Genomic DNA, 135,446 nt, shown 5'->3' with positions numbered 1-135,446 from the left:
GTTTGCTTAGAAAAAGGTAAGTATACTTCCCAGTTCAGATGTCCAGAGAATTACAGGTGACCCTTGAACAACACGTGTTTAAACTGCATGGGCCCACTATGGCAGTCAGCCCGTCATATCCATGGATTTCGCTTCTGCAGGTTCTATCAACCACGGATGGATGGAAAACAGTATATTCACATTTCCAACCAGGGATGGAAAAGACTGTTTTGGATCCATGGTTGGTTGCATCCACGAATGTGGAGGACCAACTGTAGAGTCAAAAGTTATATGTGGATTTTGGACTGCAAGGGGGATCAACGCCCCTAACCCCTGCATTGTTCAAGGACCAAGTGTAAAATATTTCATTCTACTACACTTCCCTGTTCTTCCAAGTGAATGTATTCTTGTGGCTTTTGTTGTATCCAGCCCAGGGCTTAGCTTATAATAAGTGTCCCGAAACTGCTGGCTGAATTGAATCCATAACTACCTGTATTATCTCCATCACCCCTGCTACTGTTGCTCCCCCATTCCTCTAAGTTACCAATGACCTCATTTTATGCCAATCAATGGTCATTTCTTTGTCTTCATCCTTCTTGACCTCTGCTGAATCTGTGCCTGGCCCTTACTCATTCCATGTTTTCACAGAAGGCTGTATTGTCTGCTCGGTTCTGGGAACAATTCCATCCTGGATTCCCAGGCAAATAGCTTCAGAATTCTGCCTGACATGTAAACCACTGAGATATTTATACCTGTAAACCAGTGTTATCTTTTAAAATACAAATGCACCCAAGGTGTGGCTAAAGAGGGCTAAGGTTTGCACTTCGTTGTTAATTATTTTAATTAATTGATTTTTCTCCTGCCATCTACCTATGAGCTGCACTTGAAGGAATGAAGAAATGCTTGTTTTGACAAGTTGCGATGGAAGGAAAGGTCATCTGCAAGATGAGGGAAACATGCAGGAGGGCTTTGGTGGAATGAGGATACCAGAGATGAACCTAATTTTCAAACTGTTTCAGAACCCAATATTGCCCATCTGCACATATCTAGGCTCCCTCTCAGGCCTCTCAGCCTCCCCTCCCCCACTGGGCTTTTCTTCCCCTCTGACAGGCTCAGAAGGGAGATACCTTTCATTCCTCAGAGCAACTTCAAATCAAAATAAATACAAATTACTTTCTTTCCTCCAAAGAAATCCTGAGGGAGTCTCAGGAGGGAATCCTTGGCTCCGTTTCAGGATTGAGCTCAGAGTTTCAGTTGCAAATGCTTGAACTGCAAATTACATCTGCCTTCCCCTACTCATCTACGATGAGCAACAGGGAGTGAATGTTACCTAGCTCCGCCCTGACTAAAACATGGGCTCATTAAAAAATATAACTTCCAGGACCCAGCTGTTCTGGAACGTTCTGAGAGGGTTAAGAGTGAGTCATCTGACAACTGAAGGAACTCTTCTCTCCTTCTTCTCATATTCCATCGTTGACCCCTGAAATAGTAACTTCTGCCCATACTTTGTCCTCTTAGGGAAGCAAGAAAGCTGCTCCCAGCTCTGCCCTTTGCGGGAGGAGTGATTGATGTGACCGGGCAGATGGGGGTAGTCACACTGCTTGCTCACTCTCTCTGGCCAAGACCCGTCTGTAGATTCCCATGAAGCAAGCAGAGCTGGGTGGGAGCTCAAGGCCTACCTTCTGGAGTAGGTCTCCTCTCTGAATCACATAAGGTGTGAGGGTAGAAGCTGCCTTTGCTGCAGAGGCAAGTCAAGTGTGCTCTGCAGAACAGCTCTCTCCACCCACAGGTAGAACTGAAGAGCCTACCTGGGCCACAGGTGCAAGCTGTGCCCTCTAGTCCAGCTGTACCATTAATAAACATGTGGTTTTATTTCCACTAGACTTGTGCACCTATTTCTCAACCGATTCTGAACCAGAAGGGAGAAAGCATGTGACGGACTGGCATTGCTAAGATGTCAACCATGATTTGAGGAGAATTGCTTAGCAAAGAATTCTACCCCCTTGCTTCTCAGTGCCCTCTGAAGAACAGGAATCTATTCTGATGTATTTTCTTAGAGATCTTGTCCCCACCCTCATCTCTACCCCTTAGCCTTCACCTTCCCCCACTCCCATTTGAGACCTGGGGTTTGTCAAATATATTCTATGGGCTGGGGAACAACTAAAGTTGTCGATGAGGACCTAGTTACCCACAAGTTGTATATCCCTTTCAGTATCCCTCAGGCTGTGATATGGGGCACATGTGGGATTACCATGGTATTTGGAATGCTCTAAGGACCCTCAACCTGAGATACACTTAACTGTATATGGTTTTCCTACACAGGGAAAGGGTGGACCATTTAAAAAATCCTTACTATTTAGGAAAAACCACGGTGGGAATACTATAATCTATTATTTCTCAATGACACCTTTCATAAGACTAAATATTTTTTATCTTTCAAGCAAACATTTGATGTATTTTAAAGAAAGACACATTTTTGTTTCTCATATTACAAGTGGGTTTAAACAACTCTAGAATTCAATTACAGTGCTACGTTGTCAGAGTTATCTGGCACAAATCATTATTGCAGTGTCTCATAAAAAGCAATGAAATAAAAAATTAGCCATTGTTTTTATGTCTGGAATGTTGGCTGGTTGGCTGGCATGGCCATATTCCAATTAGAATAATTATATTCTATCTACATATTTTCCACCTACGATTCAGCTGGATTGACCTGCAATAGGAAAAGTCATGTCTCAGCCATTTGAGGACTCAAGCTTAGTACAATTTCACCCCATGCACTCTAGAATTGGCCTTTCAAAATTAGTGGTAAAGCATTTTCATTTTGCAGCTGATCAAATTCTTAGCTATAGAGGCTACAAAATGAAGTTCATTTGCATGACTTGAGGTAATACGATATTTAAATAGAAATCACACATTTTCCTAAAGTATGTTGCTATTAAATATTGTTGTTAATAAACATTTCTAAGCAGAAGTGTTCTTATATCTGATGTTTGGAGCAAATGCTTAAATATCTGCACTATCCTAAACATATATGAATGGAGGACACTTCTGTTTGAAAATATTGAAGAAACGATATTGCTCAATCACAAAAAATCATGTATCTTTACAGAAATCTGAGATTTCTTATGTTATAGCCTTCCCCCTTACCCTAACAATAACCCAGGATTGAAAATTTGGCATCTTCTGTTGTTTCCTTTCTTTTTTGCTTCCCCGTATCTTGGTAGTTTCTAAGTACCACGAAATCTTCCCTGTGTGACATTCCCAATTGCTATCTCCTTTTCATTCCTTTGTTTAGAGCATTGCCACCCTTCATTGGGACTTTTGCCAGAGGCTTTAAACTGTCTTGCTGTTCTTGGCCCCAGGTGAGGAGCCCTGCCCTGGCCCTCCTATGGCTGAGACCTTCTCCATAAAACAAGTATACTGCCGAGCTGAGGGCTACACCACTGGAATCCAAACCCCCACTTTTAGGTCACTACTGGAATACTATTGTTCAGATCCTGGCTTGTCCATATGGTCCTGAGCCGGTTTCTAAAGACTGTGCAGGCTTTTTCCTGGGGTCCATCCTCCCAGTGGTGAATGTTAGATCCCTGGGTCTAAAGGGTGGCCTAGGGGTGGCTGTTTGAAGGAGTATAGATGTGCAGTTTGGATGTGGGAATGGCCTTCACAGAGCTAGATGGTGTGAGGGGAAGAAAAATGGGTGGGCTCCAGGACAGGAGCCAAAAGCCAGGTTCAGCTCACTCTGATCCGCGTTTCTGATCATTTAAAATTCAAACCTGGCTCTCCAGGTTGTGATGAAGATAGGAGGATAACACATATTTAGCAATTGGTCAGCTTTATTTACACTTTAAATATTTAGACATATGGCGTGTGGACCTGTGTGCTCTTGTTTTTGTTTGTTGTTTTTTTTTTAGCTGAGCCATCCTGCTACCTATTGGCAGCTCAGCTGCTGCTCAGCTTGGGCTGGACTTGAACCACTGCTGCTCAGAGCTCAAACTCTACAGTGAGCTCTTAACCAACTGAGCCACTCGGCCGGCCCTAGGGCCTGTGTGCTCTTGCCTGAGCCCTGCTAGCATTAATGGAAGGCCTGCCTAACTGGCCTCAACCACACCCAGAGATTTTCAACAGAAGCATTAGCTCCTCTGCCTCAGAAGCACAAGGCAGGGACATCAGTGGTAGCCTAGGTTTTATCTCTAAGAATCTTCGGAAGTGTGTTTTGAGGTTTTGCCCTCAATTATTCATTTTGTGTGATTTACAAAGAGGTAAAAAAGAAAGCAGCTTGTTTAAAGGACTAACTGCATTGGTGAGTCCATCAATATTTCAGCCCAATTAAATTACTAAGGAATCCAGAGTCATATTTCTATAAATTGAGAGAATTACATACTAGCAGAGGGCAAGCAGGTCAATCAACCACCTACATTCGCATTGGACTCCATACAATGCCTCACCTCATTTGACCCTACAACTACCCCCATAAGGCAGCTAGGGTACAATCTCATTCCCATGTATAGCTGAGAAAAGAGCAGCTTGGAGAAGGTGAATTGAGCTGCCTGAAATTATACAGCTAATGAATGGCAGAGTTTCCTAAGGCCTGACTCCAACTTCTTGCTTCGAAGGGGTACAGGATCCAGACTTACTCTTAGGACATACAGGTGCACTTTTTATATTGGAAAAATTACCCTAGGAAAGTACATTTGGCTTCCAGTTCTGGCTTGGCGCTGACTAATGTTTCTTGGGGAAGTCATCCAACAGAGCTAGGCCTCAGTTTCCATCTTTAAGATAAAGGAGTTGAAGTAGATAATCGCTAAGGTTTCTTCCAGCTCTGTGGCTCTTTTACAGTCTATACCCCAGATTGCTTTTCACATTTGTGAAAGTAGCCCTGAAACGCAGGCAACACGGTTGTTATATTAATGAGTCTTTATCAAATGGCCCCAGGTGTCCTCCATCCCCTCAGTCTAATCAGATCAACTGGCACCAATTTAATCAAAGTTAAAAATGAACATTGGGGACAAAATGGCAAACCAACAGTACTTTTTTTGTTGCTATTTCCAAACTTCTTGGGGACAAGACCACAGGGCAGTATTTTCCACAGTATGCCAGTTCCAAGTGCTATTAATAGGATCTCCTTGAAAAGGGAGTTTTTTGGTCACTGGACTAAATAATGTCAAACAGATAGGGGTTTTTTTTGTTGTTGTTTTTGTGGTTTGTTTTGTTTTGTTTTGTTTTTTGTTTGTTTGGTTTTTTTGGTGGTGATCCTTCCATTATTAATCTCCAGGAGAAAGATTTCTCATCTCCAGGAACTAGAGCTCAGAACATAGTTTTGGAAAACACCATTAGAAAACATTTGGGGTCTACTGATTATTGCCAGCACCTCAGAATTTATCCCCGAAGCAAAATGTAATGCTTCACTTGGTGATGACTATAGATATTAAATGTGATATAAGATGATGAAGCTATTTGCTTGTTTTCTAATAAACCCAAATACAAGAATTTACCTGTCTACATGGCAGTTCTTCAAATCCTTCCCTAGGAGATGATATATAATAATGCAATGCCCAATGAAACCTACCATGGTAATGGGTGGAATGATGCTGGTTGTTTTAAAAGTGCCAAAAGTAGGGCCAGCCAAGTGGCTCAGTTGGTTAAGAGTTGGCTTAAGAGCGTGGGCTCTGAGCAACAGGGCTGCCGGTTTGATTCCCACATGGGTCAATGACGCTGTGCCCTAGCTGAGCTGTCGCTGAGCTGCCAACAGGTGGCAGGATGGCTCAGCTGGTGTAACAACAAGATTGCCAGTTCGAATGTGGGCTACACCCACCCGCAATTAAGACTGAGCTCGGCACCTTGAGCTGAACTGCCATCAGGATGGCTCAGTGGATAGAGCATGCATTCTTTTTTTTTTTTTTTTTTAAGATTTTTTATTGGGGAATTGGTGGAAGGGGAACAGACAAGTTGCTATCCTTTTGTTCTTCAGTCTAGTTGTGGAGGACATTGCTTCAGTGGCCCAAGTTGGCACCATCATTGCGCTCTTCCTGGGCGAGGCAGATCAGTTGCCGGCTTCTGGACGGCTGCTCACGGTGGCTGCTGGCCGCTCACACTGGCTGCTGGCTATACACAGTAGCCCATGGCAACCCACTGCAGCAGGGGCTGCAGCCTATGCCATCGCTGGATGGCAGCCCAGCTCCAGGTTGAGCTATTGTTCAGCATCTTAGCTGTAGAGGGCAGTGTCACTGGCCCTCATATGTGGGATCCGAACCGGGGCCCTCTGGCATCCCAAGCAGGCTCTTAACCATCGCACCACTCGGCCAGCCCTAGAGAGTGCACTCTTAACAACAAGGCTGCTGGTTCAACTCCCTCATGGGATGGTGACTATGCCTACCCGCAGCTAAGATTGAACACAGCACCTTGAGCTTAGAGGTCACGAGCTGCTGACGGGAAGCCAGATGGCAGCTGGTGCCCTTCACAACGAAGATTGAAAAACAGCTTGGCTGGTCCCCTTCCCCAATTCCTCAACACTGTTCCCCTCCCCCAATTCCCCAATTAAAAAAAAATCTTTAAAAAAAAAGAAGTTCCAAAAGTAGTCTTTTGAAATTGAATTCTGGATTAGATGTAATTCACACAAAGAAATGTTCTTATTTAATGGACACACTCCTCATTTTTCAAGTCTCAACACAGCTTTACTCAACTCCATTTTTCATCAAACTTAACTCCTAATGACTTTTAGGTATTTCTGAAAGTCAAATCTACCACTGTGGCCCATTGTATTTTCCAAAGATGCCTGCAATAACCCCATTCCACATGATCTTCTCACAGTGAGACTTGGAGCTGGGTCATAAAAATGTCATGTACCTCTGCCTTGCTCTCGTGGGACACTCATTCTTGGAACCCAGGTGCCATGTTGTGAGGAAGTGCAAATAGGGCTGTGTAGAGACCACATTGAGAGACCATGTGTAGGTGTGCCTAGCCAACAGCCCACATGGACTGCCAGACATAAGGGTGACAAGGTCTCCATCTGATTCCAACTTTCAGCCATGGAATCACCCCAGCCTTCTTCTCAGCTGAAAACCCAGAGTCACAGAGCAGAGACAAACTGTCCCCTCTCTGCCCTTTCAGAATTTGTAACCCACAGAATCTGTGAGCATAGTAAAACAATGATTGTATGTCCCTAAGCTTCAGGGTGGTTTGTTAGGCAGTAGTAGTGACTCAACAACCATGAAAGGATAAAATGTGTTCCTGCTGAGAAAATTCAAAAGAATGCGCCAAAAAAACGTTTTGTGTTATGAATCTATAAGATTTGAGATGTATAATCCTAGCCTCTTGGACATTTTTGTAGTCAAGATTTTGGGATTTGGTACCCAAATCACCAACATTTTAGCATTTGAATTTCCCCGAATCATAGTTTATTTGTTTAACAGAAATTTTCCTGGGAGTTCAGAATCCTACCAAACTCTCAGCATGTCCAACCCAATGCGTAGAAGGAAGACTCACAGAATCTAATGTTTTCAGGGGCTTGACAGGTAAAAGAAATGAGTCAAGTAGAGATTCAGGGACTTGGGAGAAATTAGAAGCTTCCAACAAAATTATTGGTATGTGACTTCTTTTAGAGGAAAGTGACCCAGTCCCACCTTCCCTTCTGAAACTTTAAAGGAAGCCCTGTTGACCTATTGCAATCCCTGCCTCATGCCAAATCTCTTTTACAAGCTTCAAAGGACACGCAGAGCCCTGGGACATCCCCAGAATCTGAATTCTTTGGATGTTAAAACATGGATTCAAAGGTTATTCTCAAACTCACTGCACCTGATGAATATGCTGGTGCCACAGGGCGGTCTTGATAGACTCCTCAGCAGAAACGTAGCATGAGAACTAGAAACAGGTCATTTGTTCCATGGGATCCCATCAGGTTTCCAGGAATAAAGTGCTTTTATTAATTCATCTGTGTAGCTTGGGGTCCTGAGAATTCTGAGCTCTGTGGCAGACAGCTTACCTCCCCCACCCACACTCCTGGTATGCACATTCATAGCAATCTTTGAACAAACAAGCAATTTCTGATTTGTTTATCGTTTTTTAAGACACATTTTCAAATTATTATTATTTTAATGGTTATCTTCCCTTCTAGACTGGAAGCCTTTGCTTGTTTTGTTTGCTGTTATGTCTCTTGCACTTAGCACAGTGCCTGGCACACACCAAGCACACAATAATAATCAATGAATGAGTGGTGTCCCATTCATTTAGTCAATGCACATACATTAGACACTGTCTATGTGTCAGGTATTGGTCTTAGATGTGGGGATACTGTTATAAGTAATACAGGCCCAACTCTGCCTTCAAGACACTTAAAATCTAATGAGAGGAGGGGAATGGAGAAATACTCAAGTCAATAAATAAACTGAATAATTTCAGGTGGTGCTAATAGCTATGAAGAAAACAAAACAGTGTCCTGTGATTGAGTAGAACGTCAGAGGGAAACCCTTAGAAGGACTGTTACTCAAGTTGACTAATGAATGATGGGAACCAGATGTTTACAAGCATGTAAAGGGGAGAGCAGTAGCAGTGAGATGAATGTTCCAGTAGCAGAAATAGCCAGTGCAAGGGTCCTGAGGCAGAACTTATTTGACTTATTTAAGGGATATGGTATATTAAGAACACAGTGTAGTTGGAGCATTTTGGAAGAGAGTCACATGGTAGGGTATAAAGTTGAGCTATTGGCAGGGTCAGAGCAGGGAGGGCCTTGCAAACCGTAAGAGATTGATTCTAAGGGGTACAGAGCAGCAAGTTGTAACAAGAGCAAAGGAGCTGGTAGGCCCAGGCCTGTCCCTCAATGACCTAAAATAACACACAAACACACATACAACAGGAACAGAAACTTCACTGGTTACAGCTGCAGTCCTCCAGGTGCTGCTAACTCTCACACCAGGCCCCTGATCTTCAGGACACCTGACCTCACAGCTGCCTTACTTTGGAATCAGCTGCCAGCAATACAGATCACCAGGGACTGGTCAGCAGCTCACTCGTCGTAGAAATCCTGAGTTCTTGTGGGGCAGATGTCAGCTCTGTTGAGCATCATTATCATTATAACAAAAAAAATCCCAAGCTGCTTTACTGCGGGTTGGATGGATCAACTGCACTATCAGGAAACAGGCCATAACAACAAAACTAGGTGGGGTTAGCCAGGCTGTGACAATCCAGGGATCCCCTCCTCCAGCACCCAGGGCTCCCAGCCTCTCTCTCTCACGAGTCTTTTTGGGGTTTCCCTCCCACAGACTCCATCCTTTGCCTTCATCTATTTACAACTGAAGCAGCCAACTCCGCTGCTGCTGCCCTCTCAGACCCCAGGTCCTCCTCCTATCTTCTGTGGCAGAGAACGCTTCTGGCCCCTGTGGCCAAGACCTAGGAGATATGCGTCTGGAGAAAGGGAGGAGTGTGAAGGGGGTTGAAGGTAAGGAGATAAGAGATGGGACAGGGGTGTCTGGGGGTACCTGGTGGGCCCAGGTGAAGAGGTCGAAGAGACGAGGCAAAATGAGCTCAGATAGCTTTGTAAGTAGATGAGGTAAGAGTATTCAGGAGGGATAAAATGGAAATTGGGTGCAATCTTGGGAGGGGTGAAAGGGACCCGTATGTAGTTTATGTGAAAAGGTCCATGTGAAAAAATAACCTGTAACTTGCCGTTTTGTAACCATAGCTTGATTCTGAAAGAGAGATAGCAGAATTCAAGCTTTGGGGTAAAGTTCTGCAAATACAGTTGATCCTTGAACAACATAGGTTTGAACTGCATGGGGCCACTTACACGCAGATTTTTTTCAGTAAATGTGTATAGTACTGTAAGTGTATTTTCTCTTCCTTGTGATTTTTTTTGGTCTGGCTTACTTTACTGTAAGAATACAGTATATAATACATAACATACAAAATGTGTGTTAATCAACAGCGTATGTTATTGGTAAGGCTTCTAGTGGACAGTAGGATGTTAGTAGTTAAGTTTTTGGGGAGTCAAAAGTTATTCATGGATTTTCAACGGCGTGGGGGACAGCGTACCTAACTCCCTGCTTGTTCAAGGGTCACCTGTACATGCAACATTTTGTGAACTTCTCCTTCAATAGTAAGCATTCTACCAAATAAAGGCCAATGATTTTGCAATGATATGTGACCAGCAAGAGACATGCAGGTTAATAAATACTGGGAAAATGGCTCCAGGCCAGTTAACATACCAAATGTGAAATTTCAAAATAATCAATCTCAGGATTTGGGAGCTAAACGGGGATTTATACATCTCTAATCTAGAGGGAGTAAAACTGACCCACTTGCCTGGAGGTGTTTTATATTTGAAGGCTTTCAGGCAGAGCATGCTATCTCCATTGGTTCAGTCTTCACCACTCCCTACTGCTCGCCGCACATCAGCCAGCAGCATGGAATTTGTCACCTGGCTGGGCCCTGGAGGATTTGAAGTTGAGACCACTGGTCAACCAAGACATGTCATTTTACTAGGGAGGAAGGGAGAAGATCCCTGTAATACGTTGATGTAACAATTAGCTATCTGTGAACAATTGGGTAATGCTGGGGTGAATGACCTAGGGGTTACTTCAGTAAGAGGCTCAAGGAGAATTTGTTCAGACCAACTGGAATAGAAAAAAAAAATTTTACCATTTTAAATTGGCGCTGTATTATTTCTTTCCTAAAGCAGTTTAACAGAAATGATCTCTTCATTCCCAACAATTTTGTGAGGTAGATTTTACAAATATAACTATTCCCACTTTATAGACTGAGAAACTGAGGCAAAGAAAAGGGCCTTAATTTAACATCTTACCTTGATTCAAAAAGTCCTCCAAAACCTGAGTTCTGTTAAATTGTCAGCCTGATAAGCAAACTTCATAAATCTTGTGAGCAGGGAAGTTTGTGTCCTACAGTTTAATAATAATTATTTCATTAAGTGGTTCACCAGGGATCCTAGAATTACCTTTCTAGCAAATTATAAAGGTAGTGAGGACCTCTCCTTTCCTCTTTCTTCCTTCCCTCTCTTTACTTCCCAGACATTTCTTTTTCTTTTTCTCAATGCCTCTCTCTCCAAGATGAGAAAAATCTATTCCTAGTTTTTTCTTAGTCCTTTACAATTGTGGACTGTACTGATAAGTTAGCTAATTACACTTTAATGCGAATGCATTTGCATGTGTGTTACTCTGACCAAGTATTTACATTTGAAGACATTATCACAAATGAAAGACTTGGATCTCCTTTAAAGGATTTAAGACTCTGGTGAGGAGTTCACTTTGGATGGGGAATGGGGACCAGGAAGCGGCTTTTTCTCTCAAGGCTAGAAAGTGTACTTGAGAAACGAAGAGGTTCAGGACGAGGTTGGCTGTTAGGGTTGTAGAGTCATAGTCCCTCAAACTGCTTAAAGCAGGGTTGACCCCAGCTTCTCTCAGAGGGATTGACCTTCCCTTCATTTTGTTCATTTTTCATTTTGTCCTTTGAAAAAGAAACAACAGACCCAACATGGAGTCTTAGCCCCACTAAGACTTCATACCTAACCTAACTGCAGTTTCAGCCTCTCCCAGGAGTGGAATTTTAAACCGATCAGTCTGGAATTTCCTGGTCTGTTCTAGTGATCTGCCTGATAAGATGCCCTGCCGTCACCTATGGGAAGGTGTCCTTGCCTGAAATAATCTATTCTTTTAACTTTCTTGTCCTACATGTTTCTGGCTATAAAAACCTTCTGTTTTGTACAACTCCTCAGAGCACTTTCATATTTGACTGGATGGGTTGCTGCTTGATTCATGAATTGTTAAGTAAAGCCAATTAGATCTGTAAATTTACTCAGTTGAATTTTGTTCTTTAACAGTTCTATTTACTGCTTTTCTTATTTAATAGTCACTTGTTTTTTTTCTTGAAGTCCTAGAAAACATCCGTAGGCCTCCTGTGGTTCCACTCTGGTAACAAGTTTTCTGTGATGTAGTGTAGATTTGGGACTAGGAATTTCCTGGTTTATCTTCTTTGGATAAGTAAACTGCTCTCAGGGGCTCACATATGAAAGGAAAATTAGTTTAACAATATCATTTTGTGACTTTAATGAGCATTTCTTACAAACACTTTTCTATTAAACTTTTATTTACTGAAACATTGTAAGAATAGTACAGAGCTTCTGTATACCCTGTACCCAGATTCACCAGTTTTTCAACATTTGCCATATTTGCTTTATCACTTTGCCTCTCTCCCTCTTTCCTTTCTTCTCTCCCTCCTTCACCCCCCAACCCCCCACTATTTTACTATTTTTTTCTGAACCATTTGAGAGTTGGTGCTCCTTCAGTATATATTTCCTAAAAACAAGGATATTCTTTTACATAACCACAATATAATTAACACATTTCAGAAATTTAATATTGATAAAATAATTTTATCTAATCTACAGTCTATATTCCAATTTTTTCAATTGTCCAAATAATATCCCCCCCCCCGCCACTATATGAGATTATATCATATGTCTTTAGTCTCTAATCTGGACCAGCTCCTCAGTCTTTCTTTGTCTTTTATGACCTTGACATTTTTGAAGAATGTAGGCCAATTATTTTATATGTTCTTCAGTTGGTTTATCTGGTGTTTCCTCATAATTAGATTTAGATTATGCATCTCCGGCTGGATTATTACATAGGCAATTTTGTGTTCACCCCAGACTTGCACATCTGGAGACACAGGATATCTGTCTGCACCTATTGTGTGATGTTAATTTTAACCACCTAGTCACCGTTTATTTCTTCACTGTATACTTATTACTATATACTTACAACAAATACCCTATTTTTGGAAACCATGCAAATACCCTGCTCCTCATCAAGCATTTCCCCTTTGATTTAACATTCATTCTTGTTCAAACCAATATTTTCCATGATGGTTGCAAAATAGTAATTTTCCAATCATACCATCACTGCCACTACATTTATCAAATGACATCTGTTGTAAGGAAGGGTCCTCCTTCCTATGTCAATTTTTTTGTTTGGCTATAGCTTTAGTGGCATAATTCACACACCATATCATTAATTCATCCTTTCAAAGTATACAATTCAGTGATATTTCTCTTTTTTTATTATGGTAAATTATGCATAATGTAAAAATTACCACCTTAACCATTTTTAACTGTACAGTTCAGTGGTAATAAATACATTCACATTGTGCAACCATCAATCACTACCATCCATCCCCATAACGCTTCCATCTTGTTAAATGGAAACTCTATGACCCATTGAACAACAATACCCCATTCTCCCCTCCCGCCAGCCACTGGCAATTGCCACTACACTCTCTGTCTTTGACTACTCTAAGTACAGTGGAATCGTACAGTGTTTGTCTTTTTGTGACTCTTATCTCACTGAGCATAATGTCCTCAAGGTTCATCCATGTTGTAGCATGTTGCAGGATTTCTTTCCTTTTTAAGACTGAATAATGTTCCATTGCATGTATATACCACATTTTGCTTGTTCTTTCACCCAGGGATGAACACTGGGGTTGCTTCCAAGTTTTAGCTATGTTGAATAATCCTGCTGTGAATGTTAGTGTCCAAATATCTCTTCCAGATCCTGCTTTCAATTCTTTTGAGTATCTACCCAGAAGTGGAATTGCTGGGTCAAATGATAATTCTATTTTTAATTTTTTGAGGAACCACCATATTGTTTTTCATAGTAGATATACGATTTTACCTTCTTACCAACAGTGCACAAGGGTTTCAGTTTGTCTACATTGTCACCGAAACTTGTTAGTCTCTCTTATTTTGATAGCAGCCATTCTAATGAGTGTGAGTTGGTATATCTTATAGTTTTGATTTGCATTTTCTTAATGAGTAGTGATGTTGAGCACCTTTTCATGTGGTTATTGACCATTTATCTATTTTCTTTGGAGAAATGTCCATTCACGTCCTTTGCCAATTTTTGAATTGGGTTGTTTGTTGTTGTTGTTGAGTTTTAGGAGTTCTCTATATATTTGGATACTAATCCCTTATCAGATATATGATTTGCAAATATTTTCTCTCATTCTTTGGGTTGCCTTTTTACTTTGTGGATAGTATCTTTTATTATTATTATTATTATCATCATCATTTTGTGTGTGTGTGTGTGTGTATAGTATCTTTTGATGCACAATTAAAAATTTTTTTATGAAGTCCAACTTGTCTTTTTTTCTTTCGTTACCTCTGTACCTTTGGTGTCATATCCAAGAAATGATGTCAAATCCGATGTCGCAAAGCTTTTGTCCTATTTTTTTCCTAAGAGTTTTATTGTTTTAGGTGCTACATTTAGGTCCCTGATCTGTTTACATTAATTTTGTATATGTTGTTAAATAAGGGAGATAAGTACTTCTCCATCAGATGGAGCAAAAGTGGCAAAATCTTGCAAGTTCTGAATCTGACTGACAAGGAAATGAGTGTCTGTTGTGCTGTTCTCTCTATTTTTGTATCCTGTTTTTGTTTTGCTGTTCCATGCTCCTGGGCTCCCCCATCCCAGCCCTGCACACCCTGGGTTATCACTGTCCAGAGAGAGGCCTGTTTCCTGACTGGGTGGTGAGCTCCACAAGGGAGGGCCTGGATGGTCTCTGTCACCACTGTGTTCTTAGCATAACCTAGCACAGTGTGCCAAGTGGATGAGCCAGTGAATTGAGATCATTCACTGTGTAGAGAAGTCATCACATCAATTTAAAAGAAAATACTAACAATACTTGTCAGGTTTTTATTATGGACCATACCTGTGCTAACTACATTACTATTATTAATAGTTATGATTAGTAGTAACAACACCAGGGCCGGCCGAGTGGCGCAATGGTTAAGAACTGGCTTGGGACGCCAGAGGGCCCCGGTTCGGATCCCACATATGAGGGCCAGTGACACTGCCCTCCACAGCTAGACTGAAGAACAAAATGACAGCAACTTGTCTGTTCCCCTTCCCCCAATTCCCCAGCACTGTTCCCATCCCCCCAATTCCCCAATAAAAATCTTTAAAAAAAAAAAAAGTAGTAACAACACCAAATAAAAAATTAATTATAACAGGCCATGAGATTTCTTGCTTTTCTCCAAATCCTCGGTACCTCCAGTTATGCTCCCTCCATCCATCCTCCCCCTCCAGTCATACTCCTTCTTTGTCTCCTCTAATTCTAACTCTTCATCTATTACTCTTCCCTCTACTCCTTAAGGAAATAGAGGACTTAAACAACACAGTAAACCAAGTTGAACACTCTACCCAACAACAGAGTGTTCATTCCTCTGAAGTGCACATCGTACATTTATTAGTACTGGCCATATGTTAGGGCACAACTTAAGTCTTAATAGATTTAAAAATTTAGATATCATACAAAGTATCTTCTCTGACTATAAATGGGATGAAGTTAGAAATAAATAAAAGGAAAACTTTATCTATTCATGTGATAATAGACATTTGTTATTTTTCCAGTTTGGAGCTACCACAAGTAAACTTGCTATGAACATTTGTGTACATATATTTGTATGGACATATGTTTTGTTATCCTTAAGTAAACACCTGGAAGAAAATTGGCTTATTATGAGTGAAATTAAGTATCTCTTAAATGCCATTTTTCTATCTTTTGTGATTGTTCATTCATGTCTTTTGCACATTTTCCAATAAGATTTTGGTCTTATTTCTCTATCTTTAAAATTCTTTATGTATTAGAAATATTAGACCTTTCTTTTATACATGTTACAGATATTCTCTCCCAACTTGTCATGTGTATATTAATTTTTCTTAGGGTTTTTAATGCAAAATTTAAAATTTTATATAGTCAAATATATTTATTTTTTCTTTATTGCATCTGGATTTTGAATATAGTTAGAAATCCTTTCCCTATACCCACATTATAGAGAAAGTCACCTATGTTTTTGTTTAGTATTACAATGGTTTCACTTTTTACATTCAGATTCTTTATCCATTTAAAGTTCATTCTTGTGTGTGATGTGAAGAAAGGATATAATTTATCTTTTTCTAAATGACTACCCAGTTTTTTGTTTATTTTTTGCCTCAGTGAAATGAAAAAAAAATCACCTTTATCATGTACTGTGTTTCCATATGTACTTGGGATTATTCTGGATTTTCCATTCTATTCCATTGATGGCTCTAATTCATGTGCCACCACCCCATTGTTTTAAGAATAGAGGCTTTTTAATATCAACCTGTCTACCTCCAGAAAAGGAAAAAAACTTAAAAGTAATTTTATTGGGATCATGTTAAATTTATAAGTTAACTTAGGGAGAGCAGATGACTTGATGACGATTAGACGTTCTAACCATAAGCAAGGGATATCTTTGCTTTTGTTAAAGTTTTCTTTTGTCAAAAAAAAATATGTTTGAGGTAAATATATTAAAAAACTGAACCAGAGATTACTTCCATGAGACAGGTAAAAAAACCAAGAAATATGTCTTGCTTTCTTTCCGATAAAGGAAAGCAGCAGTTTGAAAACAATAGTAATCTACTGCTTGATTATCGTTAATTGTGTTCAGGAATTGTAAGCAGTTTGGTCTGCAGTATTTGAGTTTGCTAGATATCACTTCTTTGAGTGAGCTTTGGGTAAATATGGGTAGTTGTTTTTAGGTATAAATGATAAGCTTAGCCACACTAAGGCTTTTTTGTTTTTGAAGTGGTTTTTGATTCCTTTGAGAATCCAAAAGCTATAGACTCCTTTTCTCCCAAAATACATTAGCTCACAATATTTTTTCATAGGGGAAGAAGGGATAGAGACTCCCAGAAGCCAATTTTTGGATGCTACTTTTGAACCCCTGCACTACGGATTAAGCAAAATCCAGGTTTTGACACTTTACCCACTGACACTAATACATATTATTCATGCTCCCATGTTTCTTCTGAGGGATTTGTAGTTTAACATAATTTGGTTCTGAGCAAATTTTAACTTGGCATGGAAAGCCCCACCAAGAAGGTGCCAGTGTTGTTCCTGTGAAAGGACTAGGTAGGAAAGAGAGTAAGTATCTACCTTCTTCCACAGGCAGTTAATCTGATTCCTTACTGAGAATCTAAAGTTTAGAGTCCAAAGGATTTATACCTTGAGAATAAAGTACTTGATCCCATACCAAACATATTTTGAGTATTAAGGAAGAGGCAGCTTTGTGCTGGAAACCCCCATATCTAGTATTTAATCTATATCAGGTTTGGAAATCTCACTCGAGAGCTGACAGTTCTAGGAGAAAAAGGCAAGAAAGCAAATGACAGAATTGCTGCTGATGTCACTAGTACTCTCCTGATTCTCACAAATACTAAATCCAACTACTACAGAAGGGGGCACGGTAAAACACCCCTGGACCTCTGTTTCATGGTGATCCTCTGAAGGCTCACCTGGGGACATTTCCATGTGATGTCACATTCTAAGGACTTGCACAGGATGCCTACTGAGGAGATAAGACTGGAGAGGGCAATATGCATGGGTAGATCACAAAAGGCCTTCTTTGCCACCATACAGTTTGGATTTTATTCTGAGGCAAAGGGGACTACTTAAATGGAATGACATGATCGGACCTACTTTTTGGGTAAATCATTCTGCCTGTTGGAGACTGGAATTGGGGGTGGAGAGGACATCTGAGGAAAGAAAACTAATTAGGAGACTGTATTAGAGGCAGTGGAAGGCACGAGGCAGGACTGAAGAGATTTGGGGGTTGCTATTAGGAGGACCCATCCAGGATGACTGGGTATACTTACAAGGATGTGAGAGTGTCAGGCCTGGGAGATCACACCCTTTCTCCTTAGCCAAGTGATCTCCCGAAAAGTCATTTTGCTGTCTCATGCCTGAACTGCAAAAGGAATAAAATGTTCTTCAGTCGCAAGTGCTATCAGTGTGGAGACAGAGATAACAAAGAAGAAAGGAAGTAGGAAATAGACATGAGGCATTACCTAACCCTGCATTGGTAATCATACTGCAATATATAAATGTATCATATCAACACATTGTACACTTTAGACTTACACAATGTTATACGTCAATTATATCTCAATAAAAATAAGCTGTAAAAATTAAACATGTACTGATTAATGGTTAGGAGGCCAATATTGTCACTGTGTTCAGTGATTTCTGAGCCATTGGCTTAACCCAGGTTGTTATAGGTCCACAGCTGGGGCATGCTTTTATGAACATCGTACATTTGTGTGGTGTGCTTTTGCTTTCAAAATATTTCTATTTTCATTCTCCTTTTTACTCATCCAAGAATAGCTTTCTTATTCTTTCCACTGGGTCAATTGGTGGTTCATTTTGGACTATATTAAAACCACTTTCCACATGGTTTTTTGCCATGGTTTGAGTTTCCGAAAACACTATGGCTTCTGCAGATTTGACAAACTATTTATTTTACTTAGTGAGTAATAACATACACATAGTAAAGTGCATAAAGTACAGTAATGTTATGCATATCATTTGAATTTTTACCTATGTATACATCTGGAAAACCATCAAGATAAAACTAGAATATTTCCTGCATCCCATGAGATTCTCTTGTATACTTTTCATTCTATTCCCTGAAGGGTTAATCTCTTTTCTGATTTCTAGAAACAGCTTTTAGTTTTGCTTGTTCTTAAGCTTTATATAATTGGAATCATATATTAGAACTCTTTTGTGTACGGCTTCTTTCATGTAACATAGTATCTCTGAGATTTATCCATTTTGTTGTGAGAGCCGATTACTCCTTATTTTAATTGATGGATAGTGTTCCATTATATAAGTGTATCACAATTTATCCTTGCTGATGAACATTTGGGTTGTTTCATCTTTTGGATTTTATGAATAAAGCTGCTATAAATATGAGAGGATATATGCACTCATTTCTCTTGGAGATAAAGGACGAAATTGTTGTATAATGAAGTAACTGCATATTTAACTCTAGTAGAAACTCACAATGGTTTTCCAAAGAGATGGTATCATTTTGCTCCCCCCACCAACAATTTATGATATCTACAACCTTGAAAACACTTGATATTGTCAGTCTCCTAAATTTTCGACTTTCTGGGATGGGAATAGTAGTCTCTCATTGTGGTTTTAATTTGTGTTTCCCTGATGAATCATATAAAGCCCTTATGAGCTTTATTTCATATTTTATTGACTGTTTGGATAGCTTGTTTTTCCAAGTTCCTTTTCAAGTCTTTTGCCCAGTTTTTATTGGATTGGTTGTCGTTTTCTTATTGATTTGTAGGAATCTTCTTTAATGGTGATTCTGAATTCTTTGTAGATATATGTATTGCAAATGTCTTCCTCTAGTCTATGACTTGCTAGCAAATTTATTATAAGCAAATAGAATTTCATGTTCTTACGCTAAAGATAGGAAAACTGAGGAAAAAATTCTGAAGCATATTTCATCATGTTCTTATGGGTTAAAAAAGTGAGCCATATTATCAGGTCAATTTTCTAAAAAGGTATTAACTTAGTTCAGTTCAGTTAGTCATTTCTGGGGCATCTGTTCACGCCCTTTAGGGATTCCAAGGAGTGTAAGATAATCTCTTCCCCTTGAGGTGTTACTGTTGAGCAAGAGGCAAACTAGTCAAGCAAGACCACCATAGGATATGAAAAGGTGTGTTTGATGTGCAGTGGGAGTATGAATGAAGGAGAAACTAATTTGGCCTGAGAGGAGACAGTACTAGAAAAGAATGGGCCTTGAAGATGGAACAGGGGTTTTCCATGGTTGGGTAAGCCTTGCAGGAAAAGGAGTCATAAGCAGCAAATGTCCAGAGGAATGAAAGGGCCAAGTTTCAAGGACCAGCAGGGGTCAAGGGTGGCCAGCATGCATTGAGGGAGACGAGGAATGACTTAAAGTAAAAAAATTTAGCCCAGTGTAGATGTGGAAAGCATTGTCAGTATTGTTAAAATTTGGGACTTTATCTTGTGTGCTGGCAAGTCTCCTGAGGATTTTGAAAGTATGGAAGTAGTAAGATCAGGTTTGAACATATTAGATGTGATTCGAAAAGGAGTTTTAATCTTTTCTGGCCTTGAGCCCCTTTGGAAGTCTGGTAAAGCCTATGAAATCCTAAGAATAATCATTGTAAATGTATAAATTAAAATACATAGGAATTAAAAGGAATCTAATAATGTTAAAAATACTTCTTAATTATGATGTTTGCTGTTCTTAGCACATTTAAAAAAGATCTAGTGGTAGGCCTAATGACTATCATAATTTCAAAGCAATAATGAGTGTAAGTGATGTCTTGAGATATGTGTTTCAACTGTAATGTGATATGAAGATATCTGTAATTTCTGCTGATGACAGGTCATGGGTTCTGCTAATACTATGATTTGTTACATTCTTCATCAAAGGAAATACTAAATTTCAGTAAGATATAGTGAAGATGAAAATGTACTTTTCTCACCAAGGTCACAAACCCAGTGAATTCTATGTGTGCATCCCATATGAAGATTCCTTGTGATGAGAGGGATACCCGGGCTGATAGGATAGATTAGAAGAAGGGTAGAATGGAGGCATGGGACCAGTGAGGAGGACATTTCAATGGTTCAGATAAACTTGAATGGAGACCTGGTATTTAAAAATAGAATCGAAGTGTGTATGTTGGGGACAGGTGGGGAAGTGGGAGAGAGGCATGACTAGAGGAGTTGGCTGAGGCCTGAGCATGGGTAAGAGGGATGATGGCAGTCCAAGCCACACTAGCTCTTACCTGGATTGCAATAATATCCTACTAACTGGCCAGTAGTGTCTGTCCTTGCCCCACTATAGTCTAATTTCAACAGAGCAATCAGAGTGGACTTTTAAAACGTAAGCAAGATTACCTAATGCCTCTGCCCAAAGCCCTAATATTTGGCCGCTTTGGGGCCAAAGTCCTTATGCTCCGTATGATCTGGTCCTCCATCCTTTCTCTGACTTCATCTCTGATCGTCTCCACCCACCCCATTCACTGTGTTCCAGCCACAGTAACTCTTTTCACATATACAATGGAATGTTCCTGCCTTTGCCCTGACTCTGCCCTCAATCTGGAAGAGTCTTCCTTAGTTAGCCACATGGTAACTGCCTTCAATCCTTCATCTTGGCTAAAAACTCTTCAAGTCTTGGCTCCCTTAGCCTCCTTGAAATCACGACAATGAGGCCCACCCTGACAACCCTGTGTAAAATAGCCTCTCTTCAAGTCCCACTTACTCTGCTCTATTTTTTCCTGCCTTCTTATATACTATATCAGTTACTCAATTTATTTTCTATCTTCTCTCACTAAAATGTAAGCCCCATGAGGACAGGGGTCTGTTTTGGTCACTGTAGTTCCAAGCCTAGAACAGTGTTTGGCTCGTAGCAGCTACTCAGTAGGTATTGTATGAATGAATAGGAGATGGTGATGCATCTCCAAAAAAAAAAAAGAAAAAGTAATTGATTAAACATACTGAGGAAGGGTCATCTTGGGGGATATAGGTAGCTGGGTGGTCTGGAGATCATGAGAAAGAATGATAGGTACAGAATTGTAGATTTGGAAGCTGATTAGTATGTGTGAGATAGTTTAAGCTTGGGCTTGTTCAGAGAGTCTCTGTAGACTGATGAAAGAAGAAAACATACATTTTTGGGGGAAACTAATGTTTAAAAAGTAGTCAGAAAGGAGGTGATAAACTCTTTTTACTGTTCTTTGCTTCTTTTGCTATCAGAGAACATACAGTAATTATTAAATTTAAAAGTGGAAAAGTACTGTGATCCCGGGAAATTGGTGAGAAAAAAAGTATTTTTAAGTTACATTTGAAAAACATGTGTAATGGGTTCTTCTCATTTTGGCAACAGCACTGTTGTAAAACAGTGGGGGTTTGTGTATGTTACAAATGTTTTGTTTCAGTCTTGTTTGTATTTTGTGTTTTCTAGCTGACCTAACACAAAGGTACCAGGTCAAATATCTGTGGCTTCTTGAGTCTCAAAGGAGAAAAGGAGAAATGGTGATTATTTGCTTTAATTCTAAGCAATCATATATGCACATTAAAATGTACTCGGTTGGAGGTTTAAGTAATTAAGAAATGCAAAAAAAGACTGATGTGAAAAGTTGCAAAATTCTAGGCTTATATATTTGCAGGAAATGTATCAAAGTGCAAAGTGGTCACATCATGTAGTGCACTTAATTTAGAAAACTCACCTATAGTGGTTGAACAAAAGAAAGCAGATCTAGGTGTGAGAAAGAAGAGAAATTTAAATAGCACAGGCACTCATACCTGTAATTCCCCTCACTTAATATTGGGTTGTTGGAAAAGTCATGATGTATTTTTTCTGTTTATTGTTGCAAAAATGCGTTATGACTTTTCCTACAACCCAATATATTTTTCTATGCAAGCCTGAGAAGCAAGGCTTGAAGAAGCCATTCCATTAAATGGTTTTAATTTTCACACACTCTCTTAGTGTAAGCATTTTACTGTGTTAAGTGTAATTCTAGTGTTTCATGTAAACTTTTGTAATTAACTTGTCAAATTCCATTAAAATTTTCTTTGGAGATTTTGTTTGAGGTGGCATTGAATTTATAGATTGAGAAACTTTATCTTTAAAACACCGAGTCTTCCTATCCAGGAACATAGTCTGTCTTTCCAGTTATTTAAAGCTTCTTTTATGTCATTGTTTTTTTCATGTTAGTCTTTACCATATTTCATTAGATGTGTTTTTAAGTGATGTAATGGCTTTGTTGTTATTGTGAGTGGATTCCCTTTCCCTAACATTTTCTAACTGGTTATTGTTGGAGATTAGAAACTATTACTTTTTCAAATGTCTGTCATATACTTGACCATAGTACTGAATTCTCTTATTACTTCTACTAGTTTAACCATAATCTCTGAAGTAGTTTTGTCTCAGCCTTTCCATTTCTTGTATCTGATGTCTCCTTTCCTGTTGTGTATTGATTAAAACCTCAAATATAATAATGAATAGTAGTGGTGGACATAGGTATTCTTGTTCTTGATTTTCAGGGGAATGCTTATTTTGAATGTTTCACTGTTAAGTATGATGCTTGCTATAAGGTTGTGGTAAATTCTCTATAAGGAAGTTTTCTTCTCTTTTTAGCTCTCTAAGGCATTTTAATAGGAGTGGTATTAAATTTTGTCAAGTGTATTTTTCAGCATAAGATGGTCACTTGGTTCCTATTTCTTTTAATCAGATAGTATGGTGATTTGTATTAATAGACTTCATAACACTGAAGCAGTCCTGTGTTCTTACAATAAACTCTCTTGATCATAATGTAATATTCCTTTAATAAACTACCAGGTTCTGTGCTAATCCTTGTTGTATTGGGGGATTTTTGCTTTTATTTCTTGTGTTTTATTGCGGGGGACAGGGGATAAGTACTTTCCGTTTTGGTTTGTTGTCAGGATTATGTTTGTTTCAGAAGGAAATGGAAAGCTTTTCATCCTTTTTTTTTTCCCTGGACAGTTTATGTAACAAAGGAATGATCTGTTCTTTGATTGTTTGGTAGAATTCTCTCATAAACTCTTCTGGGCCTGGTATCTTTTTTGAGGAGTCGATCTTTAACATTTCAATTTCTTAGATGATGGTTGGTCTAGTCAGGTTCTCTGTCAATTCTTGGTTCCATTTTAAGGTTTATATTTTCCATAAGATTATCTACTTCATATTAATTCTCAAATTTGTTTGTATAAAATTATACAAATAAAATTTTGTTGCCATTATCTTCTGTAGCAATAGTTACATCATCTCTCTAATTTCTAATGTTGTCTGTGTTCTCTGCTTACAGAGCTGCAGACGTTTAAATTGCAACCTACTGAATTGAAGACACTGAGAGATAATTTCTATGGCGGGACTATAGTAACCAGACTAAATCTCATACAGCAATTAGAAACTCAGGTGTTTAGGGATTTGAGCATCTTGGAAGGAAAGCCTGAAAATAAAATGGAATGGTAGAATATAACGACGAGCGCTTCAGTCCCTTGGTGCTCCAAGTAAATAGCTACAGTCTGAGAAACTCTGAAGAGCTTTAACAGTGTTTCCCCAACTCTCTGCTCTCCCTGGACCATCTTATCTCCACTGAGAAAGACATTCACTCTTAATTTTAGTTGGTCTAAGAAATATAGCATTAAAATTTTTTGCTTGACTATTGAGTTACCAGCAGGATGCATCAATGTCATTTCCTTGACATTTCAATTTCACCAAGCACCAGATTCCATCTTTTCCATTTTTCTTCAATCTAGTTTAATGAATCACCTGTATCTTTATTTTCAACCTTGTTATCGTGGACACACCATGCCATTAATTTTCAGTTTATCTTTTACTTAGGATAAAGAAAAATGTTCAGCTTTCTTACTTCAGGACTCATTTTCATTTATAGGTGGCATGTTACCACTATTGCAAAATCCTGGCATATAAATATTATCAGTTTATTCTCTCCTACGATTGATTTCTACAAGCTTCATTTGTTACTTTGCTTCTGACTCTACTCAAGGGCCATGTTCTAGTTAATACTTTATAGTTTGGTTAATCCTGTTGTTTGCTTTGTTTCAGATGTGGTAAAACTTAGAAAGCTCTGAACTAAACTTCATTTTGATGTAAATGTAAGTATCCTTAAAGTATTAAGACATGTGTTTTAATGCTGTACCCATGTCAATGTAATATATTTGGAAAACCATGACTATTTAAAACAAAAGAAAACAAACAAATGTAGATCAGAACCTTCTGAGACATATTAAGTTTAGGTTTGTCCAAATAGTGCATATTAAGACCCAAGTAATCTAAGTACTCCAGGCTGGACCACAGCACCATACAGGAAGGCGTCATGTCAGTCTTGGTCACTACTAAATTCCTAATGCTAGTACATGTCTGCCACATAGTAGATAATCAGTACATATTATTGATTGAATAAATAATTGACATGTATAGGGAATCTAATTCAATAATGTATATTAACATTTTTACTTGTGATTTAAAGCAGTGTAAAATTGTGTTAGATGCTTTCCAGTTTCAAGTATCCAAGATGTTCAGGTTGCTTTTGTTATAGGGGTTTATAGGAAGGATTCATGGAGCCCTAAAAGGAAGACAAAAAAACTTCTGCAGATGTACAGCCAAGCGTCACAGGAAAATGGACTGTCATCCCCAGTATTTGGGACTGGCAGCACCTCCAGCCACCTAATTGCAGTCCTTGGCTTCAGAGCTTGCCGACCTATAAAAAGAGTTACTTGTAGGTCAGGTGTGGATCCCAACTTCCATCACTTGTGGCCAAGGAAGTAGGGTCACATGGCAAAAAGGAGGCTACAAATGAGGCAGGTACCCTGAGGCACCTTGCATGGCCTAGTACTACCTTACTTTTAAAAGCGGTAATGCGGGTTTGTCCTGTATCAATATCTAACAATCCAAACGGCTATGGTGATTTTATGTTCACTGTTTGCCGTATGGATTTCATTTCCTGGACCACCCGTCACTATCTAGTCAATGTTTCCTAGAATCATCCTGATGTATCCTGATGAAGAGTCAGAAATGAGCCATGATTTATTGAGAGGAAAATGTCATGATTCTAGCACACTGAAGAGAAATTCAATACATGGGCACTCATGAATACAAGCTAGAGAGGGTTTTTTGTTTTTTTCACGTGACATTCCTATAAATCAGAAAACATTTCTGAAGTACATTACTGTCAGAAAAATAATCTTTGCGAAATCTCTGCATGTTGGATTTAGCTAGAACACTTCATGAGATCATGGATAATGGTCTTTCTGGGGGTATAGTACAAATGATGTTGAATTCACAACACATGTGCGCAGGGTAAATCTGTCAACTATTCTCAGAATTATGCCACGTTGATCTGGTTTGAAGTAGTGATCGGATTCAAAGCAACGATACTGTGAATTTCCCAATTGTGAGTTATTTTGTGAATACACAGTGAATTTAATTGGTCCCAGGCTACCGCTGTCCATTGGTAAAAGAGTTTCAAAATTGTTCCCTCTCTTATGAAGGACGCGATTGCCGAATCAAAAGAATATTTCTCAGTCCTTACCTCATTTGACTTATTCCGCAACAGCCAACATTGCTGAGCACCCGTCCTTCTTGCATCCCATGATATCGTCATGTGCTCCCATGGAGTAAGTATCGTTCATATGCTGATGGTTTCTAAGTAATATATATCTGATCTGGATGGATCTCATCTCCAAGCTCCAGAGCAGAAGCTTTCTCTGCCTTCAGAATGTCTGTCTAGATGCCTATAGGTTTTTCAAAATTAATGTATCTAAAACTAAATACTTTATATTCCCATTCCCCACCCCTACCCCAGCCCTCAGTGGCCTGTCTAATCTTTGTCTTGTATTTCACAATTGGAATAGCTTCTGTGTCACCACTTCTCCCACCATCCTCTTTCCATCTCTATCTTCCACCTGGCTGGTGAAGCCGTCTTTGTGAAATAATCTATTTATTTATTAAAACCCTTTATAGTTTTCTGTTATCCACAAGATAAAATCCCAATTCAGTACTATGGTTGAATGGGCTTGCTATTGCTGCAATAATGCCACATAAAAAAAATTCCAAAATGCAGTGACTTAAAACTATCATTTATATTCATAGCTGTATGTGTTGGCTGTGGTGGTTCTGCTAATCAAAGCTGGGCTTATCTGTGGGTCGGCTGAGGTGGCTAATCTTCTAGGGACCAGCAGGTTAGCTGAGGCATCTATTTGTTTTACATGGTAATGGCAGAGGCACAATAGAGCACACAGCCTAGGCCTTATAAAGTCTAGCTCACAACTGTCACTTCAGCCTCATTCTGTTCATTAAAGCAAGTCATGGGGCTGAAACTGGAGCTGGGAAATGTAGTCTGACGTATTACTGGGAAGGACAGCAAGTTACATGGGAAAGGCATAGATATGGGGGCGGATAAAGAACTGGTGCCAATGGGGGAGGGGAAAAAAAGCCCTAATATTGTACCTATTACTTGCATTTAACTTCCTTGAATCTGACCTTCTAATCTGGCATCTTGAACAAAATATGTTCTATTAATGCCTCAGTGACATGCTGTTTCACCTCTTAGGAACAAGTTTCCCCATCTCCGTACCACCCCATTTGCCTGTCTTCTCTTCATCGTTCAAAACACAGAGCCAATATGTTCTCTTTTCCTTTTTTAGCAACTCTCTTAGAGAGGAGCAACTTTTTCTTCTTTGTGTCACTTATTTTCTTTATGCATGATTTTTTTTTTGCTTTATCAAACTATTGTAGTTATTTAGTTACATGGCTATATCCTTTTGGATTAATAAAATTTTTGAAGTTCCTTGCTTTTCTGGTTTCTGTCTCTCTAGTGCCCAGCAAACTATTTGGCATACAAAGTTCAATGAATGCTGAATTGAATTAAACTTATGTTGGAAGAAATAACATTTTGGAAATGAAGACCATTTACATTGAGTCGCAAGTACAGAATTTTGCGGGTGCCATTTGGAATCAGAAGGTAGCTGATGTTCGTTCTCTCTGAATCATGGCAGTATGGAATTATTGAGATATAGACTGCAGGCAAATAAAGAAATCACTTCTAGAATTCTCTTTATGCTGCATTGAGCTTTTGGGTTCTGATAGAAGCAGCGGAACTTTGATTTATGAAAAAAAAATTACAGATTACTTTATCTTGCTCTATCTGGTACATGTGAAGAATTTAGTTTCAATTGTGAGCATTTCCATTTGTGAAAAGGAGTTGGGGATTTTCTGCATGATTTTTGTGCAGTTCTACAAGCCTTTTGTTTCTTTTCTAAAACTTAACATAACAACATAATAACCTAAGGAAAGATTCCTTTTACAAACTATTTTGAAGTCTAAAACTCAAAAATGATTTTTTCTGAAATATCTGATCATTTAGTTTATTATGTACATTTTGAAACAGAGATCACTGCTATTGTTTATATCTACTTTTCAAGTCAAATGGTATGGATTCTATTTTTTTTTTTTTTACCATGTAAAGCACTATCATTGAATTCTCATTTGGATGCAATGAACTGATATATTCTGATAAAAAGATTTAAAGGATCAGTAGCTTGATTTATAATAGACTTAATGTCTCTATCAGATCATGGGGAGTTTAACTGTTGGGTGAATTCTACCGATCACTGCTTCTGAAAATAGCTCAGTGTTTGGAGTAAGCTAGTTAGTTCTGTGTGTGATTCTCTAACAGGCAGGAAGAGAAAAATAACTCCTGTGAAAACTCTACTGGGTTTAATGTGTGTGTTTGGAAGGGTCATTCACTGCTGCAGCACATTCAAGTCTCATTAGGATGCATGGAACTCTTGACAGGAAAAGTAAGGGAAAGCAGCAAGTTCCCTTAGCCCAGAATTTGCTCTGCTAGCAGACATCACTTGGCTGAGGAGCATAGCTGAATTTTCAAATGTCTTTTGTCTTGTTGCTGCTAAGCTACTAAGTCCTAGGGCAGTCCTGCATAATAGAAATACTAGGTGAGCTACGGTACATGTAACTTTACATTTTCCAGTTGGCATATTAAAAAAGTTTAAAGGAAACTCAATATATCTAAACTATGATCATTTCAAAAATGTTAATAGATATTTTACTTTCCTTTTTTTTCATACGAAATCTTTGAAATCTGGTGTATATTTTACACTTGCAGCACATTTCAAATTGGATGCTACATTTTCACTAGAGATAATTGATTTATATTTAGAATTTCTAAAATTTGCAATTGGAAAAAATAGATTCATATATCCAAGTTGTTCCAAGCATACTTAGTTTTCTAATAATGGAACCAAGAACCAGTCATTACATTTATATTTAAACTCATTAAAATGAAAAGTTCAGTCTCTCAGTTTCACTAGTTACATGTCAAGTGCTCAGCAGCCGCGTGTGACCATTGGCTCCTGGATTGGCTGGAGCATTTCTACAGAACAGTGATGGCCTCGGGTCTTCAATAATTACTTGAGTCTTTGTGCCCAGGATAGTGCCACTCAACACAAAAAACACAAAGGAACTTGAAACCACAGTTCATCTCTGCCCTTAACAAGATAAAATGAATATGTGGGTGTTTTTTTTTAAAGATTTTATTGGGGAATTGGGGGAGGGGAACAGTGCTGGGGAATCAGGGGAAAGGGAACAGACAAGCTGCTGTTGTTTTGTTCTTCAGTCTAGTTGTGGAGGCTGTTGCTTCACTGGCCCAAGCTGGCACCATCATTGCACTCTTCCCAGACAAGGCAGATCAGTCACCGGCCTCTGGACGGCCATTCAAGGTGGCTGCTGTCCGCTCACGCTGGCTGCCAGCTACACATGGTGCTTATGGCAACCCACTGTTGCAGGGGACAGCAGCTTATGCTGTCGCAGGCGACCCACAGCAGCCCAGTTCCAGGTCAAGTTGTTGTTCAGCATTTTAGCTGTAGAGGGCAGTGTCACTGGCCCTCATTGTGGGATCTGAACGGGGCCCCTCTGGCATCCCAAGCCAGCTCTTAACCAACATGCCGCTTGGCCGGCCCTGACTATGTAGTTTTAAGATCGTTAATAAAGTGTGTTCTGAGAAAAAACCAGATGGACATGTGTGTGAGCATAGGCTCTAGAAGGCATTGTGGGGTAAGACTTGGAGTTCCTAAAAGTCCAGAAGGGTTTCGAGAGGAAATGGGGAAGGATATTATACTATTAAAAGACCCAGTGGCAGGAAGGTGCAGGGTTTGGGTGGAAATCCAAACTAAACTGGACCCATATCAGGTAGTGGTTAAGCATTTATGCTCCACAGTAATGTTCCTTGGGTATGCATTCTGGCTCTGCCACTTCCTAATTGCTTGACTTTGGGCATGTTATTTAACTTCCCATTTCCTGTTGTCTTTGGTTATAAAATAGGGATAATAATACTTCATAGGGATGTTGTGAAGATTAAATGAACTTATACCTATAATGCACTCAGCATAGAGCTTACTAAAGTGCTCAAGAAATGTGAGCAGCTTTGATTAACTAAGTGTGACTATTTGCTCTTTGGAATTTACATAAAATAAACCAGAGCCATTCTGTTTAGAACTCGTATCTCAAAGCATTGAGCCTAAGTTTATATAAACCAATTTACATTCTAAATGTGCAGCCATTTTCAATGTTTCTGAGCCTTAGTGTCCCCATTTGAAAATCTTGGAATAATTTAACCTACTTCATAATGTTGCAATGGAAATTAAAATGAGTCCATTTAGGAAGCCGTCTCCTTCCACTTATTAACTGTCACCTTGGGAAAGTTATTCACCTCTCTGGGCCTCAGTTTCCTAATCCACAAGATGAGAGGGTGATAGTATGATCAAATATATAATATACGTGAAGTGTCAGGCACAATTACTGTCACAAAAGTGAGCAACTATTATTAATTTTTGAAAAGATCTTAAGTCTTGGCGGTTCAGAGAACTCCAGTAGCTCAGCAAACCTTCATATTAAAGGTTTTCATGGTTTGAAGTTTACAGGCTTTTGTATTTCTTAATACTAGAGTTGCTTCTGCAGGCAGGAACCAGAATCACTTTTCACTTCCTTATACCTGTGGTTACAGAAGGTAGACTAACAGGAGAGGACAAACCAGCTAACCAATTCAAGGGAAGGTAGAGGGTTGTTTACATGAAGCAATACCTTAGCAATGACTCCCCGATCTTTCCCCCTTAGAAAAAAATTGAACTGCAATAAATTTAAGTGAATCACTGGAAACAATTTAGCTATGGAAAGGATAGCTTGCCTTTCATCTTATTGCTTCAAGAACTAAAAGTATACAGTTTGATTTATTTTTGTACTTACTATGCAAGACTAGATTTATTTATACATTTTAATTAATTGTACTATTCTTTATTTCCACAATAGTTTATGATGAAACAGATCTACCAATCAGCATATTTAAAATAGTATATTATCCTTTGATGATTTTCAACCACTTATGCATGATCATTTCCTTAGCTGTAGGTCATAAGCTTGTTCCTTTGTGACACGAGAGATTTTCTTCACATTTGCAACTGATTTACTGTAATTTTTACAGAATTAAAGATCTCCATGGTTTGGTGACCATTCAGAACCTGGAACTTTTAGAAAACCTGCAAGATCAGCAACACAATTTACAGGCCAAGAAAAAATTATGGCAGTATTCTTTGTTAACAGTTCTATATTCGCATCCTAGGGCTACAGTAACAAAATACAACAAACCTGAGTGGCTAAAAACAACAGAAATTTATTCCCTCACAGTTCTGAAGGCAAAAAGAACAAAATCAAGGTATCAGCAGGGCCATCTGTCCCTCTGAAGTCTCTGGGGGAAAACCCTCACTTGCCTCTTACTGATTCTGGTGGCCCCCAGCAATCTTTTGCGTTCTTTGGCTTGCAGCAGCATCGTTCCAATCTCTGTTGCATTGTCACATGGCCATCTTCCCTGTGTCTCTTCTGTCTTCAAGTCTCTCTCACTTTATAAGGACACTAGTAATTGGATTTTGGGCTCATTCCAACCCAGCATGACTTCATCTTAACTTTATTATATCTGCAAAGGCCCTATTTTCAAATCAGTTCACATTCACAGGTACAGGGGTTAGAACTTCAACATATCATTTTGGGGGACACAATTCAACCCACAACACATTCCTACTATTATGAGATAACACAAAAAGTGTAATGAAAATGTATCCTTCACTTATGAAGTTTGTGCCACCTAATGATTTCCCAAGTCTCTAGCTTTGTCTCACTAGAGAGAAAAATGCCAATCAGTATTAAGGTACAGTTTGTGGGCATGTACAAGAAAATTTTATCAGTACTGAGCTCCGGCTGTGGGCCAGATCCTTTGCTTGGTGCTAGAGATACAAGAAGAAAAAAGGCACCAGTCCCTACTTTGGTGGAGCTCCTTCTGATAGCCTGGCCTGGTTCCCTGACCTTGGTTATGGTAACAGCCTTGTGTAAGTGAGCAAACCAGTTACCTTAATCAGTAGGAGACCTTATAGAGACTTCCATTAAATACACAGTTTTGTTATATAATGCCCATTTCAACAAAGCCTATAAACATTGAGGGGATTACCTCCTTGCTGAAGATGAGTTAACTTTTTTGAACTTAATTACTCATAAGTCTTTGGACTACTAGGAGAAAACAAAATGGAGAACAAATGACATGGAAAAGGGTATGGTCCTGCCAGTTGTTTTGACTTCCTTGCTTCACCCACCCTCACTCCTTTCCAAATATGAGCCAGAGATGTCTGTTTTGCTTGGGTGCCCCAAGGTGCAAACACACTGATCACCAACACTTGGAGTTGCCATTGTATGTAGGTTTTTATTTCCAAACACTCTGGACATATTTTATGCAATTACAGGATTGTTTTAGAATTAGAAAGAAAAGAGATTACTGTCAGAGGCCAAACACCTCATTTTTATAGGGGAAAGAAGGCTGAAGAGTGTGACTTGACCAAGGCCATGCAGCCATAGTAGTACTGGAAGCTCCATGAACATAGTGACCCTGTTTTAGATCACTTCTTTATTCTCAGGGACTAGCAGGTACCTAGCAGATAGTGAGTGCTCAGTTAATGTATGCTGAGTGAATGAAACAATAATATAAATAACTAAAAATACACCTCTTTTAAATACTTTTTCCACTGCCATAATGATCTCCAATTTTAAAACAGACTTAAGATTCTCAATGAAAAGCTTCAAGGTAGTCTAACAAATGTTCAGATAGCATCGTTTATCCATCCATGTGCTGTTAATTATTTAAAAGAGAATTCTTTAGTTTGTGTTCCAAATTATCCACCATTCTCAGCTACTCTCAACATTTTTTTTCTGGTCTTTGTACTTGCAAATTAAGCAGAGGAAGAGAAACTAAACCACAGATCTTGCTGCCTTGTTCACCCAGTAAGCCTTTTACAATAGCTGTTATTTGGTCCCAGCTGTTGTGCTAAATTTAGGATTTTGGATTATCTGTAACTGTTCTTTCTGTCTCCCATTACCAAGGTTAATTAAGTGATTGTAAAACATGTAAAACGTCAGTTCACAAAAGAAACTACATTATACAGTATTCAACAATATCAAAGTCAAATCTACTGAGAGTTAACATTTGTAGCCATTACATAGATTAAGGAACGGTTGCCATTTGTCAGAAGTGTCATCTTAATAATACCAGAATATTTCTTTGAAAATAAAAGAAAAAAGTTACCTTGCTGTATGTTTTGCCCTCTTTTGATTAGATACAATCTTAATGTTAAGGCAGTTGGGAATGTAATTTTATAGTACATATCAACAAATCTAGAAAATATTACCAATTTTTCATAATAGAAATTTCAGGTATTTAGTGGCTCTGAGGGCCAAAAAAAAATGCAATTTCCAATCTTGTACTTTACAAAACCTTTTCTGATGTAAAAGTAATACATACTGTAAAACCTTGGAAATCATAGAATACAAAGACCACAGTAAATAACCTTTAGACCTATCTTAATACCTTTCTGTTGTGATTCTTGTATGCAAAATTATTTCTAAAAAAAAAAAAAGCTTTTTCTAATGAAACCAAGGAGCATGGCAAATTTAGTACTTCTTGCCCCTGTTTTGAGCTCACAACCCCTTATGTACTTTGCCTATAAACTGAGTAGCTAATAGCTTTAGTGCTTGTTAGGATTGCTTTTTAAAATTACAGCAGATCCTTGTCATCTGTTTGTGTTTGAGTGATGACACAACATCACAACACGAAATGCAATGTCACATTGTTACAGCACAACAAGAAAATTACAGCTCCCCAACAATAACACCGTGTCAAAAGTGTCCTCCTGTCATGAGTCAGTGTTTTAGATGTTACAAAAGTTATTTTTAGCACAGCCAGTGCCCCAGGAGCTTGAGTTCCCAATCCTACTAAAATCCCTAGTGATGTGGGAAAATGTACGGTGAGGGGGCTTGTTCTTAAACTCCGCAACCCCTGACACGCATGGCTGCCCCCTCGCCTGTCCCGACCACGTTACATTAGACCCGGTTCCACCGTGCGCTGCAATCCACTTGGGACTCTTGAAACGACTCTGCGCCAGCATCCCGTGTGGAGGAGGAGACTATAATTATCCTTCACGTCTGGGGCAGGCCCTCGGATGACATCTCCCCAGTTACCCTGTGCGCTAATAGAGCAGCTCGGATTCCTGGTCCCAGACCCGCCGCAGCCGGCTCAGTGCGCAGGCGAGAGCGCACGGCCCGAGCGCCCTGCGCTTCTCCGGCCTTCGGGGCTCCGCGGGCCGCACGCAGCCCACCTTCCCCGCGCTCTGGCAGCCGCCGGGCACCTGCACGGAAACCCAGATCCCCCCGCTAGCGCCCCGGGGCGCGCGGGGCGTTGCCATAACAACTAGGCGCCCGCCGCTGAGGCCGCCAGGGAGGAAGTGACGAGCGGTGGGTTGGCTGTTGTTAGGACACGTGATCCGGGCAGTGTTTTGACAGGGCAAACAGCAGAGAAAGAACTGGGCAAGCGAGGGGGACCCCGAGCTGAGGCGCCAGCGCTAGAGACAGCGGGCGGGCGAGGAGCTGGCAGAGGCACGGGGCCGGCGGGCCGGCCGGGGGCCGCGGGGCTTGGGTGCGAGTCGGGCGGGGCTAGGGGCTGAGCGCCGGGAGCAGAGCGAGGCGGCAGCTGAGGCGGGGGTGGATGGCCACAGGGGCGCCGGGGAGCCGCGTCGGGCTTGCAGTCTCGGGCCCCCATGGTCCCTTAACGCAGCCTCGGGGGGCGCTGCGCGCCACACTCCGTTCTTGCCCGCCCTGCGCCTCTCGGAGCCTCGGGTCTGAGGTGGGAGTGTGATGTGAGTCGCCGGGCGAGCGGCGGAGAGAAGTGCCAAGAGGAGGAGGGATTGAGACCGGAGACGAGAGCGAGTTAGGCAGCAGAGGTCGGCCGAGGGAGCCATGAAAACAACTCTCAGGCGGGGAGAGGGGCAGGCGCTGCGCTCCGTGCGGCGGGGCTGAAGGAAGTCCCGGGCCGCGCGGGACGGAAGGGGCCCGCAGTGGGCTGGCTGCGCTGCTCAGCCGGGAACCCTTGCCTGGGGCAGATCTCTGGCCTGGCCGCGCAGAGCTAGGGGGGGTAGGGGGCGACCCGGGACAGCCCCGTAGAGTTCGTTTGGGGCTGGGGGCTGGGCGCAAGGAGATGACTCGCGTTGCTTTCTGATCCTCTTATTGTGTAAACTTGGCCGCGGTAGCTGCAAGAAGGCTAGCCAGAGGGTAATTACACAGGTGAGGCTCCGCGGGGCGGGCGGAGCAATTGGGGAGGCGCCAGGGGGTCTTGAAGAGTTTCCTGTGCCCCGGCAGCAGATCGGAGAATTTCTATAGCAGCCACTGCGGAGGTGCTACTGTTCCCAGCGGCGTTTTTGTTTTGTTTTGTTTTTACAAAGGGGTTAGTTAGCTTGTGTTGCTTGAATCTTTTTTTTTTTTTTCCTTGCCCGTACCTCCAGGTTATAAATAGATCTTCCTTTTGGTTCTGAGACACTGTGTCAAAGAAGGACACTTTGGCCTGGAAAGCACAGGGGCGGGGAAGAGGGGTGTTCGGTCCGTAGGAGATGGGGGAGGCGGTGCAGAAAGAGTTTTGCTGTTTTCAAACCTGCCGATGGTGCTGTCACCACAGTTAGTGCCAGGAAGAGGCCTAACTGTTAACAGTCGTTTTCTTGCAAGGTCTGAGGGTTAGAGCAGAACCTGATTAATTTTATTTTGGTTTCTTTTAGCATTTTTGCAAACAGCAGTAGCCATAGAATCAGCGGCGAGCCTGTTGAAGGAACCCATACGTGTATTTCACAGCACCCTGGGTTGAAATTGGATGTGAAAATGAAGCCAGACCGAGGTAAATTATTTATTTAAGTATGTATGTACTACGTACGTATGTATGTATGTATTCCCCCTGTGCCCATTTTAGAAACGTTAACCTAATTTTGCGGCAGGATCAACTCGGTGTATTACATACGATTACTTGTTTCTGTTACAGATTCCAGCTGGTAAGGTAGATGGGTACACGGAAGAGTTAGGTTCTAGATCAGAGAATACATTCTTCAAAACTGTGAAGCAGTAACTCAAAATGAAGTTGTCAGAAACAGCATTTGTGTATTGCCACAATACTTGGTATCATTTTAGAGTTGCATTACTCATTTTTAGGTAAAGTCAATCTAACTTTAGTTTTAAAGAGGTTTATAAGTTTTTTCAAATTAAGAATTTGAACTTGATAAAGTTGAGGAAATGTAAAAGATTGAGTTGACAAATATTATTTTATTGTTAGTATTGCTTTCATTAGCTGATTCTTGTATTTTAGGCAAACTCTAAAACTTTGCAAAGTACTCCAGGGCCTTATTCAGTATATCAATATATGAACTGTTAGGGCTGTTAAAATCCCTAAGGTTAAGTGTGTTGTTTCCTTCCCAAACTTGTATTTTCAGGACTTCTGAGAATAATGCATTACTGTGTTTTTTAAGGACTTCAAAGGAATTGAAAACTCATTTATAATCAGTTTTCTTTTGATTAATGGCATGGACCAAGATTAGAAGATTTTGATATAGCACTAGTTAGGAGTAAAGGTTTCTCAGTCAGATGGAGATTTGATTCCAAGGAAGATTGTTGGAAGAGGATTATTATATTTAGTTGAGAGTTGGACTAGATGACAAAGTTCCTTCCAAATCTGAGACTGTAGGAGTGGAAATGCTAATTTATCCTCATATGAATTAGATGCTCATTTTTAAAAAGATATATATTAAACTGGTTATTTTTTTCCATACGCTTTTTTCAAAGTGGATTAGAAAGAGAAATTTTCTTGTTAAAATATGTGTTTGGTATTAGTATTTTTAAAATTTTACTAGAAAGAAGAGGAAAAAGCCATATTTAATTTAGTGGCTTAAATTAGTTTTAAGTGTTTGGCTGTTTCTTAAAATCAGGTATTTATGCATGAAGTATTAGCAAGTGTATTGCTACTAAGCACGTTGGTTGTGTAGAATGCCAAGTTTAGTTAGACTTTTAGATTACATCAGTGACTTTGGAAAAGTGGCACCAAGGTCAGTAATACACCTCAGAATAAACAAGCAAATAAAATCAAAGTTGCTATTTGTTTTGGGTTTTTTTGTTGTTAAAAGTTGTTTCAAGGTCCTAAGGAGTTTAAAAATATTTGCACACAATCTCTGTTTTAGCCAAAACTAGCACTAAACTCAATAAAATGTTAGTTATATACGGATACAGATTATTAGGAAAAATAAGTATATTCATCAAGATTCCTAAAAAAGTGACTTTTTTCCCTTTAAAATTGTATCTTTCTATAGCATTATGGTGTAAAAATGATAGGATTGCAAGGTTAGTATTGTAATTATATTTCATAATAATAATATGAGTCTTTAGGCCCACGGCTTTCTTTTGACCAGGACCCAGAGTAAGTAATATCTTTTACTTTGCAAAATAGTATAGAAATACTAAAATAAATTTTTCATGAAACAGATTTACCCTTGCTATATGCAATGTGGCCTTGTTTTTACTGTTCTGTTTCCATTTTTAAAAATTGCTGTCACAACCGATTGAATTGATTTCTTGACCTGCACAGTTATGGGCAAGATGACAGTAAAACTTCATTTTTCTTCATTGTTATCTAAGAAACTGTTCTATGAGTGAATTTTCTGGATAATTGAAACTTTACTCTTTAAATGCCCAAAATATTTTCAATTATAATCATGATATGTGGACAGACCTCTAAAATAGTAATGTTTCCTTCCTTAAAAAAAAAAAAAAGATGTTATAGAATCAATGTAGTTTAATTTTATGTAATGATAAAGGGACATTGTTATAAATTTAAATTTTGTATTCTGTCATAATCTACAAATGCCCTAAAAAGATATTTAAATTTATAAGATTTGTTTTTTTGCCTCTAGTTTAAACCACTTTAGTTGACTTGGTTTTTTGTTTTGTTTTTTTTAGATTTGATTTTTAAATTCCCATGCTGTCAACATCTTTGTTGCTAATCTGCTTATTCTTGCCTTCTTTTAATTTTATTGCTGTTAACCTCTGGGCTAAAGAACTAGATAACCATGGTTAACACTAAGTTCTCTATAAAATGAAAGTAAATAGGAGAACCTTTCAGATACTCATTCAGAACCTCAATAAAGTATATGAAATCTAGTGTAGAGTTTCTAAATAAGTACAACAGGAGCCTCTTAGCCTACATGATTAGGTGTGATGGTTGGCTAGTTGAAAAAGTCAGTTTAAGTGAGAAATTATAAAAAATAATAGACTTAATTATTTTTATATGTCTTTTGAGGTAGGATCAAGGCCCTTTTAGGGGCTGAAATGGGGTCTGTTTTTCAGAGTTACTTATGATCTTTTTTGTATAAACTGCACCAGTAACATATACCTAAGACTTCTAGTTTTGATTTCTTTCAAGTGGAGCAAGACTTTGCAGAGCAATCTGAGTGTGGAGTCTTCTACATTTAAACAAAATTTTAATTATTTGTTAATGTTTTACACAGTTTTACAGGTGATAGTCTATAGGACTTTGTTTTTGGGGGAAGAGGGAATGTATATTCATCAAAATTATGTTAATCAAAATAGACTCTTTCCAAAGCATTCAACATAGTTTTCACAGAAATAACTTTTTTTGCACTCATTTCATTGGTTTATATCATATTTAAATAAATTCGTTATTTTCTAGCACAATAAACAGATTTCTAAACAAGCACCAGATACTAGTAAAGCATATAACTTAACTAGTAGAAGTAAAAGTATGCAGGCAACTAGAAAGTAGTCAGTCCTCACAGAATGTCGTTCTGGAAACTGTGACTTGAAGCAAAACAACGTACGACAAAACCACTTCTCCCATAGGCTAATTGATCTAAACAAGTGTTAAGTTCCTGAAGCATATTTCTGGTCACAAAAAAAATCACCAAACTTCTAAATAAAGACCCCCAAATGCTTCTAATATTAAACATTGAAATAAATGTGAGCTGTACATACATTTAAGAAAGATTAATAAAAACAAGGAAGATAATTGTTTTTCAACCCACTTATTCCAGTTCAGGGTCGCAGGTTGACTGGAGCCTCTCCCAGCAACTCAGGGCACAAAGTAGGGGGAACCACCCTTGGACAGGACGCACTTCCATCGCTGGGCTCATCACACACTCACACCCACTCAGACTGGGACAATGTAGACACACCATTCACCTCACATGCATATCTTTGGGATGTGGGGGGAAATGGAAGAAAATCCAAGAAGACATGAGAACGTGCTAACAACTCCACACAGACAGTGGCCCCATCTGGGAATCGAAATTTTTTTTGTCTTCAACGTTATAACAAAACGATATTTGAGGGCCTGCTATATCCTATTAGCTGCTAGTGTCTGTTAGTTTGCTTTTATGGAGGGTATGGAAAGCATTGGTCAACCTTGCTAGTTGGTTAAGAGACTATCAGGAGAGTTTGTACTGTACTTTCAGATGACCAAGATGTTAACTCTGTAGTGCGATGGCTCCATTTCACAATTGTCAATAGTTTTTACCATTGTGTGAGATAAACCTTTTTTATTTTTTGAATTTTAAAGTAGTTGCATAACATTACTTGGGCTGTGCTGCCAAAGATGACTTTTGATATTATCATTAGCACAAGCTTTGGAATCAGACCTGTATTTGTATCCTTGTTCCATTACTGGCTAGTTATGTTGTCTTCATGAAATGACTTAATCCTTGAGAGTCTCAGATTCTTTGTCTGTTAAATGGGGATAATTCCAACTTTTCATAGTTGTTAGAATGAAATATGACAGTATTTGCCACATAGTATTGTAGATATAAACTAAATGATAATTTTGATCATGTTTAACAAGACATTACAGAAGCTTATTATGTTGGTTAGTTACAAAGTATGTTCAACAAAGGTAAGGAAATAATTAAATGTGCAATAACCTAACAGTATTTTGTTTTGTTTTATATTCATAGCGTTCAACCTTCTAGGGCTCAAGCAGATTTAATTGGCTTTTAATATAGTTATCCGAGAAAAAAATAAAATCTACAAAAGGATGCTTGCCATATATGTCTAATTTATGTCTTTATTTCGTGTCATTTGTTATTACAATTACAGTTAATTCCTCTATGGAAGGGTGTGTTTTTTCCCCCTATAGAAACATATTTCAGAATAATGGACTATAACCTTATGTTTTGATTTCAAAAGTTCCCAGAGTTTCAGGGTCTTAAGTTTATGATGTACAACAGTCTGAGTAGAATCAAAATCTTTTTAATTTAAAAGATAAATGTCAATTTGCTATGCTTTATGCTTTGGTTAGAAACAGTTTTTTCATCCGGTATTTCTAAGACTGTTTTCTGGTTTATTAACTTATGAAAGATTAAGGCCTATAAAATCTAGTAAGTCATCAATAAATAATTTAAACATACTGTGTTTCAATTCATATTTAAACACATTGTAGGCCATTTATGATTCTTAAGTAAAAACTATTAATGCAAAACCTGTTCCACAAGCAAAACACCGAACAATTTGATTTTTTGAGGTTAACATTGAAAGGAATGCTGTGTTAGTTCTTCCCCTTGGTAAAGATTGAATGTTTGTTTTTCCCCAAACTTTATTTGTTGAAATCCTAATCCTCAAGGGGATGGTAGGAGGAGCTGCAGGCTTGGGGAGGTGATGAGGTCATGAGTGTGAAGCCCTCATCAGTGGCATTAGTGCCCTTATAAAAAAGGCCCAAGAAAGCTCCCTCCTTCCTTCTACCATCTGAGGTTACAGTGAAAAGACAGCCATGTATGAGGAAACCAGCTCTCACCAGACAACGAATTTGCTGGCGCCTTGACCTTGAACTTTCCAGCCTCCAGACTGTGAGAAATAAATTTCTGTTGTTTATAAGCCACCTAGTTGATGGTGTTTTGTTAAAGCAGCCCGAAGGGACTAAGACACCTGCTTTCTGATTATATTACTAATTTAGGCTTTAGCTTAGTATTGCAGTGGCTTATGAATTTACCTAGTTTAATGCAACCCTGTTAACCTCAACAATTCCTTCCTAGGCAACTGAAATAGGAGGACCAGAAAAGAATAGCAAGGGAATTCACTGCATAGGTTACTTGTTAAGAATAGTACATTGTTAGCTGATGTAAATCAAACAATAGAAATGACAGGTGTTGGCAGAAAAGAAATGTTGACTAGATTAAATAGAGCAGACTTTTGCTAAATTCCCAGGTGGTGGTGGTGGTGGTGGTGGTGGTAGTATTAGTAATAACAGCTAATACTTGTACATACTTTGTGCTACGCACTGTTCCAAGGAGTTTGCATATATAACTCATTTAATCCTCACAGTTGCTCAAGGAAGTAGAGGCTATTGTCATCTCCATTTTATAGATAAATGAAACTGAGTCATGGAGGGAAGTTGGATAACTTGCCCATTATTACACAGCTAATAAGGGGGCTAGCCCGGCTGCATTTGATGTAAATTCGAGTACACACTCTTAACCCTCTGACTGGTAGCAGCAGTAAGTGTTGTTAAAATATAAAAAAATATATTGGGACCAAATTGGTTTAAAAATAGGCTTGAGGAAAACTCAAAACAGATTTGGTAAGGATCATGATCTGGGAAAGCTCCTTATCTTCTCTGTTTCACAGCTTCTTCGTCTTTACAGTGGGGGAAGTAACAGTGCCTTGCCTTATGGTTATGCTGAAGATTAAATAAGTTAGTGTATGTAATATGCTTGGAATAGTGGCTGGCACATAGTAAACCTTCAGATGTGAACTGCTGTTGTTATTGGACATATTCTAAATTAAGTCAATCATTTAGGGAAAGCTGGGGAGGACAAAAGAAAGGGGCTACTTCAGCTGTACATGTTTTGTATATTCACTGTAATCTAAGTAAAAAACTGGCTACTGTTGGTCTCTCATCCATTTATACTTATGATCTTGACACATCAGTAGCTGTCAAATAATTGCTAGCTTGATACAACTTCTGAGGATACAACTAAAGGGATTGACATAGAGGTACCCTGTCTGTGTTCCCGTCTGTCATCCATTATAACGAAAATGATTCAGCAGATGGAACACTGTCATTTCTTTGAAGGATGAGAACAAAGATTAATTGAAAGACAGAATTGAGCAACAAATGTATATATATATATATATATATGTATATATATATATATATATATATATATATATAGGCAGAGTGACTTAAAAGTCGATTTCCTTTTCAAAATGTGAAGAAACCCATGAAGCCTGAGCATTCTGTATTGTGAAAAATATAGAAAAAAAATTAGTTGTTAAACGAAGAACATATAGATTTATTCTTTTGACTGTATCAATTTTATGCTAATGTTTTCCCCCCATTTGAGGCTAAGGATTTTAAAAACTGAGAGAATACTAAACTTAGAATAACTTAATACTGACTTTTTTTTTTGTAATGAAGATCAAAATTGTGGTGCCTGGAAACAATAATTTTTTCTGAGTTAGTAAACTGAAGTTAATTTGTAAACTGAAGTCAATTTGTCAGTCATTAATTCTGTCTTTGCTCAAATGGATGAAAGAATAGTTTCTTGATTATGTCAGACTTTCTTATTAAACTGAAATAGGATGGACTGGGTGAAAATGCCAGTAGCTAGTAAAAATATTTAGACAGCAGTCCACATGTAATACCAAAGACACCTAGCAATAATCTGAGTTGAGTTTTCTCATATTTTCCTATCCATATAAAAGATACGCGTCCAGTAAAACTATAGTAAGGTCTTTCGCATCTCCTCCCCTTGTTCACCATGCTTAGCCCCATTGGCCACTTTTTAGGTTTTTTATTACCACTCAGGGCCTTACATGCACTATTCCTTCTGTCTCTGTCTCTGTCTCTGTCTCTGTCTCTCTCTCTCCCTCCCCCTCTCCCTCCCCCCCCTTTATTTATTTATTTATTTATTTATTTATTTATTTATTTATTTATTTATTTATTTTAAGAATTTTATTGGGGAACAGCAGCGTGTTATTCCAGGACCCATCAGTTCCAAGTCAAGTAGTTGTCTTCAATCTAGTTGTGGAGGGTGTAGCTCCGTGGCCCATGTGGGGATCAAACTGGCAACCTTGGTGTTATGAACACTGCTCTAACCACCCGAGCTAACCGGCCACCCCAAGGAAAGATATATTTTTTAATTGATTAGCTCTCACTGAATTGAAATAAAACACTGTAAAATAACTAAGGAGTAGGCAAAAGCTATTTGGTATAGGTGGTCCCCGTTTATATGTATCTGATTAACAAAGGATCCATACACAGATATTTGCTGGAAGCTCTCTGCCCTCCATCTACCACACTGAATTTGCTCCTGTTGATATTTCTGAGCAAGAGAGATTAAATTGGCTGGAGAACTTCAGGTTTACGAGTACAAGTAGGTAGGATACGTTAATAGGAAAAAGACTCAAAGGATTTAAAGTTTAGATTTGTGACCCATTGTCACAGGTTCTATGATGCGTTAAGTCCTAAACCTGCTTTCTAATCTGTGAAATGTCCCGGGCTCAAAGGGTTACTTCTGAACTTCAGGTGAGATGATGTGTCAGAGAACTTTGTAAGCTGTGAAGTGCTACATAGTATAGTATGTTGGCTACTTTACTCCCTGGGCAGGTAGTTTACACAGGTGAGCAGAGGGCCAGATGCTCCCATGCACAGCCCGCTGCATCTTAGTTGGGGCCACACTGTCTGAAAATACCCATTCACACAGTGCCTGATTTTTTATTTTTTTAAAGTTTCTCTTTGTTGTCTTGACATTATACCAACTAGAAGTTCATTTAGATTAATAAATGTATATTTAGTTATACATTTTAAGGACTGTTGAAATGATGGCTATATTTTGGTATAAAATTAACTCAGTAGGGCCCTTCTTAACGTCCTAATGTAATGCAGAAAGAGTTAAGATCCCAAGGCTTTACAGGCAAACTTAGAAATTCTAACTGTAGCACTTACCAGCCACATTACCTTGGGCAAATTACATAGCCTGTCTGAACTTCATTTTTTTTGTTCTTATGTCATCAACCCTAAGGATTGTGGGAAAGATGAACTGAGAACCTGTGGTTCAGTACCTAGCATATGCTTGGCACAGGGTAGGGACTGGTAAGTGTTTTACTTCTAAGAATATACAACTTGGATCAGCTGCACTGAGAATATGAGTGTTTCAATGCTCTGTTGTGAATGCTAGTCAAAATAGACAGGCATAAGAGATCTGCAGACACTTACTGTGTCACTCTGAAATTTGTATTCCGCAATATACAACCAGAGAAACTCAAAACTGTTTGAACTATACATCTGTAATGCACATGCAACGGGAGAGGAAAAGTAGGTAATTGGAGCACACCATCTATTTCGAGGTGATAACATGCCAGCTGTGCACTCAGAGCAGCAGTAGGGCAAAGAGATTGGGGTACAGGTGGACAGTAGAAGGAGGTTGATGGAAAATATTAGAATGGTGAGATAGTGCTCCGAATTGCTTTTGGGTTTTTTTTTGTTGTTTTTAAAGATTTTATTGGGGAATCGGGGAAGGGAAACAGACAAGTTGCTGTCCTTTTGTTCTTCAGTCTAGTTGTGGAGGACGTCGCTTCACTGGCCCATGTTGGTATTATCATTGCGCTCTTCCCGGGTGAGGCAGATCGGCGCTGGCCATTGGATGGCCACTCACGTCGGCTCTTGGCAGCTCATGCCGGCTGCTGGCTGCTCACGGGAGCCCACTGCAGCCTACCCTGTCGCTGGCCACTCACAGCAGCCCAGCTCCAGGTCGAGCTGTTCACCATCTTAGCTGTAGAGGGCGCAGTGTCACTGGTCCTAATGTGGGATCTGAACTGGAGTCCACCTGCTCAGAGCTGGCGTCCCAAACCAACTCTTAACCAGCGTGCCACTCAGCCGACCCCCAAGTTTATATATTCTTGAATGGAATTGAAATTTGGTATCAATATCTGAAATCAGGCCATTTATAAAACTTTATCCCGACACTTAGAAAATTCTTTTACACTTTTTAGACAAGTTCCCAATTGTCTTTTGTGAAGAGATAACATGGTTTGTCACATTATCTAGTAGGTCATTTCTACTTAAATTTATAATAGTAGGAGAATGGGTAACTTTAGCATTCATATTGGCAAATTGCTTTTTGTTTTTGAGGTTTAGCCTTAGAATTAACTTTAGGTTAGAGCTCTATATCATTTTGGTATACTCGATGAAAGGAGACTGAGATACAAGAAATTCTGATTTATTCGTTTTACGAAAGAATTAGCCATAAGAATTTCTTTAAACTTCCCTATTTTGTTTGCTCTGTAATTTAATTTACATCTAACTAAAAAATTTTTCAAACCCACAGAAAAGTTGGAATCTTACAAGTAACATCCAAAGAACTATTCATAGATTGATTGTGAACATTGTACCTCTTTTGTTTTTATCTCTCACTTGATAGGTAGGTGGATAGGTAGATTAGACAGACAGACACAGGGGTTTCTTTTTTATTTTTTGTTTTTATAAGTTGAGAGTAAGTTGCAGACATCACGCTACTTCAACCCTGTGTACATGGAGCAGGCTGGTAATCAGCATGTGAAAGCTGATTTTGTATGTTTCTCGCCAAGTCTGCCTCAAGTGGGCTGCCTAATAAAATCAACAATGGAAATTGACGTTGCTACAAACAGGGCTTTTTTTTTTTTTTTCTGGAGAGCTAGTTGTTAAACATTTATCATCACACCATTACATGTATCTCCTAAAAATAAGAACATTCTCCTACATAGCCACAATTCAGTTATCACACTCAAATCTAACACTGACATGATACTAATATCCAGTATGCAGTTTACATTCACATTCCGCTAGTCTTTCCAATATTATCTTTGTTATCACATACTGCCTTTTAAGGAAGTAAGTTGCTTCCTGTTACAGAAAGGGAGTTAGACCTTGATGTTGGACATTTAGAAAGATTTTAGGGTATACCATAAGAATTCATAAAAGTAGAAGTGAATAAAATTATTGGCTTTTGGAAAACAAAAATAGGTCATGTAAATTCAGTGGTTAAGATTTTAGCAGTTTTTCCTTATTTAGCTTAAAAATACATGACTTAGACAAAGTGGATTTAAGAGCAAAAATGATTGAAATTTCAAGATTTTTTTCAATTGAAAGAGAATTATATTTGAATTGGGAAGAATTATATTTTTTACCTAAAGCTTCAGGCCACCTCTGTGACCTCATTTTCTTAGTACTCTTCTAAGGTTCCCTGCACTTGGGGCACACTGCTCTTGCTGTTTCTTCAGTCACCACAGGCACACTGGCACTTGGGGCCTTTGCATTTGCCATCCCCTTTTTGGAAGACAAGTCTCAATGGCTGTGTCCTTTATTTCGTCTGACTTTCTGCTTGGTTGTCACCTCCTCGAAGGCTTCCCTGATTATCCTTCCAAAAAGAGTACAGCTCTTTTATTCTCTCTTTACTCTGGGTGACTTTTCTTCATAGTCCTTATCACTGCTTAACCCGAGGTTCTATGGTTATTTATGTGATTTTTCTTGTTTTTCTCCCCAATAAGAGTGTAAGCTTCATGAGGGCAGGGACTTGGTGACGTCTGTTCACTGCCGTTTCCCCATGTGTGTACTGGTGCCTGGCACTTAGCTGCTCAATAAATATTTACTGTTGAATGAATGCTCGCATGCATTTTAGTGTCATTGTGGTGTAGCACAAAACTTATTACTGGAGAATGTTGTGTGTTGTTTTTCTGTGATTTGTTGGTTTTGTAACCCTAAGAATTCGCCAGTGTCAGTTTTTGTTTCTAAACAGGGATCCTCATGACCACTTCTCAAGGTTATTGGGGGATCAAATGAGATGACTCCACAAATATAATGCAAGACATTTGATAACTGAGTACCTGGTAACAGTAATGCCTACCATCAGAGTTCATAGGGAATGATTAATTTCAGCTGGCGTGATTAATTTCAGGGCAGAGGCTGTCCTTTGGCAGAGACAGCAGCTGTCCTGAGCTTTAATTAAGACAGGTATGATTTGGAAAGATGGAGCTTTACAGAGATTGAGAGAGAGAGGACGAGAAGAGAATTAAGATATTTAAGGGATAGCACATAGGCTCATGTGAATTGGAGGGGTTACTTCTCTGTTTTCCCTTTGCCACCATTCTTTGTAATATATGAGGGATTAGTTTTCAGAGTGTGCGTCTCTTTCATTTTTACAGTTGAGAAAACATAAAGTCCAGGGAAAAAGAAGTAATCTTTTTCTTTATAAAAGTAAAACTCAAATTTCCTGCTAGCCAGTTGAGCATTTTCTGTTCTACACCACCTATATAGCAAGAGCACAATTGCCTCTAGTTTCTGGCATCAGAAATGACATAATGGCCTTCCAGCCTTCTTCCTCAAGGAACTTGAAAGAAACAATGGCTAGGTAATTATATTTTAACGTTGCTCTGCAGTTAATACATATGTACTTTTATAAGAAAGTCAAATGGTAATAGATTCAATAATGAAAGACATATTTCATTTTTCCAACTAAGATGCTAAAAAGAGAAAGGAGTACAGTATAAAGAAATTAGAATTTAGAGATAATATCTAAAATTTAAAAATCAAGAAATAGCAGTGTAAGCTTATTATTTAGAAATGTAGAAGAAAGCTTGTCTGTAGTTTTATCATGTGAAAAACAGGGCTAGTAATAATACCTACTACTGGCATAATGATTAAATGAGGCAATCAATGTAAAGTGCTTAGAATTGTTTTGATTCTGAGGCAATATCCAATAAATGTTACCTATTCATGTGTCTATATTAACATTTCTTCAACGAGTAAGGTAAGTACACATTCCAAGTGCTCTGAAGGAAACATAACAGAAGCTATGAGTGTGACTGAGGGCAGGATAAACCCCCTTTGGTTAGGATGATTAGGTAAAGCCTCTCTGAGAAAGTGAGGCGAGGACAAGAAGGGGCCAGCTGTGTAAGGAGTGAGGGGAAGAACATTTCAGGCCAAGGGAATAGTATGTGCAAAGGTCCTGAATTTAGAAAGAGCCTGGCATGCTCTAGGAACTGAAGGAAAACCAGACACACAACACAATTTGTGCATCCTTCCTTTGCTCTTTTGAGACTGTCTTTCACCTTTCTTTTTTGTAATTTGTTCTTCAAGGGCAGGGATGGCTGACTTCTTCCCTGCTGCATCCCTCACATCTGTCATTGTGCTTGGCACAGAGTTGACATTTATTAGATGCTTGAAAAAACATTTAAGTGCCTGTTGCGTGCTTAAGCATTGTCAGTACCTCAGGGGTAAGGATTTGATCTTTTCCCTCCTTTCAGACAAGAGTAGCTAGATGCAGTGAGTTGCATATGGTAGCTTTTTTCTAAAGGACATTTGAAAAAAACAAACCTGACACAGTTATGAAGTATTTCAAATAGAAAATGTCATAAATTTTATATTTTGACTCACGTCAGTGAGTTTCATGAAGCAAAATCTTTAAAAAAAATTAAAGTAGTTTGAGTTAACTGTTTCATATCTGTATTTAACTGTATCATGAAGTTCAGATTTTCTTGGAGAATGGGATGGATTAAATGCTACCTGGGATGGTCCTGTGTCCAATCCTATTTCACAATTGTCTCATTTCACTCTAAATATGTCACTGTTTATAGACAAAGAATTTTATGGTCACTCTAATTATTAGCCCTTTTGCTTTATTAGTCCTGCTAGTGCTCGCAAATCTTGTCTTCCATTACTATGTACAGTTAACTCTTAAACAATGTGGGGATTAGGGGTGCTGACCCCCCACATGCATTTGAGAATCCGCATGTAACTTTTGTCTCCCCCAAAACTTAACTACTAATAGCCTACTGTTGACTGGAAGCCTTACCAACAACATAAACAGTTGATTAACATATTTTGTATGTTACATGTATTACGTACTGTGTTCTTACGATAAAGTAAGCTAGAGACAAGAAAATGTTAAGGGAAATCGTAAGGAAGAGAAAATACATTTACAGCACTATACGTATTTATTGAAAAACGTGTGTATAGGTGGACCCATGCAATTCAAACCCATGTTGTTCAAGGGTCAACTGTATTTCATTCTGTATTTAAATAGCTTTAAAGTATAGTTTGAGGTAGACGATTTGCCTCAGCTATGTTCTGTAGGATAGTGCATCTAATATTTTATAATTGATGTGGACTGTACCCTAAATCAAGGGATTGACAGCATGGACTGCTTGCTTTGATTGAGTACAAAACATTTGGACTTTGTTTCAGAAATGCTTGATTTCTAAAATGTTTCTACCAAAATGCACATGTTTTGACAAAATGTTCTTTTATTCAAAGTCATCTGAATTCTAATGAACAGGACCTTTAGCAATAAATATTATATTAAATCAGTGATTACATAGTATATTGGTAAAATGACTTAATATTTTTAGAATTTACTGTTACATATAGTAAAACTTGAGACATTTGGATCCTTTTCCCCCTTTTCTCTGAAACAAATATTCATTGAGCACCTGCTATGTGCCCTGGTACACATGTGCTGGAAATCAGATGATGAACAAGAACTAACGTGGGCTTTGGCCTCTGGCCTCTGGAACTTGTAGTCAAATGTAGTTTTTCCTTACTTTTTCCCCTGAGTCAACAGACAAGTCCAGACTGGCAGTTACCATGTGCTGTTTTGGAGGAGGCACAGCGGGGGAGTAGGGGAAGTAACCCGTGAGGAAAAGGGTATCAGATGGCCGGTACAGACTTAGAGAATTCCTACAGTCCACCATTCTTTTCTACCTGTGATGGTTGGTGGTCTCAAATATTTTTGATTTGAGAGTGTGTGTGCGCGTGGTGTGTGTGTGTGTGTGTGTGTGTGTGTGTGTTGCATGTTCTGTTTTGTTTTGTTTTTGAGAATGAGCAATGGAAATCTATTCTCAGTAACTGCAGGCTTCAAATGAGGTGCTCAATTCATGAGGCCTTACTGACTTCCTCAATGCAATGCAGCTGAAACATTCCTGGTATAAAAGGTTAGCAGCTATTGAGGCATTCACATGGTAAGTACTTTCCACTGGCTTGCTGGGTGAAATAATTGTATAAACTGAAATTGCGTTGAAAATGGAGAGCTTTCATAGACAAATTGACTTGTCACATTTGTGTGAGGAAAAAAGAAAACTCCTGTCTCCCTCTTTTTGTCTACACAAAAAGGTACACTCAGTAGTTACAGAATTTGTATACATTCTGAATCCTTTGGGGTCTCTACACATCTTTGTCTCTAGCAGTGGAGTGCCACCTCTAGTAAAGAAGGGTTTATAGAACTGAGTTATGGCTGCCTGGGAGGTGTGTGAATTCTGGTTGTAAATCTGTAGCAAGTACTTATTTCTCAAACTCTATTTAGTAAAAAAAAAAAACAAACTTAATATCAACCTTTAATATATGCTTCCGTAGTCCATGTTGGTTGCATGTGATATGGTAGAACCAAATACCTATTTGGGGACATTGTAGGGGATGGTGGTAATTGAGGTACTATCACATGGAGCAGTGGCATTAATTTTTTTTTGACTGTCCACAATTACAACGGCAATGGATGTTGCTGCCCCATGACAGCACCGCCCTCTTCCCAAACAATAATAGTCTTTACTCAGTCTTGCTCATGAAATGGTGGCTGATCTTTTCTTTTTCCTATTTTATTTAAAAATGAAATGATAGTCCCAACACCTTAAATTAATTGCACAGCACATTTAGTCCTACAGATTGTTTTACTTAGCGTTTAGAAAAACTAAAAAGACCTGGGTTCGAGTTCTGGTTTTGTCACCTGCTTTATGTAATCTTGATCAAATTACCTAACTTCTTTGGGTTTCAGTTTTCTCATTGGTTAAAACTGAGATAATAATGATATTCACTTTTTAGGTTTTTTTTTTTTTATAATGCCATAACCTGAGTAAAGTGGTTGTGCCAGGCACTTAATACACACATAATCAATGGCTACTTTAATTCTCTCCAAAGTTTGTTTGCTTAGGGAATTGGGGGTGATGATAATAGTGAATCATCTTCAGAAGAAAATTAATTCAATCTTATATACATCAGAGTTTGAGGTGTTATAGGTAGCCAGAAGAGTTTAGTCATATCATTTGGAAACAAGACTATATGAAATAACCTGAAATTAGCAAATGTTTAAAAATGCAAACAAACAATATTAAAACTTTGGGGACTTAATCGATTCTTTCACAAAGCTACATGAGGTTTACTTAATTCTACACAACTGGTTTACTTTATCAGATTTCAGCTAACATTCTCCAAAATTTAAAATGCAGAATTTGTCATTCGTGTAACCATTGGCATAATTAGTAGAGGTAATGACCTCTACCAGTGATAGGTAGTTGTGGGAAAAAAAACAATACAGGACTTGGAATTGAACCTGGGTTAGGTGATTCAACTAGATAACCCACCAGCTGCCTTAATCTCTATGATTCAATTTCTTCATCTACAAAATATTCTTATTTCACAAAGCTACAGTTGTCAAAGGGACAGGTAAATGTAACATACATGATCTCCATGGAAATACTTTTAGTAAAACATTTTATCAGAATAAAAAATTCATTACTGATTCTAGATCTTTAAGACCGAATCAAACATACCATTCTTTATAAAATAATAGCAGGAGATTAACAACATCCCAGAACATGTCTTTAAAGAAGGATGGGTATGGGTAAAGGGGAACCCATGTGCATCTTGGCACATATTTTATGTAATAACGGTGGTATTAATTTATAAAGACTAAGTGTACAGGATCTTAAAAGTGAATTCTCGGGCCGGCTGAGTGGCGCGTTGGTTAAGAGCTGGCTTGGGACGCCCGAGGGCCCCAGTTCGGATCCCACATATGAAGGCCAGTGACACTGCCCTCCACAGCTAAGATGCTGAACAACAGCTCAACCTGGAGCTGGGCTGCCATGAGTCGCCTGCGGCAGCAGGTGGGTTGCCATGGGCTACCATGTGTAGCCAGCAGCCAACCTGAGCGGCTTCAGCCACTGTGAGCGGCCGTCCAGAAGCCGGCGACTGATCTGCCTCGCCTGGGAAGAGCGCAGTGATGATGCCAACTTGGGCCAGTGAAACAATGTCCTCCACAACTAGACTGAAGAACAAAACGACAGCAACTTGTCTGTTCCCCTTCCCCCAATTCCCCAGCACTGTTCCCATCTTCCCAATTTCCCAATAAAAAAAAAAAAGTGAATTCTTACACCTGATCTTGATACTTATTAAATTTGACTTGTGTATGCAAGATATTATTAGACAAAGTGTGTGTCCGGTAGCTTAGATTATAAATAACCCCTGTTCTAGCTCATTTTAAACAATGTAGTGTAAATGATGCCAAAAAAAAACAGGCTAGAACATTTTCTTCTTTCCAAGATCTTTGATTTTGTAAACAAAGCTCTGCTCCTGGAACTAATTTAGGTCATCATAACCCAAAATCTTTTGAAAGATGAGAACCCCAATTAAGACTCTTCGGTACTTTTTAATATTTTTAAACGAAGAAGTATTTTAGTTCTTAAAAGCATAGCATTCTTGGATTGCTGTTTGGCTACTTCGCTTATTTGCATCACGTCATAATGAATACAAATCACTGGGTAATCATTTCAGCAATAATGATTGCTAGGAATCTCCATGCAAGTGGAAATTAATGTAATTTATTATGGCTTAATTTGTCCCAGTACTGACCTAACAGCATAACGTTTTGTTTTTGATTAAAAACTGATTTAATGAGGAAAACCCTAAATTTTCAAAACTGGCAATGATTTTAAATTTTAGCTGTTGTTTAGTCTTTGTTGCAAGTTACTGATTGAGCTGTGAAATGTGTTGTTAAATGTGACATATTTAAGAAACTTAAAAAACATCAGTGTCATAAAAATCTTTCTTTGCTAGTCTAGGTTTAAATTTCATCCCTTTTTTTTTTAACATGGGATACTGCTAATGTATTGCCCTTTATTTGTCGGGGTGTGTGTGTGTGTGTGTGTGTCTGTGAGGGTGTGTGTATGCATGCACACTCACTCTTTATTAACATCCTGTAGACCTGATGTTTGCAGAGGAAAAGAGGAAACCTAAATTGCTCGAGAGCCAAGTGCTGAGCTAGGTGGTTTATAACTCTTATTTAGAGACATTGTTATTCCCATTTTACAGATGAAGAAGTAAATTCAGGTAGGTTAAATAATTTGATAGCACAGCTTGTTCAATGGAAAGAACTTGAGCCCCTAGACTATCTGACTCTTCTTTATGTTGTGGAGCTTTAAGGGATTTTTCCAGTAATGAGGTTGGATTTTGTACAAATAGGTTTACACTGCTATCTCCTAGAAGACCACCAGGGATGACGATATCCTATTAGTATAGCATGTTGCTGTTTTCACAATAATTTTATCCTATCTTATCTGATCCTTACAACATATCAACATAGCAGGCAAAAAAAAGAGGATTCCTGACTTAAAAATGAGCAATTCCAGAGAAGTGCTTAAAATCACAAAGCTGATTAGAGGTAGAGTTTAGACTAGAACCCAGATCCGTGTGGTTCTTGGTTTATTGCTCTTTTCTTCTTCCTTTATCTTCTTGGTTTAGGTATGTGTTCTGTGATCATGAAGTAGTAAAGTTTTTACAGACTGAATCTTTTATTGTGTCCTCATGTAGTGATCACACTGTAGCTATAGCCGGGTTCCCTGTTTGGCAGTCAAATCCTGTTTTCCTGTATTATATGCAGTGTATCAGTGACAGTTTTGAGGTGTAATAGGGCTGTCAAGGTGGTTATTGAATGAGTAATAAATGGAAAATGTTAACTTGAGATTTCTGTATTTAAATTTTATTCTTATGTCATTCCATATTTGCCTTATGGAAGTGTGTATAAGAAAGGAATTGTTAAGGAAAGGATGATAGTGGTTAAGTTCTTAGATTCAGGAAGATCTAAATTTGAATCCTGGCTTTGCCCCTTAGTTCTAGTTACTTGGGCAAGGAACAAGCCATTTTCCTCATTTGTGGGGCTAATTACTACCACGGGGTCAAAGGCGATGGGCATGTGAAGAGATTAGCACCATGTCTGGCCCGTGGACCTTTCGTAGATAGTAGCCATTTAATCATTACGTTTGACTTTTTTTTTCCTACTAGCAATATTTCTTTTTGTTTAGAAAGTGTCATTTTGTTTAGAAAGTTTAGAAAGTGATTATCCCTAAAGTATCTTAAAAGTAGATAGTTCTCAATTATTTCTACAAACGGAGAGTATAGATGGTCTGAAACAATTGATATTTGAAATGATTCCATTTTATATTTGGAATATGTACTTAAAAAAACTTATGGAAGATCTGCTTTCCTATTTATTTCCTTACATTAGGATAATATAAGTAATTTATATTTCTTGAACTAGCCCATTTGGAGAACCCAATTATGACCATGCTAGGTGGGGTGCAGGGGAATAGGGGGTTTTCATGGTTGGCAGTTGAGACTTGAGAACCTGAGACTAGCATTTAGTATAGAATTTCATGTTATTCAGATTCTTAACTTGTAGACTCTTGAGATTTACAAAGTAGATAATGTGCCATTATGTTATAGCATACTCATTTATAGCTTTGTATGCCAAGATGAACAAATCAGAGAAAAGCAAGCATTCTTCAGAATTATATAAAGTGCTTTTTTGAAATTTATTGGCAAAGTGGCAGCACAGAAGAAGCATTTCACTAAATAAATCTCTTGGTTGGATTTTGCTTTTTTGAAGGTAGAAGCACGTCTTCTTGGAGTGCATTTTATTCACTTATAATTATATGTTTCTAACTAAATTGAGTATTTTTTTCTGTAAGTTCTCTTTGTATATGATGTTGACCAATAGTTTTAGAATATAGATATAGGCTATCATTAGGCTTTAACTAAAAAGTTTAAGGATTGTAACTGAAAGGGAATACCCCAAAACAATTTAGGGATTATATATTATTATTTCTTTTTTGAAAGATAGAGGGAGAGGTTAATTTTGAATTTTAAAGTTATTCATCCAAAAATTTTAAAAAATTTATTTCCTTTGACTCACAATTGTATGACTTGAGTAAACAGACTTTTAGAGCTTATTTTCTTATTTAAGAAGTGCAAGTAGTGATACATGTTCTATTTTGCTCCCATGGTTGCGAAATCAAATACTATATATATGTAAAAACAGACATGGTGCTAGGTATTCAATAATGTAGACAAACATAGCACTTCCCTTTAAGGCACTTACAGTGTGGTGGGAGAAATATTAAACCAGTCATTTTGCAAATAAGTATTTAACATTCTATGAGCTAAGTACTAAAAAGTACAGAGAGCCTGAGACTAGTCTTGGGTCAAGGAAAGCTGCCCTGGGGAAGAGAAATTTAAGCTGAGACATCAGTTGAAAGGGTTGTAGAAAACCACTGCTAGTGGAAGAGAAATAGTGTTTGCAAAGACTCCAAGTTTTGAGGAAGCTTAAGGATCCTTAGTAAGTAAAAGTCCATTGTGGCTGGCAGGGAGCAGCACCCTTTAGCTTTCACAGTAGCCCTGTGAGTTAACTACCTTATAGATAAGAAAACCGAAGCTCAGAGTGGTTGAGTAATTTTTACAGGCTCTCACTGTTTGTAAATGGCAGGTTCATGTTTTGAATCCAAGCTGGTTGGCCTAACTCCAAAATCCTTATTCTGTCTCCTAGAGCATTCTTTGAGTCACTTACCTCACAGGCTTATTGTGTTCCCAAACACATATTCCTTCCCGTTACTTCTCAGAGGGGTTAGCAGCTGTCGGTCCCTCTGGCTAATGGTGGAGCCAGAGATCAGGCTCTTTCTTTACGTTAAGGTAATAATGAGATTTAACTCTTACAGGGTGTAGTCTGTGCACTCTCATTTGTATACTGTACAACTCCAGGGATCCTAGGAGCCTTTACAGGGAGGAGTAGGAATCCTGTGGATTCTGGGGCTGATAGGAAACTGCAGTGTTGTTCGTGGCCTCTCATTTAAAAATAGCCTCATGGTGCTCATGGGGTGCTTTAATAGAGCCAACATTTCCATCAGCCTCTGCTCCCTACCCCCAAGACACTCCAGATAAACAGAGATCTGAGTAATAAACAGTGTGCTGCTGCCGCAGCCTCTGCCTACTCCCACAGACCTCCTCTGTATGAAAACCTTAAAGCCACCACTAATAATGCATTTTATTGGAAAAATGCAAGTAAAAATGGTTCCATTGCTTGAAAAGTTTAAAAAACACTACCCTAGTTTATGTGATGCTCTGGGAAGTGTTTCCTAAAAGAGGGTTTTTTCCCTGATCCCTCATATCTGTTTATCTCCTACTGCCTGCGTTGACTCTCCCAAACATCTTTGTAAGTTGGGGAAGGATTTTTGTTGTTGTTTTTAGAGCTTGTGGGTAGCGCTGACTAGTATATTGGAGCCCAGTACTTGAAACCTGGAAAAAATCTCCTAAGCCTTTGTATCTTCAGGTAATTTTATGATAGAGAAAAGAAATGATTTCAGGCTAAATGTCATTGCTGTTTTATGTAAGAAGAGATTTGAATGCAAATACCTAGTTAAATCTTTTACTGTTGTCAGTTTCTAAGTAGCTGATTATTTTTCCATTTTAAATCTTTCTAATCAATCTGTTAACCCCAATTTTTCTTGCCCTCTTAAAGGGCACTGCATAAATTTGCAGGGGGATTGTTTTAGGCCATCACCCATTTTAATTAACTGGTTGTGCTTTTGTAGGAATTTGTGAAGTTTACTGAACTCATAGTTCTACGTAGATGGATGTTGGTGCTTTATTCTAACTGTTGTAAAATTTGTATTTCTGTGTTTTCAAGGGGGTTCACTTGGCAGTACCTGATTTACTTGAAACGCGAAATAATAAACTGATTCTCTCCATTACCCCCTTTGTCCTCAGTTTTATGTGAAACACTGACTGAAATGTTTGCCTTATGAATTTCTCTTTTTTAAAAGCACCTAGAGACACACATGCTAGGGGCTCATGCTAGAATACTCTCGTTACCGCTCTACCGTTCTTTCCTTTCAAGTTTCCTAAACACAGCTGAGTTGGTAAGAGGAGCAAAGACAACAACAGAATAGCGCTGCCAAGTAGACAGGAAGCTGTAGTGGACCCAGCAAGCAGGGCGGCTGAGCACACTCCATCCAATCAGCTGTGAGTGCTGTTGCTATGTGCGCTCTTACTCTGCTGCCTTTGTGAAAAACCTTCCACAGAGGGAAGCGGAATCAGCACCCACCACTGAACATTTGTTTTAACCACTGCAGACATCTGGATCCCTCAGTTACTGACTGTAGAGCAATTGACAGCCAGAAGGCAACTTCTTTTATACAAAGATTCCAGTATGGTTTTCAGTGGAAACAAAGGGCTTCACAGAGAAGGTGTGTAATGAAGTGTTTTTAACGGCTTTATTTTTAAGCTTCCAATTTTCTGTAGCTGTTTACCAGTTGTGGTGCTTGCTTTGCATGGATTTTTAATAAATCGGTCTAGGAAAAGGATCTCACTTTGAAAAAAACATTGAACTTAAGGGAATTTTCTCTAGCTTTATATAGCCTGTTTTCTTTGACCAGCATTGCTTTAAAGATTATTAAAATTCTGATCTGAACAATGAGTAGGAAGAAAAGAAACCAAAATACAATGTGCTCACTTTAATGGGGGGGAAATAAGATAAAAATGAGAGTATTGGGAAGAAAATAGGGTTAGCCAGAAACCTTAACTGTATTTGGAGGCAGGAGGTGTTTTTAAAAATAAAAGCTGTTGAGAATATATTGAAAGTAAGTTATGTATTTTTAACTGAAATTTATTGTTTATGAATTTGACAAGAGATTGTCAGAATATAGCAGAGTGAGAATTTTGACGTAGTGTAAGGAATTGATGTGCTATCTTTCTATGAAGGATTTCTGAAGATGCTACCTCAAATTGTACAACCTCATAATTATTTGATCCATTCACTAGTTCTGTGCAGTTCAGATAAAGGATGGTAGTGTAATCCAACCGCAGAACCAGTGTCGTGTTCTATTAAATGTCCATGGAGAAAATTGAAAAATAAAGGATTTGGAAGACAGCATACCACAAATGGTTAAGATCATATTTTAAAATTAAAGTAGGCCTCTTACCTGTAATAATTCCATATCTAACTTAGTTAAAACTGCAATATACTAGAATCTTATTAAATTAAACCTCCTTAATTCAATATTTATAATAGTTGAACAGAATATGGGTTACAGTTTGTTTTTATGCAATTTAGAAAAACCAGTTTATCCAACTGATTGTAGGAAAGTTTTAAAATATCTTAGACAAACAGAAGTCTTTTACATGATCTCCAATACTGTGAAATTATAGAGCTTACATAGTTGATTTAGTTAATGATTCTTTTAAATAAATTAAAGCAGAGCAAAAGACTAATTAGCATATTGCCCATTTATAAACAATTTTCTTTTGCTCATTCAGTTTCACCTGGTTGCATAAGTGGCTCCTTTTTAATTCACTCAGTGATTTATGTCTGATGAATAAAATTAGTGTTAATATACATTCAAAGTTAATATTTAAACTTTATTTCTCATCTCTACAAAGGATATATTTTTGAATGTGATTAGTTTTGATGTTCTTTTCAAGAAGTACATGAAGGCTTAGCAGTCAGTGTTAGGATTATTTGATAAGTGAGGTGAACTATTTCTTTTCTTTGAAAAGAACTCACATTATATCTCCTGCTTTTGTGCCCGTTACTGATCATTTTTAATGATACATGTATGTATAATATGTACTTGTATTAAGTTAAAGAATTCAAATAGTAGATGCAAAATTTCAAAACAAATTGTCCTGAAACATGAAAAAAATGTTTCACATGAAGCTATTGATATATGCTGATGACCCTTAAAAGACTCTGGCATATTCAGTTTTCCCAGTTCGTTAGCTGTAGCCCAAAACTTGAACTTCATAGGTGTTACACAAATGATAGCAACATGGAGAAAGCGATTCTATTCTTGGACTTGGTGGCCTCCACTGTATAAAGCACTCATTTGCAGAAGAGAAGCTATGAGGAGAGCAGAGACGGGAGACAGAGGTATGTCGAGAGGACCCAAGTTTATTAAATAGAAACTAACTGTATGGAGGTCCATCTAGTCATTTCCATTTTTTTGAACCATCACTCTCATCAGTTACTTTTTTTTTTTTTATCAATTCTCTCTTTTTTTTAAATTCGAAAACCATGAAAACGAAAGTTTTGCTTGAATTGGCTTGCTCTTTCCCCTTGGTTTACTTCTTAAGAATTAATTGATTTACAAGAGTGGCTGATTTCATTCATATGCTGCAAAAGATAAAGGAACATGATATGGGCAGGAAAGTTGGGTCTGTTGCTGTGCCACACAAAAGCTTTGCCATTGTTTTGTAGGAGGAATAGTCTTGACAGAATCCCAGATTTTATTCCCGGGCTCAGCCCCTAAAGATGTTTTTTTCATACTGAAACATATGAAAGTTCCTGTTCAGTGTCAAAACCTCAGGATAAGAACTGATGTTTATAATGTGGTCAAATATAGTAAAATTGTGAGAATATTTCAACTCTTTGAATTTATTATTTGACAATAGAATTTTATATAAGTCTATGTTAAATCTTTAAATTGGCTATAGCTTTGTGTACTTACAAGTAGAGAAATACTTTAGTTCTCAAAAATAGTGATATCTTTTTTGTCTTGGCCACTTGATAAAGAATAGCAAATAGAAAAGCTCATATTTATCAGATGCAGTGATTGCTCTAACAGATTTTATTTTAAATAAAATAAATTACTTTTGTTTATTTTGAAATCACCAGGCAGTATTATGTAAATAGTATCTTATTTGCTGTTCTTAAAAAAATTCTGTAATTTAAACTCTCAGGTTGGGAAGGGGTAACAATCTGAGTTTTTATTTTTCTCTAGAAATCTGTGAAATCTTTTTTTAATCATTCCTACTTCAAGTATTATCCCCAAATGTTGGATTCCTATACATATGGTTTAAGTGCTGTGTGACCCAATGTTTCTTTGACATGTTGCTTTTATTCTTCCTTGCAGAAATTCCATGTCTTGTTCATATTCTGAATCCAAAAAAGATTTGATTACCAGAGTCAAATGTGCAGGGAAATTTAGCCGTGACAATTTTTTGTCAGGCATTTTCATGTGGCAATGGTGCTATTGCATAAACTATATTATTTTTGCAAGTGTATAGTAAATCCTTTCTTTATTGTTGTTTTCAGATGTCACTGTATCTAAAATCAAAGACCGGACTGAGTTTAAAAAATATAGCTGTTTGCAATATTGCCTGAATCTCATTATATAATCCTTTGTGATGAGGTCAAGTTAAAAGTGGTAGCATGATGACTATTAATTGAGAAACTGGAAATATCTTCTTGTTCTTTACTTGTCTCTTCAATTTTATTCATTCAGAGACTTCTGAACATCAAAGGATTTGAACTATAAGGTTTGTGATAAGCCCAGGGACATTAAAATGTAAATTATAGTAAGCAGTCAAGATAGGGTGAAAAAAATAAGGCTCATACATAATTGGGCCTCAGATTTTGCTATAAGATTCTAGTAATCCATAATATGAAAGGGAAACCCTACCAATCAGTTCTCTGTGTCCCTGTTTTTTAACATTTTTGTGCTAAATTTGGCCATCAAAATTTAAATTGGTTTCTATTTTCTTAATATTTTGAGGGTTTTTTTTTAAGGTTTGAATTTGGGGTAGCTTGTCTTACCTATCCTGTATGATTTATTATTATTTAGCTATATGATAGTGGGCATGGTTTCCCCTCTTTGAGCCTTAGTTTCCCCATCAATATAATAAGGCCTTAGGGTAATTGTGGAATTTGAATTGAAAGAATGTATGAAAACTACTTAGATTAGTGATACAGCATTAAGACTCAATCCTATCTGAGATTTTATTATAATACACTTTTCTTTGAAATTATTCTACATGATAAGTTTCAGAGAATTTTCAGTATAGTTTTTGGACTACCCTCATGAGCTTTATATATGCAAGTATACTTTTAGGTTTCTCAATTTTCTAAGGTAAGTACTACATGATCTGGACAGTCGTGGAAATACGGGGCTTTGGGCAGAAGAAAGGACCCGGTTTGTAGGGAAGTACATGACTAAATCTTTGAAGAAAGATAATAGTCAGTAATGATAAGGAAATAATGAGTGAAATGGGAAGATAAATAAAGAAGAGAAGGCCAAAATAAATGTGTGCTGTTTGATGTATTGTGATTTTGTGTGTGTGTGAGTGTGTGTGTGCACATGCACACGCATGTGAGTGCCCACAAATGCTGAGCTGACTAGAGTTGCTACATTCATTGAGGATTCGTTTACTGGGAAGTAACGTCTTTCTGACTTTTCTTTTGAATTCCTCAGTGAGGATTGGGCTAAGGGTGACCTTGCATTTGCCACCCATATTAATGTCAAGGGAAAGCCAGCTGCCTGGGAGCCAAAAATTAAATCTCTCATACATGATGAATGTAACTGTGTTGAAATACAAGAACTTCCAGAATAAAAATCTGGTGGTGTAGGGCTACATTTTGAAGACTCAGACTTCTAAGCCAAATGTTCAGAAAATGCTCTTTTACTTGTCATTTTAATAAGTACACAGAATTTCGACTGACCACAGAATTTTCATTGCTTTGAGCAGTCGTAAATTTGTTATTTTGGGAGAGAGGTTTAATCTGGGCTCCCATCCTGGTTTTCATATTTTCAAGTGCTAAGATTTTGTGATTCCTACATAAATTTATATTACATAGCCCTCCAATTTGCTGAAGATACAGTTTAACTTACTGAGGATGAGAGCTAACAAATGTAAAGAAAAGACAGTTTCTTCCATGTATACTCCATTTTATCACTGTCAGTGCATCCAGCATTACTGCCCAAGTGGCATCTGCATTGGGTCCAGAGACTATTTTGCAACTATAATAAGAGGAGAACCTTTTTAGAGATAAGTGTCCTGGTTTTACCTGATTGCATTGGTGTTTTTGTTTTGGGTAATGCATACTTACCTTAAGTGAAAAAATCCACACGGAAAAGAACAGATGTCACTACCAGTATGTTAGTGTTTCTTAGTTTAGTGTACTGACTTTTGAGACTCTACTGAACTATCAACCCCTTGACTATGGGGGAAAAAAATGCATCTAGTATATACACACATAATTTGTGAAAAATACCCAGAGACCCATAAATTCTCTTAGGTTGAGAAATCTTGTTAAACATAACTTGGTTTCAGTTAGAGAATAAAAGCACTTTTTAAAAATTGAGGCTTAAAGCTGACTGGATAAGGACTTCGAGGATATGTATCAAGAGAACTGTTAAGTAGTGAGCATGGGGACCTGTTTTATAGCTTCTAGGGAGATAGTAAAATGTTCTAACAGGTGCTACCACTCTTGCAGATAGGTTTGCTCTGGGCAGTACCCCATATTCCTGCGTTGGCCCTGTATTCTGGATGGGCTTATGATAGAGAGCCTAGCACACATGAACCAGGCCTGCAATGCAGGGTTCAGGTACCCAGGATCTACAGGCCATCTCTGAGATGTAGACTGAGATTAGAGGAAACCTGGAACTCCTTTGGCCTTAGGCTATCCTCTGGAATCTCTTCCCGAAATCACTCTGCATTAGAGATGACAGGTCCACTGCTGTCGATGTCACTGCGTTCAATCTTTGAGAGAACTGAGCAGAACTGATCTTACTATGTGCGCTCCAGTTTCTCAACTCTTAATTAAAAACAACTCTATTCCATCCACTTTTTATTTTTGTAGGAGTTTTAGGTTTCACACATACAGACACACACTCAGTGGAAAATATGAATGCTGAGAGTACTTAGAAGTAGGGGTCATGCATGTGGTAGAGGGAAGGAGATTGAAAGGACACAGTGTATTTTTTGGGACCAGCCTATGTTGTAACCATATTCCCACGAGGTAAAAATGTAAGACTAAATTAGGTTAAGCTTGAGGATAATTTTGGAAAGTTATGTGCCAGTTATCTGGGATTAGTAAAGCTGGAACAAAACAAAACTGCACTAGAATAGTGGATTGTTGTTTTTTTAGCACAGGGTTGTCTTCTGAGTGTATAGCTAAATCTACAATTTGTGGTTTTGAAAGAGAGGATTTTGTTTTCTTCTGTGACAATGGCTTCTCAGCTTTTTGTCCCATGGTTCTTTCTGCATGGAGCGAGGAGTGATAGGACCATATTATCAGGACTATTCCCACAAAGGATAGTGAAAAGGACACTATATCCTACTTGAGGATGTTTAGGCCCTGAAACAGTGATGAATTAGGTCTATGGTTTACGCAGAGCCCAGAAAAATGAAATTAAATAGGGTTAGTGAGGTGAGAAAGGATAAAATCTGTGTAGCTCTAAGCTTGTGCCCATGAATTTATGATGGTGCGGCAAAAAGCAAATTCTGGCAGCCTGAACTTGAGTGAGACAAAACAAACGGATATCAGTAAATTTCCTCAATTACACTGACCAGGTCTAATTCTTACATTATAAATATCAAGTCCTCTGGGAGCTTTTTCTGATGCCCAAGACTGAGTCCCACCTAAGCTTCTCATAGCACCCTGACCTTCCCCTGTTATCATTTATCACATCACCGTGAATTAGACTTCTCAGTATCCTCTCCAGAATACTGTCTTCAACTTGAAGGCAGCACAGCAGCTTGTTGTCCCATTGCCTTCTGGAGAAGAGCTGAACTTCACTGGCCGTTTTAGCCTGCCTGCCTGCCTGCCTGCCTGCCTGCCTGCCTGCCTGCCTGCCTGCCTTCCTTCCTTCCTTCCTTCCTTCCTTCCTTCCTTCCTTCCACCTACCTACTTACCTTCCTACGTTCCTTACCTTCCTTCCTTTATTCAGTTACAGTTGACATTCAGTATTATATTAGTTTCAGGTGTACAGCACAGTGGTTAGACATTTACATAGTTTATGCAGTGATCCCCCCACCCCCCAATTAGTCTAGTACCCACCTGGCACTGTACATAGATGTTGCAACATTACTGACTATGTTCCCTATGCTGTACTTCACATCCCTGTGACTGTTTTGTAACTACCAATTTGTATTTCTTTTTTCTGTTTTTAGTTTCTGGTGTACAGAACAACATAGTAATCAGACATTTACATAACTCACAAAGGGATAACCCCAACAAGTCTAACCCCGCCCGACACTGTACATAGTTATTACAACATTATTGACTATATTCCCCATGCTGTGCTGCTCATCTCTGTGACTATTTTTTAAAAATTATTGTTGACATTCAATATTATTTTATGTTAGTTTCAGGTTTACAGCATAGTGGTTGGACATCTATATAATTTATGAAGTGATTTCCCCCAATAAATCTACCACCCATCTGACACCATACATAATGTTTGCAATACTACTGAGTATATTCCCCATACTGTACTTTACATCCCGGTGACTCTCCTGTAACTATCAATGAGTACTTCTTAATCCCTTCACCTTTGTCACGCAGCCCCTCAACCCGCCTCCCATCTAGTAACCATCAGTTTGTTCTCTGTATCTATGGGTTTGTTTCTCTTTTGTATGTTCATTTATTCTGTTTTTTAGATTCCGCATATAAGTGAGATCATATGGTATTTGTCTTTCTCTGACTTATTTCACTTAGCATAGTGCCCTCTAGGTCCATCCGTATTGTCATAAATGGTAATATTTCTTTTTTTTAATTTTTATTGGGGAATTGGGGAAGGGGAACAGCGCTGGGGAATCAGGGGAAGGGGAACAGACAAGTTGCTGTCCTTTTGTTCTTCAGTCTAGTTGTGGGACGTTGCTTCACTGGCCCAAGTTGGCACCATCATTGCACTCTTCCCGGGCGAGGCAGATCAGTCGCCAGTCTCTGGACGGCCGCTCACGGTGGCTGCTGGCCGCTCACGCTAGCTGCTGGCTACACATGGTAGCCTATGGCAACCCACTGCCACAGGGGCTGCAGACTACACCGTCGCCGGCGACTTAGGGCAGCCCAGCTCCAGGTTGAGCTGTTGTTTAGCATCTTAGCTGTGGAGGGCAGTATCACTGGCCCTCATGTGGGATCCAAACCGGAGCCCTCTGGCATCCCAAGCCAGCTCTTAACCAACGCGCCACTCTGCCAGCCCATATTTCATTTTTTTTAATGGCAGAGTAATACTCCATTGTATAAATGTACCACAATTTCTTTATCCAATTGTCTATTGATAGGCATTCAAGTTGTTTCCATATGTTGGCTATTATGAATAGCACTGCAGTAAACATACGGGTGCATATATCTATTTTCATATTAGTGTTTTGGATTTCTTTGGATAAATACCCAGGAATGGAATTGATGGGTCATGAGGTAGTTACCTTTAAAATTTTTTTTTTTTTTAAGATTTTATTGGGGAATTGGGGGATGGGAACAGCACTGGGGAATCGGGGGAAGGGGAACAGACAAGTTACCGTCCTTTTGTTCTTCAGTCTAGTTGGAGGACGTTGCTTCACTGGCCCCAGTTGACACCATCATTGCTCTCTTCCCAAGCAAGGCTGATCAGTCGCCAGCCTCTGGACGGCCACTCACAGTGGCTGCTGGCCGCTCACGCTGGCTGCTGACTACACGCGGTAGCTTATGGCAGCCCACTGTAGCAGGGGACTGCAGCCTATGCCGTTGCCAGCGATCCACGGCAGCCCAGCCCCAGGTCGATCTGCCGTTCACCATCTTAGCTGCAGAGGGCAATGTCACTGGCCCTCATATGTGGGATCCGAACCAGGGCCCTCTGGCATCCCAAGCCAGTTCTTAACCAACGTGCCACTTGGCAGACCCCCCTTTTTAATTTTTTGAGGAACCTCTCAACTCTTTTTCACAGTGGCTGCACCAATCTGCAATTCTGCCAGCAGTGCACAAGAGTTCCTTTTTCTCTGCCTCCTCACTAGTACTTGTTTGTTGATTTAATGATGATAGCCATACCAACAGGTGTGAGATGATATCTCATTGTGGTTTTAATTTGCATTTCCCTGATGATTAGTGACATTGAGCATCTTTTCATATGTCTATTGGCCATCTGTATGTCCTCTTTGGAGAAATATCTATTCAAGTCCTCTGCCCATTTTTTAATTGTGTTGTTTGGTTTTTTGTTGTTGAGCTTATGAGTTTTTTATAAATTTTGGATATTAACCCCTTATCAGATGTATCTTTGGTGAATACCTTTTCCCATTCAGTAGGATGTCTTTTCGTTTAGTTGATGGTTTCCTTTGCTGTGCAAAAACTTTTTAGTTTGATGTAGTCCTATGTGTTTATTTTTTCTTTTGTTTCCCTTTCCTGAGGAGATATATCAGTAAAATTATGACGAAGGGTAATGTCTGACAGTACACTGCATATGTTTTCTTGTAGGAGTTTTATGGTTTCGGGTCTTACAATTAAGACTTTAATCCATTTTTAGTTTATTCTTGTATATGGAGTAAGAAGATGGTCCACTTTTTTTTGTTTTTATTTTTTCTTTGCATGTGCCTGTCCAATTTTCCCAGCACCATTTATCGACTAGACTGTCTTTACCCCAATGTATAATCTTGCTTCCTTTGTCATAGATTAAGTGACCATATAGGCATGGATTTATTTTGGGCTGTCTATTCTGTTCCATTGATCTATGTGTCTGTTTTTATGCCAATACCATGCTGTTTTGATTACTATGACCTTGTAGTATAGTTTAGTATCAGGTAAAATGGTACCTGCAGCTTTGTTTTTCTTTCTCAAGATTGCCATGGCTATTTGTGTTTTTTTGTGGTTCCATATAAATTTTAGGATTTATTTGTTCTAATTCTGTGAAAAATGCCATTGGTATTTTGGGTAGGGATTGCATTGAATCTATAGATTGCTTTGGGTAGTACGGACATTTTAGCAGTGTTAATTCTTCCTATCCATGAGCACAGTATTTGCTTCCATTTATTTGTATCTTTTTCAATCTCTCTCTTTAGTGTCTTATGGTTTTCCAAGTGTAGGTCTTTTACCTCCTTGGTTAAATTTATTCCTAGGTATTTTTTTGGGGTGCAGTTGTAAATGGGATTGTTTTCTTAATTTCTCTTTCTGACAGTTCATTATTGATGTATAAAAAGGCAACTGGTGGTCCAGCCGAGTGACTCAGTTGGTTAAGCGCTCGCTGAAGAGTGCGAGCTCTGAGCAACAGCGGTTTGATTCCCGGCCCAAGCTGAGCTGCCAACAGGTGGCAGGATGGCTCAGCTAAAAAACAAAACAAAACAAAAAAAACGGGCAACTGATTTCCGAATATTAATTTTGTATCCTGCTACTTTACTAAATTTATTCTTCAGTTCTAATAGTCTTTTGGTGGTATTTTTCAGGTTTTCTATATATAACATCATGTCATCTGCAAATAATAACTTTTACTTCTTCCTTTTCAATTTGATTGCCTTTTATTTCTTTTTTGTGTCTGATTGCTGTGGCTAGGACTTCCAATACATGTTGAATAAAAAGAGTGAAGGTGGGCATCCTTGTCTTGGTACCGATTTTAAGGAGAATGCTTTTAGTGTTCCCCCATTGAGTATGATGTTGGCTGTGGGTTTGTCATATATGGCCTTTATTATGTTGAGGTATGTTCCCTCTATTCCCACTTTGCTGAGAGTTTTAAATCATAAATGGATGCTAGATTTTGTCAAATGCTTTTTCTGCATCTTTTGTATGATCATATGATTTTTACCTTTGATTTTGTTGATGTGGTGTATTACATTAATTGATTCATGGATATTGAACCAACCTTTCATTCCAGGAATATTTCCCACTTGATCATGGTGTATGATCTTCCTAATGTATTGCTGAATTCAGTTTGCTAATATTTTGTTGAGGATTTTTGCATTTATCTTCATCAGGGATATCGGCCTATAATTTATTTATTCTTTATAATGTGGTTTTGTTTGGTTTTGGAACCAGGGTAATGGTGGCCTCGTAAAATGAGCTTGGGAGCTTTCCCTCCTCTTGAATGTTTTGGAATAGTTTGAGAAGGACAGATGTTAATTCTTCTTTGAATGTTTGGTAAAACTCACCTGTGAAGCCACCTGGTCCAGGACCTTCGTTTGTTGGGAGTTTTTTGATTACTGATTCAATTTCGTTGGTAGGAGAAATAGAAAACCTGAGCCAATCTTTAAAATCACTTAATATTTAGTTTTCTTTCTGTAGCTTATGTTGCCCTCAAGTTATCACATAAACAGCCAGTAGGTTGCTATGATGAATTTTCTCTATAATCCCTTAAAAGACTGTTGAAGCCTTAAATTCTAAAGATCAATTTGGAAATTAGAACTCAGAAAGTGCTCTCTATCTCTTTTATTTTTGACAACTTAAATGTTTTTGCTTGGGCTAGAGATTTGGTGATTACGCCTAATGCAGTTTTATTATTTTAAGAACAAATGTCCCATTTAAGAGAATTATATTGATAAAGGACATTAAAAACAACTCGCAAAACAATTTCAGTACGAAAGAGAGCTAGACTCCTTTTGACTAAACCAAGACCTGCTTTAGGAAGCTAAGAAAGATCAGGAAATTCTAATTAGGTTTATTGCATTGTGGGTTTCTTTTTGTTTTGTTTTTTAGATATTGGGGAATTGGGGGAAGGGAACAGCGTTGGGGAATCAGGGAAGGGGAACAGACAAGTTGCTGTCCTTTTGTTCTTCAGTCTAGTTGTGGAGGACATCACTTTAATGGTCCATGTTGGTATTGTGATCATTGTGCTCTTCCCGGCTGTGGCAGTCGGCCGCCGGCCATTGGACGGCCGCTCATGGCAGCTCAGAGCAGCTCATGCTGGCTGCCAGCCACTCACGCTGGCTGCCAGCTACTCACGGTAGCTTACGGCAGCCCACTGCAGCCCCACTGCAGCCTATGCCACTGCGGGTGACTCACAGCAGCCCAGCTCCTGGTCAAACTGTTGTTCACCATCTTAGCTGTAGATGGCACAGCATCACTGGCCCATGTGGGATCTGAACCAGCTGCCCTGCTTCTGAGATCTCGCACTCCCAAGCCAACTCTTAACCAACGAGCCACTTGGCCGGCCCCTATTTCATTGTTTCAAATGATATATTTGTAGGATTTTATTCCCAATTTTGATTTTTTTTAATTAAAAAAAATAGAAAAACAATTGGCAATTAAAATATCAAATCCAAGAGAAGAATAAAACAGTAATTATCTGGAAAGGATAACAGCAAACTTTTATCACTTTAAACAGAAATAACCTGAAATAGGAAGAAAACAATGTATGATGGAATATTGACCATTCATTATTTCCACAAGTGTTCAAGTGTTTGTTCATGCCAAACCCTGTGCTGGGCAACAGGATCAACTTGCTCATGGAGCTTAATGGATTAGATAGAGGAGAGATGCAAATACTGACTTAATTTTGTTTGTGCTAAGTTTTAGGAAAGAAAAACGTAAGTTGCAGTGAGCTGTTCTAAAAACTGTAAAAGGCCATGGAAGAGTTTAATGGGACCAGATGAGATGGAATAATTGTAGGTTCTATTGAAGAATTGTATGTTTAAGCTGAAATAGAGATCACCTCATTATTTCATACCTTAATTTTTTAAATCTGTAGAACTTTAATCAAGTGGTAAAGTTAAAATTTTAACTACATACAGGTAGAAATTCTGTAGAAAATGTAATAAAAAAATTTCCATGCACAAGAGCAACAAACAAATCTAATTTTGAATGAATGTAATAGAAATGTTCAGGACCTTTATAAAGACAATTTTAAAACTCTATCGAAGAATGTTTTGAAAGGTTTGTATAAATGGTGACATTTGAACCTTTGAGATGGCAGTTTTAAAAAATTAATTGAAGTGATGTTTGATTTACTAGCTATAATTTTTGGGAATATTGATAAATTAGTGAAGTATCTGAAGACCAGAAAAGCAGTAAGAGGGTTAAGACAGTTAGTTGGAGTGCTCTCCTGATACACAAAAGGATAAGTCATCTCCTTACCACAAAGTTTTTCCATTGCGTGACATAGTTGGAGAAAAGGATTAAAACAACTGAGGGGGCCCTGAGGCCTGGTAGGAGGGGAGTGCTGGAAATAGGAGGATTTCTAGTGATTCAGTGGAATACAGAGGCTGGGTCATCTTGAGGTGGCTCTAGGAGAAAATGAGGAGATCAGTTTAGCCAGAGCTTTGGATGCATAAAGGAGAGTAATGAGAGATGAGGTGAAAAAGGACCCTATCTACCTTTTTTCACTGCTTCTCTCATTACTGTCCTTTATGTATCCAGTCCTCCGGGCAAACTGGAAGTGGTTAGGGATCAGGTATGGGAGAGGTTGTTAATAGAAGCAGTCAGACTTCACTAATGATGGCTAATTGGGGACAAGAGAAAGGGAGGAGGCAGATAGTTGATTCTAAGATTTTGAGTCACAGAAAGTAAAAATAGCTGTGGTTTGGACAACTTTTGTACTGTGATCAGCACCCATGATTATTTTTAGTTTGTGGTAGTCTAGATATACCAGCACTCGTCTGTGCTTGGCCAAAGTGGTACTAACAATAAATGGGATGATATTATTTTAAGACTCCAAAAATTGGCACAAGATAACCAGTTAAATTGGAAGAGGCCATTGAGTTTCACACATCTTCATTTTCCAAGTGAGTTTGCTGAGGGTCACAGAGATTAAGTGACCTTTCCCAAGGTCTTGAGGCTAGTTTAGGCTAGTTTATTATGAAAGCAGATTGGCACATTTATTTTTTAAACAGATGATTTTGGAATAATATAACAATAACTAATTGCTTGATCATAATAAATATACTCAATTAAGCATAATTGTGCTATGTGATTTGGCTAAACTAAAATCAGTTTAATCTGGTTCGAGGAAATATTCTATACTTGGCTGACTGAATTTGATGATAATGACCATGGAGTCATCTAATGAAACATTAATTAAAAGTATTACATTAGTATTAAATCCCACTGCTTGATCATTATCTTTATGAAAGGAATACCGAGTTACCATTTTAAAGGGGAAATAGAGGAATATGAAACTGCCTTGAAGGAAAATAAATTAGAGAGGAAAAGTATTGTTTCTGTTTTCACCCACCTTATAACAAGGTGATATCATTACAATAACCATTTACAATTAAACTGTAATTTTCCATTCTGAATAATTGATCTCCCCACATTTGTGCAGAGGTTAATGAATGAATCCACTTGAACAAATGGTTACAAGGGTGGCATTGTCTGCCTTCTTCAAGTGGTTGAGTCACCGAAAGAGCCAGTGGGTATTCTTTCTCAGTGCTATTACATCATCTCATTTTCTTTTTGACAAGCTATCATTCTCATAGACTTCTGGTCCATTGCTCCCTTTTTTAGAATTGGCAGTTTTCCACCTTTGTGGAACATGGCCTCTACCCTGCCTATCATTGCTCCTTTAAATGACAGATTAGCTTCTCGGGCTGATTGCGGTGGGAGCAGTGGGGAGGGAGGGGAAGGACTCCATAGAACTGTAGTTGGACTCTTGGTTACTAGTCACACAGAGGCTGAAGTCAGACAGCTTTCAGCTTAGTGCCTTATGGGGATGATTCCCAAAGGCTAGTCCTCAGACCCGTGCTTGCTAACATCAGCTTTTCCTTTCTCCATGGCAAAGATGGCAGCCTTTCTCAAGAGGGACTGTCCTTTTTCTGTGATCATGCCTTCCAATTTTTTGTTATTAAATCCCTTTTCTTTTTTGAAATGATGGTGAAAATAAAAGATAGATAGGCAGTACTTTATTTTTTCTTGTAATTTTGCTTTGAAGAAGTGAAATATTAAAATTTTTTAGTAACCTCCTCAGCACGGAGCTTTAGAAAGCTTATTTTAGTAAGCAAACAAACTTTAACAAGCTTATTTTAATTTTTTATATTGTCATTGATACAGATAATCTTTATATATTTATGCATTATTTAAAAAATCATAAATATAAAGTTGTGTTGTTATTTAACTTAATGGACTTTATCATGAATTTTTCTAAATAAAATTCAATTATTTTAATGGCTTTAGAATATTTTATTGTGTTGATATAACATCACTCAAACCATTTTTCATAGGTAAATTTTTTTTTAACTTTCCTATTAGAGTAGATATAACATGGATTTTTCAATATGGTTTTAATTTTTATGCCTTTGATTAAACATCCTCTCCAGAGAGATTAAACATTCCTCTCAATATGTTTACTTTTTTTTCACTTTACTGAATAAAAATTCTTTATTTCTCTTTTCATTTAACTTTTGAAATAGCAATAATTTTAATCAAAATAGCATATAGAATACTATAATAGACCTAGGCACACTTTGTTAATCATATATTAGAACTATTTCTCCTTCTATTTTTTTATCTTTCAGGAATATTTAGATTTTTATACATTTTAATCTGCCCATATTTTCCTTTGTGTGTATTTTTCTGTTATTTCCAAACTGAGATACTTATCACTATTCCATAGGTCAAATAAATACACATTGAATATTCTGCTAGTTTTCCCCATTAAAATTATGTTTTAGATGTGACTGTTTTACCTGCAAGGTATTTATTTTGATGTATGATGTAAAGCGCTATTTCTCAAAGTGCGACACAGACTACATCAGAGGCGTAGCGCTTCCTCATTAAGCGTGCAGACCACCTAAATCAGAATCTCTGGAAGCAGGATGTGGGAATATACACTTTCTACAAGCTTCTGAGATGATACTTGTATTAGGATCCTATTGCTGCTGTGAGAAATTACCACAAGTTTTCGCTTAACACAACACAAATTTATGGTCTCGCAGCTCTGGAGGTCAGAAGTTTAAAATGGGTCCAAAGGGTTGTGTTTCTTCTGGAGTGTCTTGGGAAAAGTCTGTTTCCTTGACATTTTTAGCTTCTAGAGGCCTCCTATATTCCTTGGCTAACGGCTGCTTCCTTCATCTTCAGAGTTAGCAACGTGGCATCCTCTCTCCTCTCTGATCTCCTGCCTATCTTTCATAAGGATTTGTGATTGTGTTGGGCCCACCAGGATAAGCCAGGGGAAAAAAACCTATCTCAAGATCCTTAACTTAGTCACATCTGCAAAGTTCCTTTTGAATATAAAGGTACATATTTACAGTTTTCAGAGATTAGAACTTGGACATCTTTGGGAGGCTGCTATTCTGTCTCTCACAATACTTAGACAAATTAAAATCTGAGAGCCATTTGGTGTATGGAGGATAATATTTTTCCCTCAGTCACTATGTATACTCAAACTCCTAATAAATATTCTGTTCTGTCTTAAAAAGCTTATATAAGAGAGAGGCCTGAAAGTTTTATATAGAATTAGTCATTTTGGGAGCTCTCCGTTTTATGTCGGTAGTCTTTTAAAAAATATCTAGCAAAGTAACAAGTTGGTAATCCCCTTCTGGTATTTTTTGTGTTTCTTATCTGTGATTTTAAAAGCTATAAAGGCTCACGTACCTTGCATGTGTCTTTGATTCCCACCTTCCCAGTTTTGAAAATTTTGATTTAAAACAATTACAGAGGTAGTACATGGTGTTTGAAACAAGATTTAAACAAACAAACAAACAAATAGGGAAAACTGCTGATCCCTGTTTCCCTCCTGTGCTTACTCTCCCAGGGATAAGCAGTGTCTGCAGTTTTGTGTATGTATTTGTCTCCACTCTTTCTCCAGCCTCATAAAACTAAAATGGAATTTATTCTCTATATGTCATCCATAGCTTGATCTTGTAAAATTCTGGTCACTCAATTTGTTTATTATAGAGATTTAACATATAAATCACTTCTATTAGGGGTTTTTTGGTTTTTATACAGACATAACAAGCCTGTATGCAACATGTGTAAACCTCTAAATTCAGACATTAGACATGTATAGCATAGGCTTGCTCAGCTTTTCTGCTTTTTTGTTGTTGTTGTTTTTGCTCTTATTAGCATTTATTTGATGCTGAATTTACTCCCTGGTCATAAGTTTTTGTTTCTTCACTTTCTTCTGGGAGGTTGTTTTCTTCTGTGCAACCTCCTCTTCTGATTTAGGAGCAATCTGCTCTTTTTCAGTGAGGATCATCTCAGTGTGGTAATGAGGGCTCATGTACGGGTTAATCCACCCATGAGCTCTGTAAGTTCTGCGCCACATCTTGGGAGCTTTGTTCACCTGGATGTGCTCAATGACCAGAGTCTACATGGAAACCCTTAAGTTCAGCAACACACTACATTTTTAAGCATGTGCAGTCAAAATTCTGCACTCTTTTTGGGGCCACCGACCCTTCATCCAACCCCACTGTCTGGCCTGGGCACACCTCCCAACTTCACCATTGTGACAATGGAATGACACTGATTGCTTTTGTAATGTGACACCCTTTAGATACCCGGTGGCTTTTCAGATATGCATACCCTTGATAGCCGGGGCAGTTTCACAAGTGTTCTTAAAATGAACACATAGATTTGAACCTCTTGATTTATATGATTTTGTGGGTTTCCCTGGGTCAAGCGGATAGTGAACCATTTTCAGAGGTCACCTCTGGCTGCTTACGGGGAAGGTTCAGCCATTTTTCTAATAAAATACAAGATGCTCGGATAGATGAGTTCTAGATAAATGAGTAATTTTTTAGGGTAAGGTTGTCCTATACTAAAATTCAGTTTTAACTGGACATCCTGTATTATTATTTGCTAAGTTGAGCAACCATAACCATAAACATAGAAAGTAAATAACTCCCCATCACCCTAACCCACAGTCCCAGGGTTAACTGTAACAAGCAGTTTGGTATGTATTTCTGGTTTTTGTTTGTTTTATGTAAAAATTGTTATCAGTTGTATAACTGTACAAATGTTATATGCATTCTTATATGCAGTGTTTTACAACTTCTTTTTTTCACTTAGTATATCTTAGCAGTTTTTCATATTAGCTCATATCAGCAATATTAAAAAGCTTCCATACCACATTTGGCAGTATAATCAATTAAAATTTTTGATTAAAAAGTAGAAGAATTGTGGAAAAGAAGATATTTCTTTGCTTTTAAATGCTGAGTAAAATATTTTCAATGGATTCAAATTATAATCAAATATAATAGTGGCATTTAGGATTAAACCATTTCTAAAACCTTAAGACACAGAGACTTCATCTAGGCCAACTCTGCTTTAGTTGTTAAAAACAAATTGTTTAAAAAAATTTTTTAAAAACAAGAAGCAAGAGGGGCTGGCTGAGTGGCACGTTGGTTAGGAGTTGGCTTGGGATGCCAGCTCTGAGCAGCAGGGCCCTGGTTCGGATCCCACATGAGGACCAGTGATGCTACGCCCTCTACAGCTAAGATGGAACAACAGCTCGACCTGGAGTTAGGCCGTGAGTCAACAGCGACCGCGTAGGCTGCAGTGGGGCTGTGGTTGGCTGCCATAAGCTACCATGAGTGGCCGGCAGCCGGTGTGAGTGGCCGGCAGCTGGCAAGAATTGCCAAGAGCCGCCATGATTGGCCGTCCAATGGCTGGTGATCCATCTGCCTCACCCGAGAATGATAATACCAACATGGGCCAGTCAAGCGACGTCCTCCACAACTAGACTGAAGAACAAAAGGACAGCAACTTGTCTGTTCCCCTTCCCCAATTCCCCAACGCTGTTCCCCTCCTCCTATTCCCCAATAAAATCTTAAAAAAAAAAAGCAAGAACATTTGTAATGATATCTGCATTTGACTCAGCAGAGACAGTGTTGACTAGGGAACTAAGTACTGAAATGGGACTAAGATTTGTTAATTCTAGAGATTTTCTATATATTTTTTGGAAGGTTACATAACCTGTCTAGACTTTTTCTGATACATCTTTAATCTGTAACCAGAGAGAAGTTGTGAAAATAGCTGAAGTAAATTACACAAAAATATTTATGACTCAGAAAAATTATAATATAAACAAAACGTGTGCCATGTTGATTTGATTTCCAGTAAGTTTTCTATTCTTGGCTTGCAGACTGACACCTTCTTGCTGTGTGCTGACTGGTCCTTCCTTGGTGCCTGTGCCTGCAGAGGGCGCGTGCTCTCTTCCTCTTCCTATAAGGCCACCAATTCTGTCTACCCTAGTGACCTTATTTAACCTTAATTACTTCCTGTAAGTCCTGTCTCCAAATATAAATAACAGTCTCATTGGGGGTTAGGGCTTCCACATGATGAATTTTAGGGGGACACAATTCAGCCCATAGCACTTGGTAACCTCGTGCTCCAATGACTATTAAAATCACACCAGTCATTTTGTTTCCAAATGTTTAGAGATTTTCCAGTTATGTTTCGCTTACTGACTTCTAATTTCATTTCTTTGTGGTTGGAGAACACACTTTGGATTATTTCAGTTCTTTCAAATTTATTGAGACTTGTTTTATGGCCCAGAATATGGCCTATTTGGATTAATGTTGTGTGTGTACCTACCTAAAGATGTGTATTCTGCTTTTGTTGAGTGTTCTGTAAATGCCAATTAGGTCAAGTTGATAGTAGTACTGTTTTTATATTCTTACTAGCTTTCTGTTACTCGTTCTATTGATTATTGAAAAAGGGAGTTTTGAAATCTCCAAATATAATTGTGGATGCATCTGTTTCTCTTTACAGTTCTATCAGCTTTTACTTTATACATTTAGAAGCTATTTTATTAGTTGCATGAATGCTTAGGGCTGTTTTATTCTCTCTTCATGGATTGACCTCATTGTCACTATCATTATCACTTGCAATATTATTTGTTCTAGAGTTTATTTCATCTGATGTTAATATAGCCACTCCAGCTTTCTTTTGATTAATGTTAGCATGGTATATCTTTCTAATCTTTAACTTTCAACTGATTCATGTTTTTATATTCAAAGTGGGTTTCTTATAGGTAGTATATAGTTGTGCCTTGCTTTTTAATCCAATCTGATAATCTCTGCTTTTTTCATTAGACCGTTCACGTGGAAGGTTATTATTAACATGGATGCGATTAAATCTACCATCTTACTGTTTTCTATTTGTCCCTTCTGGTCTTTGTTCCTTTTTCATTCTTTTTTTTTTTTTTTTAAAGATTTTTATTGGGGAATTGGGAGGATGGGAACAGCGCTGGGGAATTGGGGGAAGGGGAACAGACAAGTTGCTGTAGTTTTGTTTTTAAGTCTAGTTGTGGAGGACGTTGCTTTACTGGCCCAAGTTGGCACCATCATTGCGCTCTTCCCGGGGGGAGGCAGATCAGTCGCCGGCTTCTGGACGGCCGCTCACTGCAGCTGCTGGCCGGTCACGCTGGCTGCTAGCTACACACGGTAGCCCATGGCAACCCACTGCCACAGGGGCTGCAGCCTATGCCATCGCCGGCGACTCATGGCAGCCGAGCTCCAGGTTGAGCTGCTGTTCAGCATCTTAGCTGTGGAGGGCAGTGTCACTGGCCCTCATATGTGGCATCCGAACCGGGGCCCTCTGGCATCCCAAGCCAGTTCTTAACCATTGCGCCACTCGGCCGGCCTCCCTTTTTCATTCTTTTTCTCTTTTAGATTGAATTTCTAAACATTTCTTTTTATTTCCTTTGTTAACTTATTAATGATAATTAGGTTTGTGGGATTTTTTTTGGTTTTGTTTTTCGTTTTTTACTAGTTACTTGAAGGTATGCGATATTAATCTTTAACTTGTCACAGTTTACCTTCAAGTATATTATACCACTTTGTGTATAATGCAAGAACCTTACAATGATATATTTCTATTTTACCATCATTGCCCTTTATGCTATTGTTACTGTGCATTTTGCTTCTACGGTTATAAATCACACAATATACCGCTACTATGTTTCCTTTAGTCAATTTTATTTAAAAGTGATTGAAAAACTAAGAATAAATTATTTTATGTTTGCCTACATGTTTATGATTTCCATTGCTCTTTGCGTAGCTCCAGATTTCTAAATGGTATTTTCCTTATGACAGAAGGACTTCATTTAACATTCTTGGTAGTGCAGGTTTGTTGGTGATGAATTTTTTTTCAGCTTTTCTGTGTTTTAAACAGTATTCACTTAGTTTTTTAAGGAATTCTAGGCTGACAAGTTTTTTTGTTTGTTTTTTTCTTGCACCTCTTCTCTATTTCTCTACAGCTCTCTTTCTGTGTGCTACTCTCTTCGTCTGGTACTCTGCCCTGCAACTCTAGCCACCTTGACCTCCCTTTCCCCTAATTCTTTTGTCCTCAATTCCGAGAGGCTGCTGGGCTCTGTCTGGCTTTCCCTTTCCTTCACTCAGCCTGGAAACTTACTCCAGGCAGTAAGGTTGGGCAATTGTAGGGCTCACCTGTTTATTTCCCTCTCAGGGATCACTGTCCTGCACTGTCTGTTGCCCAAGGCCTGAAAACAGTTGTTTGTGTATTTTGTGTGGTTTAAGGTGTGTGGGTAAATCAGGTCCTTGTTACTCCATCATGACTGGAAATAGCCCACTGACTGCCAAAATCAAACCAGTCAGGTTAGCCACCCCACCAGATTTGTGGAACAATTCGTAAAAGGGGTGAATATAGAAATCAGCTATTTTACCTTAAATATATGCTATGGTGGGGAGATAAGGCTTGTGGTAAAGTCCTGCTTTCCCTGTGTTCAGAAGCCCAGCCTGAGGAAAAGGAAGAAGTTTCTTTCTCCCCTAACATGTACCATTACCACTTTATAAATGAAAAAATTAAGTAGCATGCCTGAACTTGCCCAGGATTGAATTTGCTGGGTCTTACTGCTGTCTTTGTGAAATAGTAAAATTGTATTCTACAGTGAGTGCTTTACTTATTACAGTTATGAATTAGTTATTAAAGGTCAGTTTTGTTTTCAAATCTGTACATGAATTTTAATTTTTACTTTTCTTTGGCCATCAGTTACATTGTATATAATATTTCATTTCTGAAGATGGGAAGATGTTATGCATCATGGCATTCCTTGAATAAATTGCATTATAAAGGAAATACCCCATGAAATCAATAATTTCTTAAATTATATTCTGGTCCTTTGTATGAAAACTTCACCAAGAATGTCTTCTGGCTGTGAGCTTTTTAAATACTCGTTGACTACAATGGGTTTACTATTTAAGGTTAAATAATAACTGAAATCTAACCTCATATTTTCTACCATAGCAAGATATGCCAAAAATCAAAGGGCAGTCATTTGTTTCTCAGAGGTAAGAATTATTATTTTAACTTGCCTAGAGTCACTTGGTATTTGAATTGACATTTGTTTGATCATAAAGCCTTTTTTTTTCTCTCAGGCCACATTATAGAACCATCACAGTTCTATAAGAGTATCAAATTTCAAATTTTCAGGTTTAGATGAGTTATAATTTGACCTTTTTAAAGCCTTTCAACCTTTAACAAAGTTAAGATCATTTAAAATCAACAGAAGAAATTATTATAAACAATATGGTTAGCAAACAATAAATCATCTCTTAGAAACCAGAGAAATAATTAAGAGAGCTAGCTATTTGCTTAAGTTACAGTAGATATTTATGCTCATTAAATTGAAGTACTGTACTTTTTGGATAGTATCATGAACTAAAACTCAGATTGAATTGTTTTTTTTCTACTTTAAAATGTCTTTAGTCAGAGGATACACAGCTAACTTCTTATAATGAAGGGAAAGTTATTTAGGAAATACTAATACCATTCTCAGCTGGGTATTGATTTATATAATTAGCTTTTTCACAATGTAGAAATAAATACTTCAGTCCGCAAATTTTTTTTTTTTTTAGCTGAGCCATCCTGCCACCTGTTGGCAGCTCAGCGGCTGCTCAGCTCGGGCTGGGAATCGAGCCGCTGTTGCTCAGAGCTCAAACTCTTGAGCGAGCTCTTAACCAACTCAGCCACTCTGCCGGCCCCGCAAATATTTTTGAGTGCTGTTATGTACCAATCATAGTTCCTGGGTATTGAGGCTGTCAGTCAACAGAACTGACCCAAATCCCTGCCCTTGTATAGTTTGCAAGGGGCAGACATGTAGTAACCCTATAAATAACTAAGTCATATAGTTTGTAAGCACTGGCTAATAGAAGTACTTTAAGCTCTGCCACAAACAGAAGAGTCCATGACTTCTAGCAGACTGGATTACAAGATGCAGACGACCCTAGGAAAGCAAGTGGCAGTGGTACAACTTTGTTGTAGACTGGGTCTATTGTATATTTAGTGACATTTACCCCAAAAGCAAATGTTGTGCTAATGTGAAAGCGAAGGACTACCTATTCAATTTCAAAAGAAAACTTTTTGAACCATACAGTTATTTGGGTCAGTATTATTGTGTTTTAGAACATTTTAACGTGTTTCCCCGAAAATAAGGCCTAGCTGGAGAATAAGCTGTAGCATGATTCCTCCAGGATATGGAGGGCACGCACCCCTCACATGAGGGTTTTATGACTTGGTTCAGGGAGAAGGGCGCCTTTTCCATAAGCTCCTTCAGCTTAAAATATTCAGTATGCCAAGGTGCCGTATTTTGGCACCTAAAGTCATGCTACAGCATATTTTCCGGCTAGGTATTATTTTCGGGGAATCAGGGTAGTTATCTGTCCAACCAACAAGGAAATCTTCTAACTTTTTGTTAATAGTAATTTTCAATTTTGGTGTTCAATTCAAAGTAAGTGTTGCTTGAAAGGCTGATTCTTACATGAAAACAAAATAAAATTCCTTCTAGAAATAATACATATGGCAAATTAGGCATAGGCGTTTTCTCATTATTTGGATTTATCAGCTTTGTGTCCAGTAGAAAGTTAAACAATACTATAAATTGAGTATTGCCTTTTCCTATTTTTTACAGTGATTCTTCATCTTAATAGTTTCTAGAATTTTAAAGCTGGCAGGGATTTTTTTAGAGGTGGTGTAGTCTGACAAGAGTCAAAGAACCTAAAACAAAAGAGGTTAATAATGTGAGTGTAGACTTCAGGAATCCCAGCACAGTGTTTATTTTTTACTAGATAACACTGTTTTACATTAGTGCACAATTCCCAGATGTCAGCTTTCCATGTGCATGCTGAAATTTTGAAAAGTTGATTTTTGTCATATATGTAAGACAATAATGTAATAAGCTATTTTCTTTTAAATTATGGAGCACATTGTACATACAAAGAATATGTGCATTAAAGAGAGTTTAGAGAGTAATATTAAAACGTCTCAAGCAGTCGCTATCCAAGAACATCATCAGCCCCTTGTTTGCTGACTCTTGTGTACCTCACCTCAATTACAGCCCGACCAGTCACACGCAAAGTGTCCCATTTTGAATTTTGCGTTAATTATTCCCTCATACTTTTTTTTTTTAATATTTTTATTGGGGAATTGGAGGGATGGGAACAGCGCTGGGGAATTGGGGGAAGGGGAACAGACAAGTTGCTGTCTTTTTTTTTGTTGTTCTTCAGTCTAGTTGTGGAGGACGTTGCTTCACTGGCCCAAGTTGGCACCATCATTGCATTCTTCCCCAGGCGAGGCACATCAGTCGCCGGCTTCTGGACGGCCACTTACTGCAGCTGCTAGCCACTCACGCTGGCTGCTGGCTACATACGGTAGCCCATGGCAACCCACTGCCACAGGGGCTGCAGCCTACGCCGTCGCAGGCGACTCATGGCAGCCCAGCTCCAGGTTGAGCTGTTGTTGAGCATCTTAGCTGTAGAGGGCAGTGTCACTGGCCCTCATATGTGGGATCCGAACCGGGGCCCTCTGGCGTCCCAAGCCAATTCTTAACCATCGCGCCACTCGGCCAGCCCCCTCGTACTTTTTTAATACTTTGCTACATATGTATGTAAGCATCAAGTATGTTGTTTAATTTTGCTTGTTTTTTAAACTTTTGTATAAATAAACTCATCCTAGTTACAGTCTGCTATAACCCACATGCAGCAATCGCTTATTGTATTTATGTCACTGTTGTATTGTATCCCATTATATGACTATCCCATAATTTATCCATTCTCTAGATGATAGACGTTTGTTATTGTTTCCAAAATTTTCATTGTTCTTACAGACAGTACTTCTTTGAATATTCTTATGTTGGTCTCCTAGTACACATGCACATAATTTTCTCTGGGTTATGTACCTAGGGGAATAATTATTGAGTTATAGGACATGCAGTTCTTGGCTAGATAATGCCCGATTATTTTTCAAATTGGTTGTACTAGTATATGCTTTTACTAGCAGGTGTGAATACTTTTTTTGACCTACACGTTTACCAACACTTACTTGGTCAGACTAACTTTTTCACCCCAAACCTGGTCCTTGTGAAATGGTATGTCGTGGTGGCTCTAGTTTGTATTTTGTGATGATTAGAGGAGGTCAACAACTTATGTCCTCTAGAAGCCTCACTGGATTGTTAGGTGAAATACTCCGGATATTCATCTTTCGCTGGTTATTTGCATTGCAAATACTTCCTCCTGATTTGGCTTGTTTTTTGTTTGTTTGTTTCCGTCTCTGGTGCCTTTGGTGTAGCTTCTCTCTGTTAGTCCACAGAAACTGTAATAAAGACAGCTGTTCTGAATGCTCAATAACCAGCTTGGACAAAGTTTCAGAACACAATCCTTTGATAGAAGTTTAGGGCTCCTTTTATAGAGGTGCTTGTAGACCATGTGTGAGAAGACAGGGAGACCTACTTTGGAATGTTTGGAAGATAGCAGTTTAGGAAAGGAGTCTGAGGAACAATTAGGAGACACAGGGCTTTTCTTCAGAGCCCCCCGCCCCCCATCTGTTCAACTTCTCAAGCTCTACTCTCAGTCTCTTTTCTTTCTTCTTCCTTTTATATTTCCCGCTTCTTAGTTTCCTGCTGTTTGTTCTTTCCTCTTCGTTTATTTCTCCCTGCCCCTTTTCTCCCGTTTTCTCTCTTTGATTCCAATTCTTAGTTACTTATCCTTTTAATCTTAACTGGTGGTGTTCTTAAAAAAACACCCTTCCCTCCACCCAAATGACTGTGGTTGAGTTGTTAAGGAGCCATTGGGGGAATGTGGATGGCACGTATGTCTTAGAGGCTTTGTGTTCTTGGGAGTCCCGTTAGGAGAGGAAAAGGAGATGTCTGTTATGGCAGCCAATTACAGTCCTCTGGGAAGAGAGTTGCTGTTCAGAACTGCATGAAGGGCAAGCTTTACCTTCCTTAGCCTTTGATGAACTCTTTCTGCTCTTTTGTGACCTAGAAAATGTCGGATGAATTGGGTGAAAAAAAATCCAACAGTAAGTTAATTAGATTGAAATTTTTTTATGAACTCACCAATTGTTTTCTTGCTATAAAAGAGTTGTTTCTTTTATGTTATGTCTTTGTAACACTTTTAGTTTAAATTATTTTAATGGAAGATCTATAAATTCTAATAATAAATGCCATATTTCTTTGTCATATAAGCTTTTAATCTATAATATATACACCCTAGCAGTTTAAATGACATAACATATATACTTTTTAAGAGGTTTGCTATAATCTACAATAGTGTTTTAAAAACTATATAGCATTGTATTTTTTTATTACTATAGTAAATAGTGATGTAAACAAATTCAAATTGGTGGGTAATTGTAAAGGTGGGAAAAGGGTTAGTACTTATGTTATTACTTGGCTGTGAGTAACTTAGAGTACATAGGAACTCAGTGTGGCCTGAGTTCTGAGTACACAAGGCCTGTCATGGCTCATATCAAAGGAGCACCTTCTATGCTTCCAGAATTCTCTTAGGTTCTTTTTAATCTTAGGACCAGAAATATTTGGCGTTTAACATTATTTAGATTCTGTGTTTCAAGAACTTCAAAGTGCTTTATAAAATACTATTAATCTTAAAATATCTAAGAATGTTTGAGTGAATATCTTATATTGGTTTTGCTGACAATCATCTTAAATTTTTGCGTATATATGAAAATTCCAAAATACAAGTTCTGGACCTGATAGAATGTCTTCATACATAAACAGCAGCATTAGAAAAATTTAAGAAACATTTCAAAGCATCAAAAATAATTTAAATTCCCAATTCCCCCACATCAGATTTCTAGCCTGCCTTTCTTCCATTCACTTCCATTGGTTATACTAGCTGTGCTAATTATTAAGGATAGAGAATGAGTAATTAGGGAATTGGCCAAGGCTTTTCCCTTGATTTCTGTGAGATTTAATGTGATGAAATCTTCGAGACCTGCCCCTCAAAATTACCAGCTTTTAGGATTTTAGGGAAGACACTGTCAGATAGCAGAACTGGCTATCAAGTTGGAATTAACGAAATACAGTCTCTTGAAATACTGCTGATTTCAGTATTTACTGAGGCCCTGAAACATATATAATATAATCATTTTAGTCGTGTGTGTATGTGTGTGTTAACAACTCTTTATTAAAATATCACTGTGAATAAGTTAAATTATGGTTTTTCAAAAACACAGTAAAATAGAAGTTAAAAAGACTTATTGTACGTTGCCTGATGTCCTCACAACTTTTAACCTGCCATTTGTTGTAGAGCTAATAATCTGAGTTTACCTGTCTTATAATATCTGAATTTTTCAAGTTGACATACAAGTGCCAAAGTCTTTTAATGAGCTATGTAAGCTACACATATGCATTCATTTATTTTGCTTATGTATTTGTTGAGCACCTTCTATATGCCAGGCACTGTCCTAGGCACTGGTAATAGACTGATGAATATGTTTGACCTGGCCCCTGCACGCCTAGAGTTTATAGTCTGATACAGTTCTGTGATAATTGCAGTGAGAACACTGAAGCTTATGAGAGGATTTCTCTTTGCATCTGCTTCCCACCTGACTTGAAATTTAATTGAAATTGGGAACTAGAAAGAAGTTAGAAGATTTTCAATTCCTCCATTGGAAAATATGCAGTTTATAACAGTGTCCTCTTTAACTCCTTTTAACGCCTTTTGACTCCTGCTTTCCTTCTCTATTTTGGTGTTTTCTAACTCATTCACAGCTCTTCTTTTGCAACTTTCAAAGTGCGAGATTTAGTTTGGATGCCCATGTCACATAGGAATTTATACCAGACATAATAGATATTGAGGAAACACACCTTAGGTAGGTAAGCACCTTATATCTCAGAGGCAAAAAATAGGGTCCAGAGTGGCTGCTTGGGCAGAGAAACAAAGAGCATTCGGGTAAACTGGAGGCCGTGTAAACTGGCAAGTCCAGTTAGAATTCACAGGGATTGGGAATTAGACACCAAGATGTTTTACAGTAAGGACCAGACTGATGTTCAGAGGCTGGTTAATTGGTACAGAATGAGCAACAAGAACGACCTGGATACTAAGCCAGCAAATACCCAAGGCTCATTCTTCATCCATGATTCTTCCCTGAGTCAGAACTGGAATTGGTCTTTAGTAGGGTGATAGAATTTAGGCAGGCTGGATGAGATTTGTAAATACGTCCTCAAATTTCTAACATCTTGCATACAGAGGACATCTTGGTTTAGGCCTCACTTTACCATTATATTGCTGTGTTGTCTGAATACCTCTCTGAAGTCCAATTTCCTCATCTACAAATTAATAAAATACATGCTCTTAAAGGTGCCTTTGAGTTCTTTAATTCATGAATTCTATGTAAAAGTGAGGACTTGGCCTTTTTTTTTTAGTCTTACCCCTTGTCTTTTTGTTCACAGAAGCTGCTTATTTTTCTTTGATGATGAAGGGACCAGACTTGATTTTAATTGACTCTAAGTGTTTTTATGCATAAAACAGAATATTGAAATACTTTATTTATAAGCGAATATAATTCTACAGCTTTTCCAAGCATTATAAGGATAATGTTTCTAAGTGAAATAGCCTATTGCTCTTTCTGGAACAATATAATCTAGGCCTTTATCATAATATGTAAATTGGAAGAGCTTTAAACAGAGGAGATACAAAGAAAGAAAGGAGTAGCTGTCTAAATTCTTTTAATACCAAGAATCTTTGAAGACATATCTGTCTGAGGAGCTTTCTAGAATCTATGCCCTGAGTTGGTAGACTATGTCATTTTTCTGTGAAATGAAAAATAAGTATGAGCTTCTGTAACTGAGAATTGTTAAGAACTATTCCTTAGAATTGGTTCTCTACTTACCGATAATGTGTGTGACCTTGGGCAAATGATTTGACAAATTTAGTTTTCTCATCTGTAAAATGAGAGAAAGAACTACATCATTGCATTTATTTTTATTTTAAATTTAACAAACACCTACATAGTGCTCACCAAGTGCCAGGCAATATTCTAAAAACTTTACAAATAATAACTCCATCCTTATAACTACCCTCTGAAGATGGATACTATTATTATTCCCATTTACTAGATTGAAAAACCAAGGCAAAGAGAGGTTGTGTAACTTGTACAAAGCCAGAAAACTAGCAAGTAGAACTGGTTGCCTGACCTCAGAGTTCATGCTCTTAACTATTACTCTATGTTACATCATGAGAATTAAAATGAGGAAGCACTTAATAAAACATTTCACAATTTAAAATGATGGTGATCACCTTTGTTTGAGTGAATGTTTGGATTATATAACAATTAAAATGTATAGCCAGTTTTCAAAGAGCTAGATTATTACAAAAATCATACATATGACTTACTTGTTCAGATGGCACCTTTGAATATTGTAATGCTTTAATCATAATTTTAGCCTCGGTGGTTATTGTATAATGTAAATGTACAGCAGATATATTTGGTTGCATTCAACAAACCACATGCAATTCCAGAAAATTGCTCTTATAAGGCAGTCCATAATAAGTTTGTTTACAGATTACTTGCTTTTTTTCATAATAGGTGCAAATTATGAAATTTCATAATTTCATAAAATTCAGTTTAAGTTTATTGTTGCTTAACAACTAAAATATATGTGCTGCCAAAGCGAGAACGCTTAACAACTAATAAAGAATATTTTTGTATGTTAAGATACTCTTCTGTAAGCAAAAATATTTATGTGTAACTAATATCCATAAAATAATAGTGCACATATAAAATTGCTCTTTTGTTTACAGCCATGGCCACTATTTTTTTATACTTGTCACTAACATCAACTTTGCCTTTTATTCTCTGCTTAAAGACTTCTCATGGTGTATAAATCAAGTTACACTAGAAATAAAGAAAACTGGATTTTACTTTGCAGCAGTTATACCACATTAAGCAAGAAAGTGATGTCTTTGTACCTTATTTTCTTCATCTAGAAGTAAGGTGGATTAGACTGCATGATTTCTAAGATCCTTTTCTCACTCAAAACACAAACACAACACATACCTTTGAGATTGGAATGTATAGATTAGAAACCAAGAATATTTAGGTGTGTAGAATTTAACCCATTAGGAGATTACATCCATGAAATACTAAGAATATTATTATAAAGAAATGGATGGGTTGCTGTAAAATAGTGCTGAGTTTTTCCTAAAATGACAGTTGATTTGCACTGATCTGCCCTTTCCTTTTTCATGGTGACATTTGTGATCAGTGTCCCAAGTGTGGGAGAAGGTTGGCTGAAGTTAGTAGTACAATCTGTCCGTGGAACAGAGTGAAACTTAACCCACGTGGAGGTGCAATTTGTGCCCTTAAGATTGTGTGCCAGCATCGTGAAGTAACCATTCACAGCCTAAGATGGCTTACAAAGTTCTGGGGAAGAGAACGTAGTAAGTGTGGAAATGAGTTAGGAAAGAGCTCTTTTGTGAAAGAAATAGGGAGTAGAGAAAGCTCTTCAGAAAGCCCAGGATTGGTGGAAAGGAGAGGGGGAATGATGTTTGTTAGCCAAAAAAGAACGAGCAATGAATGGCACAAGGTGGGAAATAAGTAGGGCATGGTGTAGAGAACAGTTTGGCTGAAACAGAGCGGCCATGTAGGAATTAATAAAAGATGAGATGAAGAAGCACAGGTGGAGACAGTTGAGACTTCAAAGGTGGAGCCTAAAGCAGGGTCACCTCAGTGTATAGCTCCCAAGAGGCAGCATTCACGTCAGACTCTGGCAATGCTTTGTGTGGTGGCCCTGCCCTAATGTAGGCTTGAGAGTTTACATTGGACTGTTGTAGTAATTTAGGTGTGAAGTAATAAGAACCTAACTAGAGGATTTCCCTTTATTTATTTATTTATTTATTTATTTAAATTTTAGGTGATTTTCTTGAGGTTAAAAAGGAAGTGTTTAATTGCAAGATAAATTTAAAACAACAAATTAGTAAGATTTAGTAATTGGATTTCAGGACCATAAAGAGGGAAAAATCTCCTGCTCCCGTCCCATAGACTTAGAAGGGGACTTCTTGTTTTGGGGATTTGGAAACAATTTTGTATGAGTGATGATATTGCATATTTAATACTTATCTTGTTTTTATAGAAAGGGCTATTGTGAAACATGAATGGTTTTTATGTTAAGAGAGGACTACTAGGAAAGTACGCTTTTGTATTTATCATCTACACCCTTCAGAATAATTGACAGTGTATGTCATATCTGTCCAATCTTCCATCATCACCATCTACTGAGATGGCCATTGTCAAAGTCACCAGTGACTTCTTATTATCAAATCCAGTGGTCACTTCTTTGTTTATATTTTATTAAACGTCACCAGTGTTTGAGACCATCAACCACACCCTTCTTGAAACATTTTTTTCCCCCTTGTGGCTTCATGATCCCATATATGACAGCTCCTTTTACTGGTTCATCATCTTCTACCAGATTGCTACTTGTTGGAGTGCCCTAGGGCTCTGTCACAAGTTTCCTACATATTCCTCTAGGTAACTCTTGACTCTAAATACTCTCCAAATGCCAATGTATCCCCAAACTGTATCCCCAAACCTGCACAACTGCAGTCATCTCCTAACTATACCTACTTTGATTCTTTTTCCTGTTCTATCAACATAGCAGCCAGGGTGATCATTTTAAAATGTAAATCAGATTATGCCATTTCTCTAGTTAAAACCGTCCAATGGCTTCCCATTGCAGTTAGGATAAAATTTAAAATCCTCGCACTGTTTCAAAATCTTTTATAATCTAGTCCCTGATACCATTCTAAACTTCATCTCCTACCACTTTCCCTCTCTCCCACTGCCTTTCAGCCTCACTTACCTTCTTTTAGTTCTAGGGACATTACCCATTTATTCTCACCCTAGACCCACTGCTCAGAATGCTCTTTCCCCTAATTTCTAAATGGCTTGTTCCTCAGATCTCACTTTAAATGTTATCTGCTCAGAAAAGCCTCCCCTGAATACTTGGTATAAGGCATTCACATAATAACTCTCACATCGCTCTTTTTACAATTATGGCATAGCACTTAGTACATTCTGATACTTTGCTTATTAATTTATTTTTGTTTTTCTCTGCCACCACTAGAATATAAACTCCAAGTCTCAGTGTATAGGAAAGTGCCTGGCACACAGTAGGTGTATAATAAATATTTGTTGAATAAATGAAGTCTTAATACCTACATACTGGTTACCTCAACTGAGAGTCCAATTCTTTGGTGTAACCTCTTCTGCTGATCTTGACACCCATTCTCAGATCCATCCATATATGTTTTTCATATTAGTATGAGATTCTAGTTTTCACCTAACTTTTTAAAAAGTTCAGTTTTAAAAAGGAAGGGAGGAAGTGGGGGAGGGGAAGAAAGAGAAAGAAAAACACTAGAACCAGTCAGTATGCTGTTATTTATGTATGGCTTCACAAATTTTTATATTAGATAACCAAACTATGACGTACCTACTAGGGGTTCTACAAAACAATAGCCAATTAATTAAAATATTTGACACTAGGTAATGCTTTTATTTACATGTTATTTTTTAGTTAATAGGCCTTATCATTTAATACCAGTCAGAGAATAGTAATTTACTTAAAATTTAGTTTGTGTATTTGCTTTATAAGACTGATAATATTTTGCTGTACATATATATACCTTTCTATGCATGTATGCCCATGTGATCACACAAGCACATGATCATAACATCTTTCTTTTGAAACATTGTGTTTTCACTTACATTGTAAATACCTTTACGTGTCAGAAGTAGATCTATATCATTATTTTAGGTATAACTGTACCACAATGTATTTAGCCACTCCCATATTGTTGTACATTTAGGTTTATTCCAATTTTTTTAATCGGTATAAACATTTTAATAAATATCCTTGAACATTTCAGCTTGGTGTGCTCGTTCTATTATTTCCTTGAGAGAAATTCATAGGAGAATTTTTATTCCTATTCTAGATTATCCTCCAAAAGGACATTATTTTTAGAGAAACCTTCTTACTAGCAATTCCCCAGGTCACTGTCATGCTTACCTTGCCTTTTTATTCCATGTCATGAAGGGCGTGGGATCTTTTACTACGTCGGCAGGCTTTAGAAGTAAACTGAACAGCAGCCCAGTGATGGGTAAGACATTCTTATTCCATTCCCTTTAGACAGAGCTTTGAAGTAACTCTGCATTCTCCTGGGTTTTGTTCTAAATCAGTAAGTGTGTTGGTTTAGAGGGGCTCCTGGTTAGGACCTCCCAAGAGGGAGGTTAGTGGTTCTGGCCTCTGCCTCTGGGTTTTTTCTGAGCTACTGCTGAAGAGCAGAGAGTCATAGACTCTCAGAGTTGAAAGAACCCTTGCAAGTCTAATCCAGCCACCACTGGATGTCTAAATCCCTTCAAGGACACCCCTGGCAAGTGTTTATCAGTCTGTCCTTGAACATCCCTGATGATGATGAATTTGCTTCCCAAGTTAGTCCATTTCATCTGTGGATCACTCTGATTTGTTCAAAGCTTTCCCAATGACCAAATTGTTCACCTCTTTTGTTGGACAGAATAGATGGGGAACTTTTAAGAAAATGGCTAAACTCCCGAGGCAGGAGAGCTGCCATTAAAGAAGCAGCCAGTCCAGTTGTGACTGCCAGTCAGACTGTGGTGTTAGCACAATCCTCATTGAGGGCTTGAGGGTGCAAGGGAGTCTAGAACTATGTTTTGATCGATTAATTCCTAATCTCCAATGATCTGTCCTTCATAGCCTGTGAAAATCTGTAACATCCTTTCTGTTTTATTCAGTGTTATGTTTTACATCAAATAATTTCTCTTCTAAAACCTGTAACTAGTCGGTAAGCCTAGCAGTTCACATTTGTCTAGATTTGAAACACTTTTTGTTTTTGGAAAGGTAAATTATCTTTAGAGGCCCAAAAATCATAACTTATTTCTGGAGTAAGCTGTGTATCAAAATATCAAGTTATATCTCTTGAATTTTCTTTAGCATGACGTGATAGTTCCTAGTTACTATTCATACATATTCTTTACGACAGTAAACTCTGCTCTTTGGTGTTTTGGACGGTGACATTATCAAAATTTTAACTGTAGCTTTTCAAATGACTACTGGGATTTAGTATTCTCATTTATTAAAATTCAGATCACCCATAAATTTTTCCTGACAAATTCCTAAAGGTTGTCATCACATAGTCACAAGCACTTAGATAGTTTTTATGTGTTTCATAATACCCTTGTATAATTCACACTAATCCTTGCAATGCTTATGTAATAGTTACATAGATAACTATCATCATCTTTAATTTTTGTTTCAGATTTTTCATATAAATAGTCACTATTCTGGCTAAATTCAATAAGTCATCCAAGGGATTGCAGATTATGGTTTTGGAATTCTTTGTTAATTTACTACCTGAAGAGATAATGACCAAAGCACCCAAATTTTAGTCAAATGTTATATTATTCAAAAGTGTTTTTTCATAACAGTTCAGTTTTTATCGCATTGGACTTTATGATTCCTAGTGCGTGAGTAAACCATTCCCTACTAGGGCTTTGGAGATGAATTATAGTTTTTCAGACATAAGGATAACAAGTCATGGAGTCCTGGGAGCCCACAAGAAAAACACTCTAAAAAACACACTCCTACCTCCTCATGCCCTTCCCCCTTTCCTAATCTGATCTGGTAGTTTTCTCTCAGCAGTGGAAATACTATAAATCTTTTTTTAAAGTAGAAATACATAAATATGAGACATTACTTAGGCTGTGGGCCATCCTTGGTAGCTGACATCTTGGCATCCCTCTGCATTCTATAGATGAGGAGGCATGCTCTGCCACAATTCTTAGCTCTCTAAGATTACCTCACAAACTGAGGGAGGAAACCAGATGAGCTCAGAGAAATATCCTGGGAGCTAAAATTATTCCAACAGCCCATGGCAAGCCTGAGCTAGCCTTGAAAACCTGCAGAGCCACCAGAGAAAGACTGAATGGAATCCTTTTTACATCTTTTGCTTGCTTCCGAAGGACACCATGATTGAACTCAGTGAGTCCCAGGAGACCCTTGATTTATGACCTCATTGGTTCCTAGAGAAACATTAGTTGAAAGTTGAGACTTCTCTCTTTTTTCCAGTTGGCACATTATTATAAATTAGGGTCCGATTCCTGGAAATTAATTCTATACCATCAATATTCCAAAATACATTATTAAAATATATGTTAAATATATGTTCTTTTCATTTACATTTTTATGAACATAAAGTATGTAAAAGCAAAATTTATAGCCACGATGAAAGAAAGCACATATGGGGTGGTTAAGAACCCAGATTCTGGAGCCAGACTCTGTAGGTTCAAATTCCAACTTTGCTACTTAGCTGGGCGATGTTGCCCAGGTTACTTAACCTTCTCTGTGCTTCAGTTATCTATAAAATGGTGGTAATAGTCCCCATCTTCAAGAGCTGTTCTGAAGATTGAATGTGTTAATGTACAGAAAGTACTTAAAACTGGCAATGGCCTTGACAGTGTTACTAAGGAGTGTTGGCTCTTATGTGTTACAAATGGTCATTTTAGGGAAACTTTTCTGAATGGCCTTAAAATACCAGCTCAATAAAATTGACTTTCAAGGCTCCTTCTTTTCCAGACAAGCCTTCTTGAGGCTAGAAATAGGTATTCTTTATCATGTCTTTCAAGGCTGTTCACAGTCTAGCCCCAGTCCTGCCTTTTCCACATTTTCTCTATAGAAATTGTCCATTCAAGTTGCATGTTCTCTGTCGTGGTTCTACTCAACACCTACCTCTTTTGCAAAATTTTACCTTAGTATTTGTTAGATGCTGTAATCTTCTGTTTGTTTTTACTATCATCTCTGAATCATAAACCCTTTGAGACTAGGAGGTATGTGCAGTGTAACACTGTGTCCCCCTATGACCTAATACAGTGTAGTAGGGACTTAAAATATGTGTTGATTAGTCGAACTGCACGGCAGACTGAATTTTGTTCGTGTGCATGTGTGTGTACATATGTGTGCAGGTTCAACCTGTGTAGCAGGTTGACAATTTTGAAGATTAAAACTGTGTTTAAAAACATTAGAGCACTTGTGAGAAATTTTAAAATTATTACAAATAAGTGAATATGGCTGCAGGTTTGATTGTTTGGAACTGTGTAGTGACCAAAAAATATCACACTTTCATATACTGCGATTTGGGGTGCATCTCCTGCAGGGTAACTACAGCGTGTCTCCCTCTGAAGCTCCTGTTACTGTATAGGAAAGCAGAGAAGGGCCCCGTGCGTCACCGAATTAAGGCTGTAAGAACAAGGAACAGGTTAAGGAAGGGAGAAGGGAGAAAAGGGGAGAAGCATGCATTTGGATGTTTATCTTTTTAAAAATATATGACATGAAACATTTTAACCTTTGGCTGTTGGTGAAGTTTTGTGTGCGAAAACTGTTGTACTTGACATCCAAGAACATAATTATCTGTAGGATTAAAAAGATATCCATAAAGCTTAGGTATTTTAACTGAAGTTTACATAAAAATGATTTCATGCCATAATTTTAACCAGCCTTGTCTTAACTGGAATGTTGAATTATCCACCGGCTCCTGACTATGTGTCTTGTGAATCAAGAGTTTACTATATTTCAATAGCCTCATTTTTATTCTCTTTTCACTCTTTATTAATGAATATACTTGAATATGAAATGTTTGTGTTTTCTTTTTAAAAATTTTTGTTGAATATGGAATGTGACAGTAGCTATTTGAGGCATAAAAGATGAGTTCTGATGAAGAGAACATTAAAGTGAGGGCTCTTCTTTTGTTTTTTTTTTTAATACCAGATACTCTAGATGAATATTTTGAATACGATGCAGAGGAGTTCCTGGTCTCTTTGGCCTTGTTAATAACAGAAGGACGAACCCCTGAATGTTCTGTAAAAGGTCGCTCCGAAAGTTTCCATTGCCCTCCAGCACAGTCCTGTTACCCAGTAACCACCAAACATGAGTGTAGCGACAAGCTGGCCCAGGTAAAAACTGTGTGTTGAATGCTTTTTATTTTTATTGTTTATGTAACCTATATAAACTTTATAAATTCTGTCATCATTTTGTTATAGCATCATTATAATGTTCACATTTAAATATAAAATTGGTCACAACCATAAAGAAAAAAAATCCTAATCCTGGACCATAGCCAATAACCGTGACTTTTAGACAAGGCTCTTGAAGGCACAGTAGGTAACTTTGCTGATCAGCAGGCAGGTGGGCAGCCAATTTCCTATCTGCCTTTTCACGCACCAGATTTAAGATTCTGTTTGCTACTGTGATTCACCTTTCTTTAGAGTATCAGCCCTAGCTGATGGACTTTATATTCTTGTGTATTTAGTAGATTGATGTTAATGATTATTTCTCCACATTAACCAATTTTCCTTTTATGTGTCCCCCTTTTTTTTAATGGGAGGATACTTTTTACTATCACATTAATGTTTTTGTATAATACTGTTAAAAATATTTATTTTGGTAAGTAGTGTATTATTTGCTATAAGGATTTTCCTCCCAGTTAGTTTCTTAAATGTATTCCAAAATTTTAAACTTTTACAATCTTGTATATTTTGAGCATTTAATGAAAATGAGTTTTTAATATTTTCATCTTCACTTAGAATGAATCTTTCCTCTGTAAGGCTGATGTAATTAACAAACTAGGCAAGGCTGGGCCACCTCGAGGCCTGTCAGCCATTGTGTATGGCAGCTGTTTTCCTACATGATGGAGCAAAGATAGTCCCCCCCCCAAGAAAATTTGCATCATAAATGTTGCTCAGTACTGATCCTTGTACTCCAGAACTCACTAGTGTTAATTCATTATTTAATGCGTAAACCTAAATAGACAAGCCTGAACAAGTTCTACAATTGATGCCTCATTTCTCATACAGATGTAAACTTTACAATTATAATTTTCAAATTTAATGTAAAACTGTGTGTGTGTGTCTGAGACATTTTGCTTATATTCATTTTCTCTAAGTGTCGCCAAGCCAGACGAACCAGGTCTGAGGTTGCGTTGTTGTGGAAGAACAACCTTCCAATCATGGTGGAAGTGATGCTACTGCCAGACTGCTGCTATAGCGATGATGGGCCCACCACAGAAGGAATTGATCTGAATGACCCTGCAATTAAGCAAGATGCATTATTGTTAGAAAGATGGATATTGGAACCAGTTCCTCGACAGTAAGTTGTAGAACTGAGTTTGAAGTTATTCTTGGTAAATCAGATTTTCCCACTACTTTCAATAAATTATGTTAATAATATATGCTGTCTTTGAATCACTCTATGTAGTAAAATTTAGATATTTGGTACTTATGTGACTTCAAGTGACACTGGTAAATCCACTCCTATGCTCTTAAAAGCATGCTTCCTGAGTAATATGTTTATTGTAGCTTCTGTTTTTTTAAAATTCAGTCATTTTGTACTTGCTGACATTTAGATGATGCTTTTTTTTACTTCCCTTAGGAGTGGCGATCGATTTATTGAAGAGAAGACTCTTCTATTGGCTGTCCGCTCTTTTGTGTTTTTTTCTCAATTAAGTGCTTGGCTGAGTGTTTCTCATGGTGCTATTCCACGAAATATTCTTTACAGGTATGTATAGGCAAAAAAAAGATACAGTGTGTATTCAGCTACGTTGGTTAGCTGTTCAGAAGTTGAACTATCATTCAGTTATTTTCTTCATTTCTGAATAAGTGGATAAAATTTACAAATGGTCTTCTCAAAACAAGTTAGAGAAATGTAGATGTGAATCAGTATGAATTTTGTTTTTTGGGTTAAATTTGGTTTAGAATAGTTTTCAGAGAACTTTTAAGCTTACTTTAGAAAACTAACAATGGACTTAGTGCTGCCATTATAAGTAAAATAGAAGAACTTTCTGGGCTGCTGAATTTCCATAATGGTAGACTTGCTTAATTTTTGGTATTTTGAAAACTTATAAACATGCAGGCTGCTGAACAACTGTCTAATTGTCTCTTTAGGCAGGTGGCCATGAGATAGACAGTATCACTTAATCACCTTGCATAATAGAATTAGCTGAATCCATCTGTTTAGTGGTAAATGCAAAGTCCTTTCTTTCTGTTTTGACAAAGTTTTAAATTATAATATTCTTGAGCTTTAATGCTTAAGTGGTTTGGTGTTCTTTAAAAGAAGATCATCTCTATTCTAAGCATAATATACCACACCCCTTATGTTGGTTTTATCAGAATGACATTCATAGTAAAGTAGCTAAAAGTAAAATCTCAGTAGTAACGAATGCAAACAAAGACAGATAACTGTTTTAAAATTTTTAAATAATATACAGTCATGGTATATAGTTCATTAACCCATTGATTCCATATTTTTCTGTGTGATTCTAGAATCAGTGCTGCTGACGTAGACCTACAGTGGAATTTTTCACAGACTCCAATTGAACATGTATTTCCTGTTCCCAATGTGTCTCACAACGTGGCCTTGAAAGTCAGCGTTCAGTCCTTGCCCAGACAATCTAATTACCCAGTTTTGACCTGTAGTATTCACACGAATATTGGCCTTTATGAGAAAAGAATTCAAGAACACGAGCTTAAAGCCCATCAGCACCACACTTCTAATGAAGCAGAACAATGTAGTACAAACAGTTCACAGCGTCTGTGTAGCAAACAAACTTGGACCATGGCACCTGAGAGCGGATTCCATGCAAAAAATGGCACAACCTCAGAATATTCTGCAGCTGTCAAAAATGGCAAACTCTATCCCGGCACTGGCAAGAAACCTGACTGTGGAACATGTCAAGCCAATATTCTGGGCTTCCGTGGTCCAGGAAATAAAAAGTCACATGAAACATCAGTGAGAACTCTAAAATCATTTTCCATGATTGATTCTGGTGTCTCTAGCCACCAGAGTTCCTGGCAGTCAGCTGGTGAGACTAATCCTTTAATAGGCTCTTTAATTCAGGAGCGACAAGATGTTATTGCAAGGATTGCTCAGCATTTGATTCATTGTAATCCGAACAGTTCACATGTTTCTGGACATGCATTGAATATGCAAGAATCTAGTTCACTTAATTCAAAACTTTTCCGGGTTTCACAAGAAAATGAAAATGTGAGAAAAGGTAAAGAAACTTTCTCCATTTCTTTTGGGAGTCCCGAGTTTACCTCTTTAGAAGACACCAGTGATGGGAAAATTCAAGTAAAACTAGAAACTCTTCAAAGTGAAACTTGCCCTTCCAATGGTGTTTGTTCTCGTCAGTCTGTTGGTGAGACCAATCCTTTAATAGGCTCCTTACTCCAGGAGCGGCAAGATGTTATTGCAAGGATTGCTCAGCATTTGGAGCATATTGATCCAACGGCATCACATGTGCCCCGGCAATCATTCAATGTGCGTGACTCCAGTTCAGTTCCTTCTAAAGTATTTAGGAGTTCATATGAAGACAAAAATTTGTTGAAGAAAAACAAGAGTGATGCCTCTGTTTCCATTTCTAATACAAAATTTTCTTTGTTAGAAGATTTCAGTGAAGGGGAAAACTTAATACCTACTAAATCGTTTAGTTCTTTTAAATGCAATAGTAAAGTCAGGTCCTCTTTGAAACCTCCAATAAGAAAACATCTATATCAGGACAATCCTAGCGAAGTCATCCAGAGTACATTTCAAGGGTCAGAGGACAAAGCCACTAGTTTATTGCCTCCCTCAAATATGTCTCATTGCAAAGAAAATAACTTAGGTTTGACAATCAGATTGGAAAATACACTTTCTGAGTGTCAATGTAGGCAGCAAGAAATTGGCAATGGAATTGATAAACGGTGTTCAAATTGCGACAGTATTGACAAACAGATTTGCACAAAGAAGTATAAGGAAAAAATAATAAAAAATGAAAACTGTAATCCGGAATCTTTCAACAGTCACCAATTTGATAAACCAAAAAAAAATGACTCAAAAATAAAAGTTACTATGTTGGAAATGTCTGGATATTTGAACAAACTTGAAAAGAAGTGCTCAAAAAAAGACTCAATAAGACCTACAATATGTAAGCAAAATCTGCAACTTAATAGTATAGAAAATTATCTCAATAAAGATAATGAAGGCTTCAAATGCAAAAACCCAGATCAATTAAAAAATGAACAGGATAAGAAAGAAGATCCAACTGATGAAAAATCTCAAAATTGTTCCCCAAGAAAGAGTATGAAAGACTGCTTGTCTACGTGTGAACGACTGAAAAATACAGAGGTCTTGGTAGGTAATATCTAATATTTCAAATATAATTCTTAAACATCTGTTCTAATTTCAATTTTGTATAGAGGAGATCTAGTTCTAAAGGCCCACAGTGCCCATTATCTAGAGTACACACAGCCTTATATAATAAACCTGCCATGGAACTACAGTAGTAGTAACATCCTTGCAAATAACTCATCTACTTAAGAGCAAATGCTAGATAAATTCTTCCTGTTGGCCTATTTCCTTTATTTCAATCATATAAACAATTGCTGGAGACTAAATAGGAGTCAGAAATAAAACTCATTTTAACGTCATGTATTGTTTATTAGTCGCTCTGGCCGTGTGCCACACAATGGCAGCAGCGTGCTCATTGTTTTATGCCCCGGCTCAGCTAAGGATTTTAGTAATATCTATAGTGATATCACTAGGCTGTTGGTCACAATGCTGACTTCACCATTTGGTTCTTGGGTGACATGGAATAAGTCACATAATTTCTAAAAATCTTGGTCTCCTCAATTTTAAAATAAAAATGATAAATCTCTTTCCTATCTCAGTGTTTTAAAATATTTTGTAAACTGTTTAGTTCACTACATAAATAAAAGATACCTGAAGTTATTTCCATTTTATTTAACTTCCTACTAAACCTAAACCACTTTTTAACTTAGAGAATTATTAGGCTCAAATCTTCTTTATACCTCTAGGTAGTATCACAAATTTATATCTCAGATATATGGAGAACTACTTCTTAACTGCCTTGATTCAAATTTGAATGACCTTGGTGTATCTTCTTTATCACTCAGATTAGTTGTGCTGGACGTGAGAGTTTTTGTGCCTTGTTTCTAGTTTATATTTTTTAACAGAAAAATCTCATCTCTAACATACGGGTTTAATCAAGCAGTGGCTTTTAATTTCTGAAAACTATAATTGTGACAAAAACCTACCCTGGTCTTAAGAATGTCAGCTTTTCACCACCCTTTTTGGTACCTAATAGGGAGGCTTAGTTTGGCCATGGTACTTTCCAAGTTTTTTCAGTTTTTTTCATCCAGTTGTTATAAATGTAATAATACTTCACTTACTATGTGCCCAGGCACTCTTCTGAATATTTTATGCTTGTTGGTTTATTTAATCCTTCTACTACACTGTGAGGTGTTTAGGCTCTGTTATTAACTCCAGTTTTTACAAATGAGGACCCTGTGACTGGAGAGGTTAAGAAACTTGCCCACGGACACAAAGTTAGAAGTGGTAGAGCCAGAACCCAAATTAGTCTTTTCTGATTTTTATTCATGTGTTTTTTAACGAATTCCTGATCTTTGGGTATAAATTTGTCTCAACTCAAGAATTTGCCTATTTCCTGTGTCACTTCAAAAACATGGTACTGTGACTGCATTAGATATATTTTAAAATGCATGTTTTAAATTCATGTTATATTATTAGTATAATTCATGTTTATTATATATATTCATGCACCACCAAATTAAGTCCTCTGAGAATGCCTCTTGATGTTGACAGTTTTATATTTTAGAATATTATGCTAGTTTTTTCTACCTGTGAGTAGTTGTTTTTTCAACAAATTAAAAGAATCAAATATGTATTAGCTTACTAGATACAAGACTCAGAATATTTCTAAATATGATCATATGTCGATAAGGTAATTTGGACATACTTTCTTTAGAATATGAGTTTATTTAGCATCTTAGAAGAAAAGTCTTAGATACTGTTTTCTGATTACTCTGTGTGTGTGTGTGTGTGTGTGTGTGTGTGTGTGTGTGTGTGTGTAAAGAGAGAGAGAGAGATACAGATATAGATAAATAGATTATTAGCTTCATCACCAAGGATGTAATACCTCGGTATGTATTAGAAATAGTGTAAGACCAAAAAATATTACCATTAAAACCTAATTATTTTAGCAGAAGACTATACCACTGAAACAGTCAAGTGTCTGGCGGAAACATAATTTTCATTCCTTGGATGGAACCTCAACCAGAGCCTTTCATCCTCGAACTGGATTGCCTCTTCTTTCAAGTCCTGTAAGTATTTCTTTCTGATCTCATGTTTAGAACTTGACATATCTAAAATGTTTGTAAATCATTTATCAATATTATTCTGGTATAAAAACCACTAGACTTCTATTCAAAATGGTGGACTTAGTTGGTACAGGAAGACCCTACCTCTTTCCCAAACACAGAAATCCTGGATAAAATATAACACAGTTTGTAAGTACATAACATAATATAGGAGCAAGAAAGATAAATCTACTAATATTAACTTGGGCAAATCATGGCCCCCTAGGCTCTCTGACCCTAAGATAGTGCTAGGGTTTAATGTCCCTGCTGGGACAGGGGTCGAGGCTGCAAGTCTGCACCCATCACAGCTGGGACCTAAAACCAAACTCTTCATGAAACTAGAAACAGGGTGGACTACCCTACTAGAGATGGGAGAAGAGGAAAACTTTCACCTGTTTAATTAAGGAGTATAACCGGGAGGTGTATAGTGAATGGGAAAAGATGCCCCCAAAAGAATTTTGACCTAAACTTAAGCCACTTATGGTTTTGCGCAATCTATGAGGTTCAGAATCATCTAGCTTCGACATAACCATAAAACTAAATTGGAACCCATTGAGTCCCAGCAGAGGAAACATGAAACTACCCCACATCTATAACCAAGGATTTACTTTTATTTAAAATAACTCTTCTTAAAGATGATCTCAGAGGGAAAAAAAAATACAAAGCTCCTTAAAAGAAACAGCAGGTGCAAGAAGTGGGAGAATTCATGTTTAGGAATCCTGTTATCAGGGCATTCTGAAAGAGAGTAAGAAACAGTTCTGTTGGGCCGGCGGAGTGGCTCAGTTGGTTAAGAGCTGGCTTGGGACGCCAGAGGGCCCCGGTTCAGATCCCACATATGAGGGCCAGTGACACTGCCCTCTACAGCTAAGATGCTGAACAACAGCTCAACCTGGAGCTGGGCTGTCATGAGTCGCTGGAGAAGGCGTGGGCTGCAGCCCCTGCTGCAGTGGGTTGCCATGGGCTACCATGTGTAGCCAGCAGCCAGCGTGAGCGGCCCTCAGCCGCTGTGAGCGGCTATCTAGAAGCCGGTGACTGATCTGCCTCGCCCGGGAAGAGCGCAATGATGGTGCCAACTTGGGCCAGTGAAGCAACGTCCTCCACAACTAGACTGAAGAACAAAACGACAGCAACTTGTCTGTTCCCCTTCTCCCAATTCCCCAGCGCTGTTCCCATCCCCCCAATTCCCCAATAAAAAAACAAAAAAACAAAACCAGTTCTGTTTAAAATGTTCCAAGAGATAAATGAAGGTAAAGACCGGGGATTGAGATGAACATACAGATTTGAAAAAGAACTAAATAGAAATTCTATATATGGAAAATATTATAATTGAAGTGTACACACATGTGTTCATACACATACAGATGGATTCAACAGTGGACTGTAATCAGCTGAATAGAGATTTAGTGAATGGATTAGACAGACATCAAGAAAGCACCTAGAATGCAGCACAGAGTGGAAGAGAGATGGTAAAATGTGATCCTCAATATAAGTCTAGTAGAAATTCCAAAAGGAGGACTAGGTGGAATAAGGAAAATGCAATATTAGAAGAAATGAAGGTAGAGAAGTTTCCAGAATTGAAGAATGAGAGTTTAGATTGAAAATTCCACATTAAGAGCTGACTGCAAAAAAATCACATGGTGCACTTGTACAACTTGCAAAAAAATATTAAGGTTGTTTGAACTTTCACTATCTGTTTTTTCTTAGTCACCAATTAGACTAATCACTCAGATCCTTATACATATTTAATATTCTAGAAACAAAGCTGCCTAACTGAATGTTGTATAAGATTTTACCTTTAATTTACACTTGGGTCTTTTCATTTTCAGGAGATTTTGAGCTAGATGGTGGTTTGTCTAAAATGTAATCTCCTTTACAATGGTGCCTTAAACTCCAGAGTAGTATTTTTCAAACCTATTGTCTATGAAGCCCCAGGGTTCTTGGAAATGTGCAGGGTGGTGAAACAAGCAAAGGAGCAACACAGTGGACAGGACCCCAGGCTCCCTCACTATTTAATTCTTTTTTTTTCCCTTTTTATTTTAAAGCTATAAATCTTATTCCCCAGCTCCCCAAAATACAGAAGTATATAAAGTAAAAAAGTCTAATTATATGTGGGGATTCCATGTAGGATTTGGTTCTAGAAAAAAAACTGGTTCTGCTTCTTATAAAAAAACACCGCCACCAAAACCTAGTAAAAGTGCTTACATTAATCACCTGTTTTTCCATACCAGTTAGTAAAATAAGAACATAACAATATGTATTATAATAAAGAGCATGATTTTAAATAAGCCGTATGGGAAAAGTTTATTATTTTTAAGATATGCTTAGCTTTCATTTGAAAAGTATTCTATTAATTCAAGAAAAAAATTATAATCTTTCTAAATCTCACAAATGATTGTTTTGACCTTAGGTCCCTCAAAGAAAGACACAATCAGGTTGCTTTGATCTGGATTCTTCGTTACTGCATCTGAAAAGCTTAGCATCCAGAAGGTATTTATCTTAAAATTCATTTGTGTGTTTGAAGCAATATTATACAAAATTCTGACCGTTCACAATAAATACTATTGATTCTAAAAATCAGAAATTTAACAGGAATCTTATTTTCCAGCTGATTATCATTTTCAGTGTGATTACACACACATACATAATTTATTAAGGATGAGTTAGGGAGACATTAAGAAGAATAGATTCTATATATTGGTCATCATAATAAACAAACACATTAGTTTTAACATTTAAGTGGGTGTGCGTATTTCTGGTCTTTCACCTGCTGTTTTGCCTTACACTTCTCTGCAAAAAAGCCTTGGCAATTTGTTCCATGTTGACATACATACATATTTTTTGGTCACATAATTTTGCCTTTGTATTCTCATTTTTAACTGAAAATGAAGATATAAAAGACTGCATTATTATATGTTTCCAGTAGTTGCCACTATGTGATATATTATAAATTCCTCCCTTGAGACCTTCTAGGATGTTACATATATTTTTTATTAAATTTTATAACAAGTATTATAAAATCTAATCAGAAATTTGAAACTAAATATTTCATATCTTAAAATTTGGTTAACTTTTTATTGTGGTAGTAGTTTAAGTAAAATTGATCAGAGTATCTTAATTTAATTTAGTGCAAAAGTAAATTAGCAATTATTGTGGTTAATATGTCCATTCACTGATTTTTTTTTTTAAATTTAGTCCTCAGCCATGTTTAAACATTGAAGATGATCCAGATATTCATGAGAAACCATTTCTGAGTTCTAGTGCTCCACCTATAACAAGTCTTAGTCTCCTAGGAAATTTTGAGGTAATGTTTTTTGAAACTGTTTTAAGAGTTGATGTTTCTTAAGCTAGATCCAGGATATAATTTATGTCATTTATTTATGAATGGGAAATAAATAAATGGGTTGTGTTTTTTCCAAAGCCTTACAATCACCTTCTTTGTTTTCTTTTCCTTTTTCCTCTTCCTTTCCCTTTCATGAGAAGAGAAGTTAGGAGAATTGTTGGCAGTGACACCTTAGAATTGGGTAGCTTGTAGAGGAGACAGAGGACTTAGATGAAATCAAGTTGGATCAAGGTATCTGTTCCTCTAGCCAGAGGATAGACTTGACTCACCTTCTTACCTGGTAAAATTGGCTCTGGCACCCAGGAAGGATGGTGGTGTGCTGATAATAGCCCCTTCATGATCAAGGAGGTTGATTTTTAAAATCAAATAGTTCTTTTTAGTATATTTATAATTTCTCTGTAATTCTAAATCTATTTTAAAATAAGAAGATAATTTTTTTTAAAAAAACCAAATGGTTGAAGGTGTTTGATACATGTGCTGCTTTATTTAATATGAATATTTCTACTTGAGACTAAGTGTGTTATTATGGGTTCAGTTGTCATTAATTAGAAAACAATCTTAAACATGAACCCGTTGATGACATTTAGCAGTGATTTTAATTGGTGATTTATGGGAAAATAACTTGAAATTTGTATTTTTAACTTAAATAGCTTTATCAAAGTTGTGATGGTTTGATATATTAACAGTATGCTTTATTTAAGGCAATATTTTAACATTGAGGCTATCTTTCTAAGTTTTAGTGGAAATTAAAAAAATGTATATTTTATGGTAAGTTGATCTTTTTTTCCATGTCACTGTCAAGCTGTCAGGTCAGAGATGTTGAGCTCTCTATTCTTGGTCGTTGATTTAAAATTATCTAAGGCCCTTGTGAGGGTCAGGTCCTCTGCAGCCTTTGTGTTACAAGGACACCTATAAGGGAAGGAAAGAGCTTTGAGATGTAAACACCTAAGGAAAGGGAAGACGGTTAAGAAGAAGATCCGTATACTATTCTACTTCAGCTTCAGGTGTACAGCGCGTTGGTCAGGCATCTACACCATCTGTGACGCGATCCCCCTGATAAGTCCAGTGCCCATCTGGCACCCTACGTGATCTTTACAGCTATAACTAAATACATAGGTATATATAGTCATGGGATGTGGAATACAACATAGGGAAGATAGTCGGTGGTATTGTCACAGCTATATAAGATGTCAGAGGGGTAGTCGCTTGAGGTGTGGGTTATCACTTTATGAGGGGCATCAATATCTAACTATTACATTGCTTTGTACACCTGAAACTAATAAAAATAAATTTGAAAAAAAAAGATCAGTATACTGTCCTTTTCACGTGATTCTGTTTGTGCAATATACATACATTGCCATGTGTCTTAAGTAGAAAAATAGAGAAGTTCTGAGACTGTCCTCTTTAATTTATAATGAATTTGATGCTCTCTCCAGTAAATCACAGAAGATATTTATTCTGCTTTGCGAATATGACTCTCTACGGCAGTTTAAAAATGGGGAGGGGATAGACTTGAATTACTAAACTGACACTTTGGTCTTGTTTCATGAAACGGCAAAGCCGTACTGTACAGATTTGTTGAAGGAAATCAGGATGCTTTGACATTATTTGTGGAGTTTTAGGTGAAGTCTAGATATACATTGACCCCGAGTAACATCCAGGTCGAAGGCTGTCTGATTTCTGAGGCTAGTTATTAACTTTTTCTTGATACCATTTAGTTTTCCCTCTGATAAGGGTTAATATCCAACATATATAAAGAACTCATACAACTCAATAGCAAAAAAAAAAAAAGTCCAATTAGAGTTTTCTACTCCAAAAACCTTCTCATTCATTCCACTCATCTGTCCTGTGATTCTCTTCTTCCATCAGTTCAGTCCAGCACAATGCAGACAATCATCAGAAGTGGGTTATTTTTCCTACATGAGGGAATCCCAGTAATTTCTATCACTATAAAATAGCTCGCATTTTCTAAAATTTTGGATGAGTGGATTCATTCAGTAGTTACTCTTTTTTGGAGTCGAGGGCTTATTTCAAACACCATTATTATTTTGAAGTTATCTGTGTTGTCCTGTGTATCAAGAGTTCATTCCTTTTTATTGCTTTATATGGCAATAAAAGTTTATTAATTCATCTGATTCTAGACATTTGGATCATTTCCAGTGTGGGGCTATTACAAATAAAGCGCCTATGAATATTCATGTATGAATTTTTGTGTGGACATAAGTTTTCATTTGAGTTAGGTAAATGACCTAGGAATGGAATATGTGGGTAGGGCCTACCATCCATGTTAGTATATTAATTAGTATGATAGGTGTATGTTTAACTTTTTAAGAAACTGCCGAACTCTTTTTTCCAAAGTAGTTATACATTTTTAATTCCCACCAGCAGTGTACGAGAATTCTAGTTCCTCCGCATCCTTACCAGTGTTTGCAATGGTCAGTCTTTTTAATTTTAGCCACTTTAGTAGGTGTATAGTGCTATCGCACTGTGGTTTTAATTTGTATTTCCCTATGACTAATACTGTTAGAGCTTCCTTTCTGTGCTTTATCATTTAGCTTTGCTTTCCCAAATAAGCACATGTTTTCCAAATATTTTCTCCAACTCTAAGGCGTAGATTTACATCTTTGTAAATCTTTGAAGAGCAAAGGATTTTAATTTTGTTCTTGTCCAATTTATTATTTTCCTTTCTGGATCTTGACTTTGATGTTATATCTAAAAAATTTTTGCCTAACCCAAGGCTTCTCAACCTTAGCACTATTTCCATACCTGGAAAGGTAAACACTAAATTGTTAAAAGTGGTTGTCTCAGCGAGTGAGCTTGGGAAAGATGGATAAGGATCTTCTCTTCTGTTTGGATTTCTGTACTTTTAAGGTTTTTTTCTAATGAGCATTTACTGTTTTTTAAGTTAGACAATAAAACATATGTTCCATACGGCAGTTTTTTTTTTAAAGCAGTTATTTCTCAGTTAAAGTTATAAGTACTTGGTTTTCTCTTTTGATGGATGGAACTTCCTTCCGTACACGACCTGCTAACAAGCTGTCACGTGCTTCTCTGTAGCTAGCACCATGCGGGGATAAGAAAATTTCTGATATTATACCTGCTCTGGTAGAGTATATTTTTATTTACAGAGATAAGAATAACATATTAAACAATTAGGTCTAATGTTCAAGTTCAAGGACAGTTCAACCTGGGTTAGAATAGTGAGAGGAGGCCAAACTTTACAGGATGTTAGAAGATTGATGGGGGAGGGTTTGATTTCAGGTCAGACATCAGAAATGAGGGCATGGCAATGGTAACAACCACTTTTCTGGTGCCAAAAGGCATAGTAATGTATTTCTTTAAGCAGAAAACAAAATGAGTGTGTTAACTTTTAAATTTATTTCTTAAAAATTATTTTGTTTTTCAGGAATCTGTCTTGAACTATCGTTTAGATCCTCTCGGCATTGTCGATGGTTTTACTGCCGAGGTAGGGGCAAGTGGCGTTTTCTGCCCCACACATTTGATTCTTCCAGTTGAAGTGTCATTCTACAGTGTTTCAGATGATAATGCTCCCTCTCCTTATATGGCAAGTATTTTTAAAACTGTCTTTTTCTGTTAAAATCAACCAACTTAATGACAAATGTCTTTAAGATGAAAAAGATTGAGGATTGCTTTGGTGTTGTGCTTGAAAATATAAAGCATTTCTTAAGAGAAAACTGAAGGCTAAATAGAAAGTAATATACCAAAATATTACCCCACAACTTCTTTCTGAGCTATCTAACAATAAATATCCTCTTTTGCATTTGATGTTGCTGAAAATGTATTTGATGTGATTTGAAAAAAATGATAAACATTTGATTAGTGATATTATAATTCCATATCTTGCTGAGCTCACACAAATTCTAAACTGCTTACTGTTCACTCTAGTCCCACAAGGGTTGCCTTCACATGTGAACCTCATCTCAGTAGGTGAAGATTTGATAACCTAAGGCTTTTGTGAGCCCCTTTTACCCCTTTTCTCATGTTTGGTTTGTCTTTAGATCATTTTTTTCTTATCCTAGGGTTCTTTACAATATTAGGTATTTTTTATTCCATTCTAATGTTTTAGTGGAGAGTGAAATAGCTAAGGGAAATTAGAGCACAGTTTTGAGCCTTACGATCCTATGATTTCATCTTTGCCATTTTTTTTATTCTAATAGATTGAGGATAAACTAAACCTTCAATTGCGAAAATGATACCAAGCCCTGGAATATGATTAGTGTCAGCCCTTTTGCAAAAGACAAAGAGGGAGCAGTGGGTAGCAATGCAAGTCTAGAAAAAGTTTCAGTGGCGGTGTCAAATACGGAGTCTGATCTGGGTTTTCATGTTAGGTCTTACTTTGAAAAATACATACAGCTATAGGTATAGACGTATACAGCATTGGTTCTTGCTACGTGAATGTCCCAGCTACCGCCTGGCTCAATTGCTTTCTTGCCCTTCTGTATTTTCAAGGACATTAATAACAGTGTCTTTTATTATTAATAAAAGTTAAGAAAAGGGAATTTTACATAATTGAGAAACAGAGTAAGGGAAGTTACACCCTTTTTAGGAGTCTAAACATAACCTACTCATTATTGGCACAGTTTTCTCGAGGAAGCCTTATACCATTCTAAGGGTGAAAATTTTAGCCAAGAGCATGATCAGTGTCTCATTCTTTGATAGAAAAAGCATACTGGTGTCTGCTCATTTATTCAAAGTTTTCTTTTTCCAATAATGTTTACACTTGTGGATCATAATCATAGGACGCACAACACTGGTTATTATGAAAAAACAGAGGTCTACTCCTTCACAGTTATCACATAAGCCACCTGTTATTCATTTGCCATAGAATGATGAATCCACTTATCCAGTATAATTTTGAAAAAGTAACTGCTGATTTTTGATAATTAATAAAATGGAAAGCACCACTGATATAAGTTCAATATCAGAATAGAAATGTATCATGTTGGAATGCTTACAATGTTAGACTATAACTGAAAAGATGCCCATTTAGCTTTACAAGGACATCAAGTTTCACATATTCTACTGACACATAGTGATAGAGAATTGAAAGATAAGGTCTAAAATACTGTCATCTGTTATTAGTGAACAGGGTTCTGATGACCATTAGGATGGCTTAGAAACAAGATGAAAGAATGAATTGGCTGAAAATCAGCTCAAATAAATATCTTTGTGGGAAATTCATGAGCAAGAGGTCATTTGAACTGTGCTTTAAAAAAGCAAAGCAGTGTTAATCCTTGACCTCGGTTGACATGTGAAAAATGAAGAATTAAGAGAGAGAAAGGATTTCATCACTCTGTCTCCAGAAAGCACACACAAATGATTACAGATTTTGCATAGATATTGGAAAGAATTTAAATCATGTTATTGAGTTGAGTTAGTCTGTCCTTTTATAAGAATCCCTGATTTACTTTTCTCTGATATTTTTCAATAAACTTTCCACTGTGTAATTTTTTTTTACAAGTCAGTTTTACTTAGGAATACCGTAGGTTCCCTCTGTCCAAATCTTAGACCACAGATCTTTCCTATTGTAAATGAAAAAATTAATGTTCTTCAGGGAATCTTATTTATATATTGGTAGTTTAGTCTGTTTTCAAAGGACTGACCCATGTTTTGATAAGATAATACATATCACAGACCAGTAGAGCTGAGACAAAAAACTCCTATTTGTTACTCTAACAATAACCTGGGGACCTCTCATCACAAATTATACAAATGGCTCACAGAGGTAAAAATTTTAGCACAGGAAATTCTGTCTTAATGGTGTAGAAGTGGTACAGGACTTTTCATTAAATAATTTCTTAAGGATTAACTCAAAGCTATATAATATCTCTCTCCAATTGGCTGTCAGTGGTAAAAATGTTCTCTAAGTATTATAACATTTCACAGTTCAGAAACTATTATGTGGTGGAACCAGGCAGAAAGGTCTAAAGCAAGTGTGCCAGTGGCAGTTCATGGTACGACTTGCATTATCATCATATTAGCAGGGCCATGTATATTTTCTTCTATTTCTAATTAACCAAATTAAGATAAACTTCTTTTCAATTTTACTTAGCTTTGTAGATTCTCTATTCCATAATAATTTGAGAAAGAGCTTTTGTATAATATTTGACCCAGTTTAGTTTATCTCAACCTTGCTATTCCATCCTAAAATACCAGAAGAAAGTGTATTTTTCTTCTTTATGTTAAATACAGTAACTTTTTCTAGGTAGAAATATTAATATGATGACCTGTTAAAATAATGAATAAGTTAATAATATTAATAAAATTCCAAATAATTTCTCAAGTTCTTTCTAAAATTCCTAATTTGCCAGTGCCATTATTCGTCTTACATTGATTCGAAATGGTTGTAAAGTGTTGCTTTACTCTTTAAGATTTTTAAAAAATCTGTATTATTTCTTTATAAATTGATTTGGTTACCATTATCTTGTTCTAAAAACTATTAGAATTGTATGTATTAAAGGAAATAAGCATAGGCTTTGATAGTAGTTTTTGCCTCACCAGTTTTTCTTTATTTATTTAGGGGAGGGTGGCAAGGAAGAACAGTAATATATTGCCTGTAGCAATGTGATTATAAAGGTAGCTATTATTTAGATATATTTTACTTTTTCTTTCTGGAACTAGGAAGAAGAGGGGCTTACATACCATAGCATTTTTCATTTAGAGCAGATTATAAGAGAGAAATTGTTTAAAACTTCATTGCTGTTTTTGTTAGTGATGCGATTTGTTGATATGCTGTTTTCATACTCTCAGTGACCATGTGATAAATTATTTATCAAGAGCCACATATGTCTTCTCATTGCTCATTTCTCTGAATATTTCCCAATATTAACATGGTAATGTAATAGCCTGATTCTTGCGCTGCTCACTTGGAGTTGAGATATTCACATATTGGAGTCTGGCCTTCCCTTTTACCTTTATCCACTCTCTTTTACCCCTCAAACCTGACCTGTCTTTCAAACCCCACAGAGATGTTGCCTGATGGAACAGTCCTGTTTTATATTTACTTTTACATGTTTTGGCATGTGCAACATAGAATGATGGGATATGAAATGTGGAGTGTGTGATTATTCTACTTAACTACATTAAATACTCAAAAGAAAACTATTAGCCCAGTTAAAACAAATGAATCAGCATTCATTTCGCAAAGCTATCTAGGAATTAAGTATCAATCACTGCCTTTTGTTGTTTTGTCATCCTGGTTATCTAGAAATTTTCACACGTTCAATCTTAGGTTCCCTTGTTTTAATATATACTTGTTTCCCATTGTTTGGACTTCTGCAGTGATTAGAACATCCTCCTCAGGAAACTACTGTATACAGCAGTGCTTCTCAAACTTTAATGTTTGTGTAATATCATGTGGGGAATCTTGTTAAAATGCAGATTTGATTTGATAGGTCTGGGGAGAAGCCAGGGAAGCCAGAAATTCTGCATTTCTAACAAGTTTGCAGGTGATACTAATACTGCTGATCTGCCTCTACTCAGAAGTCCATGTACATGACCTAATTTGCTGACTGGGGAATTGACTTCGTTTTTGGCCAAGACTTAGACCCTTCCACATTCCTGATTGTTTATTATGTCCAAAGACCAATAGATTGTTTTGCTTCTTAATTTCGCTCTTTCCATATGACACAGGGTATAATCCTGTAATCTCCCTTTATCCTTTTTAGTTAAGGAACTTCTTGCATCTATATCTTATATCTTAATAGAAATTTCAAGCAGTATGGTGTTATATGTTTGTTATTTATTTGATATATTCGTTATTTATTACATATTTGATGTTATGTGTTATTTATTGCAACATCTCCAAGAAGAACAGTAAATTAGTTGTTTCCGTATCAGTGGGACCCTCACTGTTTCGTACTCATAGAATGTATCTCTATTAATTTAGTGTGAATGTTTTTCCATAGACATAGGTTCTGAAATTTTAGTAATTACACGATTAATATTATTTTAATCAGTTTGTCTTCTTTTGTTTTTCAAGGGTGTCATTACTTTAGAGTCCCTTGGTAAAAGGGGTTATCGAGTACCTCCTTCAGGAACAATACAAGTGGTATGTGTTTTATAGCTACAATTGCAATAATCATTCTCTCACATACATATAGAACTTAGCCCTTTCTCCTGATCCTGCTGCTGCAACAACTTTGGTAAGTAACAGTGGGGCTGCAGCTTTGTTTGGAGTTTCCCTGCACTGCCCCAGGAATGACCATGTGGGGACCTCCATAAAAAGGAAAGCCTTAATAAGCTAATCAAGGTGAATGCTTTAGAAAAATAGTGTATGACAGTTTACATGGCTTAAATGGAGCAATTTTTCAATATAATTAGAACCTAGCATTACCAGTGCCTTCTATTGCCAGACTGAGATTGACCTATTTAAAGGGAGACCCCAGGGAGTGGCTGGTTTACTCAGTTGGTTAGAGCGTAGTGCTGAATAACAAACATCAAGGTTGCTGGTTCAATCCCGCAGGGGCCACTGTGAGCTGTGCCCTCCTTAAAAAAGTAAATAAATAAAAAATTAAAAAACAAAAGGAGACCCCAACTTTTAGTATTGCTTTGGCAGGAAAACTTGGGAAGCAAAATTATATTATCCCTAGTATAATAATTTCTAAGTTGATCTAATGAAATGGTTATACAAAGCAGAAATGTAGTCTGACAGATGTCAAGGTAGAAGCCATCTTTCCTTTTGGTCTAGGTGTTGATCTAGCTTGGGTTCAGAAGAGCTCTTCTAGCCCAGAGCCATCCATCAGCATCCTTGGTTTAGGGTTCTCAGAAGAGTAATTTGAGATTAAGGCCCCTTTACCACTGAGTTCATCTCCAAGTCAGACCAAGGATAATCTTGAAAGCCCAGAAGTCTATAATAAAGTTGGCTCTTGCAGACTGAAAATTGTCTCGCTGATATCTGTCAATTATACCTCAGTAAAGCTGAAATAAAAAAATAAAAAAAGTCAAGCTGAGTTCCTCATATTCAGGATGTGGTATATGATTCAACACACACTTCACCAGACCACTTTTACTCAATACCTTTGTTCCAGTGGAGCAAAGGAGCCCATACATTTGCTTATTTCATATCACACCGGAATGAAACACAGTGCTATGCAATATATATGTGTTTATGTATTGCAATATATACATAGTGTATACATATTACTGAAGAAGAAGCACTATATATTAAAGATTTTTATGTGGAATGGATCTCTTGAACTAAAAGAATGATAATCTGCTTGCTCTCTTGCCTCTGGCTACGTAGCTCATGTTAAAGTTTGAGCCACTGGAAAGCTAGCTATCAGTTGTCATGATAATGAGGCATACACCCAAGGGCAGCATGGTCATGTCTTGTTTGAGGTCTGCAAACTTAAATGGCTAATTTTAAATCTGAAATTTAGGTATTTTGTTCCTTATATAGCTTAATTATGTATAAACATGGTTTGAACTCCTGACTTGCTAGTTGTGTGGTTGTTGAATGTATTAGCCTTAGTCTTAAGACTCACTTAGATTTTAAAAAATTGGATCATGATATTGATATATTTCTCATTTTGATTCAGTGAGTGATGTCCAGTGCCACGGATGAGCTTCTGAAAGCATGGGCACCAAGTTACCTATTGATGTGTTGGTAATTTGGTTAAAGTCAGATCAGCAGCTTGGGATTTTGTTTATAAATCAGTATTTTTAAAAGTATATTTCATTGATTATTAATAGCCAAGTGTCAATTGAATTTAATTCAGTCTTCACTAAGGATACATATTTTGGTATATTATGATATTGATGATGATAAAAAAAAAGTGTTGCTGCAGCTTTTGAAATCAATCCAACTGCGGGAACATGAAGTATTATTTAGCCTACTTTGTAACTAATAATAATGAACTTTATTTTTTAAACTTAGATACATTTCCAAATAGGAAAAAGTCTCCCTTTTGAGAATACAGTTTAAATTTTGTAATAGCCATATGTACCTAGCACACCAAAAAGTCCAGTTTTACCAAGATTTTATTTTATTTTTAAATTTTATTTACTCACTATTAAAATGTGAGGAAAAATAAAATCCTGTTCTGAGGAATTTGCAGTTGGTACACTTTAATGAAGCTAATGTTTGAATAAATGAACTGGAATGTTTTAATCCATTGAGGGTATATTTTGCTTAATCTAGTGGAACCATTTCTTAACATCTGAAGGAGTAAAAGTTATGTATTGTAATATGAAATTTGTGGCTAAAGGTTTTGATTTGTTACAGAATTTTACATTATCGTGAAATAAAAATGAATTGAACTAAAAAAAAATGAATTGAACTATTTTTTTAAGTATTGAATATTATCTCATAAACTTCTGAAATTTCATTAACTTTAGTCTCTAAAACTGAATTATATATGCTGGGATTAATTTATTTAAAAATCTAATTTATTATTGGCCTAATCATTTTGAGTCAAATCAACAGATCACCGCTTTTAAAGAATAATTTCTATATTGTTTCTATAGACCTTATTTAACCCTAATAAGACTGTGGTGAAGATGTTTGTTGTGATATATGACTTACGAGATATGCCAGCCAATCATCAGACATTCCTACGGCAACGAACTTTTTCTGTCCCAGTTAAACAAGAAATGAAGAGAAGTGTTCATAAAGAGAACTTCCGGCGTACAGAAGAACGGTTATTACGCTACCTCATACATCTGAGGTAATCTTTCAAGTGTATATGAAAATATGTTACTTTAGAAGAGCAACTCTAAAATGTTTAGTTTATTTTAAAAACTGTCACTCTAGCTAGACCACTGCCCCTTGGAATTTGCTTAACTTGGAAACTCCCGATCATATGCCAAGATGCAGAAAACACATGGTGTATCTTCCTGCAGTCATTATCACTTGTTGAATTTGGGGGGTTTTCATTTATAGCTGTGTAATGTAAAGTATTTTATATAAAAAGAAATGTTGATAAATCTGGGGCACTAAATCACATTTTCTAAACCAGTGCTGTCAATAGAATTATATTATGAGCCATATATGTAGTTTTATATTTTCTAGTAGCCACATTAAAAAACTTGTAACAGACAGGAAAGATTACTACATTTTATTTAACCCAACCTACTCAAATGTTATAATTTGAATATAGAATCAATATAAAAATTACGAATATTTTGCATTCTTTTGTTGTACTAAATACTTGAAATCAAGTATGTATTTTTTACTAACGGAACAACTCAACTTGAACTAGCCACATTCAAGTGTCCATAGCCTCTTGTGGCTGCTGTATCAGGCAGGGAAGTTCTTAAACTTCATTCCGTCATTCTACAAATACTTAATGTGTCATGCATGCTTCTAAACACTAGGAAACAGCTGTGACAAAAATCTCTGTCCTCATAGAGCTTATATTCTAGTGATTCCATTAGAAATATCTTTTCCTAGTCAGTATGGTCGAGCATTCTAAGGCACTGTGTTTAGAAAAAGCTTTTCCTCTAACTTTTACCACCCACCTCACAGCTCAATGTTGTGAGAAACCATTTGTTTGCCCTTACGGTTCAAGTTGCCAGCATGCTAAGGTCAGGTTTTCCAACCTGAAATCCGAGTATAGTGCTCACGATCAATGAGCCAGTCTGTTGGTTAAGATAGAGCTCGATAGCCTTTTGCCTATAACTTTGTTCCTAATAATTTTCTGATGCCATTCATAGTAAGTCATCCATCAAGTCCATGAGAGTAATTCATCTCATCCCAACTCCTTACTCCAAGGAGCCCTATTCATCAGGAGGAGGTACCTTTCATTCAGGGCCCAGGCAGAGGACCTCTCTGATCTGTTACTGATGGTGACCACCAGCTATCTTTCAGTAGATATGCCTTGTGGTGATGGGGAGTGAAGAAGGAGTGAGCTGTACACTCAAGCCCCACACTTGAAAAAGTCTGTTAATTGGTTCCCCCCATTGCACTGCTTAATTGGTAGCCTTACCTTGAGGTCTCTGCCTGGTGCTCTGCACCCTAAGGATGTGTTGAACCAGCACAATGTATTTACACCCAGCTTTACCACACCTGATATGAGCCTCATGGGAAATGGTATACAGATTATGGGAATGAAAAATCTACAACAGAGTTGGAAGACTTTTTAAAAGAGAAATGGTAGAAAATAGCAGACTGTAAGAATAGCTCCCAGCCCAATCCAGGAAAGGATTCAACTCTCTGTAGACTTCCATTTAATACCATTCCTCTCTCTCTTCAAGTTTAACAACCTTAGCCATAGGTAACCTACATTTACCAAAGTAAAAATCAACTACCCCAGCTTTTATAATCCCCACCTAATGACTAGATACTTTAAATGCTCTAGAGAAACTTCTTTTCCCTTGTGACATAATTCCCAGAGCTCACCATGTTCCCCTTCAGATTGAGATGGTGAAAAACTTCAGGAAGAAGAGTGAGACAGTCAGAGAGGTCTGCTCTAATATACACAATTGACAGCCAAAGTTTCCAGCCAATTTAGGAATAAAATCCACAAACCCAGAGAGCACTTCTGCTATGCAAAGGGAAAACCAGAGAAATTAGTGCTAAAGGGTATGTTTGACCATCGGCCAGATAAATTTATATGATTAAGAATTCCAAGCCCCTTCTATTATGCTCTAGATATTAGCAGGGGATAGAAAATGCTCCATATACAGTTTTGATAACCATTTTATTTGATTGCCAACTTTTCTCCTTGTTTTTAATGATGATTAGGCTCTAGCTAGCCACTGCTGATGATAGCAGTCCTTTCTCCTGCTGTGATTGTCCTCAAAACGTGGTTATTTTCTGTGGTGGCTTTTCAAGCATGGAATCGATTTTAATGTACTCAAATTGTGGGAGGGCGAGTTGTGCGAAAAGGGATCAATCTGCATGACTAGAAGATGCTAGGCTTGCAAAGCCCAAATGTAGTATAATTGGCTGATGTGAACTGAAACTTGACACTGTAGATGAGGAAAGGTGCATGTACTGTGGTGTCAGGGACGAAAAGTAGAATTGTATGTGAAACCCATGCTTTCAGAAGGAGGCATGTCTGGCATTGTGAGAGGGAAAAGGAAGTATGAAGTGTTTAGGGAATCACAAGGGAGAGAGAGACACTTACATAGCTGCACGTGCTTTGGCAATATAAGACTTTAAATATCTTGTTAAAAAAGTTACGATTAACATAGTTGCAAGACTTAATTCTTCCTACTTTCAAAATTTAATTATTCACGGGGTGTTTTTGTTGTTGTTTTAAAGACTCATTCCCTGAAATTATGCATCTTTTTGTTTGTTTGTTTAGGTTCCAGAGTTCTAAATCTGGAAAGATCTACCTCCACAGAGATGTACGACTCCTGTTCTCTAGAAAGTCAATGGAAGTTGATAGCGGTGCTGCGTACGAACTCAAATCTTACACTGAATCGCCAACAAACCCTCAGTTTTCACCAAGATGTTGATAAGGAGTGGCATTGTAAAGTATTCGCTCAGTACCCAAGTTTGAAAGTAAAAATTAGCATAGAACAGAGTGTACCAAATTAACCACCGGGAGAGTGGATCCTCTCCCGTTATCCTGGACCAGTCTTTATTCAAGGATGCCTGGAATGAGATCCACATATTCCAGGAGACTGGAAACACTCATGTCCTAAGCCTTTTTGTACTGTTGAAACCACTTCATTGGACATGTTGCAATAGCAAAACACCCCCCACCCCCGCCCCAATTAGATTAGTGTTTACACATTTTATTTCTCAGTTATTTAATATTTAATGTTTTCCTTAATACTCAAGTGATGTTTGTCTCTAGTGTTCTAATGTAGCACAAATCCTATGTAAAATCATACTATGTATTTTTGACATTAATTGTTGAAATCTGAAATATATGCACAAGTCTTTAATTTTGTGTGATGTGTTTTCAGTACTATACATTTTAAGTTATTGAAAATGAGAATGAAATGTTGAGCTTCTTTAAGATTAACGCACTATGCAAGCATGTGTCCTTTTTATAAAATCTCCCCAAGTTTAATTTTTACAACACCCCTTCCAGGTTGCTGGCTCACACAGTAGTCCTTTAACATCTGTATTAGCGGTGCAACGTGGACTCAGCTGCTTCCCATTCTCTTTGCAAGTTCAGATCATCATGCCCTTTCATATTCCTCCTAGAATCCCTCATGCCCCAAACAGTTCTATTTTTCCTTAATCACTACTACAGAGGCTTTACATTCAATTGCTGTCCCATGCTAGATAATTTTTGCAAATTGTTTAAAAAATATGTACTTTGAAAACAAATTAATATTTATATTGTAAATATATGCAAAAAAACCCAAAAGAAACGTGTATTTGGCTTTTATTTTTATGTGAGACATTTATGTGATTGAATAAATTTCTGGTAGCCATCAGACAGTTTCCACTCTAGCTTTACAACTGACAGGAGGAGAGGGGGCGATATCTTGAGCCTTGTCCCAATTTACTTTCTTTTTCTGGGTCACAATGGAAGGCATTTGGCACCTGAGAAAACCACCGAGCAAGGGAACTTGACTGAGTGCCTCAAAAGCCTTCCCTCCATCCCCCTTTAGAAAGAAGAGTGGCTTTAGATGTTTGTGGAGGGACAGCAGGCAACAGCAGATCAGATAACAAGGCACAAATAACTGGGGATGCTGGGACAAAGCTGCAAGGGCAGGTTAGAAAATATGTATCACTCAGGTAATCCAGACCAGGAGACCTGGGAGTCTAGAACTAAATGAGCAGTGTGGAATTTGGGAGACGGGAAGGTCTTTATTTGGGGGCTTGGCCAATTCAAGAGAATCTGGACAGGTGATGAGTGTGGGGCTGTAGGCTTTGGGGTCGCCGGCAAGAAGCCTCTTAAAAATTTATTTTAAAATACCAGCCAAAAGAGAAAACTATATTTTATAAAACTAAAAAAAAAGTCACTGGCACAAATTTATGAAGACTGTTCTCAATCTTCAGGCTATGTGAAAACAACATGGGATTGGGACCCAAAAGCTTTGGATTATAGTCCTAGCTCTAATGGTATCTGAAGGGACTGACTCCAGGAATCCTCTTGACCTTTCTAGGTCTGTGTGATTAAGAAAATGGGGTGAGAGTATCGTTAATGGGCCTTTTCTTCTTAAATTCTGCCATCAAATTCTTGGAATAAGGATTTCAATACACGTATCTAGACTTACACACTTGACAAAAATCAATATGGATAATTTTATTTAAAATGGAAAACACCAAGTAATTGAAACACTGCTTTTTAATTTTTTAAAAGTTATTGCTTCTTTGACCTCTTCAGTAATCCAAAAAGCAGTAGTGGGTATTGTATGTATGTGTCTTTTTATGTGGCTACCACATCGTAATCTTTCCAGAGTTTTTTCTAGTACATGGTTTCCACTTTTCTGGGCATTTTTTTAGAAAATTTGAAGATGATTGAAGCATCTGGGTGCATCTTGTGCTCTTCCTGGCAAGCTTGTGCAAGGGAAACATTTTGTCCCTTTACCTCTTAGAGCCTTTTCCCCCCCTATGTTGTTTTTCCCAGAGAGATAGGGTCACCCAGCTCCTGTCTGCTCTCACTTGCCTTGGTCCTGTAACATAATGATTCTTTTTCCACTCTTCTTTTGTCATAGACTGAAACTTGACCACACCTCCTACATGGCTCCTCTTTGTATTCACAGATTATGTCACTAGATTGAGTGTTGGCATGCAGGTAGATACCAGAAGACAATCGACAGTGCTACTACCTAAGGTAGATAATACAGACTGCCTCACTTACTGCAGGTTCACTTGGCAGTTTTACAGAATGAGTCACAACTGATAACTACCTTCAAAAAGGAACTCTAGGTCACAAATAACCTGCAGACAATCTTTGGAAATTTTCTTATCAGGTGAGAATGGAAAATAATAAGTTATGAAATAAGAAATGACTGGAAAGCACCCAACAGAAGGTTCTCCCCTCTTGCCATTTTCCCTACCAGGTATGTGTCATTTCCAGAGGGTTAAAGAAAGGAAAAAATTTCTCCTTCAAAAAATTCATCCCTGGGATCCCCACTCTTCCCTAATTTGTTTTGTGAATGAAGCAGTGATTCTTTTCCAATTTAATTTTTTAAATGTATGCAATAAGTGTTCATTATAAAAAAATTTTCATACTACATAATTATATAAACTACATGTGAAAATCCCTCTGTCTGCCCTGCTGGCTATCATTTTACAGAGATGGTCACTGTTAAAATTTTGGTATATGACACGTGTATGGTCTACTAGACTTAGGAACACAGTATCAGTCTAGACAGGAAGTGGGCTTCTCATCATGGTAAGAATTCACTCAGTCCCTGTTGGAATCAGCCCATTCTACGCCATCATGGATTATCTGTGAGAGATATAAGTGTTAAACTTGGACACTGGGGGAGGAAGAAAATAATATGAATACCTACAATGTGCCAGGCACTGTAAGCAATTTATATTTATTTAACACTTAAAGCCATACTTCAGAGACAGCATGAATATATTCTACAGTGAAAGAAAGGGAGACTTGAAGAGCTTGCCCAAGGTCACACAGTAAGTAGAAGAGCCAGGATTCAAATCTAAGTTAAAGTTTACGATTTTTCCATTCTACTACACTGGCATTTTGTCTCTTTTTTCTTTTTTAAGATTTTCATTGGGGAATTGGGGGGATGGGAACAGTGCTGGGGAATTGGGGGAAGGGGAACAGACAAGTTGCTGTCGTTTTGTTCTTCAGTCTAGTTGTAGAGGACGTTGCTTCACTGGCCCAAGTTGGCACCATCATTGCGCTCTTCCCGGCTGAGGCAGATCAGTCGCCGGCTTCTGGACGATCGCTCACGGCAGCTGCTGGCCGCTCACGCTGGCTGCTGGCTGCTCACGCTGGCTGCTGGCTACACAGGGTAGCTCACGGCAACCCACTGCTACAGGGGCTGCAGCCTACTTCGTCCCTGGCAACTCACAGCAGCCCAGCTCCATGTTGAGCTGTTGTTCAGCATCTTAGCTATAGAGGGCAGTGTCACTGGCCCTCATATGTGGGATCCGAACCAGGGTCCTCTGGCGTCCAAGCCAGTTCTTAACCATCGCGCCACTCGGCCGGCCCTTGTCTCTTTTTTCATTCTTTGTTTTTCCATTAGTAATTGTGGCCTGACATTAAAATATTCTTTTCATCAATATTCTTGGGAATAAAGTTTATAATTTGCTGTGTGATAAGTGAGTTATATAATAAGGCAATGCCTGGGACAAAAAAAAAGACTGATTAAAACAATAGACTTTAGAAAGGAATATCCTAAAGCAACTCAGAGGCCATTCTACTTCATATACTGTCAGGAGACATGGAAATATAGTTGAGGGACGTTTTAGACACGTTATGGCAAATATATTGTGAGATTTTAAAGGTTTAAAGTTTTTAAAGTCTTCCAGACCCCACTGTTTAGCGTTCTCTCTAATTAGTTCAACATTTTTCTGTTTCAATCTTCCCATTTCATATAAAGGTTTCTCATCTCACTAACTAAATCCCTAGAGAAGTGGTATCCTGCACTTTCTAGGTTCCACTTCCAGCACTCAAGTTGTGGAAACTGCTCTCTTTATAGTTATCTGGCCTGCTTATTTAGGTAAGTTTCCCTAGGCTTTGCTCACAGAAGCCACCATGTATCCTTAGGGTTTGGGACACTCTGTATCTTCCTTGGTTTCCCTTAGTTGATCTCCCAGTCCTGTCTCTTCTCTTTATTAAAAATGTGTTCTGTTCTCAATATTTGCTACAATATTAGCAATGATGCAGGTGGACTTTATGTTTGTGGAATGGATGCGGTGGGCCATGATCTCATCTACTTTCCTCACTCCTACAAACTCTTGAGGTAGGGCACCTAAACCTCAAAAAGACCCGTGATCTTTTTTAAAGCTTTTATACACCTACCAAGTTCTAAGCCCCAAAAATCTTTGGTGCACTGTGCATCAGAATCGCCAGGGGGAGCTTTGGTTAAACATCAGTTTTTGGACCTTGCTTTAGACCTAATGAGAATCTTAATAGGGTTTCTCTGATTCTAATCCCTGCAGCTAATTTAGTTAATTAAATTTAAATAAAATTTAAAATTCAGTTCCTCAGTTACATTTAAAATGCTCAATAGTCATACACATGGCTGTGACTACTGTATTAGCACAGATAGAATATTTCGATTGTTACAGTAAGTTCTGTTGGACAGTACTGATCTAGAATATATAGATGGCAGTAGAAGCTATGAGGGTGGAAGTAATCTCCTGGGAAGTGTAGAACTAGAAGAGAAGGGGATCAAAGGACAGAATTGCTACAATTCTCCCATTAGGAGGCAGATAAAGACTCAACGAAGGAGATTAAGGACTGGCCAGAGAAAAAGGAGAGAATAAGACAGTGGTATCCCAGTGACCAAGAGAAGGAAGTGTTAAGAAACAGGGTGTTGGTGATCAGTGTGCACTTTTAAACATTGAGGTTCATGGTTGATGATGCAGACGGGTGTTAATTGGGGAAGGATGGCTTCCTAGTCAGGTCCCCACATTGGGGTATTGGCCTTTGTGAATTCTCCAGCGACCAAAGTCAGCCTCCCAGAAACTGAACCTTTCCTCATACGAGTGTCGTTATCTTTCAGGAACAGATTTTCTTTATACAAAGCCACATACATTGATTTTTTTTTATTATTGTTGTGTGTGACTATCAGATTTTAACCCAACCCAAGCTAACAAATATTGTACATTGATATAGAATATACAGAGGGTGCCCCCCAAAAATGTATACACTTTTTAAGAAAGGAAAACTGTATTAAAATTGTAATAATATATACTGATAACAAAAGATGAATACGAGTCACTTTGACTTCTGCAATTACAAGAGGTGCTCACAATGGTTACCATCGGCGTCCAGACACTTATGATTATGGCGAACTACTGCTTGAGCAACATTGACCAAAGTGTCCACTTGTATATATTTTTTTGGCACCCCCAGTATACCAGAATGCTAGTTTATTAATAAAAATACAACTGCTAGATGCTCCAGTTAACCTAGCTAGTGCATTCTCCTTTCTCCCTGTAGTTCCACATAAAAGAAAGGCAAATCTTTAGTAGGTTATTTTGTGGGTATTGAATGAGAACAAATTTAGTTGAGCTTACAAAGTTTCTCAGCTGACCCAGCTCAAGGGATATCCTTGTCAAAGAGTTGGCCTCCTGAACCCTTGTTATTTTAAAAACTTCATCGCCAGACAAACCCCTTTCCTTCCCCAAAAGGAGTGTAGTGTAGCCCTTGTTTTTTAAGTTGCAATCCCAGTACAAGTCTTCCTGTCTGAAATTCCATCAGGACACCCTGGTTGAGTTTTAATAGTTTCCCAATTCCCACAGAACTGCATTCATTATCTGTTTCTTATCACTAGTTCAGCTATTAGAAGGCAATCTTATTTGCAGGTTTCTGAGAGCTGCTTCATTGGAAACACCCTATACTGCCAGTAGCTATTCAGATGGCTAGGAGAGGGGGGATTAAATGTAAAGCCAACAAATTTAGCAATTAAGCAAGTCACTGGAGGAGTTCAGCGCCAGCAGTTTCAGTCAAGTTGTGGGAGTCGATCCCCAGTAGACAAATGAACGGAACTTTTAATTCCTTCGTCAGATATTTATTGACTATCTAGGAAATGCTGGGTTCTGGGAGTGAAACATAAGCAACTATGGGTGAGGTCCCTGCCCTGATGTGGCTTATCTGAGCAGGCAAGGGGGCATTACTAAAGTAATCACAACAATTGCTGTCTAATGATACAGTGTGTGTTGCTGAGGAAGTATACAGAGATGTGATAGCATTTAAGAGGTGGATTTGACCTCGTGTAGGGGCTCAGGACGAGCTTTCCTGACGCAGCGATGCAGCGTTGGGGATGTGAACGATGAATAGGGTTCAGTAGGTGAGGCTGAGGGGGAAAGACTAGTGGAGGGAAATAGAACAGAACTCGAGAGCGCCCAGAAGAAAATCTGGCCGGCTACAGAGCGGAGGACGAGGAGGAGATGGGACTAGGTGAGTATGAGGAAATGGAAACAGCAGTAAAGCTCCTGGACCATAAGGGATCGGAATAGGCCGGAAAAGGCGGAGAGATGCGGCGCTACCTAGAAACTGCAAGTCCCAGAAAGCATCTGGCAGGCGGATGTGAGGTAAGGCGCGAGCCGCGACCTTTGAAGGAAGAAAGGAAGTGCTTCGGCGTCGCAGAGCCGGAGAAGCGGGGTAAGGTAGGCAGGGGCGCGGCGCGGGAGGGGCGACCGGGCCGCCGGCGGGCCGGAATCGCAGAGTGCCGCGGGGTTCCGTGTCGTCATAAGGCGGCGGCCATTTTCGCGGGCGGAGGCGTCCCGGGCGGGGGCTCGGAGAGCGGGGACGAGAGGGCTTGAGGCGGCCGGGCGGCCTCGGCCACCCGGTAATCGCATCCTTTCCCGGTGTCTCGTCTGCAGAGGGAGCAGTATGTCCGCGGAAGTCCCCGAGGCAGCCTCAGCGGAGGAACAGAAGGTGGGTGTGCGCGGGGAGCGGGCCCGGGAGGTCTCCAGCCGCTCCCACCGGGGACCGGGCCTGGCGGCCGGCCTGCTCCCGCCCCGTGCGGAGGGGCGCGCCCGGGCCCAGCCCGCGGCGCCTGGTGCAGAGGGGGTTGTGCCAATGCGCCTCGGCTGTGAAGGCGGACAGAACCCTCCGGAATCGGGCTGCCCGCAGGAACTCTGGCAATTAACGCCAGCGTGGTGCGAGTTTGAACCTTCTCCACGTCTTTCCTGGAACGTGCCTATTGTAACGCCTCGGTGTGCCGCGCGTTTTTCCTTCATCATTTTAATATACATAAGAGCCCAGGACTCAGTCCTTACGCGTGGAACCTAAGTTTTTCCGTGGCTACACTTCGCTTAGGAAATTTTATTTTGTCCTTGAAAAACTAACTCCGCTATTGTCTGCGTACTGTTAACTCCAAAGGAGGTCTCTGGTGTTCGGCCGGACCTGGGTTGGAATTCCAGTTCCAATTCCTCTTAGCCGTGTAATCTTAGTTACTAAACTCTTTAGGCTTCAATCTCCTAATCTGTAAAATAAGAATAACAGTACTTGCTTCATATGGTGGTTATGAGGCTTATGAGGTGGGTGATTTACAGTATTTAGCGCCTTGTGTGCTCAAAAAATGTGAGCCAGTGGGACTTGCATATGATAATTGACTAAAAATCTGAGGATGGGAATATAAAATTTTTTACCAGTTTAGTGGATCAGGTTTTTCATGGAAACGGTAATATTTTGTAATTCACTTTAAATATCTTTGTGATGTAGGGAAATATGCCACGAATCGATGTGATTCAAATTACAGATATAAAGGCTTTGTATTTTATCTAGGCTAGTGCTAGCCCCTTCCACCATAATTATTTCTGTTGCCCTGCCCTCCAGGGTACTTGGGGCTGGCCCACAAAGGTCCATGATATCTTGTTTCTTAAATTGTTTATGGAGATTTACCAACACGTCCTTTAAAAAATCAGACTGCATATCATAAATAGTATTTGGTCTAATGCTTGTACTTATGCCACCATGCCCTTCATCAGGTTGGAAATTTGATTAGTGTTCTAAACTTGTTCCATATGTTCTTAACCGTGTTAACTCCAATTGGGTTGGATGGTTCTATTGTAATATTACTTGTAAAGCAACTGGAGAAAAACAAGAAAACAGCAATAGCGTAAGTAATAGGCCAAGTTACCACATTATTTGGGAATATTTCAGTGAAAACAATGTTGGGTATTTTTCACACTTTGTAAAATAATGGACTTTTGGGGTAAAAAAAAATACAATTTAAGGATTAAAAACTTTATAGTAATATTAAATATCATTTATTTATTGTAAAATATTTACCATGATATTCATTATTGCTTGGGATTTAGGAACCCAGAAAAATGAACTCATGTCTTTGCTGTCTTGTCCTAAACACTAAAATCAACCTCAGTTTTGACTTCTGATGTACAGTAGCTATATAATTTTTCCAATGAGATTTGTTAGTATGTTGCCAAGTATAGTGTTGATTTCTACAGTATAAACGCTTGGAACAGCCTAATATTATGTCTCAACAATATTAAGGATATCTTGAATATTTTCTCTTCATGAATGTCTACATTAAAAATTTATTTCAGGTCCTTTGGTTTTAGATGCTGTCATTAATACCAAAGAGTGTTAATAATGTAATGTCCCTTCTTGAATTAAAGATTGGCTGTAGATGTTGAGTGCCTGTAGCATGGATACCATCCCTAAACATGAGGGAAATGTGCAGAGTCACTTCTGTGTTCCTATCAGCCAAATCACCTGTTTTTTCTATTTGGAAGAATGGTGAGATGACCTAAAAAATTGGATTATTGTCTTTGTACCCAGTTTACCTTTCAATTAAAGTCAAAGTATTTATATTTAGCTAAAATACCTTTACAGTTTCATGGTACATTAGCTTCTTGCCTCTGAAAAATTAAGGTAAAGAGATGAGCTCTGCATAGAGTAAGAGCTAGATCACTATTGCTCTACCTGAGTAATATGTGCACCTTTGTTAAGAGAGAAAAACTGTATAGACCACTGTTTTTTATTGGGATGTTAATTAAATATATGTAAACTTAAAGATAAGTATAAACTATTTTTATAGACTCTAAAATTAAAAAAATCAAATACAAAACCAGTCTAAATTATTAATTCAGAGTAACATGGTATTTTGGTGAAAATTTCCAGTGTGTTGAGAATATGGTAGCAATCAGTAAAGGGCAGGAGCTTTTTTAATATGGCAGGTTAACACTCCCCAAGACCATATGATGACTCAGTTTTCCTTTTTATAAGTAAGCTGCATGTTCATTTAACTGTCGAGTCATAGATACGATGTCTGACAATTAAGATCACGAACTCATCCTAGAAAAAGTGCTGCATACCTCATTGCTGAATACAACTATGGTCACCCTCGAAGTTCTCCCCTTGGGAAGCCATGCACCGATGCCAGTGCCTAGTCCAACCTCAAAGCATTTTGGAACTTTTTCTGAAATAGCCATAGCCATCAGAGAGCTGTTGTCGTATGACCCTTGATGTCCTGAATGTCATCAAAATGTCTTCTTTTTAATATTTCCTTTATCTTCGGGTAAAGAAAGAAGTCATTGGGGGCCAGATCAGGTGAGTAGCGTGGGTGTTCCAATAGTTATTTGTTTACTGGCTAAAAACTCCCCCTTATGAGCTGGTGCATTGTTGTGATGCAAGAGCCATGAATTGTTGGCGAAAAGTTCAGGTCATTAACTTTTCACGCAGCCTTTTCAACACTCCCAAATAGTAAACTTGGTTAACTGTTTGTGCAGTTGGTGCAAATTCATAATGAATAACCTTTCTGATATCAAAAAAGGTTAGCAACAGTGTTGCAACAAGTTCATGAACTTAATTGTCCAACCTCGTACATTGTTTATTGTAATTGAGGTCTGTTCTTTTCTCATCCTGGACTATAGGAATAATACTGCTGAGTCTGTCATCATAAATTAAAGCTCAGACAAGGAAGTCGCATAACACTACTTAGATATGAGATGGCAATTCAGATGCCCTAGTATATGCTTATATTTTTCTTTTAAATTATCACTGAAGTTGAAACAAAACATTACAAAAATTTTAGTAAAGGCCTCATGGATCTATCATCTGAATTCCACTTTGAATACCACTAAGTTAAGACAGGCATGCACTTTGGTCCTGGGGGTGAGAGGAGGCTTGCAGAGATTTAAAATACATAATTCTGTCTTCATTGGGAGCATCTTAAGTTCAGGGACCCTTTTTTAATTAAAATTTATTGGGGCGACAATGGTTAGTAAAATTAAATAGGTTTCAAAGTGTACAATTCTATAATACATCATCTGTATATCACATTGTATGTTCATCACCCAGAGTCAGTTCTCCTTCTGTCACTATATATTTGACCCCATTTACCCTCTTCTGCCATTCCCCCTCCCCCTTTATCCTCTGGTAAGCACTAAATTATTGTCTGTGTCTATGCATTTGTGTTCATTTGTTCGTTGTTCCTTTGTTGCTTTCAGATTTATATCCCACATGTCAGCGAAATCATATGGTTCTCCAGAGATCCTTCTTTATCTTTTCTCTCATAGTAGCATAATACCTGACATTATTCAGGAAATGTTGGTTGAATGAACTTTTCTCAGAACTTTTCAGTTGAAACTATTGCCAGAGTACTATTCCAATACAAAGGCAATGCTAGTACTGTTTAAAAAAGAGAGAGGGATACCATGGTGATATAGAAACCTTAGCTTAGACCCACTTAAAAGTATGAATGAAAAAGGAATGGAAAGGGAAGGGGATTAAGAAGTATATAAAATAAGTTATGGGGATGTAATGTACAGCATAGTCAATATTGTAATAACTGTACAATGACAGATGGTTACAAGACTTATTGTGATCACTTTGTTAGGTATACAAAAGTTGAATCAGTATGTTGTGCTCCTGAAGCTAATAAAATACTGTATGTTGAATACAATTAAAAATAAATTTTAGGGCCAGCCGAGTGATTCAGTTGGTTAAGAGTTGGCTTAAGAGTGCAAGCTCTGAGCAACAGGGCCACCAGTTCGATTCCCACATGGGCCAGTGATGCTGTGCCCGCGCTAAGCTGCTGCTGAGCTGCTAACAGGTGGCAGGATGGCTCAGCTGGTGTAGCAACAAGATTGCCTGTTTGATGGTGGGCTCTGCCTACACACAACTAAGACTGAACTCGGCACCTTGAGCTGAGCTACCGCCTGGACGGCTCAGTGGATAGAGTGTGCACTCTTAACAAGGCTGCCGGTTCGACTCCCGCATGGGATGGTGGCTACACCCACCCACAACTAAGACTGAACACAGCACCTTGAGCTTAGAGGCCACAAGCTGCCGATGGGCAGCCTAATGGCGACTGGCGCCCTCCACAATGAAGATTGAAGAACAGCAACTTGGCTGGTCCCCTCCCCAATTCCCCAATAAAAATCTTAAAAAAAAACAAAAAACTTTTTTAAAAAGTAGAGGGATGTGTATATACAGAAGGTGCCAAAAAAATGCATGCACGTTTTAAGAAAGGAAAACTATTAAAATTATAATACTCAATATATACCGATAACAAAAGATGAATACAGGTAATGTTTGACTTCTGCAATTACAAGAGGTGCTCAAAGTGGTTACCATCAGCGTCCAGACACTTGTGATTATGGCGAGCTACTGCTTGAGCAACGTCCACTTGTATACATTTTTTGGCACCCCAATATATTGTGACTTTTAAACTTAAAAGAAGTTCTCAATAGAAGGTTTCCTAAAGATTGTATTACAGGATTCATCAAATTAAGTTAGTAAGATGTGGAGGATGCTAACTCAAGTAGAGCTCTCAAATATTTGTCAGTTTAAAAGATGCGTGGTGCTTTTTTTTAGTGATGGAAGAAGAGGAAGAGAATTATTATTTAAATTAATTCCATGCATCATCAGTAAAGAGTGGATATAAATTGATTTCCTATTTTCCCAATTTTTTAAAAAGTGCAGTTAATATTGGCATTTTCTGGGGCTGTTTTGACACTACCTTTGGTAACCAAAAGGCTAAATAGTGCTTACAGTTCAGAGCACAACGTGCTACTTTGGTTTGTGTGCAGCCATTCATTCTTAGCAATCTAGAGGTAAACCTTAGAAGTTTTTAAATGTTTCCTTGCTACCTTAGCAGTTAGGCTTGTCTCTGTTGTTTGTGTAGGACTTTAATACCAACTTCTGTTCGTGAACCTGTAAGGTTCATGTATTTCAAAGATAAGCTAATGGTGAAACTATCAGGTGTTTGTAAAGGTCTAGCTTTATTGAAACAGAGTACATTGTGTTTATTCATTCAGTAGACTTTTTAAAAAGATTTTATTGGGAAATCGGTGGAGGGGATCATACAAGTTGCTGTCCTTTTGTTCTTCAGTCTAGTTGTGGAGGACGTCGCTTGACTGGCCCATGTTGGTATTATCATTGCGCTCTTCCCGGATGAGGCAGTTGCTCGCCCGCCATTGGACGGCCGCTCATGGCGGCTCACAGCAGCTCACAGCAGCTCACGAAAGCTCACGCCAGCTGCCGGCCAGCCCCACTGCAGCCTAGTCCCCAGCAACTCACGGCAGCCCAGCTCCAGGTCGAGCTGTTGTTCACCATCTTAGCTGTAGAAGGTGCAGCATCACTGGCCCTCATGTGGGATCCAAACTAGGGCCCTGCTGCTCAGAGCTGGTGTCCTAAGCCAACTCTTAACCAACGCTCCACTTGGCCTGCCCCATTCAGTAGACTTTTATTGAACATCAATTAAATGCCAGGCACTGGTCAAGAAGCAAGGACTTAAAAGGACTACAGTATATTTCCATAGTGGTTGACAGTATTTGTACCTTCTTGGCAATATCCTAAAGGATTTGTTGGCTTTCATTAATCTTTTCTATTTATTCATCAACCATTGCATCAGTGAACATGTTGCTTAGCAGATGAGAATTTGCTTACAGTGGTTAGGTTTCTGTTGCTGGTGTTGCTGTGTAACTTCTCTGCTGAATGCAGAAAAGTGGTATCAGTCATTCATACTTAATATCAGTCCATGACAGACTACAAAATAATCCTTAATAATGTGATAAAATGTCCTTTTTATATGTATGTATTTATGTCTTATACCCCACCTACTTACAGAAAGGATAGCTAATGTATTTCAATACAATAGTTCACAAAAATGCAAGTTGCCTAACATTAATAAAGGTTAGGCCTTGTGCTAGGTACAGAGTATACAACGAGAAATATTTTGAGGCATAGGTACTTGTCAAGAAGATAAAAGATAAGTATGGTATAAAATATAGTTTAAAATTTTTTTGTATATCATAAGCATATATCTCTGTTACGATATCCTGGGTTTCTGCTTTCCCAGTTTCTAGTCTGTAGTCAAAAGTTCCAGAATTCTAATGATGCTTCTCCTACCCCCTTTGTCCCCCACCCCCACCCCCGAATGTGTTACCACCTAAATGAATCCACTCCAGCATCTATTTCTAAAAAGTAGTAAATTGCTTATAACACAAAGGCTTCTTGGAGAATAAAATTTCAAAACCAGGTTTGAATTTTAGAAAGTAATTCTTGGTTAAGCTTGTCATTTCCCCCCTTTGTTGAGCCTCTCTATTGTATTCTTGTTTTCTGTTTCATTAATTTCTGCTTTTTATTTTCTCCTAATCTCTTTGGGTTCCGTTCTTTGTCTGATTTCTTAAATTAGATACATAGCTCATTAAGTTTTAGGGTTTTTTCCCCCTCTAATATAAGTCCTTCAGGGACATTTGTATCCCAAAAGTTTGTTATTTGTAGAATTTTTATTATCACTGAGTTCTGAGTATTTTTTTTTTATTCACATGATTCCTGTTTTAACTGAATTATTTAGTAATGGGTTCTAATTTCCAAATAGAGATGTGTAAAATTTTTTGTTATTGACTTTTAACCTAATGAATTAGTAATAGATGGTGGTCTAGATGAAAATGATTAAAGCTTGCTTTGTGACCTAGTATTTAGTCAATTTTTCCATTTTTGCATGCATTTCCTAATTGTTGGGTGGAAATTTAAAATCAAGTATCTCAACTACTTTGCCTTTTACCTATCAATAGTTGAGGAGGATGTGTTGAAATCTATGCTAATCGACTTGTTACTTCCTGTAATTCTGTTGATTTTTGCTCTATATATTTTGAGACCTTTCATTTAGAAGCATGAATATTTAGATCTTCTGTATCCTAGTAATACTTTTTTGTCTCAAAGTCTGTGTCATCTGATATTAATATAGGAGCACTAGCTCTATTTCAGTTAGCATTTGCCTGGTATGTTGTTTTTCTATGTTTACTTTCAACTGTGTCCTTATATGTTTAGATTTTCTTTTTTTTGTACTTAGCAAGTGGCTAGATTTTATTTTAAATTCAGCTGCTAGACTTAAATGGACAGTTGAGCAGTCCGTTTATGTTTATTGTGGTTATTGACATAGTGGGATTTCTCCGATCTGTCATTTTGCTTCTCTTTGGCCTTTTTTTTTTTTTTTTCCTTTCTTGCCCTTCTCCCTGTTTGTTTGTTTTTTTTCCAAATTGATTTTCTTCCATTTTACCCCCACTATTAGTTTGGAAGTTACATACTTTTGTTTCTGTTATTTAATTGGTTCCCCTTAAAATTTGATCATGCATCCTTAATTTAAAATTAACATCATAAACCCTTTTCTAAACATTACAGGACTGTAGAACATTTAAACTCTAAAAATACTGTACTGTTATATAGTATTTTTGTTCTGATTTTAACCTCACATATAAAGACATTAATATTAAAAGTGAGTGTGTCAATTATATCACTAAAGCTGGGGGAAAATTTGAAAAGTGACTTATTTGTTCATATACATGCACATATACCAATTTCTTTGTTTGCTTTTTCTTCTATATCTCAAACCTTTTTGGGTATTTATTTTCATTCTAGCTGAAATCAATGTTTAGGATTCCCTTGAAGGGTGTTCAGAAATAAGCAATCACACCAAATTCTGTGTCTCCTTTTGCATTTTTTAAACATGACTGTAGGGCTAAATTGCTTATTTTACCTGAGTTTATCAGTGTCCTGTCTGGAGAACAGAAACCATAATGGGTATTTCAAACAAGAAAGGGCTGTGATTTAGGGAATTAGGTTACAAAGTATTAGAAGAGATAGAAGAGCAAAGGGGGAAGATAATGTTTCCAGAGGTGAGGGATTGCAGAAAGCTGTTGACCCTGCCAGAGAGCACACACACTATTCTGAACCCAGTGTCTTCCACCCCCACGCTCATGTAGCTGCTACAGTATCCCCAGATTATCTGCTCCATGCCCCCCTACAGGAGCTCCTGCTGTCTGCACAGTGTTGGTGGTATCACCAGAAACAGAATGGATTCTTCCTCCCATGTCTTTTAATCTGGTGGAGGTACCATTGGCAAAACCTGATAGGAATTCAGCCTGGGAAATGTAGCTTTAGGTTTGTAACTGTAGTGATTCAGGGAATTGTTTAGAGAAGGGTAACTGAACTTAATGCAAGTGGACACAGTCTGCCACCTGATGTGTTATTTATACTTCACAAGCAAATCTGTAGCTGTGTCGAAACATTGGTGAATGTCCAAGCATTTGAACTTGCTTATCAGAAAGGCCTGGAACTGTCTACGTCTGCAGAAGGTTAGGAATGTTTTCATATGGTCCTTGAAAAGTATTGTGGACATCTTGATGGTATTTACTATGTTTTAAAAAAATGTAGCTTTGGTCATATTTTCCCCTTTTGGTGTTCAGTGCAGCTGAAATTCTGACTCCAGCTATGAAGTTGCATTGAGCAGGGACTTGCCACTGTGCTGTGTATTCGGCAAGAAAGTTCAAGAATTGGTTTGTTTTTCACATTATAAATCCATTCTAAACCTAAATGATATTTTCAGCTGTAGTTGCTGTTTTGCCCCAAACATTTTTCTATAGTAAACTACTTTAATTGAACGTGCTTACTATTTTTATATAAATATATACATAAATGTAGTTCTTAATAAGAAAATGAGGGAATGCCAGATAAGATGGTATATTGTGTACAACTTCCCCTCCCCCCATTTATAAAATGGGGAAAACCTGAAGAAATACTGCAAACTACCCCATACTAGAAATTTTAAGGAATCCCTCTTAGATACAGAGAACTGATAATTCAAGTCAAACGAAGAAGTGGAAAGCCCTCATTTCCTAGGCCTAAGAAAGTTGGGTGGCTTTAGTGGAAATGTAGAACTCAGTTAACACCCTTTAATTTGAAAGTTCTGAGACTGAAAGGCTGTAATCAGGTTGGAGTCCTTCCCTACCCACGTCCAAATTTAATGTCAACCAATTTACTAAACAGCTGTACAGGGGAATTCAAGAGTAGGTCCCTCCTCCCAATTCCACTTTCGAATTGTAGCACTACAGATACCCTGGGGCCATAGTAGATGCTTGAGTGAAGGATGAACCACCTAGAAGAAACTGCAGTGACCCAGCCCACCTCCTACATGAAAGCGGTAACCTTAAATTTATATTATTTCTCCAGCTTCTGTGATCAGTACAGCGTAGTCATTTCTTAATGGGAGTTAGGTTCTAACATTGGTAAGGGCAGATCGCATATAACTAAAATCCCCCTTGAAAAATCCCAGTGAAGTCATGACCATATTATTGGCAACTGCTCAATCAGTTCTCAGGTCAAGTAGTCACTTGGCTGTCTAGTGTTTGAATAGATGTGTGGGCTAATTCTTAATTGTTTGCCAGCTGAGGCAATAAGCTTGTGTTGTAGGGGCTGAGTTTTTCAATACTAGAATGATAGACAGTACATTGATATGCTTAAATTCTGAAAAATACCCAGGAATTGAGACTTATCATGGGAATGGCAAGTTTGGATCACACACCTCACACTTGAGCTCTCTGGGTCAGCTCCTTCCTGAATGGAATGACTGGCAGAATCACTGATGCTCTTTAGGTCTCTGTCTCTGGCTGAGCACACATGGTTGAATTTCTTGTGAATGATGTGACCACTGTAAAGACAGCAAATCAAAATAGATGCGTGACATTGCAGCATAAAAGGAGGAAGGTAGTTGAACACTTGAAGCAGAAGAGACCATATACATAAAGAAGCCCCATAAAAAGCCCCATGGAGCAAGCCTATTTGACAGTAGCAGCTTTAGTCTCAAAATCCTTTACGACTAAAAATGAGATGTGTAACAACACATGAGGAAGTTGTTCAAGGTGGAGATATTGACTATATATGGTGAATGACACTGATTATAACACAATGTATGAATATAATTTTGAGGAAAATGCATATATGCAAAACTTGTATGAAGTTTCTTCATTTTCTAGATAAATGATTTATTTGCTATACAAGAACATTAGGCTTGGCATTTATGTATTTAACATTATTGCTTTTTGACTATTCATTAAAAACCTGGGAGAATTGAGATATGCAGAGGTGTGTCATTTTGCTGAGCTGATATACGGAAATGAGTTCATTAGCTAGAAAGTGCACTTGGCCATTTCCCGGCCTCCCCTATCAGGGCGACTGTTTTTTCTTGATTCAGTCTTCTGCAGTACTTGTCATAAAGCAATAAATGCAGCTTCCCTATCAAATTTAGCTCTTGGGAAGAAAGTAGACAAGTGAATAGCCTTAGGATATTGACAGCCCTTGGTTAGAAAACAGTTTTGATACATTAAAGATAGAATCTTTAGCATGAAGAAGATTATTAAATATAGGGGATAATTAGGTAATAATATACAGATGTGAAGATTGATGGTGTTTTTCTCCTTTACAAATAGCAAGGTCTTCTGTATTGAGTTATTCAGGGAAAATGTGCTGGTAAGTAAGCTGCTGTTGATTTTTATTAAAGAATCTCAGCTTCCAATTATGCATGATTTTGGATAAAATAGGTAATCAAAAAGACCTTTAGTATTTTAACTGTATTAAGATGACTCTCTAAATATAGACAAAGAGCTGATGAGTTCCATAGAAGGTGACTAACTATAAATGTATTATACATGACTAGAAAGTAATGGCAAGCAAGACTTGAGAGCTGAGCTATCTTGATATTTTTATCCAGTGTGTGGGGTGTTACACATGCATCACAGCTATAATAGAACTATCACATGGATCGCTGGAAAAACAAGATAGAGATGTTTTAAAAGCTCCTGTGCTCAATTTCTTAGATGCTGCATTATATGGCATTTGACGACTAAAGCCAGAATCCAGATATTAAAAGGCAAATTATTTTAAATAACTGAATTGTAATAGAGAAGTAATTTATTTAAAATTATTTCAGGAAATGGAAGATAAAGTGACTAGTCCAGAGAAAGCTGAAGAAGCAAAATTGAGAGCAAGGTATCCACATCTGGGACAAAAGCCCGGAGGTTCCGATTTCTTAAGGAAACGATTGCAGAAAGGGGTAAGTTCTCATGTGTAACCTTCAAATCCTTAAGCTCTAGGAACTCAGTGTGCCAATAGAAATTGTGAAAATGGGTATCTGCGTATATAGCTCTGTACCTTACTAGATTAATATATAGAACGTTTTTTCCCAAAAATTTAGACTGTCATTCTATAAAGATGTATAATAAGAATCAATTCTTTATCACTTTTAACTGTAAAGTATTTTGAGCATG

At 37.8% G+C, this 135,446-nt stretch overlaps 3 protein-coding genes across 17 annotated transcripts in view; 2 read left to right on the top strand and 1 right to left on the bottom strand.

Annotated features, from left to right (window-relative positions):
• Nucleotides 1-32,121: 32,121 nt before the first annotated feature.
• Nucleotides 32,122-117,632, top strand: ATOSA (atos homolog A). 10 transcript variants are annotated; one of them, XM_019665108.1, is made up of 13 exons: nt 32,122-34,207; nt 35,518-35,633; nt 93,566-93,750; nt 94,740-94,942; nt 95,225-95,350; nt 96,115-97,963; nt 99,853-99,972; nt 102,416-102,495; nt 103,201-103,309; nt 106,755-106,913; nt 111,351-111,419; nt 113,837-114,036; nt 116,620-117,208. In XM_019665108.1, the coding sequence occupies exons 2-13, from the start codon at nt 35,618-35,620 to the stop codon at nt 116,771-116,773; spliced, it is 3,270 nt and encodes a 1,089-aa protein (XP_019520653.1). In that variant the 5' UTR covers nt 32,122-34,207; nt 35,518-35,617; the 3' UTR covers nt 116,774-117,208. The 10 variants fall into 10 exon arrangements, 8 of the variants coding, with proteins under 8 accessions (XP_019520653.1, XP_019520642.1, XP_019520663.1 ...); XM_019665097.1 differs by lacking the exon at nt 32,122-34,207 and adding an exon at nt 34,289-34,388; XR_002126502.1 differs by lacking the exon at nt 32,122-34,207 and adding an exon at nt 34,399-35,032 and having other exon boundaries at nt 99,856-99,972; nt 111,351-111,513; nt 116,620-117,623.
• LOC109394226 (vegetative cell wall protein gp1-like) lies at nt 34,164-34,511 on the bottom strand. Its single transcript, XM_019664112.1, has one exon. The coding sequence runs from the start codon at nt 34,509-34,511 to the stop codon at nt 34,164-34,166; it is 348 nt and encodes a 115-aa protein (XP_019519657.1).
• Nucleotides 117,633-123,456: 5,824 nt separating the features above from the next.
• ARPP19 (cAMP regulated phosphoprotein 19) overlaps nt 123,457-135,446 on the top strand; it is a 20,702-nt gene continuing 8,712 nt past the window's right edge. For 2 of the 6 annotated variants that reach the window (XR_002126493.1, XM_019665013.1), the window contains exons 1-3: nt 123,596-123,807; nt 133,228-133,324; nt 135,110-135,232. Coding sequence is in view for 5 of the 6 variants with exons in the window: in XM_019665013.1 (XP_019520558.1) it covers nt 133,271-133,324; nt 135,110-135,232 (177 nt within the window). In the remaining variant the exon portion in view is untranslated. Of the gene's footprint in view, nt 123,537-123,595; nt 123,808-132,590; nt 132,681-133,227; nt 133,325-135,109; nt 135,233-135,446 lie in introns of those variants that run through there. The other 4 variants (XM_019665022.1, XM_019665045.1, XM_019665054.1 and 1 more) reach the window with 4 other exon arrangements.

Source organism: Hipposideros armiger, unplaced genomic scaffold (assembly GCF_001890085.2).
Source record: "Hipposideros armiger isolate ML-2016 unplaced genomic scaffold, ASM189008v1 scaffold_12, whole genome shotgun sequence".
Classification (NCBI taxonomy): Eukaryota; Metazoa; Chordata; class Mammalia; order Chiroptera; family Hipposideridae; genus Hipposideros; species Hipposideros armiger.
Note: the sequence above shows the minus strand (reverse complement) of the source record. Positions and strands in the feature narration are given on the sequence as shown.

What these genes read in the sequence shown, in the direction of transcription:
- ATOSA (XM_019665061.1), top strand. Translation starts at nt 57,064, where the DNA reads ATGGTTTTCAGTGGAAACAAAGGGCTTCACAGAGAAG. An exon ending in GTAGCGACAAGCTGGCCCAG is followed by an intron (nt 93,751 to 94,739) that starts GTAAAAACTGTG and finishes ATTTTCTCTAAG; the next exon opens with TGTCGCCAAGCCAGACGAAC. An exon ending in AAAAGCTTAGCATCCAGAAG is followed by an intron (nt 102,496 to 103,200) that starts GTATTTATCTTA and finishes TTTTAAATTTAG; the next exon opens with TCCTCAGCCATGTTTAAACA.
- LOC109394226 (XM_019664112.1), bottom strand. Translation starts at nt 34,511, where the DNA reads ATGGGGGCCCGAGACTGCAAGCCCGACGCGGCTCCCCGGCGCCCCTGT.